This window comes from Eptesicus fuscus, chromosome 19, assembly GCF_027574615.1.
Source record: "Eptesicus fuscus isolate TK198812 chromosome 19, DD_ASM_mEF_20220401, whole genome shotgun sequence".
In the NCBI taxonomy this organism is placed as follows: domain Eukaryota; kingdom Metazoa; phylum Chordata; class Mammalia; order Chiroptera; family Vespertilionidae; genus Eptesicus; species Eptesicus fuscus.
The window spans coordinates 38,410,367-38,554,545 of record NC_072491.1 but is presented as its reverse complement, the minus strand read 5'-3'; the positions used below and the strand labels follow the sequence as shown (position 1 = coordinate 38,554,545).

At 44.7% G+C, this 144,179-nt stretch overlaps 1 protein-coding gene across 1 annotated transcript; it reads left to right on the top strand.

Moving 5' to 3' along the window:
• The first annotated feature begins 34,332 nt into the window (after nucleotides 1-34,332).
• SLCO5A1 (solute carrier organic anion transporter family member 5A1) lies at nucleotides 34,333-137,070 on the top strand. Its single transcript, XM_008150355.3, has 9 exons — nucleotides 34,333-35,412; nucleotides 73,374-73,506; nucleotides 78,569-78,786; nucleotides 98,279-98,443; nucleotides 123,803-124,001; nucleotides 129,145-129,304; nucleotides 131,127-131,368; nucleotides 134,059-134,123; nucleotides 136,551-137,070. The coding sequence occupies exons 1-9, from the start codon at nucleotides 34,503-34,505 to the stop codon at nucleotides 137,006-137,008; spliced, it is 2,550 nt and encodes an 849-aa protein (XP_008148577.1). The 5' UTR covers nucleotides 34,333-34,502; the 3' UTR covers nucleotides 137,009-137,070.
• The last annotated feature ends 7,109 nt before the right edge of the window (nucleotides 137,071-144,179 follow it).

Here is a 144,179-nt window from a genome sequence, read left to right as displayed (position 1 = left end):
TCTTAATGCCAGCCTAACTTAGAGCCCCTTACAGGCAATTATACACCAAGTGGCCAGATTATTATGATCTCTGAACGCATAATAATCTGGCCACTTAGTGTATTTGTATCTCAAATGGGTACCAAAAGTATTCTAGTCTTTTGCTGGAGATCAACCACCTATTTGCCCCGAGCCAGTGCAAAGGGGAAAACTGATCAGGTGCACAATTTATAGTATCTTTGATATCAAATAAATGAGGTACTCAAGAGAAGTACACTGAGTGGTCAGATTATTATGCGTTCAGAGATCATAATAATCTGGCCACTCAGTGTATATACAATGAGAGCTTACGGTCTTTCTTTTGGAAAACTGTAATAAGTATGTAAATCTCAATGTCTGCTTTCTGATGCCCTTGGGCAGGGCAAACCAGCACAGCCTTCTGCTCTGGTCCTACATGGAGATGGTCTTGTCTGCATGTTTGTGTAGCATCCATGACCTGAACACATCTGCTTCCCAGTGAGTATAGGGGAGTCCATGCAGTAGGAATCTTAGTCTTGGAAACTTCCTTTCCCTCTCTTTCTCTCCTTCTTCCTTTAATTCTTTTTCCTTCTTTCGCTCTTTTTTCTTTTTTGTCAATATATTTTCTTTTCTTAAAAATCCAAAACTTAGTTCCGGCAGAGAGCGCAGTGAGAAGTGGAGCGCGGCCTTCTCCCCTGGGCTCCTGCAGGCTCCTCCGGGCCCCTCCGGGCCCCGCCGGCGGGTGAACTGGGGGGCCGGGATGGGCAGCAGGCTCTGTCCTGCGGACCCAGAGCCCTCCCTGTGGGTGCCCACTGCCCAGGTCCAAGCTCGGACGCAGCAGCAAACCTCTCTCTCCACCCCCACCTCCATCTCCGCGACCTGATGGCGGTGCCTCCCCGAGGCGCATCCTGTGGGCCGCAGGGTCTCCAGGCCTAACCCTCTGGGGCCTAAGCCGAACTCCGGAAACAGCCCCAGGATGAGATCAGCCCCCCAGGCTGAGGCCGCATTGCCTTGAACGCGGGGGGATGCGGGGGTGGGGGTGCAGGGAGAAGAATGGCGGCACTCGAGTGCGCAGAGCGAAGCCTTTAGGGCCTCAGGCCAAGGGGCGGGTCTGCGTGGACACAGCTTGCCCACCCGTAGGGCTCACCCACCTGCAGGGCTTGAAGGGGCGCCAAGGGTGACTCCCCCGTCCCAGGTGGAGGAGACCTCACCTCGTCTCGACCACGATGGACAAAGGCCTTAACGGACCAAAGGTTAGCAGAGCCCCATCTGTGGCGGGTGGAGTGGCTAGCGGGCCTTCGGGCAGTTGGTCTTCGTTCTACTATAAACCTTGATTTCGGAAGAAAAACGGCAGAAGAACATGCCACATTTGGCTAATGGAAGTGCCCACCACCCTTGGAGAAGATTTACTGGCCCTTCAGAGGTGCCTGTGTATGTAATATGAAAAAGCTGCTCTCAGCTCTCCCCCGATCCTTTCCAAAGAGAACTTGGCTACATCCAGGCCTCCTGGATGTAAAGAGGTTGCCAACGTATGATAAAGGAGAGTCAGAAAATCACACATTTTGCTAACGCCCATTTAAAAAAATATATCAGAAGAAATGTCTTCTGGAAATGACTTTGAGATGGAATCGTGAGATTCCCTCTAGAAACGGCATGCGGCATCAGGAGCGACAGGCATCCACGTTTGCCCCTGAGGTGAGAGGACCTGGAGAGAAGACTTTGAGGAGGAAGAAAAGAAGGCTCTATGCCAGACTGGTCATGTTTGTAAGACATTTTCATAGTATAACCATTGTTTTATGTGTGCATTTTATTCCTCACTAGCCTATCTAATAAAAGAGTAACATGCAAATTGACCATCACTCCAACACACAACATGGCTTCCCCCATGTGGACACAAGATGGCTGCCACAAAATGGCCAGCACGGAAGGGACCAGGCCTGCAAGGGAGGGCAGTTGGGGGGGACCCAGGCCTGTAGCAGAGGGCAGTTAGGGGTGACCAGGCCTGTAGGAGAGGTCAGTTAGGGGTGACCAGGCCTGTAGGGGAGGGAAGTTAGGGGCAGTCAGGCTGGCAGGGGAGTGGTTAGGGGGTGATCAGGCTGGCAGGCAGAAGCGGTTAGGGGCAATCAGGAAGGCAGGCAAGCGAGCAGTTGGGAGCCATCAGTCCTGGATTGTGAGAGGGATGTCTGACTGCCTGTTTAGGCCTGGTAGGATTGGGCCTAAGCAGGCAGTCAGACATCCCTCGAGGGGTCCCAGATTGGAGAGGGTGCAGGCTGGGCTGAGGGACACCCCCCACCCCCCGTGCACGAATTTCGTGCACCAGGCCTCTAGTTGTATAATAGTTGACAATGCCAAGTACTTTTTTGAAATATCTATCTTTCTATATGTTCTGAAGTGCCTGATAAAAGTAGAGGTAGTAAAAAAAGTCATTTTAGTAAATATCTCGTTAAAATTCATATAAAAATACTCTACTTTTGGGAAATGGCTAAACCACCTCTTTGAAAGTACACATTTGTGCACTGGTTCAAGGAAGAAGGAAGGGCAAAGAGCTGGATGCCAGTGTGTTTCAAAATGAGGCAGATTAACCATTGTCCTTTATGCTCATGCATTTAGTTTTACTTAGCTGTGTGTATAGTGTGTATAATGGACAAATGAGTCCTAATGTACAACATCTAGTCTTTCTAGATGTTAAAGAGGTTGCCAGTGTGTGACAAAAGTAGTTAGTAAACTAATGCATTATCTACGTTTGTGCTAAAATTTCTAGGAAAGATTGTCTTCTGACTATTTGAGCATTATAGCCTACATGGTTGGTGGAGGAGGGGAAGAAGGGGAAGATGGTCTTAGGCTACAATGTTCATATTTCAAAGACACTTTCAGATGATAACTGTTAAATGTGTGCAGTTTATTCAAAACTGCTGTGTAGATAGTGGACAAATCAAGTCCTTTTTTGAAACATCTAGTCCATCTAGATGTTTAGAAGTGCCCAACGTATGTTAAATGTAGAGGTAGTAAAATATCACTTTTGTAAATATCTTTTTACTAAAATTCATAGGAAATACTATCTTCTGGGAATGGAATTGTTAATCCACCTCTGTGAGCAATATACTATAGTCGATATTTGTTCAGTAGTTTGGAGGAGGTGGGAGGGAAAGAATTGCAAAAGGTAATATGCTAGTGTGTTCCTATTTGGACATTTTCAGATAAAACCATTTTTATATGTTATGTGCATTTTGTTTTGCTGTGTATATAATGGACAAATAAGTCCTAAAATTGCAATAGCTAGTCTTTAGATGTTAAAGAGGTTGCCAGTATATGACAAAGTAGTTAGAAAAATTATCATATTTTGTACACTTTGTGTTGAAATTCTTAGGCAAGCTTGTCTTGTGTAAATGACTTTTGGATATGAATTTGTTCAACCACCTCTGAATATTACACACACCTGTACTTGTCCACTGGATTGGTGGTGAAGAGAAGGGAGTGAGGGAATGGTTCAGGCCAACATGGTCATATTTAGTAGATACCTCGGATTATAACCATTGTTAGTATGTGCAATTTCAACAGTGCTGTGCACTTAGTGGGCAAGTAAGTTCTTACATGAAATATCTAGTCTTTCTAGACATTTGGAAGTGTTTGATGTACTTAAAAGTAGAAGTAGTAGGATAATGCTTCTTGTAAACAGCTTTTAAAACCTGATAGAAAATATTGCCTTTAGAAATGGAACTGTTAAACCACCTCTCCGAACAGTGTACTCTATGTACTTGTTCACTACTAGGTTGAGGGAGGTGGGAGGGAAGAAATTGCAAAAAGATGTTTTGCTAGTGTGTGATAGAAAATTTTAGCTTATCCTTTGCCACCCTGTATGTTACATGCATTTCATTTAACTTTACTGTATATATTGTGAATATACTGGACAAATAGGTCCTAATTTCATAATATCTAGTCTCTAGATATTAAAGAGGTTGCCAATGTATGGCAAAAGTAGAGTTAGTAAACTAATATATTTTGTACACTTTGTGTTAAAATTCACCAAAAGGCTGTCTTCTGAAAAGGACTTTGGAAATCAAATTGTGAAGTCTACCTGTAAGTGATACATGTGCCTACTCAACCCATTGAGTTGATGGTCAGGAGGAAATGAATGGTTCCAGACTAGAATGTTCCTATATGGAGGACACTTTCAGATATAACCATTGTTACATGTGTGTAGTTTATTCAACCCTACTGTGTATATAGTGGACAAATCAAGTCCTTTTTTGAAACATCTAGTCCATCTAGATGTTTAGAAGTGCACAAAGTATGTTAAAGGTAGAGATAGTAAAATAACATTTTGTATATAGCATTTTGTTAAAATTCATTTCAAATACTATGTTTTGGAAATGGGATGATCAGACCACATCTCTGAGCAGTACACATTACTATATTTGTGTTGGTTCAGGGAGGAAGGAGAAGAAAGTGCAAAGGGCTTTATACCATTACTAACGGCCTGGTGCATGACATTTGTGCACTGGGGGGGCTGTCCCTCAGCCCAGCCTGCACCCTCTCTCAGTCCGGAACCCCTCGGGGGATGTCCGACTGCCGCTGCTGCGCTCGCCACCCATGAGCCCAGCTTCTGGCTGAGTGGCGCTCCCTCAAGGGGAGTGTACTGACCACCAGGGGGCAGCTCCTGCATTGAGCATCTGCCCCCTGGTGGTCAGTGTGTGTCATAGTGACCAGTCGTTCAGCTGTTTGGTCGATTTGCATATTAGGGTTTTATTATATAGAATGTTTATAGTTAAGCAAGATTAACCATCTTCCCTTGTGCCTGTGCATTGTGTTTTACTTAGCTGTGTATATATTGTATGTGAAGGACAAACTGTTCTAATTTACAACATCTAGGCTTTCTAGATGTTACAGAGGTTGCCAGTGTATGGCAGAAGTAGTTAGTAAACAAATACATGGTGTACAGTTTGTGTTAGATTCCTAAGAAGAACTGTTCTGAAAACATGAGAAGTAAAATTGTTAAAATCCTCTCTCAGCATTACAGATGCTTATTGTACTGTCCACTGTGTTGATAGAGATGAAAAGGGGATGGGTTTTAGGCCAGAAAGTTCCTTCCTATTCAGAAGACACTTTCAGATTATAGCCTCTATGTGCAGTTTAATCAAACAAATCCTTATGTGAGATGGCTAGTCTTTCTAGATGTTTGAAAGTGCACAACATCTGTTAAAAGAGTTAAAGTGACACCTTTTAAGTATTTTTTTCTGTTAATTTGTAGGAATGGTGGTATTTGAGGAATGGAATTGTTAAATTTGATGTCTTGGAGAGTACGCTGATGGTTCACAAGTGAAGGGGGAGGGAAGGACGTACAGAAAAAAGGGTTCTGTGCCCATGAGTCTTTAGAGAAATTAAAATGATCTAACCATTGTTACATATGTGCATATTAGTTAATATTGCTGTGTATTCAAGGATAATGCCCAAAGTATATTAAAAATAGAGGTAGTAAATAATCCCTTTATAAAAGCCCTCTTGTTAGCTTTTAGGAAGGACTGTTGTCTGGGAGTGTCTTTGTTAAGCCACCTCTTGGAGCCAGGCGTTCTGTATTTAGTCACTGACGTGGTGGAGGAGGGAGAAGAGGAAGGGTGAAGGGAAGGGCTCTTTGCTAATATCTCCATACCTAGAAGAAAGTTTTGGGTTATAACTATAGGCCCATATGCATTTTTGTAAAGTTCCTGTGTTTATTGTGGACAAGGTTCTTTATTTTGCAACATTGGAGCCTTTTAGATGTCCTGAGGTGACAATGTCTGATAAAAAGTAGAGCTAGTGAATTAACCAATTTGTAAATATATTTTTGTTATAATTGTTAGAAAGAAGGCATCTTGGACATGGAGTTGTTGAACCATCTGAGAAATGGACATCAGGACTTGTTCATGTGAGGGGTGTGTGTGGATGTGTTCATATTCACATTGCGTGCATCTCTTTAGACTGTGCTATAGGAATATGTTGTTAACTACTTCAGTCAAAACTTGCCACCTTACTAATATTTTAAAGTATAAATCATAGTTCTCTTAGAAGCATTATACTTCGTGTACTCTTGCTTTGGGTCTCATTTTTAATGGAACATTAAGGGAACACAGTATTTTAATTTTATTTTTTTATTTTTTATTTTTTCAATTTTTTTATTAAGGTATTATATGTGTACATATCTTACCATTGCCACCCCCCACCCCACTCCCATATATGCCCTCACCCTCCAGAGTTTTGCATCCATTGGTTATGCTTATATGCATGCATACAAGTCCTTTGATTGATCTCTTATCTCCCCCACCTCTCCCTAACTTTCCCCCTGTAATTTGACAGTCTGTTTGATGCTTTACTGTCTCTGTATCTGTCTTTTTGTTCAAGTATATAATGTTCTTTATTATCCATAAATGAGTGAGATCATGTGGTATTTTTCTTTCATTGACTGGCTTATTTCACTTAACATAATGTTCTCCAATTCCATCCAGGTTGCTGCAAATGATGAGAATTCCTTCTTTTTTATGGCAGCATAGTATTCCATTGTGTAGATGTACCACAGTTTTCTGATCCAGTCATCTGCTGACGGGCACCTAGGCTGTTTCCAAATCTTAGCTATGGTGAATTGTGCTGCTATGAACATAGGGGTGCATATATCCTTTCTGACTGGTGTTTCTAGTTTCTTCGGATATATTCCCAGGAGTGGGATTACTGGGTCAAATGGGAGTTCCATTTTCAGTTTTTTGAGGAAACTCCATACTGTTCTCCACAGTGGCTGCACCATTAAGGGAACGCAGTATTTTAATTGTAACTTTGTGAATATCTTTTATCTAGAGGTCTGTTGCTATTTTTGTCCTTTATGAAATTTTTGTCACCATAAGGCAGGATTACATTTTCTTCCAGAATGAGTTGATGTAGGGTATTCTTGGTTATCAAAATACTCACAGCTTTGGAACTTTGAAATGGTAAATATTCATGATGTGTGAGAAAGCATGATACATAACTGTACCATCTTAATTACATAAAAAATGAAAGCTTAGTTGTATAGATACACAGGACTTAGAAGGACACGTCAGACTGTTTTAAACTGCTTGTGATTATGGGTGGCTTTGTTCTTTGCTTGTGTTTTTCAGTTTCCTATATATGCACATGTTAACTTTAAAAAAATAAATGTTACTTTAAAAGCCTAAAAAAAAAAATCCCAAACTTATTCATTATGGGTATTTTTCTAATATTCAAAAAGTTGCTTTAGGCCCAGAGAGTGAAGCCGTGGACACAGAGTCAGAGGGCAGTGGAGCTATAGGTACTGAGGCTAGTGAGACACAGAGGATTACTCCTAGGCTTTGAGACCTAATGGGATTTACCCTGCTGGGTTTTGAACTTGCTGGAGACCAATTACCCCTTTTTATTTCTTCCATTTTCTTTCTGGAATTGGAATACCCATAACTTATTCTTTGGCTGTCCTACCATTGTTTTTTTTATTTTATTTATTTATTTATTTTTAAATAAATCTTTATTGTTCCGATTATTACAATTGTTTCTCCTTTGTCCCCCCCATATCTCCCCATCACCCGGTTCCCCCCCCCCCCCATTGTCCTTATCCATAGGTGTATGATTTTTGTCCAGTCTCTTCCCATACCCCCCACACAGACACCCCTTTCCCCCTGAGAATTATCAATCCACTCCCATTCTATGCCTCTGATTCTATTATGTTCACCAGTTTATTCTGTTCCTCAGATTTTGAATTCACTTGATTTTTAGAATCACTTGTTGATAGATATGTATTTGTTGTTCATAATTTTTATCTTTACTTTTTTCTTCTTTTTAAAGAATACCTTTCAGCATTTCATATAATACTGGTTTGGTGGTGATGAACTCCTTTAGCTTTTTCTTATCTGTGAAGCTCTTTATCTGACCTTCCATTCTGAATGATAGCTTTGCTGGGTAGAGTAGTCTTGGTTGTAGGTTCTTGCTGTTCATCACTTTGAATATTTCTTGCCACTCCCGTCTGGCCTGCATAGTTTCTGTTGAGAAATCAGCTGACAGTCGTATGGGTGCTTCCTTGTAGGTAACTAACTGTTTTTCTCTTGCTGCTTGTAAGATTCTCTCTTTGTCTTTTGCCCTTGGTGTTTTAATTATGATGTGTCTTGGTGTGGTCCTCTTTGGATTCCTCTTGTTTGGGGTTCTGTGCGCTTCCTGAACTTGTATGTCTATTTCTTTCACCAGGTGGGGGAAGTTTTCTGTCATTATTTCTTCAAATAGGTTTTCAGTATCTTGCTCTCTCTCTTCTGGCACCCCCAAAATTCGGATATTGGTACGCTTAAAGCCATCCCGGAGGTTCCTTATGCTATCCTCACACTTTTGGATTCTTCTTTCTTTCCGCCTCTCTGGTTGGGTGTTTTTTTCTTCCTCATATTCCAGATCTTTGGTTTGACTCTTTGGGTGTGGTGGTCTACTCTGTATATTCTTTATTTCAGACAGTGTATGCATAATTTCTGACTGGTCCTTTTCCATTTTTTTGGTATTCTCATTTAGGTCCTTGAAGGTCTCTTCAAGTTTCTCAGCGGTTTTTAGAAGATTCTTGAGTAACCTTATAAATATCGTTCTGAACACTGTGTCGTCCATTAGTTTGCTTTCATCTATCTCTCCTACTTGTGACATACTTCGATGTCTCCACATTTTGGCTGCCTCCCTGTGTTGATGGAGTGGCTTTGTGTGGTCGGTGACCTATAGGGGCCGGTAGCTCAGCTTCCCCAATCACCCTAGGTGGTCGCTCTTGGTACTCCCCTTTGTGGGCTGAGTGGAAAGTCTTGGTGTAGTTAAAAGCCCTGATTGCTGTTGGTACACTGGGAGGAATTGACCTCTGGTCCAATTGGTTGTGAGGGCCTGCTGTGTCTATAACGGAAGAACTGCTGTGCTGGAGACACAGTAGGGCTTTGGTGCTCACTGAGTCTGCCTCTTGAATGTGTCCCTTATGAGAGTGGTTGAAATCTGGTGTCGTCCACACTGACAGAAAAGTCACTCTCACTCTCCGACCAATGGCTGAGAGTCCCGTAGGCGTCTGGGTCCCCCGCGTGTCCCCAGAAACTGGAGTTCAGAGTGGTTGTGATTGTTGGTATCACTGGCGGGAATTGATCTCCAAGCCAGTTGGCTGTGAGGATCAGCAGTGTCTCCGCTGGGAGACCTTCTGTGCTCAGCTTGGATGGGGCGGAGTCTCAGGGTGGCGCAGACAAGCTTTGGTTTCCCGTCTGCTCCGCCCTAAGAGGGGCGGTTTCTCCGTGCCCGAATTAATGGCTGCGCGCCTCTGAGAGAAGGCAGCTTTCGAGCCTCTCCCGCTGCCTAACAGACCAGTTTCTCCCCAGCTGGGGCTGGATTTCAGTGCAGACCGGAGGTTTTGTTTTTCTCCCGAAGGAGAAATCCAGTGACTGGGAGGGCTGTGCTCAGCTTGAATGGGGCGGAGTCTCAGAATGGCGCAGACAAACTTGGTTTCCGTCCGCGCCGCCCTAAGAGGGCAGGTTTCTCCGTGCCCTAATCAATGGCTGCGCGCCTCTGAGAGAAGGCAGCTTTCGAGCCTCGTCCGCTGCCAAACAGACCAGTTTCTCCCCGACCGCAGCTGGATTTCAGTGCAGTCGGGAGGTTTTGTTTTTCTCCCAAATGAGAAAGCTAGCCACGCAGAGTCTGCTGCCCTCCCTCTCCGCGCGCTGCGAGCAAGCCTGCCGCGTATTCAGCCGCCCGCCCTTTCCGCGCTCACGGATCTCCGCACCTCCACAGCTCCTGAGGCTCAGCGTCCCCCTCTCTTTTTTTCTCTAGTTGTAGGTTTTCCACTCTGTCAGCTTTCCGGTGGTTCTGGACGGTGTGCACTCTGTTTTCCAGTTGTAGTTTCAAAATTGTTGTGGTAGGCAACAGTTAGGTGTTTACCTTATGCCGCCATCTTGGTTTCTTCACCATTGTTTTTTTGAAAACAGATAACTTGTTTTCTCATTTCACAGGTCCACAGATAGAGAATTTTGCCCCAGAATTAAATCCATATCTGATTTAGATAATTTAGATGATAAGATTTGGGACTTTTGAGTTGATGACATTTAGATGAGAGTTTAGACTTATAGTTGAGGCTGCAGTGGATTGAGAATTTTAGGGATATTGGGATGGGGTAAATGTATTTTTCACATGGGATGGATGTGTATTTGGGGCACCTGAGGAAAGATTGCCGTGGGCTGAATTAGCTCCCATTAAGACATGTTCATGTCTCAATTCCTGGAATTATGAATGTTAGCTTCTTTGGAAAAAAGGTCTTTGCATATGTAATTAAATTAGGATCTTTTGTTGTTGTTGTTAATCCTCACCCAAGGATATTTTTCTATCGATCTTTTAGAGAGAGTGAAAGAGAGAGGGAAAGACAGAGAGAAACACTGATATAAGAGAAACACATTGATTGGTTGCCTCTATCGGGCCCGGCCTGGAGAGGAGCCTGCAACCCAGGTACATGCCTTTGACCAGAATCAAACCCGGGACCCTTTGGTCTGCAGGTCGACGCTCTATCCACTAAGCCAAACCAGCTGGGGCTCAAATTATGATCTTTTTAAAAAAATATTTTTTTATTGATTTCAGAGAGGAAAGGTGAGGGAGAGAGAGAAACATCAATGATGAGAGAGAATCATAGATTGTTTGCCTTTTGCACTCCCTCCACTGGGCATCAAGCCAGCAACCATGGATGTGCCCTTGGTCGAACCTGGGACCCTTCAGCCCGCAGGCCAACGCTCTATCCACTGAGCAAAATCAGCTAGGGCTCAAATTAGGATCTTGAAATGAGATCGTCTTTGACTATCCAAGTGGGTCCCAAATTCAATGACAAGTATACTTACAAGAGATACACAGGGGACAGACAGAGAAGAGGCAAGCAATATGACAATGGCAGTAGAGATTGGAGTGATGTGGCCACTAGTCAAGGCCTGCTGGAGACACCAGAAGCTGTAAGAGAAAAGGGATGGATAGTTTCCTAGTCTCTTTGGGGGAGCAGGTCCCTACTAATACCTTGATTTTAGACTTCTGGCCTTGATAACCATGTGAGAATAAATTTCTGTTGTTTTTACCGGGGCTGACCAGCAGACCCTGAGTGATGGATGAATGATTACTCTGACACATTTGCTGTGAAAGAGAGGGCTAAGGGACTGCCTGGCTAAAGGAACCAGATAGCCTCAATTGCCTGCCTCATTGGGCTTTTATTGTAACAGCAGTTTGAGATAAAGTTTATCTTTTAGATACAATCAGTAGGATAAGTAATCTTGGGAGGGCACATGTGTTTGTAGTGTCCTTTAACCAAGAACACCCAAAGATTAAGCATAAGGATTCCAGTAAACACCCGGGGGTCTGTATGTGCACAGACTTGTTTGGAAAGGTCAAGGAATAATTAGGGGCGCTGCCTTCGGCACTCCCCCTAATTCGGAATTCCAATAAACAGGGTGGGCTGCCTTCAGCCCTCTTCCCTCATCTCGGAATGTCCTCCTTACAAACTTTCCAACCAAGTCTCCTGTGCTCCCCAACAGTTTTAAGCCACCCAATTTGTGTTTGTTTGTTAGAGCACCCACAGGAAACTAGTAAAAATTTTGGTTCATTTTGCTAAGTCTAAGTAGCCAGTTACAGATGACCATGTATTGCAAGATTCCACTTATATAAATGTCCAGAAGAGACAAATCTATGGAGAGATAATATAGGTTAGTAGTTGTTGGGAGTTCGGGGTTAGGGGTTAGGAGTTAGGGGTTAGGGGTTAGGGGTTAGGAGTTAGGGGTTAGGAGTTAGGTTATGGTTCAAGTCCCCGTTAGGGGAATGGGAGTGATTGCTAATGGATATTGGGTTTCCTTTGGGGGTGATGGAAATATCCTGAAATTAGATAGTGGTGATGGTTGCACAATTCTGTGAATCCACTAAAAACTATAAATAGGTTAATTTTATGGCTTGTGAATTATATATCAAAAAGCTATTATAAAAATTATAACATGAGGTTTTTAAACTTAATGATTTTATATTGATATCTCTTTTATTTCAAAATTTAAAAAATTAATATATATTTGTTTGATCCTAATCCTATCTAATAATAGACAAATATGCAAATTGACCATACTTCCGACACACCCACAAGCCACGCCCACAAGCCACGTCCACCATCCAATCAGAGCGAGTATGCAAATTAACCCAAACCAAGATGGCTACAGCCACAGAGAGCAAGGTTTCCTAGGTAACAGAGGAAGCCAAGCTTTCCGCCTGCCCTTGCCAGGCCTAAGCCTCCACTCAAGCTACAAAGTTTCAATTATAGAAGGTAAACAAATTCAAACAAATGGCAGAATGGAGCTTGAGAGAGCAGGCCAGGGTTGCCGCCGGCAACAGGGGAAGCAAAGCTTTCCGCACACCCTGGCCGGGCCCACCCGCTTAAGGCAACAAAGTTTCAATTATAACCCCAACACAAATGGCTGCCAGCCTTGGAGGGAGCCCTAGGCTTGGCTCCGCTCCAGGCTACAAAGTTTCAATTGTAGAAGGAAAATAAATTCCAGATACTAGGGCCTCTGCTTGGGTTGCCAGGGGGCGTGACCGGCCTGCAAACCACCACAGGCCCCTCGCTCAGGCCGCCCCACACCCCAAAGGAACCCCCACCTGATCCGGGACACCCTTCAGGGCAAACCAGCTGGCCCCCACCCCTGTACCAGGCATCTATCCTATCTAATAAAAGAGTAATATGCAGATTGATCATCACTGCAACACACAATATAGCTGCCCCCATGTGGTCAAAGATCCTGCCCCCATGTGGACACAAGATGGCCACCACAAGATGGCCAGCAGGAGAGGGCAGTTGGGAGGCACCTGGCCTGCAAGGGAGGGCAGTTGAGAGGGACCAAGCCTGCAAGGGAGGGCAGTTGGAGGTGATCAACCCTGCAGGAGAGGGCAGTTAGGGGTGACCAGGCCAGCAGAGGAGGGAAGTTGGGAGCAAACAGGCTGGCAGCAGAGTGGTTAGGGGCAATCAGGAAGGCAGGCAGGCAAGCAGTTGGGAGCCAGCAGTCCTGGATTGTGAGAGGGATGTCCGACTGCCCGTTTAAGCCCGATCGGGATCGGGCCTAAACGGGCAGTCGGACATCCCTCAAGGGGTCCCATATTGGAGAGGGTACAGGCTGGGCTGAGGGACAACCCCCCTCCGTGTACGAATTTCTTGCACCGGGCCTCTAGTAGATATATAAAAGGCTTAAAAATTACATTATCTATGTTACTACATCATTACAATAGTAAAAACACTAAAGTGAATTTTGAGGATTTTTTGAGTAGTTTTTTTACTCTTTGGATCACATCCCACCAAAAAATGCATAGTGCAAATGTGTGTTTAAAAGTCACTTGAATAAGCCTAACCAATGGACACAGACAACAGGGGGGGTGCGGGCATGAGGGGGGAGGTAGGAGGGGTAATGGGGGAATAAGGACACATATGTAACACCGTAATCAATAAAGAAAAAAAAAGTCACTTGAAATAAATTTTTGCTTTATGTCAGTATGGTACTCATTTGATAGAAAATTAAATTTGTTTCTGTTCCCCCCACTCAATTTTAGGGTTACTTTCCCTTTTTAAAATGTAATCCCTTACTGAATATTTAAAATATTTACATGGGTCAAATATCAAAACTCTATAAGAAGGTATATAGTAGTTCCCATTTATCCACTGGGGATATATTCCAAGACCTCAGGGGATGCCTGAAACTGTAGATAGTGCCAAACCCTATATATACACTATGTTTTCTTCTATACATACATACCTGTGATAAAGTTTAATTTATGAATTAGGCACATTAAGAGATTACCAACAATAGCATAATAAAATGGAACAATTATAGCAATATACCGTAATTTTGATGTGGTTGTGGGAGGCCGTGAGTACAGCTTTTACCTACACCGCCATCTTGACTGGAACCTTGGCTCTCTTTTCAAATATTAGCTGACCTAAATTCAATTTAAATCTTCACTCAAACTCTTCTTGATTTATGTCTATGGTTGCAGGTACTAAAGATAATAGACAGTAGAACAGTGTGTGTTAGGGTTTGCAATTCTTCTCATTTAGCTATACAGTATGTTTGAATGTCAAGGAACTGTCTTACATATGGACCTAAGAATTTGTAAAATCCTTTCACAACTTTGCTTTTCACTGTGTAAAATGCTAATTAGAAGATTACTATATAAGCCAGTAACTATAATCATTATTCTGAAAAATTAGTGAAACTTTTTCTTTTAACCTGCTTATGGTACTCTTAATTAAAATGACGAGTGAATTGTGTGGGACATTTCTATCTCAATGACATTTCATTCATTTGCATCATTAAAAAGCTTTGTTTTGCCCAGCTGGCGTGGCTCAGTGGTTGAGCGTCAACCTATGAACCAGGAAGTCATGGTTCAATTCCCGGTCAGGGCACATGCTCAGTTGTGGGCTTCATCCCCAATAGGGGCATGCAAGAGGCAGCCGATCAGTGATTCTCTCTCATCATTGATGTTTCTGTCTCTCTCTCTCTCTCCCTCTCCCTTCCTCTCTGAAAAAAAAAAAAAAAAATCTATATCTATATCTATATCTGTATCTCTATCTCTATCTATAACTATATCTATATCTATATCTATATCTATATCTATATCTATATCTATATCTATATCTATATCTATATCTATATCTATATCTATATCTATATCTATATCTATATCTATATCTATATATAAAGCTTTGTTTTAAAAATTGTTAGTCCCACTTGCCAGTTTGCTATGGTTTTATTTCTGTGTATGCTGTATAAATCACTGAATGTGATTTTTATAATCTAAATGTAGTGTATTTTTTCCATTGATGATCTTGCCTGAGGCAGCCTCTTCCCTGTTATGTCCAGTATTATAATAGCATTCTATTTTTGTTTCTGCAGATTGGAGTAAGAGGAGGGGAAGAATGGGAAACAAAGCTCCTTTGTTTGGGGCTGCTGAATTGGTACCCTGACTGTATAATTTCTGGAACTAGACAAAGCCAAAGGGCACCGTTAGCCTTTTAAAAGCAGCCGAGAGAGATCATTTTCCTTTGTTGCCCTATCATGACTGTGGGATCGTGACATTTTCTCCTCACACGATTAAAATAAAACGGATCCTTCCAGCTGCCTGGACGGCTCACCTGCCACTGAAAGATGATTCTGAGACTGTGCGTGACTCCCTTGCTCATTGTGCAGGGTACCCAGCCTCACTCTCCATGCTAATGAATGTTAACTGATAATCCCCCAGGGTCCATTTTCGCTCCCAGCTTCAGCCTTTTCCTTCATCAAATCTCCTGTGAGCACTGCTCACAAGAATGGGCATGGTGAATGAAGTTAAGTTTAATCTCTTTCATGTCCCCAGCCTTTACTCGAAACTACCAAATTCAAAGGCTATTTTTCTATGTTTTTATTGATTTCCTTCTCCCCTCCACATTAAAAAAATATGGCGAGTTTCTTTCAAAAGATTCCTCCTCACTGCTCTGGTCTTTTAGGACTTGTTAATCAATTAATTTCCATTTTATTCTTCTGGCTGCTTCTGCTTTATCAATGTCTTCTTGACCAACATCTTCTAAAGGCTGAAAATCCCAGGGGCGCCTGTCTCCTTGCTATTCTGCAGGAGTTTGGACAATGGGATCGGTTGCCATAGCTTCAGGGACTGTCCATGCCAATCAAATCAGCCGAGCCTGCATTTGTCTCCCATTCTGTGCATCTCCCTGATTTAGGTAGAGCTCACCTTTGCCTCACCAGGACCTCCATGCTGTCTCCTGCTTTTCCAGGCCATTCAGATCATCCCTGGTTCTAGTCTATGCACCTGCCCTTTTCCTTCTTAAGTTAACCCTTTGCACTCGCTTGCTTTTTTCTCGATTCCTTTATTCTACTCGGGATTTAATTTTTTAAATACCCCAGATTTTACAAAGCGTGACAGTAGAATAAAAAACTGGAGTTTCTTTTCATACAAACTTATTTATTTGGATTTTTTTATATTTCAAATTATTGATACATTCAAAGAGTAATTTTAATCTCGACATCTGAGTGCAAAAGGTTAAAGTCGTTCCTATTATTGAATCTCATTTCCTTAGGCCCTCACTCTTTTGAGGGTCAAGGCAATTCCTTGTTGTGCTGGCCAGTAGCCTCTCTATGCCAATCCCAGAAGGGTGGCCTACTCTCTCCACCCTCCATGTTATGTGCCCAGTTTCAGCTCTGTCTTCCTGGTTCCTGGCCTCTTTCTCTCATCTTGCTTCTCCCAGAACCAATTTAGCTCCTATTTGCTGACTTAGTTTCAGCCAGTGTCAGGCCTGATTTCAAGTTGGCTCTCTTGAGTCCCCATAATTTCCTTATCAACTAGCTTCATTTGGCTGCTCACCCAGAGGGAGCCGCTCTAGTTCTGGCAAACATTGTATGTTTCCTAGTCACTGCTATACTTGGCCAAGTCCTTCTGACCTGGGAAGTTTTTTATGGTAATTTGAGAAATTAATTCAGAGCCCTCCTCTTCCTCCTCCTCCTGCTTCTCAGCGTCTTCTCTCCCCAGATCTTCTAGGATTCATGCATCATAGATTATATTAACACTAGTGGCCTGGTGCACGGATTCGTGCACATTGAAAGGAAATTAATTAGAAGGTGGCTGGCAGGGCGGGACTGGGTGAGATGGGCTGGACATGCCCTGGAGCCAATTTCCCGTGGTCCCTCCTCAGCTGGCCGCACCTGGGGTGGCACCACAGCTTGAAGGGCGTCTGCGGAGTGAGTGGGGTCCCTCCAGCAGGTGGGGTCCCTTGGCCTGGCCTACAGGGATTGAGCTGAAATCGGCTCTCCAACATCCCCCAAGGGGTCCCAGAGTGCAAGAGGGCACTCTGCAAAGTTGCTGTTGTACAGGGTGTGGAATGCAAACGCAAGTGTGCAGTAAACCAGATTTGGGGCCTACAGTGCCCCAGCAACAATATAACCCACGGCCGAAGGTGGAATCGTGCAGCCCTATGAGGAATCGGGCTCCCTCCTCTCTTTGAGCATCTGCCCCCTGGTGGTCAGTGCGTGTCATACCTACTGGCTGGTCAGACAGTCCGACGGTTGCTTAGCCTTTTATATATATATATATATTTATATATATATATATATATATATATATATAGATATATAGATGGCATGGCAATATCAGCACTGTTCCCCGCTCTGAGTCCACACTTAGAATCATTCTATCTCCAGTGTTCAAGGCAGCCACTAAAGTTGAATGAAGTTGAGTAGAAACAAATGAGGTATCTCTGACTTATATAGTCCATCTTCCAGGTTGCTAGGAGGGTTGTGGTTAGAAAAAGCGTCAGAGATGAGGTGATTGCTGAGCTGTATCTTAAAGGATGCTAATGGGTTCTTTAAGTAGACAGTGGGAGAGGGATAGTCTAGGCAGGACAAAACTTATACAAGTGTTTAAAGAACTAGACGTACTTTAATATGGCGGTGGCACAGGAGGTACACACGAGGGAATATTGAGAGTTGCTGTTGAAGCACAAGGAGGAGACTGCACAGTGGACAATTTTATATTCTCCTGTGAGAGCAAGTGGGGGTCATGATGGGCTGCCATTGATAGTAGAGTATGCCAAGAACGGACTTTTATTTTAGAAAAAAAAATGTATCTAGCATCAGGAAAAAGGATCGGAGGGGAACAGAAGTAGAAGGGAAGGCTTAGGAAGTTATTGTAATGACACAGGGAGAGATTATGAGAACCTAGGAAAAGGCAGCAGTAGTAGGAGAGGAAAATAAGTACCGAGATATGGAGAATACAGAATGGTGCGTCAGTAAGGATGCCTGGGTGAGTGTGGGGATTAGGAAGAGTAAAAAAATTACCCATAACTCACAGGTGACTGGATCAGTGCTTGTTATAGACGGAATGTTTGCGTCTCCTCAGAATTCCTATGTTGAAATCCTAATGCCCAATGTGATGGTATTTGGAGGTGGGGCCTTTGGGAGATGATTAGTCACAAGGGGGGAGCCGTCAGGGGATGTGAGCACTCACAAGAGACCGCAGAGAAATCCCTTGCCCCTTCCACCAGGTGAGGACAGAGCGAATAGAGAGACGTCTGTGAACCAGGAATTGAGTCCTCAACAGACACCGAATTTTTAAAAAAATCCTCACTCGAGGATATGTTCCCATTGGTTTTTAGAGAGAGCAAAAGGGAGAAGGAAAGACAGAGAGAAATATCAGTGTTAGAGAAATACTTTGATTGGTTGCCTCCTGCATGAGCCCTGGGAAGGAGCCTGTATCTGAGGTATGTGCCCTTGACCAGAATCAAACCCAGGACCCTTTGGTCCACAGGCTGACACTCTACCCACTGAGCCAAACTGGCGAGGGCAATAGACACCGAATTTGCTGGTGCCTTGATCTTGGACTTCCCAGCAAGGTCTATGGTATTGTGTGACAGCAGTCTGAACAGACGAAGATAGTGGGGAGGTCTTCATTAACTGTAGACTATGCTTCACTTTGTAGAAGTGTCTTTAAACATTGCCTTCAGAGAAAATTTTATAAACAGCATTTTTAGAAATTGGGCTTTTATTTATTCCATCTAACCAATATAGACATTTTATTTTTAGTGCTTAACTTTGGTAGATGGAGAGTTAAAGGTTTACGATCTCATTGTGGAAACATACATAAGAATCTAAGACAGATGGTGAAATCACACAGTATGAGATTGGTTATCAAAATGCAATGTAGAAAAAAAATGCAATGTATATTAAAATATACACATATTTTTGACTGATAATCATTGTTTATCTCAAAGGATGAGATATTAATGCCAAATGCCTCTCCCTAAGATGTCAGGTGGGGCTGTTAGTATTTTTTTTAAACATTAATGTTGCTATATGCAATAAAGGAACCATTTAAAACCATTTAAAAAATAGCAACTGTTTTAAAAAAAGCTAATGGTGCTCAGCCATAGTAGACTCCCAAGAAATACTAAGTGTTAATAATAACACTAAGGAAATGATAGGCTTGTGTTATTTTACAGAATAAAATCATTTTTTTGCTGGAAGATCCATAGTGATTCCCAACCATGGAAATTCAGGGAATGAGAGATAGTTATGATTTCTCTCTTGGGCATTTAAATAGAAATTAAAGTCCTAGGATGCGTTAGTGACTTTTGTTATCTAAATAACAGGCCTTAAACAAAGCCTCAAGAAAATAAAATTATAGGACAAACTTTACACGAAGCTATGGAAACGGAATGGGCTATTTTGCTTAAAATAGAACACCTATATTTAGGAGCTTTTAGTCTGGCATGACCTTGACATTTAAGTCAACACAGTCATTTTAAGTCCCATTATAACCTCCATCCTCTACCTTCTGTCTCTAAACCATTTGAAGAGCTCAACCGCTCTGCCATAGCAGAATGAAAATCAAATGTAAGCAGCACGTTCCTACCTAGAGATTTTAAAACATTAATCTCTTGGTCTTTCTGGCCAGCAACCCCTTGTGAGTGTGCTGGACTGGGAATCTACAATAATATCATGTGTGACCATTCCTCTGATTAAATAAGGAATGTGCCAGTGTTGTATTTCAATCTGGGCTTATGAGACTCCTGGTCTAAGGTCAAGTCTGCCATTTACCAGCTGGAAAGCTCCAGTCTCACCAGGGACCTCTGTTTCATCATTTGTACCACGAAGAGCTTAGGCTAGAACAGTGGTGTTCCACCCTGGCTGTCAACAGGGTAGAGGCAGCAGGGGCACTTTCAGAAAATACCATGGCCAGCCCTGTTTCCAGAGACGCCCAGTTAATTGGTCTGTGTTGTGGTCCAAGTATTATTTACTTTTGAAAAGCTCCCCGGTTGATTCTAATGTATAGTCAGGGTTGAAACAACTTGCTTAGAAAGATGTGTAAGGCCCTTCACAGTTTGAAAAAAAAACTTTTTATGAAATGATTTAGACCTGCCAAGTGACAAGTTTCCTGGTCAGAGGCCATCTTTAATAAAAAGAATACGAAATCACATACACAAAATTCGATATGAAAGAGGATATTTGCCCTCGCCGGTTTGGCTCAGTGGATAGAGCGTTGGCCTTCGGACCAAAGGATCCGGGTTCGATTCCGCTCAAGGGCACATACCTTGGTTGCAGGCTCCTCTCCAGCCTGGGCCCTGGTCGGGGCTCATGCAGGAGGCAAACAATCGATGTGTTTCTCTCACATCGATGTTTCTCTCTGTCTTTCCATCTCTTGTCTACTCTCCCTAAAAAAGAGAGAGAGAGAGAGAGAGAGAGAGAGAGAGAGAGAGAGAAAGAGGATATTTATTTAGAATAAAAAAGAAATTAGAACAAATTATAAATTTTAAAGAGTAGACAAATACCATAGATGTAAAATAATTCAGAAAAATAAGGTAGTATTTTAAATAACTACCAGACATACATCTTTGATACTTTTTCTACATTTTTTGACTGGGTCCTCTTTGCTTCTTTTTTTAAAAAAAATATTTATTTTTAAATTGAATTTATTGGGTGCCATTAGTTAATAAACTTACATAAGTTTCAGGTGTACAATTCTGTAATACATCATCTGAACATTGTATTGTGTGTTCACCACCCCAAGTCAAGTCTCCTTCAATCACCATTTATTCCCCCTTTACCCTTTACACTCCATTCCCTCTGGCAATCACCATTCTCTTGTCTATGTCCATGATTCTTTCTTTTTTATTGCCCCCTCATTTGACAAAAATTTGGTAGTATTTCCTATAGAGAGAATAAGAAGAAAATATCGTTAGAAACTGATCAATTACTTTTTATTATGGGTAGTTTAGAAAAGTTTGTTTCAGCTTCACAGTTTATTATTGGTAATGTTATGTTTTAGTATTCTTGTCAAATTTGGGAAATTTTCTACTAAGATTTCATCATATGTGAGCTGTAAGATTTGGCGAGATTTTCTGGGTTGGTACATGTAATGTGTAACTTTATGTGTTAACTTGACTGGGCCATGGGTGCCCAGACATTTGGCTCAACATTATTCTGGGTGTGTTGGTGAGGGTGTCTCTGGATAAGGTCAACATTTGTAATAATTTAAGAAAATATATATTTTTATTGATTTGAGAGAGAGATAGAAACATTAATGATGAGAATGATTGGAGAGCAACGTCTGAATTGGTAGACTGAGTAAAGCAGATTGCTCACCTCAATGTGGGAGGGGCTTATCCAATCACTTGGAGACTTGAATAGAACAAAAAGGCTGGGTAAGAGGGCGCTCTTTCTACCTGGCTGCCTGAGCTGGGATGTGGGTCTTTTCTGCCTTTGGACTGAACTGTAAATTGGCTCTCCTTGGTTCTCGAGCCCGCTGGCTTTCAGACTGGAATTATCCATTGGCCCTCCTGAGTCTCCAGCTTTCTGACAGGCTCTTCCCAGCCATGTCATTAACCTTCAATAAGACAACGCTGCTTCATCTTTGGAACTTTTCAGATTCCATGGCAGGGTTCATCTGAACCTACAATGCTCCTACCTATTGTAGATTCTCCGAATATACCAGGGCACAACAACCCTAAAGAACTGACCGGTCTCTATGATGAGCCTGCTCAGTTGCCAGTTATGAGCTGTGACTCATGTCCATCATGGTCCTTGCTGTGATTTGACACTCCTGGTGGAGGGCATGCATTGTCATTTATAGATCAAATCACTTTTGCAAAATGATTCCTAAATCATTTAAAGTAGGATATTTTAAATAATTCTCATTCCTCTTCATTCCCCCCCCCCCCCCCCATATACATCTGATGGGTACCTACAAGAATGCAGATATGCACACTCGGGGCACAACCAGAAGTCACTTGCCTATGCATCCATAAAGAGCATGCCATTGCCCACAAGGAGAACTAAGTCTGAACTCTGAGTAAGCTTTGGATCTTGTCCACACTTTTGGATCGGCAGTGCAAACCTGCCTGAGCTCTAAATACTGTCAAAAATATGCATGGGACGCATAAATTAAAACTTGATTTTACATCATTAGAATCGGAAAAAGAGACCAGTTCCACCCAAGAGGAGATGGCAATGTGACTTTTTAAAGCGTGCTTATTTGAGGAGAGGCCTTTCATCTGAGTATTGAGTCATCGCAGTCTTGCTTGCCATACCCATTAGCGAGAGGCTCCTTTTGAAAGGTAGGTGATTGTAAGAATTCTGGCAGGACGTCAAATGGTAATGAGCTTGGCTCCCCATCAGGTGTTTGGCAGTTTTTCCTGGAGGAAGCTGGAGGGTCCCTCCAGTCACGAATGTCTGTCACTAATAGGATTGTTTAAAAAGCAAACATATGGCCTTGGCAGGGTAGCTCTACACCAAAAGGTTTCAGGTTGGATCCCTGGTCTGTGAGCATAGGGGAGGCAACCCATTGGTCTCTCTGTCTCTCTCTGTCTCTGTCTCTCTCTCTCTCTCTCTCTCTCTCTCTCTCTCTCTCTCTCTCATCAATAAAAACATATCCTCGGGCGAGGATTTTAAAGATAGCATACATATCAAAATGTCTTCACCCGGATGAGTGCTGTCCTTTTCAGGATGTTAAACATCACTTCCAATATTACCACCATTGCAAAAACTGTGGAATCTTTTCGAAAAAGATTCATATCATATGGCACAGTTTTTTGAATACCTTTAATGGTTAAAGCTATCAGAATTTGGGGTTGGATTATATTCTTTGGAGACTAAAATGATTTTCAGAGCCAATAATGCAAATAAAGTGTCTGATAAAATCCAGCCAAGTGTGACTCTAAAATACTGAAATACAGTTTTCTCTTATGGTTGACAAACTAGTTCTGAAGGCAGTTTTGTGGCAGATACAATGGATTGGTTCACCCTTCTCACACGCTTGCCTATAAAGAAGGGTCCGGGAAGCTCTGATCTGTCTTTCCTGGACCCTTTTGTAGCTGGGGGCAAGATGTGGTGGTTTTGCTGAACAGGGACATTGGCAAGGGATGTGGATGGGAACGTGAGCCATAGGAGGCAGTGGCCAGGCAGGGAGGTGCTTTCCCAGCAGGGGACAGGGGTGGGAGCATTCGGCTCTTCTGGAGCAGTTCTGGCTGAGGTACAAGGTTCTGGTCCCTAACCTTAGAGGTGCCAAGTAACCTGAGGTGGCAGCACTGGGTTTCTAGCCAGGAGAGTCCTAGAGGCCTTCTTCCAGATAGTGTTTCTGGCTGTCTGTTACTGGCATCTGCTTCCCCGAACCTCCTGGAGGTTCCATAAGATGGCTAATACTCCCTAATAAGTTCCTTACTGCTTAAGCTAGCAATAGTGGATGAAGTTGACTAATACAAATTCCAAATGAGCAATAGGAGCTTTGTTGGAATAACTATGGAGCCTCCCAAGTCAACAAGCTCATTAAAAAAATAAAATAAAATAAATTGGGTCCTGGACCTAACCGGTTTGGCTCAGTGGATAGAGCGTCGGCCTGCAGACTGAAGGGTCCCAGGTTTGATTCCGGTCAAGGGCATGTACCTTGGTTGCGGGCACATCCCCAGTAGGGGGTGTTGCAGGAGGCAGCTGATCGATGTTTCCCTCTCATCCATGTTTCTAACTCTCTATCCCTCTCCCTTCCTCTCTGTAAAATATCAATAAAATATATTTAAAAAAATAAATTGGGTCCTGGCTAGTTTGGCTCAGTGGATGGAGCATTGGCCTGTGGACTGAAGGGTCCTGGGTTCAATTCCGGTCAAGGGCACATGCCCGGGTTGAGGGCTCAATCTGCAGTGGGGGGCGTGCAAGAGACAGCTGGTCAATGATTCTCTCTCATCATTGGTGTTTCTCTCTCTCCCTCTCAGAAATCAATAAAAATATACTTTAAAAATACTTTTAAAAATAAACTGGGTATTAGTTAAAATTTTCTCAATTTTTTATAGTTACGTTTCATATTTGGAGAACTATATAGGCTCAAGGAACAATTTAAACAAAGAATTTGCCCTGCTTTAGGAGAGTTCATTTGTACTCTATGTAAATGATGCAAAATGCTTGTCCTGGGACTAGGGCATAGGGGTCTCCAAAGATGCTTCGTTAGAGAATACAAACCACCGATAGTAGTTTGCACGCTCTGAAAACTTGCTTGATGTAAGTTGCTTTGTGCGTGTCCATTATGTTTTTCCCATGTAATTCATAAGGACCCCCCAATGGTTTCTATTTTTTCCCTTATTTAGTGTTTGTATTTAATGAATATAAATAATAGCTTTTCAATAAATGCCTCTTGGCTGACTGGCAGGGTCAGGTATGGGCTTCTCTGCAGGACTAGGAGGACAATTTCTGGGCTAGCAACTCTACAGATGCCATTCCCAATGAAAAGAGAATCAAATTTTTATTTGTGGGCTAATTATCCATATCTGAAATGATTACGTTTGAGCTGAAAGACTTTGAAAATCTTGTTAGACTCTATGTTCGAATTCTTTCTACCACATCCTGACTATGGGGGGGCGGGGGAGCATTAGTTTGCTAGGGCTGCTATAACAAAGTTGCTCAAATGAAATGATTTAAAGAACAGCCATTTCCTGTCGCACAGTCTGGAGGCTGGAAGTGAGTGAAGGGGTCAGTAGGCTGGCTTCCTTCTGAGGCTGTGAGTGGAGGCTCTGTGTGGGCCTCTCCTCACTTCCTGGTGGTTCACAGCACGTGGCCGCCTGATTCCATTCTTCACGTGGGGTTTTCTCTATGCATCTGCCTCCAAATTTCATCTTTTTAAAAAAAAATATTTCTTTATTGATTTCAGAGAGGAAGGGAGAAGGAGAGAGAAATAGAAACATCAATGATGAGAATCATTGATCAGCTGCCTCTTGCATGCCTCCTACTGGGGATCGAGCCCACAACCCCGGCATGTGCCCTTGGCTGGAATCGAACCTGGGACCCTTCAGTCCACAGGCTGACGCTCTATCCACTGAGCCAAGCCGGCTAGGGCCAAATTTCATCTTTTTATAAGGACATCAGTCATATTGGATTAGGGCCCAATCTCGTTTTAACTTGATCACCTCTGTAAAGACCCTATTTCCAAATAATTGGTCACATTCTGAGGTACATATCTTTTTTGGGGGGACATGATTCAACCCATACCATTAGTTAGGACTCTTTTGGTTGCAAGTGACAGAAACGAAATTCAAATCGCTCCAGTAGAAGGGGCCATTTTTTTTGCCTCACATCAAAGGGAAGGACAGAGTGCACTAAGCTCGGGGGTAACAGCACAGGGATAGCTCGCTGCTCCTGTCAGCACTGTCTCCCTCTCTCTCTCCATCACTCGTCACGGTGCGGTGCGTGGCTTCATTTTCCACCCCTGCAGGCTGGGATTTCCCCCGGGGCATGGAGGCTGGCTTCAGGCAGGGTCAGACCTGCAACATTCCAGGCTGGTGATGCAGAAGGAAAGATGGTTTTCCTCTCTCATCTTCAATTTAGACAAGCCCAGGGAAGGATTCTGGACCCAGGCCTATGCTTGGAGCGGTCACTGTGGCCAGGAGAATGGGATTATTCCTCCCACGTGGCTGCTCCTCTGGCCACCGGGCCAGGTATGTGCCTGGACGTAGTCGTGGAAGAGGGTTGGGGAAAGACTGTTGGGCAGACGTAACCATCCGCCACACATGGAGCGAGTGCCCCTGCACAATGCTGCACACTTTGCCCCCCTCCAGTCTCTATGACGCTCTCCTGTACTCAAACAGAAACCTGCCACTCATAAGTTCTAAATCTGTTTTTACTGTAAAGCTCTAAGTTTTAAAAACAGAACTCAGGTCTTGCCTTGTTTAAACACGTTGGATGCCTTCAGCCTTTAGTCCATCTATTCCCCTGTTAACACTTCCCACCCATTCAATGTCCCCCACCCCCCCTTTTTAAAAAATTTCTTTATTGATTAAGGTGTCACATATTTGTCCTCATCCCCCCATTCCCATCCCACACCCCTCCCCACACATGCCCCCACCCCCCTGCTGTCCTTAACCGCTGGTTAGGCTCATATGCTTGCACACAAGTCCTTTGGTTGATCTCTCCCCTTTACCCCCACCCTCCCCTACCCTCCCTCTGAGGCCCGCCAGTCTGATCCATGCCTCCTTGTTTCTGGGTCTGTTCTTGTTCATCAGTCTATGTTGTTCATTATTTCCCCTAGATGAATGAGATCATGTGCTACTAGAAATACACTTATAAGAACGGAAAATGAGACAAGCAATAATGGTTATGGTGACAGGCAAATGAATCAGTCTGTAGTGAGTTTCTTTCTGGGCCAACAGTTCTTTTGAGACCCAATTTCAATGTCCAACAGTTCCTTATGTGTACATGTCAGCACTGACATTACAGTTCTGGATGGTGGACAAATGGTGGTAATGCAGGTCCGACTCTCTCTGGTTTGGTCCTGGGCAACCTGCAGTGATGCACAGCTGCTAACTGCTAGTATGGGAAGGCCACGTCAGCGTCTTCCATCTCTGGACTGCTTCTCTTCTGTCTTCATGGCTGGAGTAGTCCTGTCGATTCCTCTCTGTTGCTGGAATCCACATGGTCTCGGAGTCCCACCCCACTTTTTTAATCCTTATCTGAGGATATCTTTCCATTGACTTTTAGACAGAGTGGAAGAGAGAGGGAAAGACAGAAAGAAATATCAATGTGAGAAAAACACATCGACTGGTGGCCTCCCACCGCGCCCTGACCAGGGCCTGAGCAGGGGAAGAGCCTTCAATGGAAGTACGTGCCCTTGACTGGAATTGAACCTGGGACCCTTTGGTCTGCAGGCTTACGCTCTATCCACTGAGCCAAACCACCAGCCCCCGCTTCCCACCCCCCACCCCTGATCTCTTAAAAAAACATTTTTATTGATTTCAGAGAGGAAGGGAGGAGAGATAGAAACATCAATGATGAAAGAAAATCATTGATTGGCTGCCTCCTGCATGCCCCCTACTGGGGATTAAGCCCTCAACCCGGGCATGTGCCCTGACTAGGAATCAAACTGTGACCTCCTGGCTCATAGGTTGACACTTAACCACTGAGCCACCACAGCCAGGCTCAATGCTTCCCTTCAGTCTCCCATGCTGGCTTCCTCTGCTTCTCCCTCCAGCTCCACTCCCCACTTTCTACAGTCTGTTCTTTGCCCTGGTGGCGGACTTGTTCACATTGCTTCAGTGGGCAATTCCCTCGCTCTCTTGGCTTCCAAAGGCTTCACCCAGCAGGAAGTCAGAGGAGTGAGGATCAGACTGTGCTTATTCACCCAGTTTCCTCCCTGCAGGGTCATTGCTGACCTTGTCCCTCTGCTGCAGGCAACAGCTCCCATCGATGGCTTTCTCCATATGATGCTCTCTGCCCACCTTTTAAAAACTGCTCCCTCCCCTGCCCCTTGAGGCCTGGTGTGGGAGGAGTGCAGCTGCCCACTCCAGGGTACAGCACATCCCTCATGGTTTCCCCACACTTGGCCACATCATGGCAAATAGTCCCCTCAAATTACTCAATACAGTTGGCAGTTCTTCTTATGAGAGCTCTGATTACCTCCCCTCCCACCTTCCAATTTCTAAACATGGTGAGTTTCAGATATTGAGAAAAAATATGAATGATGCAATCCGTACTAAAGTGTGAGTGATTGATAGCGTAATCCCTCAGGCATATTTTGTTTGAAAAAGAGTTGTGTGGACAAAATTAAGAGAATTCCAAACTGTGCAGTTGAGGTCCCCCGCCCCCCCGCCCTCCAGGCCCTCTAAAGAAAATACTCACCTCCTAAGGATAGAACTAGCATCAGATAAAAGGTTTTCTTAAACTTTTCAACAAAAGTAGTCTGACTGAAGGGAGTGGCCACATACTCCAGGGAGTCTAGTATGACAGTGGCCCCAAGTAACCTTAAGCACACACCACATTTCTTAAAAGGGTCCTGTTTTATTTAAAAGCACATATATTTGAGTGTTTATTTCTACCCCATAATATGTCTCTGTTAATCATTTTATTTCCAAAATGTAATAAAGGTGACTTTCTAGGAAGATGTCTCATGTTTATCATGTGACTTTACTGCTGGCAGGTGGTCCAGGGCTCCTGGGGACATGGGCCTTCGTTTGAGAAGCCCGGAGTGCTGAGAACCCGGACACATTGATAATGGGACCACTTGTTTGGCAGGGGGTTGTCACTTTCTCCCGGACCTGTGTTTTCTTATATGTTTCAGATCTCAGGGACATCCTAAGATTTGTGATTAGCATTTCTATTTTAGACAGCTTAATATATTTCACTCCTCCCCCACCATTGGGTTTATTTGACTTTTTCTCTTCTTTTAAATTATTTACTTATAGGTTACATTTCTTTGATGCAAATTGCTTTAATTTAATTTTATTTTTTCAGGCATAAGTCACTTAATATTTTTCTTGCATAAAAGTATGTGGTGGCCGCAGCTGGGAGGCTGGGCCCTCTGAACAGAAACTCTGGTGGGGTCTTTACAGGATGGTCAGTGAGTTCCTGAGAGGGAGGCTTGGTGGACACGGTCTCTTTCCAGAGGTCAGGGGTGAGATCGCTGTAGGTCCAATGGCATCAAAGGTGGCCTTGGTGCCGTGGCCAGTGTGGCTCAGTAGGTTGGGTTTTTTGGGTTGTGTGACGTGCGGTGCTAAAGCTGACTCAGTCTGTCAGCCCTCGCAGGGACCTCACACCACAGGGCCGGAGTGACGGTCTTTATGGCACCCCAGGGCCAGGTCTGCACCGCTTCTGAGCGAGAAATACCAAGTGCTGTTCAAGAGCTTACAATTATTATAGTTAACAGTACTGTATTGGATATTTGAAAGTGGATACCTAAAAGTTCTCATCACAAGAAAAAAAATTGTAGCTATGTGTGGTGATGGGTGTTAAGTACACTTACTATGGTGATCATTTCTCAATATCTACATAGATCAAATAATTCTGTTGTATACCTAGAACTCATACAGTGTTATGTGTCAATTAGATGTCAATAAAAATTTAATTTAATTTTAAAAAGGAAAAAAACATGGAAATTGAAACCAGGCATGCCATAAACTACTTTTTTTTTTCTTTTCCGAATCAAGAATAGAGGTGTAGATTAAATATGTCACAGATCTTAATAATCTGGATACGTCTTCAGGGTCTGTGAGTATAGCTGCATTTCAATATTTAAAAAAAGGTTACCTTAAAGATATAGTTTGTTTCCTCTCAAACAACCGATTCCTAATTCAAGCCCAGCAGTGGCAGCTGTGTATCATATTGTAAGCCCAGAAAATATCCTGGACCAAAACTCGGTTCTCCTGGTGTGTCCAGGACACCTCTGAAGTGAACCCATTGAAGGAGGAAGGAAGGGGTGGAGAAAAGGCTCCCTCTGCCTCCGCTGCCCCATTTCCCAGAGCAGCTGGACTTTAAGCCCATAGAATGCCCCAGGTAATTCCTAAGGCTACCCTGTTGTTATAGATCGGGAAAGAAGCAATTTAAGTGTGATTTAGACTGACTAATGACTTGGAAGGAGCATAAGCAAGCCTGGAAATTTGAAATCTTCAGTCATATTCTTCTTCTCCCAATACACCTCACAAGGCAGGTGTCCTGCTCTAGCCAGCCACACTCTCTTACATCGTGTGACATAAACCACAGGGGTAGCAGAACCCCGTGATGTGAGTCCATTTCCTTCTCTGAATCCAAAGAGTCGGGCTGATGGAGACACACCTGGCCTTTCCAAAGTCACATGTAACTAGGAAAGAGAAAGCAAAATAAGTGTCTCTCTCTCTTTTTTAAAAAATTACTTTATTGATTAAGGTATCACATATTTGTCATCAACCCCCCCCCCCATTCCCATCCCAACCCTCCCCCCCCCACTCATGCCCCCATCCCCCTGTTGTCCGTGATCACTGGTTAGGCTCATATGCAAGCACACAAGTCCTTTGGCTGATCTATCTCCCTTGTCCCCACCCTCCCCTACCTTCCCTCTGAGGTCTGACAGTCTGATCAATGCTGTTCTTGTTCTCCAGTCTATGTTGTTCATCTTTTCCCCTAGATGAGTGAGCTCATGTGATACTAGGAATACACTTATAGGAACCGAAAATGAGACAAGCAATAATGGTTATGCTGAGAGGCAGATGAATCAGTCTATAGTGAGTTTCTTTCTGGGCCAACAGTTCTTTTGAGTCCCGATTTCTATGTCCAACAGTTGTTTATGTGTACATAACAGCAATGATATTTCAGTTCTGGATGGTGGACAAATGGTGGTATTGCAGGTCCCACCCTCTCTGGTTTGGTCCTGGGCAACCTGCAGTGACGCATATCTGCTGACTGCTAGTATGTCAAGGCATCGTCAGCGTCTTCCATCTCTGGACTGTTTCTCTTCTGTAAGAAGTGTCTCTTGCTAAATGTTTTCTTCTTATTTCCTATGTGGGTAGCAGCTAACTGGGCCTTTTAAAGTCTATCTACAAATCATGATCTTTCTATTAGTGGCAATAAAAAAATCTTCCGGTTCTTAAAGTTGTTTCTAGCATAACCATGGTAATCCACCATGAATAAACACAGCGTGTCCCAGGGACATGGCTATTTGACTTTCAGCACAGAAGCCCTCTGCTGGGCACCTGCCACAACTGATTGAATTTGCTGTAGAACAACCGTACGTCTGGGCTCGGGCTGAAATGAGAGAATGCACCAAAGAGCTTGGGAGGATGTAATAGGAGACAGATCGATCCTGTTCGAATCCAGAATAAGTGCAGATCAGTATTCAGGTACAGGAAGTGCCATAAATCCTTGCCCACTGGGCAGGGTGGCTGCTGGAGTCACATTGCCGTTTTGTGGAAAAGTAATGTGGGGCTTGATGGCGATCTCCAGAAGAGGGCACAGTGGCAGGGGATGTTCGCTAAGGGTCAGCTGTGGGTATGGTGGTTGTTGGGCCAAAGTGGGATCGTTAACAAACATAAGGTGCGTTGGGAAGTCAAGCTGCTGTACCACGGTAAGGGAGAGAACGTAGAGTCAGGTTTAAGAGCTTGGACTTTTGGACACATGGGTACATAGCGTCTACAGATTAGCTGTGCACCTTTCCCAAGATACTCAATCTCTTTGCACTTCACTCATCACGTCTGTAACCTGGAGACAATGCCCAGTGAAGTGGCTCTTGGTATGGCAGCGACTGCCAGCGTAGTCACCACAATCACCCTGTGTCAGAGTCACCAGGGCCCTCCTGCTTGCTACAGCTCCTGCTCTCTTTCAGCTGTCATCCTATTTGAGTTCTGCATGATCTTCCTCACTCTCCTCCTGCCAGCTCTGGGCTATTGATTCCTAATCCATGTCCCCAGCCCAAACCTCCTGTGTGGCATAGGTCAAGTGATTTATGGGGCCTGGAGACTTGGCTGTCCCAAAGGCATGTCCAAGTCAACCCCTCTGAAGCGCGAGCCATCTTTCTCCCAAAGTGTGGTTCTCCTCCTGCGTGTTCATTGGACCTCAGCCCCCCAGCCACCCAGCGTGGGACTCCAGAGACACCCTCCCCAGGCCGGTTTTCTCCGTCACTAGACGACCTCAGTTTCCAAGTCTGGCCACTCCTACCTTCTCAGTGCACCTTCAGCCAGCTCCCGGCTCTCATCACGCCCTGTAATGAATGCCTCAGCACATTCTGCTCAGAGGTAGCTTCCTAACTTGTCTCAGCGCTCTCAGTGTGGCCTCGATTCACCCACCACCGCCAGAACCTGCTTGCTGATGAGCAAGTCACAGTGCCACTGGCCCTTCCAGGCCGACAGCACACAACCTCTGAAGTCCCTGCTGACTTTTTTTTACGCTGCCTCTCTGCCTGTCCAGTCCTCTGGCCCATCCCTGAAGTTTCCGTGGAAAACTTAGCATCCACGGACACACTTGCTGCCCGGTGCCCCTGTGCTTTCGCCCACGCCTTTCCTGCCTGGAGATGAAGATCTAATAGGCTAATGGATCTTAGGTCCTCCAGGGGCACCTAGGATAGAATTGACCGCGTTGTTTTAGCCTGCTTACAGGGGTAGTCCACAAGACAGTGCTTTCTTAGTGGAGGGACCCTATTCTGTTCATCTTTGGTCCCAAGAACCTGCTGTGGTCCCTGAGACATTGTGAGTGGCCACGGACAGAAATCCTTTCTTTATTCAGCATGGACTCTCTGCCTCAGCAGCTGACTTTTTGGAAGACCTCCCTGGCGGCTTCAGGGTTCCCCGCCAGCCCCCGCCGCGCAGGTGACAGGCAGCTGGGAAGCTCGCCGCCTTCGGGCTGGGCTGGGCCGCCGCCGCGCGCCTGCGCCCTCTGCTGCTCCGCTCTCCGAGCGTCTCCGTGCGCTTGTGTCTGTTCGGGGAGGAAGAGAGGCTTGGGTGACAGGCGAGGCGTGGGGGGAAGAGTTCAGCCTGAGTCACAGCCGTATTCACTGATTTCTGGGCGGCTGGACCGATGCTGCCTCCCCAGGCGGCTCCCAGCTGCTCCCGCATCGGCCCCGTGCGCGCCTCCCGCCGCTCCCCTCTCAGCCAGCCGGACTGACCGACAGACTCGCGAGTGAGTAGCCGCGGCTGGTGCGCCCCCGCAGCGGGGCGAGCTGCCTCCGGCGGTCCTGTCCCCTCGCGGGCTTTGTGTGTTTGTGTGTGTGCGCGTGTGTGTGTGTGCGTGTGTGTGTGTGTGAGCGCGCGGGGGTGTCCCTGGGATTCCACGCCGGCTCGGGAGCTCCCTGTCCACCCGAGTCTGCGCGGAGGTGTGGGTGCCCCCCTCCCCCCAGGCAGGGGCCCGCGTGCCCCCGGTGCGGGAGGGTGTTCGCCGGGATTCCCCGGCTCGGCGCGTGGCCGCCAGTGGGGTTCCCCAGGAAGGCTCCTAGGCCGGGAGGCGGCGGGGAAGTCCGGGCTGTGAGCGGCCGGCAGGCGGGGAATCTGGGAGCGGGTCTGGCGGGCAGAGCCGAGGGAGACGCCGGAGCGACGCCCCTGCAGCCCAGTCTCCCCGCCTCTCTCCCTTCCCCTTCTTCCTTTCTTTTCTCAGCAGCATCACAAAAGCGCGCTGCGGAATGAAACCCAATGCAGCGCAGTCCTGTCTCCTCTCCCACCTGGTGCACACCCGCGCCCCCCCCTCTCCCCGCCTCCCCCCCCGCTCCCCCCGGGCTGGGAATGGAATGGAACACACCTGTTTTCGGCTTACCCCGGGGACACACCTGTTTCCAGCTCTCGCTGAATTCAACCTGGTGCGGATTTGCGCGAGGGGCTCCTGCACATACACACCGTGTGCATGCGTGTCCGCGCGCGCGCACCCCGGGCCCACCCTGGGGGAGGGCGCTGGGGGTGCCTAGCGCACCTCTCCGCCGGCCCCCGCGGGCCAGCACCGCTCCTGGGGCCCGCGTCTCTTTGTTTGGCTGTGGCTCAGCCACCCCTCCACAGAGCAAAGCAATTTTCGGTTTCGCTAGACACTGGGCGCTGGGACTTGGTGTGGGCCGCGGCCTCAAACGCTCCGAGCGGGTGTTTGTCATTGAAGAGTTCTTTGGCGCGGGGGTTATTTTTAGTGTTGGGAGTACAGAGGCCGGCACGTTGACCTTTCTGCGGCTGCTCGGGCTGGGAGTGCGTGTCTCTAACACATGGGGCAGACAAGGATTCGCATCCAGGCGCGCACACGTGCCTGCACACAAGTGTGTACACACATTTCTACACACTCCCCCCCCCCCCATTTTTTTTTTTTTAAATTGGGAATGCATTGTTTGTTACACACACACACACAAACTTTTCTTTGTTCTTTCGGGCATTTTCTATTTTGAGTTAATGGAGTAGGAGTACCAAAAGGTTGCAATTAGTTCGCTGGCCTAAAAGACACTGCCTCTGAGTCAGAGCTGCCAGGTTGATCATTATTAACATATAAAAGCAGATGCAATGTTTATGGCAAAAGGGGCGGGGCGGGGGCAGGGCCTCCATAGACAATGAGGGAGGGTCTCCGCCAACCGCCTGCTGTTTATTGTTCCCGCACTAGAGGCTGCCTCCTGCCGCCGCCTCCAGGGCTCTGCTCCTGGCTCAACCCCCGGTCCCACTTGGGACACCCCGAGTCCCTCCGCGCGGGCCCCCGGGGCGCGAAACGCCAGCCCTAGCCGCCGCCGTCCTTTGCTGACCTCCCTGTCTCTGCTTTACAGGTTGGCATCTTTGCTCCCGGGGGTGTCGCGAGCCGAGGTGGAGAGGACAGCACGCCTCTGGCCCAGCCAGCTGGGCGGGATGCGTCGCAGGCATCAGCGCTGAGCATCCCCACGCTGGGTACCGGGCGGGCGTTCTCGCTCCGGGAGGCGGGCCGAGAGGCGGCGGCGGCGGCGGCGGCGGAGGGGATGCGCCCAGGACGTCCAAAGCTCCTTCTGCGAGCTACCACCCCGAGGTGGACCCGGAGCAGAGCTCAGCGCAGGACCGCGAGGACCCCTGCCCCCTGGGGCGCGCGGCTGCGAAGAAGCTTCGGGGTTGCGTCTGCGTTCAGGATGCCCTGGGCACCTCCCTGCTGGTGAGGATGTCCTGCTGCGCAGCTCTGGATCCCCCAGCCCCTGTCCGTGGAGGGCACGACTGCGTGGGCCCGGCTTCGGGCCCTCCTGCCGGTGGATGAAAAGCGCGGGAGTCCTTGAATGCAATCAGCGATCGAATCTAAATTCTGAGAGCCATGGAGGCAAGCACCGGGCTGCAGCCCCAGGCGGGGGAGCCGCCGGAAGCCCCGGCCCCAGTGGGAGCTGTCCAACAGAAGCGCGAACCAGAGACCTTTAGGTCCAAGAGTTTACCCGTCCTGAACAGCGCCTCCTGCCGGCCAGATCTCAGCCCTGCGGGTGCAGGCGCCAAGCCGGGCTGTACGGATGCTTCGGGCCCCCAGGAGCTGAAACAATGCCTGAGCCGGCTGGCGTCCAGCCCCTCCGCCCCGTCCACCTCGGCAGAGATGGCGGGGCTCGTGGACTGCAACCACAGGGTGGACATGGGCAAAGCCATGTCGGTGTCGTCCACGCTGGCTACCCTTCAGGGGAGAAGGTGCCTCTATGTGGTCCTCACCGATTCGCGCTGCTTCCTGGTTTGCATGTGCTTTCTGACCTTCATCCAGTCGTTGATGGTCTCTGGGTACCTGAGCAGCGTCATCACCACCATCGAAAGGCGCTACAGCCTGAAGAGTTCGGAGTCCGGGCTGCTGGTCAGCTGCTTCGACATCGGGAGCCTGGTGGTGGTGGTGTTTGTCAGCTACTTTGGGGGCCGGGGCCGGCGGCCGCTGTGGCTGGCCGTGGGTGGCCTTCTCATCGCCCTCGGGGCGGTGGTCTTCGCTTTACCTCACTTCATCTCGCCTCCCTACCAGATCCAAGAGCTGAACGCCTCGGCTTCCAACGAAGGCCTGTGTCAGAATGGCAACTCCACCGGGACCTTGGAGCCTCCCGCCTGCCGGGAGGACTCGGGAGGGAAGAATCACTGGCTCTTTGTGGCTTTATTCGTTTGTGCGCAGATCCTCATTGGCATGGGCTCCACACCTATTTATACCCTGGGACCAACCTACTTAGATGACAACGTCAAGAGGGAGAATGCATCCTTGTACCTAGGTAAGACTTTCCTGTCCTCTCAAATAAGCCGGAGTCAAAAATCAAAAGGAAACCCTCTCTTTCCCATTTTCCTGGGGACTTGATGTATATTTACAGACACTGTATTACGTATGTATTGTAAGCATTGCGTTTCAGTTTGGGAAAGAATCAAAAAGTTGAGAGCCCTCTGAACTAGTTTTAAGATTCTCACTTCATACTCTTTTCCCAAGTAATACAAACTTTTGGCTATAAGGTAGTGCGTCTCTCTCTCTCTCTCTCTCTCTCTCTCTCTCTCTCTCTCTCTGGAAAAGCTCTAATTTATCAAGTTTACTTTCTTTTTCTTTTAAAAATTTTTTTAAAAAAATATATTTTATTGATTTTTTTACAGAGAGGAAGAGAGAGGGATAGAGAGCTAGAAACATCTATGAGAGAGAAACATCGATCAGCTGCCTCTTGCACACCCCCTACTGGGGATGTGCCCGCAACCAAGGTACATGCCCTTGACCAGGATCGAACCTGGGACCCTTGAGTCTGTAGGCCGACGCTCTATCCACTGAGCCAAACCGGTTTTGGCTAATTTATCAAGTTTACTTTCTAATAGCTGTCCTTCTAGAAAGCTTCCAGAAGGAATAGAAGTAGCCAGTGTGTGGAGTGAAGTTGCTGCTTGCCTTTCCCATCCCCAGGAGCTTGGGTGAGGAAGTACCCAGACTACGGAAAACATCCTTCGTTGCCTCTGTACCTGCATTTCTTACATTTCGCCTGCATCACTTAAACAAACAAACTTGAACGATACCTTATGACTAGGTTGTCCTTATGTAGAAGCAACTTCCCAAGTTTATCCAAAGCTATTTTCCTTGCTGGTTGAAGACCCCTCAGTTACATGAACTTGGGAGTAGAATCCATTATTATTTTCTGAACAGCAGTGGCTCTTGGATTCGGTGAGCTGACTTGCATGAGTCAGCTCCTGGGGACAGGGGTGCTAGGGTTGAGATCAGGGTTCTCATGTGAGGCCAAGCAGCCACTGTGGCCCGTTGGAAGATGTCGTTCCTAGAAATCTGTGTGATTGGCAGCACCTTCCTGCACAAGCTGCCCCTTCAAAACTGAACTCGTAGGTGGTGGATTTGAAGCCTTGGAAAAGATGAATAGCAGCTGTGCTGGCTATGATATTTGTTTTTCTGTGTTTCTCTACTGTAGTCCAACTAAAAGAAGAGAAATGATTTTACTTTATTTAAAAAAATGGCAAATAAGCAAATACCAGGCACATCCAACAACTTATCAGCTAGGTGCTGATAGGATCCTTGGTGTGGGGATAATAAGATTTCAAAGGACAATGAAAATGATACCCATTTAAGAGGGCTATGCTTTTTCCACAGTAAAACTGCTGTCCCCAGACTCTGTTATAGAGGGTGTCTGAACCATTTAGAGTTACTGGCCCAAATGCACTTTCACAGGAGTTTTCTAATTCATTTTTGGTATTAAATGCAAGAGAAAGAAATTTCTATGTAGGACAGAGAGGAATTAGCTTGCTTGTTGCTTTGCCTGCATGTTTTCTAACATTTATTATGATAAGTTTTCAAGCATACAAAAAGTTGAAATAAGGACTTTCTTTTATATAGCTGCAGGAGTGTTAGCATCCTAAGAAAGTTACTCATCATTCCCTAATATACTCATACTAGAGGCCCGATGCACAAAATTCATGCAAGGGACTCAGCCCTCGCAGCCCTGGCAGCTTGCCTCAGCCCTCGCAGCCCCGGCTTCGTCCGGAAGGTCGTCCGGAAGGTTGTTCAGCTGTCCGGTCTAATTAGCATATTATGCTTTTATTATTATAGACATCCACTCCATATTCAAATGTCCTCAAACCAGGAGCCAATCAAGTTCACTCGTACATTGCACTTTGCTCATTAGCATTTTGTAATCTAGAACAGGAGGTGCCTCAACATTTTTCTTTTTCCAGCCCACAGGCTTTTGAAGGGACAAGGCTAGTTGACTTGTGGAATGTCCCACAATCTAGATTTACCTGAGTATTTCCTCATGGTGTCACTCACCTGGTTCCTTCACTCCATATATTTCTTGTGTGCTGGAAGTTCAGTCTAAAGGTGTGATTAGACTCAGACAAAACAGTTTTGGTCAGACTACTTCATGGCCAGTGCTGTGTTTTATATTATTTGCACCTGGCATTCATTGGTGATGCTGAGTTCAATCACTTGATTGAGTGGGTGGTTGACAGGTCTTTCTGTCGTAAATATACATTTCTCCCTCTGAAATAAGTAATCTTTAGAGTGATGCCTTGACTCTGTGTACCTATCTCCATATTCTCACTGATCTTTGCTTCTATTTACTTTGAAAACTTGGATCTTCCTTCCATCCCACTTCTGGGTACCAGTGACACAAATTTCATCAAAAACACAGCAGAGCCCTACACGATAAACATCTACTAGTGAGAGCCCAGAAATTTAACTTTAACTCTCCACCAAGGAGAAAGACAGCAAGCACGTATTGAGTCCTTGTTCTGTGCTGGGCACTCTGCTACTTAATGGGAAGAGCAAAAATGAGGCATAGTTTCAACATCTGACGAGCTTTCGGTGTAACAAAGAAATATTGACAATTCAAGGTAGGGGTGTGAAGTGACACGTGCAAGGGGAGGGAGGTTACACAAATGGTGTTGGCTTTTCCCCTCCTCTTCCTCTCATTCTTCTCCTCCTCCTTTTCCTTTCCTCCTCCTCATTCTCCTTCTCCTTCTTCACCTTCTGCTCCTCCTCCTCGCCCTCTTTCTCCTTCTTCTTTTAGCTATTGACTACTGATTTTTTTTTTGGAAAAAAGTTTGATGAATGCCTTAGGGAACCCATGAGAATTCTGCTTCACGTTAAACAGATCTCAGTGAATGCTCCGGTGGTTTGAGTATCAGGAATCTTACACAGATTGTTTTATTTAATGTTCCCAATGACCTTATGACACGGAAGTTGATTTCCCTATGTTGTGGATGAGGAAACTGAGGCTGCGAGAGTTTTAGGGGTTGCCCCAGGGCTTCAAACCCAGGCCTGTCTAACTAACCCCAGAGCCCTTCAGCTTCCCTCCACGCTGCATGTCCTTTGGCAAGAGGCTCTGAGAGCCAACTGACAGCAAAGGCCGGGCCGTGTGCAGCAGAGTTCTCAGAATGGCCTGAAGTCATTAAAACAAGATCCTTCTCGAAACCTTTTTAAAAGGAGGCTTTATTGGTTGCTTCTGTCCGATTGAAATAAGAGGGATTACTATATTCTTAGAACATGAGCAGTGTTAACCTAGTATGATATGGATTTTTTTCTTAATAAACAACTGGTTAAATATCTTTGGTACTTTTCACAAAACTATTCTTCTTAGATTACCCTTTTAACTACCTACTCCTTTCTTAACCTTTTTGTCAGTCTTTTCTTTTTTAATATATTTTTATTGATTTCAGAGAGGAAGGGAGAGGGAGAGAGAAATAGAAACATCAATGATGAGAATCATTGATTGGCTGTCTCCTGCATGCCCCCTACTGGGGATTGAGCCCGCAACCCGGGCATGTGCCCTTGACCGGAATAGAACCTAGGACCCTTCAGTCCACAGGCCAAAGCTCTAGCCACTGAGCCAAACCAGCTAGGGCGATTGATTCTATTTTTTAAAAATATATATTTTTATTATTGATGTCAGAGAGGGAAGGAGTGGGAAAGAGAAAGAAGCATCAATGATGAGAGAGAATCATTGATTGTCTGCCTCCTGCATGCCCCCACTGGAGATCAAGCTTGCAACCCGGGCATGTGCCCTGACTGGGAATCGAACCATAACCTCCTGGTCTACAGGTCGGCGCTCAACCACTGAGCCACACCGGCCAGGTCACATGTCCTATCTAAGAAAAGGATAATATGCAAATTAACCGTCACTCCATCACAAAGATGGCAGCGCCCATAGCCATAAGATGGCGGCGCCCAGTCCTCTCAGCCCCGCCAGAGTCTCCCACTCCCATGGGGGCAGCCACTGAGAGCAGGCAGCATGAGCGGGCCTGGCGGAATGCTTGCTTTGTCGCCCCGGCGATGAGGCAAGCATTCCGCGCCCGGCCGCGGATGGGCCTCTGGGCTGCGGAGAGCCTCTGGACAGCGGGCGCAGAGTGGCCAGGCCCCGCAGAGAGCTACTGGTGCACCGATTCGTGTGCAGGGCTACTAGTCTTTTTACAATTGGAAAAAAGGCAAGAAACACTGTGTAGGAAATCACCCCTTAGGATCATTGTACCGGGAAATCCGAATCAGTGTTGCAGCAACATCATATTCTGACTGGTCGAACTTTCTGAGAACCCAAAGTCTTGTCACCAGAGCTTTCTGCATGCCAGCCATTGATGACGACCTTTCCTTAATGTGTGAACATTTATGTAATGTGTGTTTGTGCCTCATGTAACACAACAAAAGCTCTTTTGAAGTTTGAGGGGCTCTGTGGTGTCCCCGGTTTCACCACTGTGCCCGCTGACTCTCAAGGATGTCCCATGGGCCAGCATGGAGCCCCCTGGCCTTTTCTGGCTGAGGTGATTTGGGGGAAGGCAAGTTTTAGATTTTCCCGTCTGTATGGCAAAGAGAGGCGAGGGAGGCAAGGGTATTGTGACCACTAGATGTATCTGCACACTGGTCATGTTTTCTCTTTTGCTTCAATAGTCAGAAAATTCAGGCCGTTTTTTCCCCCCGCCCCCTGATCAGTATTAATAACCTATTGTAAGTGGCTGGGAGCATTAATTTTCCTGATCTTTTTGTGGGGATTTTTAAAGGATCCAATAAAGAGCACCCTTCCCCCTCACTTGAGTTCTGAGTTAAGAAATGAGTCAAAGGAATTAAACTGTGATAGACGTAAGGTTGAGGAGTATAACACATATCTTTGTGCAATGCACTTTCTGCTAATCCCAGCATTAAAGGGACTTAGCCATCCAGCCACAGGAAACGCTGCACCCCCCAGGCTGGCAGCTGGGGGTCTCCCACGTGTGACGGGTGCCCAGGTGAGACGCATTCGGAGAAGGAGCAGGGCCGGATTTTTACTCCCACGCGCATGCTCCCTTCCAGGAGGCAAAAAGGAGGAGGGAGTTGAGCTGAGCATCCCCGTTTATTTTCAAATTCATCAATTACCTGAATCCTCTTCTCCTCTCTGGGCAGGAACAGCATGGGGGGTGGGGCCGGGGAGCCAAGAAACAGGAAGAGTGGGCACACACGTACATTATCCCCTAAGACTTATAACTGTGTTTTTAATATCTGCTTTAATTTTGCTTGTCTTTTTAATAATGTGTTTATCTTTACAAGCCACATAAAATCCTTTTGGGCCATGGCCAGGGTTGCTTAGTGGTAGAGCATCAGCTCACACACTGAAGGGTCGAATGGTTGTGGGTTCGATTCCCGGTCAAGGGCACGTACCTGGGTTGCAGGTTTTGGTGCTTGCAACCAATCCAAAGATGTCTCTGTCTCCCTCCCTCCCTCTCTCTCTCTCTCTCTCTCTCTCTCCTTCCCTCCCTCCTTCTCTTCCTCCTTTCCACTCTTTCTAAAGATCCATGGAAAAAATATCCTTGGGTGAGGATGAACAACAAAAAAATCCTTCTGGGAAGCAGGCTCTGTACAAATCGTGAATAAGCACATAAAATAATCTCCACTGAAAGCACTCATGAGGAAGAATGGTACCCAAGGGATTTGGGGAGATGACCCGGACACGTGGGGAAAAGTGGGGTGGATGCAGGGCAGGGGGCGCAGCTTCATGTTAGGATGTAGTGTTTTACAGATGCCTGGGACAGTTAATGTGTGTCAGGTGGGCAGGGCTTCTGGACCCTTAGCAGCCACAGAATTGACAGCAGCTGCCTGGGGCCCACTTCCGCCTGTAAGACAAACTAGTTGGCCCAAGATGCTGAGAAACAAACTTCACATTCTAACTGGAGATAAGAAGGGTTTGCGCTTCATTGTGGAAACGAAAGTGGGGTGCACATCGGTGTGTTCAGCCCACCTGCAAATAACAACAAACAGCCAGCCTGTTGGTAGCATTTCCGATATGCTTTTGAGTTCTGTTATTTAAGTGGTTCAAAACTGTGCTTCTGAAACTTGAAACGTGTGGGTGAATCCCCAGGGTGTCTTTTCAAAGCCGAGATTCTGCTTCTGTCACTCGGGGGTGGGGTCTGGAATTCTGCGTTTTTATAAAACTCCCAGGTGAGGCCAGTGTTGCTGGTCCGAGGGCCACGTTTGGAGCAGCAAGAGTCTAAAGGCCACAGATCCTTGCCTCTGTGGACAGGTGGGGCGTCTCTCTCTGGGCTGGGGTGGGAGCCACGGTTGGCAAAACCAGCTTCTGATCGAAGTTTTACTTCATCAGGAAGAACCCCACCGTCTCTGACTGCATCTGCAGAAGCAAGATGTCCATTTGGGGTGTTTCGTGACCTGGGGCTACTCTTTTGAATTCCACAGTAGTGTGAGGTCAGTGACAGAGAGTGGCCTCGGACAAAAGATGTTCATTTTGACATTGACCTAAGGAAGCACCACTTTCTTTATTCCGCCCACCACCCTGCGTGCTCAGTGCTGAAGGGTCTCTCTTGGGCGGTGCAACTCTGCAGTCAGAGAGAGGCCTGTGAGCTCACCTTGTAAGGCCTCTTGCTAAAAGAAAAGCAGACAAACCCATGGCCTTGGCTTTGCTTTTTCCCCCCTCCCATCCCACCCCCCTCCCCAAGCATGCCCCAACCCCCTGTTGGACTTAACCGTTGGATAGGCTCATATGCATGCACACAAGTCCTTTGGTTGAACTCTCCCCCCCCCCCCACCCTCCCCTACCCTCCCTCTGAGGCCCGATAGTCCGATCGATGCCTCCTTGTTTCTGGTTCTGTTCTTGTTCCTCAGTCTATGTTGTTCATCATTTCCCCTAAATGAGCGAGATCATGTGTCACTAGAGATATACTTATAAGAACTGAATGTGAGACGAGCAATAATAGTTATGCTGACAGGCAAATGAATCAGTCTGTAGTGAGTTTCTTTCTGGACCAACAGTTCTTTTGAGACCCAATTTCAATGTCCACCAGTTCCTTATGTGTACATGTCAGCACTGACCCCTCAGCTCTGGATGGTGGACAAATGGTGGTAACGGAGGTCCGACTCCCTCTGGTTTGGTCTCGGCCGGACCCAGGGGCACGGCTTCACCCGGGCCCGGGACCCAGCCTCACCCGGATGGATCCAGGGGCACACGGCCTCACCCGGACCCAGGATCCGGCTTCACCCGTACCCAGGGGCGCAAGGCCTCACCCGGACCCAGGGGCACATGGCCTCACCCGGGCCCAGGGACCCAGCCTCATCCGGGTCCAGTGGCGCGTGGTCTCACCCGGACCCAGGATCTAGACCAGTGATGGGCAACCTTTTGAGCTTGGTGTGTCAAACTTCGCCAAAAAACTGAGCATAACTCGGGTAGTGTGTCACTTTGAGGAAAAAACATTATTTCGCAAATGTTTCATCCTCAGGAGCAGCAAATGTTTCATCCTCAGCATGCAGCCGCCTCAGCGGCCGCGTGTCATCAGAAATGGCTACGCGTGTCAGTGCTGACACGCGTGTCATAGGTTCGCCATTACTGTTCTAGAAGTTTCCGCAGTGAAAACTGCGAGTTTGGTGACAGGCGATGTAAAAGCTGAGTGAACTGGAAATGATTTGGAGACTGGGGATCAGAAGTTTTCCTTTTGCAGAAGGTGATCAGACAGAAGAGTAACAGTATAGCCCTGTGGTCGGCAAACTGCAGCTCGTGAGCCACATGTGGCTCTGTGGCCCCTTGAGTGTGGCTCTTCCACAAAATACCACGGCCTGGGCGAGTCTATTTTGAAGAAGTGGCATTAGAAGAAGTTTAAGTTTAAAAAAAATTTGGCTCTCAAAAGAAATTTCAATCGTTGTACTGTTGATATTTGGCTCTGTTGACTAATGAGTTTGCCGACCTCTGGGTTAGCCAATGTGTGTCCTAGAGTTCGTCCCATTCAGCCCATTTGAAAAATGATCATTTGACACACGAGGAAACCCAGACTGCAAAAAGGTAAAGGATTTGCGCTATGGGGCACAGTATGGCAGTCCTTCAATCAATTACAAATAGAATTATCACATGACCCAGCCATCATGCTTCTGGGTATACATCCAAAAGATTTGAAAGCAGGGTCTCCAAGAGATATTTGCACACCATGTTCTGAGCAGCATTATTCACAATAGCCAAGAAGTAGAAGCAATCCACGTGTCCGCTGATGGCCGAATGGATAAAAAAATGTAGTAGATAAAATATAACGGGGTGTTATTCAGCCCTAAGAAGGAAGGAAATTTTAACTCATCCACAATGTGGATGAACCTAAGTGAAAGGAAACAGTCACAAAAGGAAAAATGCTATATACTTGCACTTATATGAGGTACTTAGAGTAGTCAAATTCATAGAAATAGAAACAGAATAGTGGTTGCTGGCGGGAGCGGGGCCATGGGGAGTCCGTGTTTATAGGGTACAGAGTTTCAGTTTGATGAAAAGTTGTGGAGGTCTGTTGCACAACAATGTGACTATTCCTAACACGATCAAACTGCACACTTAAAAATGGATGTGACGGTAAAAAACACATTACAGGATGTGCCCGAGTCATACAGTCAGCTTGGTTTGTGTCTGAACTGATTTATAGATCATAAACCAGTCTACATTAAGAAAAGCATTACCACATAAATGGAAATTTGAAAACGCCAAGGCCTTGATGGCAGTCACTTCTCCCAGCCTCTGCAGCGTTCCGGCCTGTGCTGGTTGGGGTGGGTCTGTCCATCCACTGTGAGACTTTTTGTTTCTTCAAGTGTGAGGGGATTGCAAGGTAGGCCTTCTGGGCATAATTTTAAGAAGGAATAGGGCCGAAACCGGTTTGGCTCAGTGGATAGAGTGTCGGCCTGCGGACTCAAGGGTCCCAGGTTCGATTCCGGTCAAGGGCGTGTACCTTGGTTGTGGGCACATCCCCAGTAGGGAGTGTGCAGGAGGCAGCTGATCGATGTTTCTCTCTCATCGATGTTTCTAACTCTCTATCCCTCTCTCTTCCTCTCTGTAAAAAATCAATAAAATATATTTAAAAAAAAAAGAAGAAGGAATAGGGATTTTGGAAAAGAGAAATGGTGGCAAAGTAAGTTGTAGAGTAGGTGTTTTAGGAAGGAAGCCTTCAGAGACAAATGAAGGTGGAGAAACATGCCTGGCCATTTGGATTATCCAATTGTGTCTTTTTTGGGGAAAGAGACTGGAATGTTCAGAAACGCAGACCGTGTTCTGCTCTGTTGGGGGCTCCTGCAGGGGCAAGTGTGCTCACCCTGCTTTATCCATCTCCTGGGAGAGAAGAGAGAGAGGTTCCACAGCTGCGTGGTTCTCCTCCTCCTAAGCCCGTGGTCGGCAAACTGCGGCTCGCGAGCCACATGCGGCTCTTTGGCCCCTTGAGTGTGGCTCTTCCACAAAATACCACGGCCTGGGCGAGTCTATTTTGAAGAAGTGGCGTTAGAAGAAGTTTAAGTTTAAAACATTTGGCTCTCAAAAGAAATTTCAATTGTTGTACTGTTGATATTTGGCTCTGTTGACTAACGAGTTTGCCGACCACTGGCCTAAGCCATTCACAGGACTCGGGTGTCACGTGTTCTGAATCTCAGTTCCCTATGGAAAACTTCATGGGCTGGTGGTCATTCTAAACAGTGGTTCTCACCTATGGTGACTCCCCCCACCCCCAGGGGACACACTTGGTAATGTCTGAAATCGGTTTTGATTGTCACAACTTGGAGGGCACCTATTGGCATTTAGTGGTGTTCTGCTAGTGTTGCTGTAAACATCTGACAGGGCACAGAACAGGCCCACAACAAGAATTTACCCTACAAAAAAATGGTCCATACTGACGCTATAAACATTTTTCATCTTAAGCATTTAAGCTACTCTGTTATCTTGTGTTTCTTATCTCTTGGAACTGGAAATATAAATCTCAAGGTCAAAGAATCAGAAACCATTGAATATTTGGATGGAGAAGATCCAGGAAAAACATGTCTTTGTAGATAGGAGGGCCTTCTAGCAAACCAAGGGTAGGAAATACAAGTTAATTGTGCATTACTCATCACTACATCATGGCTCAGTAGATTCCATGGTAACTAAATTATATGAAAATATGAAGAGTTTTATGGTTTTTATTGTGACTTCAGTTCCCAAACATTAAAAAGGTTTCTAACCATAGAGATTTCTAGACCATATTATTGGAGTTGGGAATAGGGTGTGTGTGTGTGTGTGTGTGTGTGTGTGTGTGTGTGTGTGTACACGTACATACTAAAGGGAATGGTATATCATTTAACCGTATATCTGAGCTCTGTTTTAGTGGTGATGGCTTTAATAAAAGACAACATTGAGATGAAGAATTCAGTGGGGCTTTGGTGCTCACTGGGTCTGCCACTTGAGTGTGTCACTTGTGGATGTGGAGAGTTATAATCTGGTATGGTCTGAAGCTGTCCACTGGGTGCGCTGGCTCTGGGGCCTCTGGAAGGTGTAAACCAGCCACTGCCTGGGGCCACCTGGCAGGAGCTGCGGAGAGATCTGCAGGTGGCTGCGATTTGTATTGGGTTAGGTTAGGACAGTGATGGCGAACCTCTGACACGCGTGTCAGTGCCATTTCTGATGACACGCGGCCGCTGAGGCGGCCGCATGCCAAGGATGAAACATTTATGTTATTTAAAATATAAATATCGTGAAATAATGTTTTTTTCCTCAAAGTGACACACTACCCGAGTTATGCTCAGTTTTTTGGCAAAGTTTGACATACCAAGCTCAAAAGGTTGCCCATCACTGGGTTAGGAAGTACCCAGGAGAGACCCCGCTGTGAAGTAAGGCAGGCTGGTGCTAGTGCTGGGTCTTGGGCCACTTTTTGATAGGTTTGGGGCATACTGGTGCCAGCTGCTGCTTGTTTGAAAGATTTTAACAAAGTCTGAAGCCTGAGCAGGCCATTCATATGCAAAAGCTGCTGCGAACAGCTTGGGTGGGGCTGCAAACTGGATAGGATGTGGTCTCAGGGAATCACCAGGGTGGAGCAAACAGTGTGGGCTTAGCTCAGTGGTCGGCAAACCGCGGCTCTCGAGCCACATGTGGCTCTTTGGCCCCTTGAGTGTGGCTCGGCGTTAGAGCCATTTCTTCAAAATAGACTCGCCCAGGCCGAAAACCGACTTCTGCGCATGGGCCACGAAGTTTCAATCGCACTGTACGTGCGCGCCCGCACGTGGTATTTTGTGGAAGAGCCACACTCAAGGGGCCAAAGAGCCGCATGTGGCTCGCGAGCCGCGGTTTGCCGACCACTGGCTTAGCTGATGGAAGCTCAAATATGGCTGCCAGTCAGCTCTGCCATGGGTGGAGGTCCCAGCATAGGAACAATGACCCTTGCCTCTCAGTCTGGGAGAAAGCCACCCCGAGTTCCTGCCCCGATGTCAGGCAATCCGTTTCCTCCCTGTATGTATCTGGGTCCCCCAAAGCCGCCCGGTGCTGGAGCTCAGAGGGGCCGAGTCCTAGTAAGTTCATGAGCTGGCCCTTTAAAAGGAACACCTGGGTCTCCGGCAGCCTCTGTGTCACTCAGCCGCAACCCCCGCTGGTGTTTACAGCCCAAGGTTATGGGGACTTTGCTTCCCAGCTCTGGAACCCTGGGCGTTTGGTGTGGGGCTGGGACCCCTTGCTTCTCACAGTGGGGCTCTGCAGCCTAGATATCCCGCACGATTAAAAAAAACGCCACAGGTGAGTGTCAGACCAGCCTGTTCTGGGCCTCTGCCCCTCCTACTAGTCTCCATGTACATTTTTACTTCTCTAGTTGTAGGATTTCCATTCAGCCAGATTTCAGGTGGTCCTGAAAGATGATTGCTCTGAATTTTAGTTGTAATTTTGATGTGGTTGTGGGAGGTGGTGAGTACCGGTGTCTACCTACGCCACCATCTTGGTTCTCTCCCTTTTGCCATTTTTTATTTAAAATGTGTTTTAAAGTTATAGTTGATAAGTTAAACACATCAGATATGTGATTTGCAATTATTTTCTCCCATCCTGTGTGTTGTCTTTCCACTGTTGATTGTTTCCTTCGATGTGCAGACATTTTTAACCTTGGTGTTGTCTTACTGTCGATTTGTAATTTTGTTGCCTTTGCTTTTCAGTTATATCCAAGAAATAATCACCAAATCCAATGTATAGAAGCCTTTTTCCCTATGTTTTCTTTCAGGAGTTTAATAGTTTTAGGTCTTACATTTAGGAGTTTAATCCGATTTGGGTTATTTTTTTGTGTATGTTGTAAGGTAAGGGTCCAACTTCATTCTTTTGCGTGTGGACATGCGGTTTCCCATCACCATTTGTAGAAGAGGCTCTCCTTTGCCATTGTGTATTCTTGGCTTCCTTGTCAATAATTGGCAGCTGCTTTTGTTTTTCATGTTTTAGAGATGAGGAAATCAAGACTAAATAATGGGCTCAAGGTCATCTAAAAAGTGGCAAAACCAGCCCCCAAGGTAATCACCCAAAGCCTGAGCTTGAACTTTCAAAATTATGGGGAGGGAGAAGTTTATAAACCTCCGGTGTGCCTTTGGCTGAGTTCTTAATTTCATTATCTAGAAAGGAGACGAGGAGGCAAGGCTGGTGGCTTTTTAGGTTCCTAGTGCTTCTGAAGTTCTCTAGTTCTTGGCCTTTCCGGCCCTGCTTGGTATGGTCTTGTTCTGGAACTTGGGACTTGGGTCTGGAGAGGAGATGTAGCTACTCTGCCTTTCAGGAGCTTGTCTGTGAGCACGTTCCCCAGCCCCTGGAGGCTTGAGCCATGCTGCCGTGCGCCAGCTGTCTGTGGGGAAGCAGGCCTGCCTGTTGCTTCCTGTTGCTCCTATTTCAGGCAGCTGTGTATTACCTGATGGGAAATGCAGAGGCCGCTTCCCCTCCCGGGAGTTATGATGGCTTGTGGAACTGTCACCCTGCAAAAATGCTCATCCCTGTTTCCTAATATAGCCTAGAAAGGCAGGTGCAGGTTACTCTTGCTTAAAAGTAAAGAGCATATTTTTGTAACTAATATTTTCAGCAGGATGAAATGGCTTAAGTTTGCAAGTATATGAAATTGAATCACTCAGTTCCTGACTTCCTAGCAGGTAGGAATTCTTAGCTGTTATACTTTAGTAATAATAGGTTTTGGTCTTATCAGATGCTTTCCCATTTTTTATTTTTCCGGCCTTGAATTCTTATAAAGGAAATAGAAGTTTTAACTTTTGTTGTTTGTTTGTGTGTGTGTTGTTGTTTTTTTTTTTTTTTTTTGTAAGGAGAGGTGAGAAATTTAAGTGAACAAGACTGTGGGTAGTGAATTCCAGACCTGAGACTTTCTGGCTGTAAATCAACTTCTGATCAATGTATAAAGGTGGACTCCCAGTCCTGATTTGCACAGTGTCTCTATATTATTGGGTGAAAGATATTTGCCAGTTTCTGGTCTAGAAATATGCTTACGTCCCTGGGGTGTAATTTCAGCTGGAAGGGGGACCTTTCCGAATTTCAATTGCATTTTAATGACTTCACTTCAGGTGGAGGACAGCAGTACATTTTAACACAATGCAAAAGTCTTCCTGAGATAAATCTGAAAAATTTTCCTATGGGAAAGACTTACTTAATAAGTAAATAAATAAATAAATAAATAAATAAAATAAATAAAATATATATATATATATATATATATATATATATATATATATATAAAATCTTAGAACAATGATCTGAAATGTGGTTTTGCTAGCTTTTAAGGTGTCTCTAGTTACTAGTATTTCATTCCTGTGAAACTCTCAAGAGAAATGAGCTTTAATTTCTTTAGGAATGGTGGAGGGCAACGGTATTAAATGCAAGAAGGGAAGGGGCTGGGCGGTGCCCCTCCCAGTGGCTGGAATCAGTGTTTCTGGTTGTACAGTGTTGTCCTCCACACACGCGTTCCAGAGCTATTGTCCAGGAGTGGCCTGTGGGACTCTTACATGTATTCTCATGGGATATCTACTTATTCACTTACATGACATCTCATACCACTTTGGGAATGATGAACTTGGGACTTAAACCTTCCAGGTCACCCATCCTATAGAGATGATAAACCAGATGTAAATGGCTCATTTGTTATTTGACACAAACTCAACTATAATCACAGAGATGACTTTGACCAAATCATGTCACTTTTCAGGACCTCAGTTTCCTTTCCTGTAAAATGACCTGGTTTGACCATACCAGAAGACTTCTAATCTATGGTGATGTTTTGAAAGTTTGAATAGGGATTGGAGCAGTGAGAGGAATATGCTATAAACTTTATTTTTTAAAAAATATATTTTTATTGATTTCAGAGAGGAAGGGAAAGGGAGAGAGAGATAGAAACATCAACGATGAGAGAGAATCATTGATTGGCTGCCTCCTGCACGCCCCCTACTGGGGATTGAGCCCACAACCTGGGCACATGCCCTTGACCGGAATTGAACACGGGACCCTTTAGTTCACAGCTTGATGCTCTATCCACTGAGCCAAACCGGCTAGGGCCATATACTGTATTTTTTTAAAAAAAACTAACCCTAGGAAGTGGATCCTGATCCCCAAGGAACTTACAGTCTAGTTTGGTTGTTTAGCACCATCTATTCTGGATGATGAGATGATCTGTGGGCTGTGACCCCTAGCAAGTCACTCCACATCTCAGGGTTTCAGTTTTCCTATTTGTCAATGGATGGAATTGGAGTCTCAAAGCGTCTTCCTGGGATTAAACTGTCTGATTTCTTCTGGACCCACTGTGGCATCGATCCTGAAACTAGCATATTCGAGGCAGTTGAATCTTGTGGCTGCTGGAGCTGGGCTGCCTGGGTTCGAATCCCAGCTCTTCCAGGGCCAGGGTAACCTGGGGCAGTTCTGTGGCTTCTCCCTGCCCAATCCCACCCCTGTTAACACCGGGCTCATTGGGGGCTAGTTGTGAGTGAATGCATGTGAAGCACTTAACACAGGGCCTGGCCTGGCACATGGTTGAATGCTAAGAAAAGTGGGCTGTCGTTCTGTAAAAAAGTTATCCCTGTCCAGGAAGAGAGTGGTGTTTGCTTTCATGGTAGCTGGCAGGGTGCAGCTTCTCTTGTGGCTTTTCCGACAGGTTGCCTGCCTCACAGGCCGTGCTCACTGTCCCCGTGTTGATTGCCCTGAGCCAGGTGGAACGAGGCATGTGGGTTCCATTACATCACCTGAGTTCTTAATTGGGCGGCGTCTCTTCTGGAGGCATCCGCCCCTCTCCCTACCGCCCACCGTAATGCGTGGGCTCCGTGCTTCCTTGGGTCTGGAATGGCTGATACCTTCCTTACAAAGTGGAGAGTGACCCTGGGGAGGAAGAAGACAAAGCTTTCAGGTTATAAATAACTTCCTGATGAGATGCTCTTGCTATGGGCTTCTGATAATTATGATGGGAGCTGTTGGCTATAATCACCTTTAATTGCTAAGGACCATCGCTATGCTCACGGGCTATCTTTATGCTTTTTCTGTCCTATGCTAGACTTAACACTCTCTGCTCAGGTCTCTAACCAGCAAGTTCTGGTAACCTGAGAGCATTTTGTGGTTCCTGGAGTGGACCTGTGACTCTCATGGGTAGTGTGGCTCTCGTAGTTATTATAGAAAGGGAGGTGGGGAGGAGGATGTGAAGGAGCAGGGAGCGAATGCCAGGGAAATACAGAAACAGGCCTTGATCAGATTGTCTCATAGAGGGTATGCAGTCTGTGTGTGTGTATTAGAGCTGGGGGTGAAGGAGAAAAAACAAAGTGCGTGGAAGAAATAGCTGCATCTTCAAGCCTTGCTTCCTACTGCCTGCCACAAATATGCTACACCAGCTGGGCCCTCTGTCTCCACTCTTAAGGCTTTTGGCTACCTATAGTTACACCTGTCAGGGGTCTCAGAAAAAATCCACAGGTTCCACTTCTACTCCAAATTCTCAGCCAGCTTGCTCTGCCCTGGCGCCTCCCATTCATGTTCATTGCCTGGGGCCTCGCTTTCTTCTCCCCACCCAGTGCCTGTGGGTTCCAGTGGCCTTTTCCTCGGATGCTGTTTTGCTCTCTATTAGCTCTTTCTGGCAGCTGGCCAGTTCTGCTGTTATGGACCGTCTGCTCAGCTCTCAGAACGTTCCTGGGGTCTGGGGCACTGGGATTCCCTTGCCCAGGCGTGAATTCCCACTTTAAGCCACACAAAGTGCTTCGCTGTTACAGCTCTCAGACTCCATAGGGTTATCTTGTGTCTGTGGCTGGTGAATTCACTGGGTTAGACACCGCCCAGTGTTAAGGAGGCTCATGACCACAGCTGAGTCAATTACCGCAGCTCTGTCCCATAATGCACTGCTCTCATCTTGTCCTGTCAATTTGCAAATGAGGTTACTGACTGACTGACCCTCCAGAAGGCAGGGGCTAGGAGCAATGCTCACCCATCCCCATTGCAAAGAACAAACACTAAGACAAAATACAAAATCCCTCCCCTCTCTTCCCTCCTCCCTCCCCCCAAACCCTTCCCACTTCAGGTCATATAAGGTATGGCAGTACATGGAAAATGTATAATAATAATTATAATTAACTTGGCATACTAATGATGATATGGTAATTAGAATCATCATCTCATAAGCAGTCCTGCAAAGGCAGGGTGTTTCAATGTTCTGACCCAGCTGGTTTTAAATGGCTGAAGTGATTCCAGGTCTTTTCAGAGTTTCTTTTTAGCATATTTTACCGTGTTTTGATAGATGGCTTGTTTCTTTGTGTGTGTTTTTGTTGTTGTTTCCAATTTGCATGCCAAACAAAGTATTCACATGTTTCATTGGCAATTGTATTTAGGTTAAAAAAGAAGTATTCCTTTTCCTCGTTGATGTTGCTATTCTTTCATACCTAAAAGGTAAATTGTTACTCCAGCTGAGTTATTAGGCTAAAAAGTACATGCTGATTACTGCACATTTTCTTTAATGAGTTGATTTCAGATTATGCTGGCTCAGTTTTGAACCCATAGGCTGCCATGCTTTAAGAAAAAATGATACGCAAAACTAAAAACTTAGAATACTTTTTTTCAGGTGGGAAGGTGAATTTTTTACTAGTCTATGAATTTCTTTAGCTATGATTATTAAAAAAGTACCCTACTTGTAGCTTTTAGGAGCATATCCATCCATTAAAATCTCACACGTGTATCCTCTAATGCCAGATATTTATTCTCCACCAGTCACAGAATCTGGCCAAAAAGTGCCTCTCCTCCTTTCGAGTTTTCTCCTTTTTTTTTATTTGGCAGCATCTGTGATTTTAATTTGAGGGCTATTAATCATTTCATTTCCACATAAGCTCCAGGTGGCGTATGCTTCTGAGATGCACAACTGCCTGCCGTACAAAGCAACATAAAGCTTTGAGACTCAGGCACCATCTCTTCAGTCAGTTGGATATTAATAAACGTTGGTATTTGCTGAAGGGGGGCAGCATGGGAGACTGGAAAGGAGTTGGGCTGCAACCTGAAGCTTGAGCCTTGGTGTTCGATGCGGTCTGGTCTCGCCACTTAATCACCCTGTGCTCTTGAGCCACCCAGCTGTTCTGATTCATCTCATTCACTGGCGAATAATGGCTTGTCCTCTACCTCGGTGATACATGTGGCAATAAGATGAAATGAGAGAGCTGAAGACAATGTCCCTTCACTCATCAGAGGTTCATGGACATACACTCTGTGCTGGATGCTGAGGTATGAGGTATAACTGTCTACTGGGGAAGACAGATAATATACAAGTAAAGGGTAATTACAAATCATGCTAAGTGCTGTAAGTAAAGGAACCCACTTGGAATTGCATTTGGGAGAAGGTATTTAAATAAAAAGATCCTTAGAGGAAGCCATGTGTAAGCAAAGGCTTAAGGGACATTTGAGAACTGTGACATGGAAAATGGAACATCAGTTCAGAATTCTGATATCAAAAACCTTGGAATGGCCTTCTATCCCCCGCCAATTGTGTTTATTTATTTTGTTCTTTAGATTCCCATATAAATGAAATCATATTTGTCTTTCTCTGACATTTCTCTGAGCATAATACCCTCTAGGTTCATGTACGCCAATGCAAATGGTAAGATTTCATTCTTATTTACGGCCAAGTAATATTCCATTGTATATATGTACGGTAGCTTTTTTACCACTTGTCTGTAGATGGGCACTTGGGTTGCTTCTATGTCTTGGCTGGTGTAAATAATGTAAATAATTCTAACCAATGAAAATTGGGTAGAATGGGCTTTTTAAATATGTCTGATCATCATAAAAATGTAGCTTCCTGGAGCCACCTGTGCAGAGGGTTCTGCGTTAGTAGGGCTGTCTATGGTCACGTCCTTGAATCTGTACTTTCTAAAAGCTTCCCAGATGATCCCGGGACACTATTGTCCGGGAGAAATCCTGGTCAGAAACAACAATTTCCAAGGAATGGCCACGGCCTGGTCTTAGGTGTTGCTTCCCATCGATGTGTGTGGTTCCTACCTCATTCTCCACCTTCCTGAAGCTTCTGTGATACCAGGGTCTGGGCTTCCCCATCCCTGTTGTGGAGCTGGTCCCAGTTCCCAGCAGGTGTGTTATATGGGGGGGGGGGGGGGGGGTGGGGGGTGGGAGGAGACTTCTGGATTCTATTTAAGTGGGGGAAGGGAGCTCTGCTTACGGACATTGGAATTCTGGTTAATAATGTTCAGTAGACTGGTGGGTTGTTTTGGAAATCCGAATGCTTTTTGTAACTCTGCCTATTGGAAACATTCCGAATTCTAGGAAAGTAAGCCTGGAGAGTCCTCGCGGCAGAATTCATTGCCCTTTTGCCCTCTGCCTAGTTTTAATAAAGCTTTAATGGATTTTAACACCTATTGAATATAATCAAGTAGTTTTAAATATTGATTTTTTAGAGAGGAAGGAAGAGGGATAGAGAGCTAGAAACATCTGAGAGAGAAACATCGACCAGCTGCTGCACACCCCCCACCGGGGATGTGCCCGCAACCAATGTACATGCCCTTGGGAATCGAACCTGGGACCTTTCAGTCCGCAGACCGACGCTCTATCCACTGAGCCAGTAAATATGGAATTAGTACTAGCTCTGATGGTGGGGTCCTTGAGTCAGAAGGAACTGGGAGCCTGTCTCTCTTTTCTCTCTCCCTCCTGGGGTTTTGGGGAGGCCAGTGGCAGCATGTTTGAGAACGTAGAGTAGCCCGTGAGAGGCTGTTAGGCATTTTGTTTCTGCTCTGTGCTCCAAGCTGTACTGTACAAGGTTAACATTAGCAGTCCGGTAGAGTTTAGTGGCTGGTAGGGTGTGGCCAGTGGCCAGTATTCCTTTGGAGCGCAGCCTGTCCTGAAGAGGAGAAAGGTCGGGGTAGTGATTCTTAGGTGTCCCGGGGGGTGAGCTCCAAGCCACCTCTTATGCCCAGCAATGGCTGCCTTTGGGACCCCCAAAGCTTGAGGACGCCGGTTGCTTTTGGTGAGAAGGAGTGAATACATGGATTTATCCTCATGAAGCACCTGTGCCTGTGAGGGCTCACCCTTGCCTTCACGCGGCTGAACCCGGAAACGACCAGGTTTCTCTGACAGGAGGGCCTTTGGGTAGGGCGAGGAGCTCACAAATAGGACCAACCCTCCTATTCATCCCTCCCCCCCCTCTGCCCCGAGGCTGCCTCACCTCTGTTTCTGCCTCATTCCCACACTCATCCTGAGGCCTAGGAGTGGGCTGGTAGCCTCCCGCCCCGTGTGCTAACACCTGTGGAACAGACAACTCCTTCCCTGGTTCTCTTTAAGCCAGGCGGCAGTTTGTAAAAGACATCCACAAACACAGAGAACGACAGGGACATAAACTCCGGAAATACAAGATGCGGATTGATTTCTAAGGGATAGATTTCAGATCCTAAAAATTGCCTTGCTTCCAGGCCTGGTTTTATCCGACATCCTCTCTTGGGAATTCTAATGTCCACTCCCAGAGGACAGTGAGAAACGCACACACACACCTGGCAGGGATCTCATCCACCCTGGTCTCGGACCTGCTTCACAAGGAGACACTGTCTTATAACCATCCCCCTTTCCTGCAGCAAGATTCCTGCATGTCAGGATTCCTTCCCGGCTGCTTCCTCCTTTCTCCTTCTCCCCGACAGGGAGGTGAGGAGGTGTGGGGGACTCACCTGGCTGGTGGAATCCCTTGAGAGGCATAGGATGGTCTTTTAGCGAGACCCGTGGGTACCGCTGAAACCAAGGGACAAGCCCAAGACGCCAGATGGCAGGTTTGGGAGAGAACAGGTGAGGGAGCGTGCAGAAATGTGCAAGTCCCGGTCTTCTTTCACTGACATTGGAGATGATAAGATGAGATGAGACACATCAGCTGATGACGGTGCAGGCCCTGTCATTGGATGCTGTCCAACTCCCAAGAGGGTGATAGCCTTTTTGGCCTGGGATGGTAGACATGGCTTGTGTAGGAGTCCACCTTGAGCCCAGGGCAGGATTGGGCTGGGCCAGTGGTCGGCACACTCATTAGTCCACAGAGCCAAATATCAACAGTACAATGATTGAAATTTCTTTTGAGAGCCAAATTTTTTAAACGTAAACTTCTTCTAACCCCACTTCTTCAAAATAGACTCGCTCAGGCCGTGGTATTTTGTGGAAGAGTCACACTCAAGGGGCCAAAGAGCCGCGGTTTGCTGACCCCTGGGCTGGGCCAAAGAGGGTGAGAGGGTATGAGGGAAACAGAAGATGGGGAAGTGGGAAAAACACGGCGTGGAGCGTGACGGCGTGTTTGGGCTGGACTGTGGAAGGCCTAGAAGATGCTGTTATTTGTAAATGATATTTATATGGCAGGCTTTTTGATTCAACAATGCTAGCTTGATTTGGCATCGTCTAGTAAAACTTTTGTGAAAAATTGCCCATTGTTCATAGTCAGTTAACAGGAAGTGAAAATAGATGAAAATGAGAGTGTACAAATTATTCTCTGGACTGTTTCTCAATATTAAGACTCATTTGGGTTTTTGGTGTTACCACTGGGAATATAATCAAGGGATTAATTCATGATGAGAAAGTCTTTCTCTGTGTGTTTCTTATTTTGAGGAACCCAATCTTTGTTAGTGAGACCTTTAATTATTCTAGGGTAACTGATTTTTCTAAGCTATAGCATACAGTAAAATGGTCCTCAAATGTGTTGGGGTAGCTATTAAATTAAACAATTCTCAGGGGGAACATTGTGTGTTAATTGGGCTTTATTTCCACGGTAGGGAAAAGCAGTATGCTGCCATATGTAATTCTAAGACTCTAAGGCAATTTGAGACATTAGTCCATTGCCCTGCAAAATGCTCAAAGCACCTTAAGGGAGTTGCTCACAAATAATAGAATTCTAGAATTTCCTGGGCGGAATTTATCTTAAGGATAATCTAGACCAGTGGTTATCCAGCTTTAGTGAGCATCAGAATCTCCTGGGGGGCTTACTCAAATCCAGGGTCCTGGGCCCCACCCCTAGAGACTGAAGGAACAACAGCTGCTGGGAAAATAATTATTTTAAAGAAAACATGCCAGCTGGCAGCCTGCCTCCCCCTCACATGGATATTTCCTAAGGAATTCTGTTGTTCATGGGAGCAGCTAAGTTTAAAGACTTGGCTAAAAAATGAATGAATGAGTATAGGTTCTAGTGTATGTGTTCAAATTGATATGCATTATATAAGCACACAGTGCAAGATGCACTATACTGCTACGTGGTGGTTAAGGTCCCGGGTCAGGCTGAGTTGCCTGGGCTCAGAGACCAACGCTTTGTTACTCTGGGCAGGTTTCTTAAGCTCTCTGGGTTCTAGTTTCTCTATCTGCAGAAAGAAATAAGAATTGTACTTATCTCATAGGGTTGTTATAAAGAATTCGTGCACGGGTGGGGTCCAGCCGGCCCGCCTTGATTGGGGCTGATTGGGGCCAGGCCAGCCAGGGGGGAGGGGCCGAGGGAGGTTGGCTGGCCGGCCCTGCCCCCAATCGGGGTGGGGGTGGGCGATTGGGGCGCAGTGCTCGCCAAAGCAACTGGTTGTTCTGGTCGTTCCAGTCGTTCTGGTGTTCTGGTCGCTTGGCTTTTATATATATAGATAACTTTATTAATGAATGTTAAGATATTAGACTAGCACTTGGAACGTTCTAGGCCAGTGGTCGGTAAACTGTGGCTCGCGAGCCACATTCGGCTCTTTGGCCCCTTGAGTTTTTAGCAAAGGCCAGCTTAGGAGTACCCTAATTAAACTAATAACAGTGTATCTACCTATATAGTTTAAGTTTAAAAAATGTGGCTCTCAAAAGAAATTTCAATTGTTGTACTGTTGATATTTGGCTCTGTTGACTAATGAGTTTGCCGACCACTATTCTAGGCAGTCAATAAAGCTTAGCCATTTTCCCCCTCTCTGCCTCCTCCCTCCCCCTCTTATTATTTTTTAAATTTTTATTGTTTTGTTATTATTTTTGACTTTTAAAAAAAGACTGACAGGATAGACACAATGTTCAAGTAGTCATCTTTGGGTAGTAGGAGTCTGAGTAATTTTTATGTTTTGGGTTCTTTTCTTTAATATCAATTTTGCAGTGAACTTGAGCTGCTTTATAATTAGAAAAATACTACTTAAAGTAGTATATTTACTATGATTATTTTTCAAAAGAATATATGCCAGTATTCACGCCACATCCTATGATTTTTGGTCTGACTGTTCTGCGATCTGTTTCTGTTGAGTTCTCATCTGCTCTGAAACCAACTTTCTGCCTTAAATTTTAAATTTTGTTAATGACCCTTTCCTTCTCTTGGCCACGTGTTGTGGAGACCAGTGAATCTTTTGGTCTCTTAGAGTTTATAAATTCTTTCTCCTAAATGTCTCTCACACCATTGTCCAATGGCCCAGCCTAGTTCAGATCCTTACCACGTCATGCCCGGACTATCGGGTTTTCTTGTCCATTGTCTCCTTTTGATCCTTACATAGTGCTGCCAGACTAATGTCCATTTTGATTGTGTCACTCCTTTGCCCAAACACTTTGAGGGGCTCCTCAGGTGACTGAGGATACAGTCCAATTTTCTAGATTGATACAGAAGATTTCTCAACATTTGCTCTCTCCCTGCTCTCCTAAATATTCCATCTTTACCTGATTTATGGTCATTTCTTACTGTATTTTGGAACGAGTGTCTTCACCTTCCTGTCTCCTTTATGTCCATATTTTACTCATCCTTGAAGAGTTTGCTTAAATACATCCTTGTCCAAGGTTGTTCACATTTTGGCCTTTGTAAATTGCAGTGGCCCTTCTCTGTTCATTGGCAATTCATCACACACTGGCTTCCAATTTTTTTGTACTGAAATGATATTAATCTCTGTGTCTTTTAATATTTCATGTGCTTATCTCCTTTTCCCAACTAAATTGTAGTGTTTCTGAGGGCGCTCACATTTTTTAACTCCCAGGGTCCTGAAGAGGATGGGTGATATAAAAGATATTGATTGATGACTTCATTTATTCTTAATATTTAATAAAAATAGATGCTAGGGAAAAAAAGCCTGCTTAAAAAAGAAATAAGAAAAGAGAATGTCAATTTAGATATTTCCCTTTTTGTCTTTATTTTTGACTTTGCTGCTTAGAATGTTGTTTATCCTGATAGGCTGAGCTTTTTTTAATGGTCAGATCAGTATTTTCAAGCCTTCTGTAATTTACTGATAGGAAAAGGCCATCAATTTGTTGATTATAGCATTATTTATTTATTTTTGTTGTTAATCCTCACTAGAGGATATTTTTTCCATTGATTTTTAGAGGGAGTGTTAAGGGAGAAGGAGAGAGAGAGAGTTTCAGAGACATAGTATTTAGATGGATTGACACTGTTTGGTGTCCCTAAATTCAGTATGAGCGTATTCCATGATCATACTAAACTACTTAACTAAAATCCTTGTCTTATGGTCTGCTTTTTATTTTTTACTCTTATTTAGCATTTATTTGATGCTGAATTTACTCCCGGACCATAGTTTTGTTTCTTTGGTTTCTTCTGGGATATCTTTTCCTTCTGTGCAGCCTCCTCTTCTGGTTCAGGAACAGTCTGCTCTTTTGCAGTAAGATCCTCTCAGTGTGGCAGGCAGAGCTCAGGCTTGGGTCCACCCGCCCAAGAGCCCTGTAAGTTCTGCGCTACGTCTGGGGAGCTTTGTTCACCTGGATGTGCTCAGTGACCAGAGAACCGACACCTAAACCCTTAAGCCCAGCACTACTCTCTGCATTTTTAAGTACATGCAGCAAAAAATGCAACACTCTTTTTGGGCCGCTGACCTTATATCCATCCCACTGTTTGGCCTGGGCACACCTACCAGCTCCACCATTGTAATGACAGATGACAAACATGGCTTCTGTAAAGTGACATCCTTCAGATACTTGTGGCTTTTCGGATATCATACCCTTAATGGCCTGGGCAGTTTCACCACTGTCCTTAAAGTGAACATGAAGATTTGGACCTCTTGATTTGCATTGTTTTGTGGGGTTTTCTGGGTCAAGTGAATAGTGAACCATTTTCAGAGGTCCCCTCAGGCCGCTTTTGGGAAGAGCTGTTAGGGTCAGCTTCTGGGGGAACCCAATGTAAGTCACTTGCTATGGCAAAGACTTACATATTCGTGAGAAGATACTTTCAGATTGCACTGAGACTATGTTTTTGGTTGGCATGCTGCCCTTGTTCTGTAATTAAGATGCACAGCAGGGGAGCATCTTATTCAAATAATAAAATGATCATGCATTATGTTATTATAATATATGGCTCATTGTTTAAATGAGTAATAAAAATGATAATTCCATGTGTAATCAGTTTATACTAAGGTTGTTAGAGTGAACTGTTCACTGGAGGTGTAAGGGGTTGTTATCATCACTCTAGTCTCGTTTATTATAATGTTTGTGACTCTTGGAGTATCCTGTTTATAAACGAATCCCACGAGATATAATGTGGGCTGGCACTTTTCCAGCTGAGCCGGCAGCGTTCGGATGAGAACTGATCCCAATTACTAGGGTAAATGTGGAGTAAACAAGGGAGGAGCCTGGATCCCTTAAGCTGCTGGTAGTGACCATGGCCTAGGACAGGGGTGAGGTTTGCACAGGTCTCCGTCTGCTGCTTCTGGACTCAGCACTTACTATCCAGTTCAATACGAACACTCGGAGTCCTTTCACGGCCTTGTATTATTTTTTTTAAATCAAGTTTTTTTCTCGTGGTGGTCATTAGAATAAGCACACATTGTATAATTATGGGCTAAGCATACAGAAATTCACTGAAGAAGCAAAGCTGCCCCAGAGGGATGATTGTCAACATATAATTTTGGTCAAAGGAGCAGAACTGGTGAATAACCTAAGGGTTGATCCCATGGCTTTCTAAATCTCCTGAAATAATGGAAGTTAGATGATCTTTTTTTTTTATTGTTTAAAGTATCACATATGTCTCCTTTTTCCCTGATTGACCTCCCCCCGCCCCCAAAGTCAGGTGATTTAAAAAAAACACCTGCCTCTTGACTTACTATGCAGAACTTATCATATTAAATCCTATAATCAGAAGGATAGAATAATGTTCAAAAAGTGAAGGCTGGTCAAATACAGGGCTAATAACAATTTGGGCTTAGTTTACCATTTAGGGAGGTGTTTTATTGATTTACTTAATTTTTTATTTTATTTTACTTTTTTATTGAATTGATTGAGGTGACATTGGTTAATAAACTTATATAGGTTTCAGGTGTACAATTCTATAATATGTCATCCGTATATTGTATTGTGTGTTCACCACCCTAAGTTTCCTTCTGTCACCATTTATCCCCTCTTTACCGTGTTCTATTCCCCGCCACCCCGCTCCTGGTGTTTTTTAACTGGTTGAGTGAAACACCCTCTTGAGGATCCATAGCTGGTGCCTGACATCCGTTCTCAGATGCCAGCTCTCAGAATAACAATTGCAAACATTTTCTACTGCTACTACTCTTCTCCTATTAATTTTACATTCTATTAATAACTCTGAAATCCAAAAGTTAGTTGTGCAACCCATTTGATGGCAGAATTAGACCTGATCTGATAGGGAGCTGGTTTTTAAATCACACTTAGTATGAATAGTCATTCATTTTTTTGCAGTAGCAATAGAATGGTTGATTTTGGAGTACCGTTCCACATTCCACTGAGGGAGTTACACAGTATACAGTATCATTCATCCTTTTAATTTTGTGAAAGGTGATACATTCTTTTTTAAAAAATATATATTTTATTGATTTTTCACAGAGAGAAAGGGAGAGGGATAGAGAGCTAGAAACATCGATGAGAGAGAAATATCGACCAGCTGCCTCCTGCACACCCCCCACCGGGGATGTGCCCGCAACCAATGTACATGCCCTTGACCAGAATCGAACCTGGGACCTTTCAGCCCGCAGACCGACGCTCTATCCACTGAGCCAAACCAGTTTCGGCTGGTGATACATTCTTAATTCCAAGACACATTCAGCCTTGAATTTGGGCTCAGGGATTGTGGACCCAAGTTCATGATTTTATCTCATACGGACAACCTGGGTGAATTGCAATGCCCTGTAAGCAAATGCAGATGCTGGTGGCTAGGGCTGTCTATGCAGCGAATGGCTTCTTTCAGGTCAGCGGTGGCTACAACTCAGTCATGATCATCACGGGGCATAAAGAAGTTAGATATTTGAAGCAAATCTGTGTTAGGGCATTCCAGAAAAACAGAACCAATAGCCACTGGTTGATGTTTTGCTCTCACATCTATGTTTCTCTTTCTCTCCCTCTCTCTTCCTCTCTCTCTAAAAATCAATAAAAAATATTGAAAAAATGCCTGTAGGAAGTATCTGCTTTCTCTCCTCCCCTTCCCCCACTTACCATATTTGCTGATTGGTGAAACTTTCTGATAGTAGCTGAAAATGGAAGGATTGGATGGGCTTCAAAAGACCGATAAATCTGTATCATGGACAGTGAACTAAAATATAAAAAAGAGTTGCCTCATAGCAAATGATATTAGTTATTCAGGCCATCCCTGATACAAAATGTAGAACTCTTAAAAGAAGTATAAGAGAATTATACAGAATTCAAAGCCATTTTTTCTGATCAGCATTGAAATTTTTATATTCTAGCTTCTTTGGTATTTTCAGAAAAATATTAGATTCACATTTTGAAATATTAAATATTATATAATAGTTATATTATCTCTAGTCAGCAGGTTGCAGAATTAATGCTTTGTAAGTGATGAGATTACTCTAGAAATGTCCTTGAGAACTTGATAAAGTGTGTGAGTAAATTTGAAAACTTAACATAGTAAATTTATGAAGGCATCTTTAATAACTTTGCTCTGAAAATTATAGTAGCTCCTATGACAATTCAGGATTTTCTTTTCTAAATATATATTTTTATTGATTTCAGAGAGGAAGGGGAGAGAGAGAGAGAGAGAGAGAGAGAGAGAGAGAGAGAGAAACATCAATGATGAGAGGGAATCATTGATTGGCTGCCTCCTGCACTCTCTAGTATCAAGCCTGCAACCCGGGCATGTGCCCTTGACTGGAATCAAATCTGGGATCCTTTAGTTCGTAGGCCGACACTCTATCTACTGAGCCAAACCGGCTAGGGCAATTCAGGATTTTCTTATTAAAGTGGGACTTAGGGTTGAGATCTCTTATGTATTATTTGGCAGTTGCATAAATTAATATCTTTCTACTGGGAGAACACTAATGAGTGTGTGTTTTTTTCATGGTTTGAGTTTGGTATTTGTTATGTAAAGTGAAATTTCATTTGTGGTTTCATTCAAATCACCCAGGAGGCCATGTGGTATCTTATATAATAAAGAGGTAATATGCAAATTGACCATCATGCCCTTGCACAAGATGGCCACCCCCATGTGGTGATAAGATGGCTGCCACAAGATGGCCGGCAGTGGAGGGCAGTTGTGGGCGATCAGGCCAGCAGGGGAGGGCAGTTAGGGGTGACCAGGCCAACAGGGAGGGCAGTTGGGGGTGACCAGGCCTTCATGGGAGGGCAGTTGGGGGTGACCAGGCCTGCAGGGGAGGGCAGTTGGGGGGGACCGGGCCTGCAGGGGAAGGCAGTTGGGGGGGATCAGGCCTGCAAGGGAAGGCATTTGGGGGGGACCGGGCTGGCAGGGGAGTGGTTAGGCATTGATCAGGCTGGCAGGGGAGTGGTTAGGGGGTGATAAGGCTGGCAGGCAGAGTGGTTAGGGGCAATCAGGCAGGCAGGCAGGCGAGTGGTTGGAAGCCAGCAGTCCTGGATTGTGAGAGGGATGTCCCAGATTGAGAGGGTGCAGGCTGGGCTGAGGGACCTCCCCCCTGCCCCCCGGGCCTCTAGTAAAGTATAAATGTTTGCACTCTGGAGTCTGATGGACTTGGTCTTGAATCTACCACTTACTAGGTTTGTGACTTGGGTATATTCCTTAACTTTCAAAGGTCAGAATCCTTCTGTCAAGTGGGAACTCATTACATTTACTGCTCAGTTATTTTGTTGGGAGAATTAAGTATTGTGTTTAAAAAGCACAGAGGAGGCACTTAAAGTATTAGATTTCTTCTTCCATTTCTCTCTCTCCTTAAGTCTTCTCAAATTCTTATTGGAACCACCATTTAGCCCTTATCATAGAAGGTCTTATTTTGGTAATTATCTTTTCTTGTGTGTTTTGTTTCTCAAGAAAGAATTCCTCACAAACTCTTTATAGGAAGGAACATGGCCCTTTTTATCATGAATAATATTTACAATAAAAATATTTTCAATTACAGTTGACATACACTATATTATTAGTTTTAGGTGTACAACATAGTGGATAGATAATATAATTTATGAAGCGATTCCTAAGTAAGTCTAGTGCCCACTTGACCCCAGACATAGTTATTACAATATAATTAACTATATTCCCTATGCTGTACTTTGCATCCCTATGACTATTTTGTACTACCAATCTGTACTTCTTAACCCTTCACCTTTTCACCCAGTCTCCCAACCCTCCTCCCATCTGAGAACCGTCAGTTTGTTGTTTGTATCTTTGAGTTTGTTTTTATTTTGTATGTTCATTAATTTTTTTAAGTTCACACATATATCACTCTTAATATTTAACACCAGCTATTTCATAAGTATAACTTCAACAAGTAACTATTGATTGATGAATCATTAGAGAATAGGGTGTTTTGAGTAATTAAATATTCTGATTATCTGATAACCAGCTATGAGAATTCCCTATTTAAAGAGTTCAGTAAATACATTTAACACTAAAATGATACTGAATATATCATCATCACCCTTTTGTGGCTCTGAAGATATTTTAACCTTTTGCACTCGGATGTCAAGTGTGACTCGACATGGTTAGCATCGGTAGCAAAGGGTTAGCGAGTGCAAAGGGTTAAAGCCTTGTATTAGCTCAGAATCATAACTTTAACTATTGAGATATAATAATAGAAGTAATGATGTTAATTGTTATAGCTGACATTGACTGAGCACTTAGTAAGTGTTAAAGCTTTTATGTGCATTATCTCATTTATTCCCTCAATAGCTCTTGGAAGTAGATAAGTTATGGTTCTCTATTTATAGATGAGGAAGCCTGTCTAGCAGGATTAAGTATCTCGTCTAAGACCATGGAGCCAGTCCCTGACAGTTACAGACATCTGATGCTGAAGCCAGTGCTCTTATGAACCACTCAAACATCGAGGTGAATCATAATTGCCCCTGGGACATTGAGCATTCCTTTTTATTTAACCTTTTGCACTCGGATGTCTAGTGTGACTCGACACGGTTAGCATTAGAATAAAGGAATCGAGAAAAAAGCAAGTGAGTGCAAAGGGTTAAAATAAAATACCTGGTTTTAGATTGATCATTTGCCATATTTCCTCCTCATAAGAGTCTCCTCCAGATCTGCTTTCTTTCCCCCGCTTTACATTGAATTTATTGGAGTGACACTGGTTAACAAAATCACACAGGTTTCAGGTGCACAATTCTACAACACATCATCTGTACATTGTATTGTGTGTTCACCACCCCAAGTCAAGTCTCTGCCCATCACCATTTATCCCCCCCTAATGAGAATTTATTCTTACTCCAAGTAAAAGTGTTAGAAGAAACGCAAAGCAGTTAGGTATATTAACTTAGTAAAATTGCTTGTGTTTATGAATCACCTTTGTTATTGTTATACTAGAGGCCCGGTGCACAAAATTCATGCATGGGGGGGGAGGGGGTGTGTCCCTCAGCCCAGCCTGCACCCTCTCCAATCTGGGCAGTCGGACATCCCTCTCACAATCCAGGACTGCTGGCTCCCAACTGCTCACCTGCCTGCCTGGCTGATTGCCCCTAACTTCTTCTGCCTGCCAGCCTGATCACCCCCTAACTATTCCCCTGCCAGCCTGATCAACACCAAACTGCTCCCTGCTGGCCCGATTGCCGCTAACTGCCCTCCCCTGCTGGCCTGGTAACCCCAAACTGCCCTCCCTTGCCAGCCTGGTCATCCCTAACTGCCCTCCCCTGCAGGCCTGGTCCCCTCGAACTGCCCTCCCCTGCAGGCCTGGTCCCCTCAAACTGCCCTTCCCTGCAGGCCTGGTCCCCCCAAACTGCCCTCCCCTGCCAGCACCGGTTACCCCTAACTGCCCTCCCCTGCCAGCCTGGTTGCCCCTAACTGCTCTCCCCTGCTGGCCTGGTTCCTCCCAACTGCCCTCCCCTGCCGGTACCAGTCACCTCTAACTGTCCTCCTCTGCCAGCCTGGTCCCCTGCAACTGCCCTCCCTTGCAGGCCTGGGTCGTCCCCAACTGTCCTCCCCTGCAGGCCTGGTACCCCACAACTGCCCTCCTCTGCCAGCCTGGTCACCCCTAACTGCCCTCCCTTGCAGGCCTGGTCACCCCCAACTGCCCTCCCCTGCAGGCCTGGTCACCCCCAACTGCCCTCCCTTGCAGGCCTGGTCCCTCCCAACTGCCCTCCCCTGCAGACCTTATCACCCACAACTGCCCTCCCCTGCTGGCCATCTTGTGGCAGCCATCTTGTGTCCACATGGGGGCGGCCATCATGTGTCTTGGAGTGATGGTCAATTTGCATATTACTCTTTTATTAGATATGATAACAGAGTCAGGGATTATCTGTTTTTAATTCAGATGAATTGATTCTCTTCTTTTATCAATGAGGTGGTTACAAAGGAAAACGCCTTAAATTAGGACAATAATAGCACTGCCACATAAGGTTGTTGTGAAGATTAAGTGAGAAAATACATGTAAAGGCATTTAGTACAGTATAATTTATATATATAAAATAAACTAGAGGCCCAGTGCATGAAATTGGTGCACTCGGGGGGGGGGGGGCAGGTCCCTTAGCCCGGCCTGCACCCTCGCAGTCCAGTAGCCCTCAGGGGATGTCTGACTGATGGCTTAGGCCTGCTCCCCACAGGCAGCGGGCCTAAGCCAGCAGTGGGACATCTTTAGCACTGCCACGGAGGTGGGAGAGGCTCCTGCCACTGCAGCTGCACTCGCCAGCTGTGAGCCCGGCTCAGGGTTTCTGGCTGAGTGGTGGTCCCCCTGTGGGAGCACACTGACCACCATGGGGGCAGCTCCTGCATTGAGTGTCTGCCCCCTGGTGGTCAGTGCACGTCATAGCGACTGGTCGTTTTGCTGTTTGGTTGATTTGCATATTAGGCTTTTTTTTTTTTTTTTTTTTTTTTTTTTTACAGAGAGGAAGAGAGAGGGATAGAGAGCTAGAAACATCGATGAGAGAGAAACATCGATCAGCTGCCTCCTGCACACCCCCCACTGGGGATGTGCCCGCAACCAAGGTACATGCCCTTGACCGGAATCGAACCCTGGGACCCTTGAGTCTGCAGGCCGACGCTCTATCCACTGAGCCAAACCGGTCTCGGCGCATATTAGGCTTTTATTATATAGGATGCCCAGTGTTATCCTTTATTTTTTAAAAAGTATTTATTTTTAGAAAGAGAGGAGTAGATAGGGAGGGAGAGAGAAAGAAACATCGATGTGAGAGGGTAACATTGATCAGACTAGGGATCAAGTCTGCAACCCTGGCATGTGTCCCTAATGAGAATCAAACGGGCAACCTTTTGATGCACGGGATGATGCCCAACCACCTGAGCCACACTGGCCAGGCTTCTCGTGTTACCTTTTAGCAATAGTTCTGTCAGTTACTATAGACTTTGACAACTAACACTTTTCTAAATATAAGAATAAGCTGTACACGCCAAAACCGGTTTGGCTCAGTGGATAGAGCGTCGGCCTGCGGACTCAAGGGTCCTGGCTTCGATTCCGGTCAGGGGCATGTACCTTGGTTGTGGGCACATCCCCAGTAGGGGGTGTGCAGGAGGCAGCTGATCGATGTTTCTCTCTCATCGATGTTTCTAACTCTCTATCCCTCTCTCTTCCTCTCTGTAAAAAAAAAAAAAAAAAAAGAATAAGCTTTACAGTGAGTGTAAGCTATCTGATTGTATTAGAACTAACTCCAGTGGACTGATAGAAAGAAGGGGGTAATATTAAACATGTCCTAAAAAGTTTATATCCCTTTACTGTCTGCAAAATTGCATGGAAGGCCATGACGATGCCAACGTCTGTAGGGACACTTGCACAAGACATTCTTCCACTTGTGCCTAAGTGTTGCTCTGGACTTGGCTCTTTCCTATGGAGCTCATGCTTCTTCGAATGCCTGGAAAGCAAACTGGAGTGTCATACCTCCGCTTGTTTACCTGGAAGGTGTTTCCTGGAATGACTTACCTTTCCCAGGAGACAGATTTAATATGCTCTTAACAGCTGGTACACTGCTCTGCGTCTTCACAGTAATTATTGAAGTAAGTGTCATACAACACATTTAGAATGTATTTTTCAGTTAATGTGCATTTCTCTGCCATCGTATGGCAGCCAATTAGTGATGGTGCTGGAGATGAAAAATGAGCTTCTGTTTCATTTAGAATGCTTTTAAGTCTTGTGCTACTAGCAATTCCCAAAATATTTCTAGATTTTCAGCTTTTATGGAACTAATTTCTTTAGCGGTAGAGACCTACATACTTCTAATTAAACTTTTGTTGCTTTTTTTTTTTTTTTTTTTTTAGAGACATGTGTCCATAAACAGAAATGCTTTGGTATCAGACAGAGCCAAGTTCTAATTTTGGCTCTACCCTTACTGGTAATTGGTAATCTCCTATCTTCTCGGGGCTCAGCTTTCTTATCTGTAAATTGGGAAGGATAATATATATATTTTTTTAATCCATAAAGTGTTAGTGTTAAATGGCACAAAAGATGTTAAGTGCCTATTGTAGTTTCTGGAAGATCATCAATAAACAATAGTTGTGATATAATTTTATTTCATAGTGAATTATAGTTTCACTAAAATATTACTTGGGGCTTATACTCTTACTAGAGGCCTGGTGCATGAAATTCTTGCACGGGTAGGGTCCCTGGGCCTGGCCAGCAATCAGGGCCGATTAGTGCCTTCCGGCTGCCAGGGCCTTCCTTCATTCTGTGCTGCCCCCTGGTGGTCAGTGCACATCATAGTGAGCAATTGAACTCCCAGTCTCCTGGTGGAACTCCCAAGGGGACAATTTGCATATTAGGCTTTTATATATATAGATAAGTCAAACCTTTGAGAAATTGCCAATAATGGAAAAATGGACTTAAATTTTTAAAATGAGTATTTCTGCCCTAGCTGGTTTGGCTCAGTGGATAGAGCCATCAGCCTGTGGACTGAAGTGTCCTGGGTTTGATTCCAGTCAAGGGCACATGCCTGGGTTGTGGGCTCGATCCCCAGTGTGGGACATGCGGGAGGCAGCCAATAAGTGATTCTCCCTCATCATTGATGTTTCTGTTTCTTTCTCCCTCTCCCTTTCTCTCTGAAATTAATAAAAACATTTTAAAAAGTAAAAATAAACGTGAGTATTTCCTGAAGGTATAAAAACTCTTCTTAAACATTAACAATACTTGCATTATGCCTCAAAAATATTATTAATATTGTTTCTACTTTCCTTTATACATAATGCAGTGAGAAATGTCATCATGATATATGGTGAGCTTATGCCCAAAAGCTTGTACCAAACGTATAACTCTGGTGATGATTTATTTGGTTAGAGTTGTATCTCATTGTTTGTAGCTTCTATTTTTTTGATAACTAGTGAAGTTATTTTCTCATGGGTTCATTAATGTTTTGATTATTTTTTTGCATTGGGAATCCATACTTAACTTTTACTAAAACCTATTATTGCCCCAAAATGTAATTTTCAAAAATTTGACATATATTTTTTTTTAATGCTTTCATGATAGCCGTCCTTGTGGTTCTTCCTGGGGATCGGATTAAGTTTATAGACAGCAGTCACTCACGGGTGATCAAATTTGATGTCTTAAAGGCACAAAGCTCCCCTCTGCCATGCCCCAGATAGGAATAAGGTGCAACCGGCAGCTTATATATGTACTTGGTTGTTCCCTTTTAGAGTACAAATTACTTTGAAAATATTTCTAGAGGGAGAGAGTGAATTTAAACTAACCATTGCTCACTGTGGTAGTGAGGAAAACATACGTTGAACCCACAGAACCATTTCCCGTCTCATCTGGAGCCTCAGATGCTCTCTGGATGTTTTAGCAAAGTGATAGAGTGCAGGCAGCTGTCCTTTGGCTGTCAGGTCTGTGTCACAATGACTGAATCACTTAAAAGAAAAAAAAAATTGCTGCTCAAAATAACTGAGATCAAAGGTGTCCTCCCTGCCTCTGCTTTGAGTGGAAAGAATGAGCGAGGGAAGATTTCTCTAATGTGATGCTCTCAAGTACTTGGCTAATTTTCAAGGAATTATGCAAGTTGAGTGGGAGCCGCTGTCCCCGCTGCTGTACTTTCACAGCGGCATGTGGACTGCTTTGCGTGTCCTCCTTTCATCGGCGGTGGCCGTGACACCACACATATTCAGGAGAGTGACTCCTCTCACTGTGTCCCGGCCTGGGCTGAATGGTCATTTGAGGACCTTAGGCAAGCATGTGACACGTCGCTCTGCACACCCGTCCTGGGTGCAATCCCAGGTCCTGAGCCTGAGCCTAACTTTGTCATGTCACCCCACCCCTGTCAGCATCAGTTCCCAGCGGCACTCAGTGCCCTGTGGGTCTGAGCCAGGAGGGCCAGGAGGAAGCGGGGAGCGAGCAGGGACAAGTGGGAGGTGGGGCGCAACATGGAAACAGAGTCCGATAAATGACAGACCAAGTTCGAATGAGGGTCCCGCAAACCTGGGCCAGTTCCAAAGAGGCTCTGGGAACCCTGGAAACCCACGGGGGAGGGTGGTGGCCCAGGGACAGCCTGGCAGAGGTAACAGCCAGGCCTGGAGTGGGCTGGGTACGAGTTCAGGCTCTGTGGCTAAAGCACAGAAACCAACTGTGCCAAACCGAGGACTTCATGGGGCAGGGGAATGAGGGTGGCTCCCAGGGACAGGGCAGCCCAGGGGTCTAGGGGGCAGGCGCCCATGGATGGCTCTTTGAGGCACTGTTGCAAGGACGAATCCACTTCGACGGCTTTTGTTACTTCACTCGAGATTGAGGTCCATGTCTCCATCCCTTCTCTACTCAGCAATATTATTAGTGCGTATGGTCAGCACTGCTTAGGCATGGATATGGCATCAGTGAAAAAAAAGGTCCTTGTTCTCATGGAAATGACATTCCAGTGGGAGAGACAGACGATAAGCAAATAAACAAATGTCATGTGGGATGGTGTTGTGTGCCATAGTGCAAACTCTAGCAGGGGAGGGTGACAAAGAGCAAGGGGCTGAAGGGTGGGGTGCCATGTGTATATATACACATGTAACATATAATATACACATATAACAAATGTAGTAACATATAGTATAGTTATATAGCTATACATATATGAATATATCATATATATAACACATATAGTTGTATATAGTAAAGTTCTATAGGTATTCATACATGTATCTATTTATGTCTGTTAATGAGAATGATACTGTTGGGCTTATAATGAAGATGTTTTTCTGATTACACAGCTGAATTTTTAAAAGCTCCACCCGCGCCTCATGACGTAGTTCAGGTGTCACGGGCTCCCCATCAGCGGGTGACTGCGGGTCACGCCAGCATAGCCACACGGGCATCCTGGTGCTGGGAGACCTGCGCCCAGCGCCCCAGGCACAACCGTTTGGCAGAAATGCCCCTTCTCATCTGGGTCTGTAAGACAGTCTCTTTCGTGCCAGAGGCACTATTTTGGGAAGATGATTCATGTCACATTTTGGCCTCATTACAGTTCTAAGTTGTACATGGTGCTGGTTTGCCTGGAGGTGTAAACATACATTTTATCTTCACATGCATACGGGAATGCCTGGGTCTGGAAAAGTCCTTTCTATTCTCGAGCTCCCGTTTTAGGCTGTAAACAGGGAGGCTAACATGATATTTATCGAAACGAGTTGTACTTGATGAAAAGCAGGCTTCCGAAAGAATGCCAGCCTCTGAGGTGTGCCTCCTCCAGGCTGCATTTCCACGCGCAGATGGAGAAGTGCAAGAACCTGACGTCTTAATTGCTACAAGCAGGTGATTCTGTAAAATAAACACACACTGCGCGCTCTCTCCTGCATCGTGTGGAAAGGGAGAGCAGGTGCTAAGGTGCTGTCTGCAGCTCTAAGTAACAGAAGGGACAGGATTAGTCAAAGTTTATTCAGGTGCAGCTGTTCTGATCATGCCAGTTTGCTTTTGGTGAATACAGTCTTGTTGAAAGGATATGGCAAACCACTCATTTCTTCAGCAATTAAAATGCATGATGGCACTGGAAGTGAGAAGCATGTAGCACCTGCGTTTATCATTCCTGAAAAGTGTTGATTGATTCGTCCCCGAGTAACTGGGTTTCGTCAGGACAGAACCTGGGTTTGGAGTGTGGCTAGATTTCTCTATGACTTTCAAGGAATTTCATACCCTACCTCAAAATTTAAAAGTCGGGAAAATATTATTTGTTTAAAAATTTTAAATCACAGCATGAAAACAATATAAAGAATGGACAACGGATTTGTTACTTTTTGCTATAAGCCCATATTGATGGGGAAAATTTTTAAAAATGTATTTTTATTGATCTCAGGAAGGGAGAGAGAGAGAGAAACATCAATGATGAGAGAGAATCACTGATTGGCTGCCTCCTGCACGCCCCACACTGGAGATGGAGCCCGAAATCCAGGCGTGTGCCCTGACCAGGAATTGAACCGTGACCTTCCAGTTCATAGGTGAACACTCAACCACTGAGCCACGCTGGCAAGGCTGATGGTGAAATTTTTTGAATAGAATGACAACCTTTCTGATCTACTGACAGTAAGATTCCAGCCCCTGCCCATTTGGACATGTGCTTTAACAATTATTTTCTAATTCAGCTGTGGGTTGGTGCTTTCCGCTTGGGTTCTAACTCAGGCCAGTTAAGGAGATTTAGTAATCTTTAAGTAAGATTCCTCAGTTAACAGTAAACCAAACTCATTGTGAGATCTTTGATTCTAAAGTGGTGACTTGAAAATATTAGTGATTTGAGGGTGATTAAGAAGGTCTGCCAATCCAACTGAATCCAGCTTCATGGCAAAATCTGGCCTTGAATTCCCTTAACCTGTTAGAATCTTCTAGCTGTGACAAGAGACATCTACTTTCCCCCCTTTGTCGTACTGTTGAGACTACCTATTATATTCTCTTGGTTATTCAATATTCAATGACCACCTCATTAACCACCCATGTCTGTACTTTCAGAAATGTAAACTGTGTGGGTCAGGGGTATGTCCTGAGCACTTATATTAAAAAATAAAACAAAATCAATCAAAAAGTTCTTCAAATGATTTGCATGCTCTAAGAGTACAACAGGCAACAGTTACATAAAGGGCATGATTTGAAACCCAAATGTCAACATAGACACAATCCCTAAAGTTCTCTAAAGAGGGACTCTTTTCACTCTCTTTTTGGAAGTTGTTAGCTGGATTGAACCGCGACTTCTGCATGGTCTGACTGAAATTAGACGACCGGAACGTCAGGGGCATGCCGCTGTATTTCACATTTCCCCTTCTGTCTTCTCAGCCATCATGTATGTCATGGGAGCTCTTGGTCCTGCAGTGGGATACTTATTAGGTGGACTTCTTATTGGTTTTTATGTTGATCCCAGAAATCCTGTTCAACTTGACCAGAATGACCCTCGTTTCATTGGAAACTGGTAAGAACTGTTTACTAAATTTTTCATTTCACTTGTTATTAACGACAGAGTCACAGTATCCTTGTAGTTAACATAAAAACGTCCCCAGGGGGAATATGAAAGATAGCCAAAAGTCACTGAGGAGGAGGCAGTAGACAAAACAATAATCCCTCCAAGTTATCTATGTCCCAATCCCCAGAATTTAGGAATGAGTCACCTTTTCCTGGCAAAGGGGACTTTGTAGTTGTGATTAAGTTAAGGATCTTGAGATGGGGAGAGTATCCTGGGTGATCCTGGTGGACCCAGTATAATCACAAGGGTCTTTATAAGGAAGAGAAGGAGGCAGGGAGGTCAGAGTAAGAAAAGGTGACCTGGTGACGGAGGCAGAGGTTGGCGTCATGTGCTTTGAAGAGGGAGGAAGGGACCACGGGCCACGGAGCGAAGGTGGGCTCTGGAAGCTGGACAGGCAAAGAGGTAGGTGCTTCCTAGACCCTCCTGAAGGAACGCAGCCTTGCCAACCCATTTTAGACGTCTGACCTCCAGGACTGTAAGATAACACATTTGTGTAATTTGTTATAGCAGCAATAAGAGACTGATACAGACGGTTTGGGAATAACAGCTTAATCCCCATTTTTCAGGACGGAGGCTGTTGGTTCCTTAATCGAAAAATGGAGGGAAAGGGTGATATGGCTGTGTTGGGACTTTCCTGTGTCCTTGAATCAAAGCTTTCATGATCTTTTCTGTGCCTTTAACTTCGCCCCTCCCCACTATCTTATGATATTGTCTTTGTGCTTTGTCATCCCTCTCCCCACTGCCCAGAAATCTAGCTCTACATTCCCATCGGCACAGGCAGTGCATCTTTTCACTCGGGAGTAGTTTGTTCCCCAGGAGAGGAGAGTGAGTTACTCGCTCACTTGCAAACCCTTAGCTGTCATGTTTAGGACTTAGAGAATGAGGACTCCACTTACTTATTCAGATAGCCAGGGCTTTGTTCGAGCCCTTCACAGCCCTCCACTTGGACGTGAGTTCTTTTTTCATGATTGTTAAGTACCAGAAAGTATTGTCCTAGATTCATTTGACATGCGTTAGTAATAGGTATACGTTGATGAGAAATGTTCATTTTATACCAAAGAGAATACTGCAGTATCAGACATTAGTGTCAAGTAATTAGTTTCTAAAGGCTTTCTTAGAGAACTGTGTTCTGTGCTTCATTACAAGATAATAACCTCGTAACTCTGAGGTATGTGGGAATAATGCTTCACCCTATTTATTTTCAAAGCAGTTAAAAATATTAATTAGGTTACAGAACACTTCTTATTTTCATAAGTAGTGCTCTCTGAAGATGGAAGTGCTAAAGTCTAGGTGAGCCTGGCTTGGTAGAATTTTGAAATTATACAAAGGGAAGTTCCCTTGCCAGCATGAGGGGAATAACACAGGAGTTTTCGGTGCTTGACTGATAGCGAAAGTTTTGGTCTCAACCACTGTTTTCTTTGCAGTTTTGAAATAAATCAGAATAAGAGCCTCTTTGTTTTGTTCTCAGAAAACTAGATTATTAAACCATATTTATCAACATCCAGTGTATGAGCTGTGTTCTATGTAGATGTTCTTGTGAAGAACAGTAGGGGACATCTGGTGATGAGGCAAAGAGGACGAACGAGAGGGCTGAGAGAAAGAAGGCGGCAGGAGCTTTCAGCTTTCACGTGCTTTATGCCGTCTTTAGAAAGTTTCCTAGTAGACGTCAACCCAACTGTTTGCCAAGTGGAGTGATTAAGAGTGAACCCATAGTTTAAACCCATAGTCCCCTGGGTTTAAACCCCAGTCTGCTACTGAATAGCTGTGTGACCTTGGGGAGGTTACTTAACTTCTCTGTGTCTCAGTTATTGCTATTGTTTTTTAAACCCACAAAACGGGAAATAGTTAAAGTACTACTTCACCCGGTTGTTGTGAGGAATGAATGAGTCTATGTATGTAGAGCTCTAAATAGTTCTTGCTATATGATGTTTTAGTTATTATTCATTCCTTTGTATTTCATCAATGTTCCAGTAGTTTCATTCATTTTAAAGGCCCATTATTCTATAAATGATAAAATTCCTCAATATAGAAATTTAAAAATGAATTTTGTTTATTGAGTAGCCCTGCTTGTAAGACTTCTACCTTGAGCAAAGACATAGTTATTTGATACAATGTTATTTTATCCCATGCCTAGCAGAATGATATATTTTTTCAGTAAATAAATGTTGAAAGAGTGAAGGAATGAATAATGCTAACATTTATTAGGCACTTTCTCTGTGTCAAGCATTATACTAAGAGCTTTACACACTTTTCATTTAAGCCTTACAACAACCATGAGGAAAACTGATGCTCAGAGATTGGAATAACTGCCCCAAAGCTTCAGAGCCAGCGAGAGCTGGGATAAACTGAGTCAGGGTGGAGGTCTTAGTCAATATACTCAACTGACCCTTTTGGTGAACAGTCTGCTCTGAGTAATGGTTCATAAAAAAGACTTAAGAACCCTGGCTTTTCAATTTTGACTCTTATTTATGTTTCTTTTCCCAGCACATGATGCACGCTCTCTTGTCTTAGCCGCCTTTTCTCAGGGTTCTCTTCAGCACCATCATATGTCATGTGCTAACAACGATTTGTTACTGTGGATCATGAAGAATGAAGGCTGCTTTGCTCTGCTTAGAAATGTCCCCAAACATTTATACTGTTTATGCACTATAATTCTTCCCCTTCTTCTATATTTTCTCTCACTCTGGGCTACTATGAGTGTATCTTTAATGTTTGCAGGTAATTTTAAGGCAGTGGCTCTGGCTGGGGGTGTGGGAGCCCGAGTGCAGATCTACATGCAAACAAACAAAACGAGCTACTATGAAGTGATTGCTGACGGAGCAGGCATCTTGTTAGGTTCATTTTGTATGTTGTCTTATTGATTTTGATGACTCCAAAACAGTTTGTTTATTTATTTTTTTGTATAGCAAAGGTGGAAATTTATTTATTTATTTATTATTTTTTTAAAGGTGGAAATTTATTAAAGAACAAGTACAGACTCCCACGTGGGGAATGGGAAAGAATCTCACAGCACAGACTCCCACGCGGGGAGGGGGGAAGAGTCCCCACTCCAGAACAGTTTTTATTGCTCCTCTTTCAGATGAGAAAGTGTGTTCGGAAAAGCAAAATATAAGTTCCCTAGGATCTTAGAGCTAGTGAGTGGTAAAGACAGGATAAAAACCCAGGTCTGTCTGAAGCCACAGCTCAAAGAACTGTCCCTGAGGCTATGCTGCCTGCCCTCTTGTGGAGAGAGCATGAGAGGTCTAGGGAACCGAAGGTTGGGGAGACTGAATGTCAAGTTTGCAGAAAGAGATTCAAGAAAGGTTGATGAGCAGGGCCAGGTGAGTGAAGGCCTCGTGAGCAGCCAAGTACTAAAGGGGCTAGAACAGGGGTCCTCAAACTTTTTAAACAGGGGGCCAGTTCACTGTCCCTCAGACCGTTGGAGGGCCGGACTATAGTTTAAAAAAAAAACTATGAACAAATTCCTATGCACACTGCACATATCTTATTTTGAAGTAAAAAAACAAAACGGCAAAAACACCCGGCGGGCCGCATGTGGCCCGTGGGCCGTAGTTTGAGGACGCTTGGGCTAGAAAATATAGTAGCTATGTTTCCTGCAGACAAATGACTTTATTTAAAAAAACACACACCTATTTCATTCAATGTATTTATTCAAGACATTTTTTCAGTACCCAAATCTGTGTCAGGCACTGGGGTCATGATTATATTCTGAATAACTGAGATTGTGACAAGTCTGTCCTGAGCCATCCTCTCAAAATAAAGCCGCCTTCTGATTGTCCTAAAATCTTTATTTGATGTAACTTTAAATATGTTTGAAAATAGCACACTGGATTATTAATGACCTGTTCTAGGAATGATTCTCTCAGCTAACCTACGACCTTTAGCAACTAACAGCACTGTGATTGAGACACTACTTTTATAAATGAATTTTCACTTTGCAATTGATCTATATGCTCACTGGGTTGCATCCAACACTCATGCTTAGAATGCTGCTTGCATTCTGGCTACAACCGACAGGGTGTTGATACAGAGGATGGAGTCTGAGCGTTCTTGAACTTGGAAGCTTTAAGGACACAGTTTGGACTTGAGGAATCCTAGTTAAAAAGAGCTGCTCTGTTAGGTAGGACCAGGGGCTATTTGCTAAGAAAAGGTCGAAAGGGGACTGAGGGATTACCTCTGGAGTATTATGCAAGGAGGAAGCCCAAGGCCATAAACACAGAACTCTACTGCAGGGCTCGAGATTGACGTCTACTCTGTATTCGCTTCCTAGTTTCTGCAGCAAGGCAACCTCAGATGAGTTCAAAGACAGTCTCGGCTCTACAACATTCAATTCTACATCCCCTAAGTATCTTTCGGACACACATTTCCTCTCTCTGAACTTTTATAGGATTCATGCTCTATTCCACCTGATCTAACACTTAATTATATACATTCCTGCATTTCTTGGAGATATATATTTAGCTCACTTGTAACTAGGTTGTAATTCTTAAAGTAAGGATCAAATGAAATGTCGTTGGTGGCTAAGGATGGAGAGGACCAGCTAAGGGTGCTCAATATATAAGTGCTTGCAGAAAAATATTTGAGTGCCAATCAGCAATACATTTGACACGAGATAGTAATGGTTTTCTTCTAAGAAAAAAGTGTCCACAAAGCATGCTATAGGGTCTGTATTATTATTTTTTTATTACATTTGAGTTACTGGTTTATTATAAAATACACATTGTAGCAGGACTAACACATATGTGCTTAAAAATACTTGAATGAAATTCTGGGTTGCTTATTATAATGTTTATCATGCATATAATTATTGGATGGATTTCTCATTTATCCCACAGAAAGGGAGGATTCCTATATTTTCTTAGTTTGTTCAAACCCCTACTGTTTAACAATTTATGAGGGTTGAAGGTTTTTTTTCTGGAGAATTTTATCACCACAAACTTCTACTTTGCTAATTTGTTCTCACTCACAATGCAAAAGCCATAAATGCTATTCACATTTCCCACTTTTTTAGGTGGAGTGGATTCCTCCTTTGTGCCGTTGCAATGTTTCTTGTGATATTCCCAATGTTTACTTTTCCAAAAAAGCTTCCGCCTCGACACAAGAAGAAGAAAAAGAAAAAATGCTCTGTTCATGCTGTTAGCGATGACGACATTATGAAGGAGAAATCAAACAATCAGGAGCACGTGGACAAAAAAGTTTCTCCTATGGGATTTGGAAAGAATATCAGAGGTAAAGTATGTCTTTTGAATAAATATGTGTCTGGTACTTCCAATCAGTGTGACTCAGACTGCGGTCCCAGGCCAGTGCTGCCCACAGCCGTTACTGGTCTGAGACGAGATCAGTGCTGAAATTGAGAGTAAGCATTGGGAAACTTTTAAAGAAACTTGACAGAGTCATTTTATGCTTGTTGAATCTAATAGAGATAATAAAAAACTGGGCTTATGTTTTGTACATATTTTTAAAAATTTCTTTTCTTTTTTTTTTAAAAAATATTGATTTCAGATTGGAAGGGAGAGGGAGAAAGAGATAGAAACATCAACGATGAGAGAGATTCATTGATCAGCTGCCTCCTGCACGCCCCACACTGGGGGTTGAGCCTGCAACCTGAGCATGTGCCCTGACCAGGAATCGAACCTTGACCTCCTGTTCATAGATCATCATTCAACCACTGAGCCATGCCAGTTGGGCTAAAAATTTATTTTCCTCATTTTTTAATGGATTTTGCAAAAAGTATCAGTACATGATAGACTGGAAATAATAATAATAAAATGATTGTTCTCCACAGATAGTTTGAGAAGCACTGATTTAGATCCAGAGATATATTTCTATGTATCATTTACTATATTTAGGGATGTCTGATTTTTAAAAATACTTATTGCATTATATAATGGATGGTTTGTGTCAGGGGAATGGTGGGTTTGGTATTTTGGCCTGATCCTTCTATAAATATAAAACCTAGCCCTAGACAGGGATCTCATTCAACAGTGGCTCAGCCAAGTGCTTGTAAGTGGACAGAGAGAAGGCAGCTAGGGGCGGGCCTCCCAACCCAGCGTAAAAACATCCAGAAAGTCTCAGTGATGTGTACTGGTCTGTTTTTTCCTTTTTATTTCTCTTAAAAAGTAATGACTCATTAGAGCTAGATTAGGCAATCTCACACCTAACCAATGTAACTGAATCTCAACCAGCCCGTCTTTGTCCAGCAGTCAGTATATCTGTTGAGTGGCAAGAAATCCCTTTAATCCAAGAAACCTAGAGTGCTGCACTCCCATTAGCTTCTGCTATTTCCTGAATTCCCTGAAACGATTTTCATGAAATTATGAAGCACGATCTGCGTCAAGTGCTTACTGTTTTAGGGAGAATGCACCTAGGCACAATATCACCTCACGTTGACCACACGCACAGGAAAGCAAAGAGATACCTGCTGGGCCTAGAAACAGTTGCTCATGTTTTATGGAACTATTCCTGCAGCCTCAGAACAATTACGTTTAGATCGGATTATTTTCAATGACCGAATTTGTTCAAAGCAAGCCAAGTGACGTTTCACTGGACATGCTTCTTTCCTGTTAAGTTTTAGATTGGCCTCCCCACCCCCATCATCTTTTTCTGACAATGTATGTTTGGAACTGCCAAAACGACTTCTACTCTCATAACATAAAGAATTCTCTGGATGCCTGAGTTCTTACCCCATGGACCAGCCCACCGTTTTCCATGTATGTTATTATGGACTATTATGGTTGCTACCAAAAGAGTGATTTAAAAAAAAATTTAGTTGAGGTCAAGGTTGATATTAAAGAACTTACAATACAGGAGTAGACTCAGAATCTTACCTTACGGAGAGTGTAAAGTAGATTCAAGGGGAGAACTAAAGACATAGGTAAGCTAAAACTGTATGTTTGATAGCTTAGGAATAGATGACCTGAAATATATGCTGTATTGTATAGTAGAGAAAAGAGAGAGAAGATTGATACCAAATACCAACAGCAGAAGCTATTGTTGATGGGAACAGCCTTCTTTTGGGGGATGCTGTTGGGGCTCCATCCTCCTTCCAGACCTTCCTGTCTTCCTGGTGGAGGCCATCTGCCAGTACCTACATCATTTGCCTGAAGGTTTTCTTTGTAGGCAGGGAAACTCCTGGGCTCCTGCTTGAGACAGGTTCAAGTGCCAAGGAATGAACACCTGGCCTCCCCCCAGCAAAGCAGTCTTAACCATGGCTGATAATCACCCAGCTCATGGGCCAGACAATTCTTCATCCTTTGTAGGCTGAGCTCACTGCCCCAGCACCATGTCCACATTCCCTGTCCCGAATCTCCCAAATAAACAACTTGGACTTGAATCCTTATCTCAGGACCTGCTTTTAGTGGGGGATATGCACTTAGGCAGGCAGATTCAAAAGTGAGAAAAGTAATCACCAAATTATTTTTCAGAATTGAATCTATACACTGTCTTCTTGTGCTGCTCGGGGTGGCTTCCTGTCATCTTTTCGATGCTCAGTTTCATGGTTCAGGATATTTTCTTTTAAAAGAAAGAGTAAGAGGAGTCTTAAAACTTCTGTTTCTATTCTGATTTTCTTGTCAGTATCTCTGATAAATCCTCAGCTTTCTCACCCTACTCTCTGCCTTAATGCTGATGACTGATGTCACTTCTGCAGCCAAACCTCCTGATTCAGACATAGAGCTGGTTCCTTTCATTACTTCCACTTGTCCTGGATTCCCTAATTGTATCTAGACTGGAACCTCCAGAGGCACCTTTTCCTGTGAAAAAGGAATCCTATTTTAAAGGGCTGATAAAGTGAAAATGTTCTGCTGAAAGTGATTCAAATGATGTTGATAATATTAGAATAATGTTCTGTTAGAATATATAGAGCTAATTCATACTTATCTTGCATGTATTGACTTTCTTTAGAGTATCTAATACCTACACCTATGGGAAATGAAATCAGATGTATAGTCTAATATTTAAACCGATTTTCGTTTTTTTTTTCGTTTTTTTTTTTTTTTTTAATTTCTTTATTGATTAAGGTGTCACATATTTGTCCTCATCCCCCCATTCCCATCCCACCCCTCTCCCCACGCATGTCCCAATCCCCTGTTGAACTTAACCGTTGGATAGGCTTATATGCATGCATACAGGTCTTTTGGTTGAACTCTCCCCCTCCCCCCACCCTCTCCCTACCCTCCCCTATCCTCCCTCTGAGGCCCGATAGTCCGATCGATGCCTCCTTGCTTCTGGTTCTGTTCTTGTTCCTCAGTCTATGTTGTTCATCATTTCCCCTAGATGAGCGAGATCATATGTCACTAGATATATACTAATAAGAACTGAATGTGAGACGAGCAATAATAGTTATGCTGACAGGCAAATGAATCAATCTGTAGCGAGCTTCCCCCTGGACCAACAGTTCTTTTGAGACCCAATTTCAATGTCCAGTAGTTCCTTATGTGTACATGTCAGCACTGACCCCTCAGCTCTGGATGGTGGACAAATGGTGGTAATGGAGGTCCGACTCCCTCTGGTTTGGTCTCGGCCGAACCCAGGGGCACGGCGTCACCCGGACTAAGGGGCACGTGGCCTCACCCATACCCAAGGGGCGCGTGGTCTCACCCGGGCCTGGGACCCAGCCTCACCCGGATGGATCCAGGGGCGCACGGCCTCACCCGGACCCAGGATCTGGCTTCACCCGTACCCAGGGACGCTTGGCCTCTCCCAGACCCAGGGGCACGTGGCCTCACCCGGGCCTAGGTGCACGAGGCCTCATCCGGATCCAGGGACACATGGTCGCACCCGGACCCAGGGACGCTTGGCCTCTCCCAGACCCAGGGCCACTTGGGCTCACCCGGGCCTAGGTGCACGAGGCCTCATCCGGATCCAGGGACACATGGTCTCTCCCGGACCCAGGGACGCTTGGCCTCTCCCAGACCCAGGGCCACTTGGGCTCACCCGGGCCTAGGTGCACGCGGCCTCACCCGGATCCAGGGACACATGGTCTCACCCAGACCCAGGAATGCTTGGCCTCTCCCAGACCCAAGGCCACTTGGGCTCACCCGGGCCTAGGTGCACGAGGCCTCACCCGGATCCAGGGACACATGGTCGCACCCGGACCGAGGGACGCTTGGCCTCTCCCAGACCCAGGGCCACTTGGGCTCACCCGGGCCAAGTTGCACGCGGCCTCACCCGGATCCAGGGACACATGGTCTCACCCGGACCCAGGGACGCTTGGCCTCTCCCAGACCCAGGGCCACTTGGGCTCACCCGTGCCTAGGTGCACGAGGCCTCACCCGGATCCAGGGACACATGGTCGCACCCGAACCCAGGGACGCTTGGCCTCTCCCAGACCCAGGGCCACTTGGGCTCACCCGGGCCTAGGTGCACGAGGCCTCATCCGGATCCAGGGACACATGGTCGCACCCGGACCCAGGGACGCTTGGCCTCTCCCAGACCCAGGGCCACTTGGGCTCACCCGGGCCTAGGTGCACGAGGCCTCACCCGGATCCAGGGACACATGGTTGCACCCGGACCCAGGGACGCTTGGCCTCTCCCAGACCCAGGGCCACTTGGGCTCACCCGGGCCTAGGTGCACGAGGCCTCACCCGGATCCAGGGACACATGGTCGCACCTGGACCCAGGGACGCTTGGCCTCTCCCAGACCCAGGGCCACTTGGGCTCACCCGGGCCTAGGTGCACGAGGCCTCATCCGGATCCAGGGACACATGGTCGCACCCGGACCCAGGGACGCTTGGCCTCTCCCAGACCCAGGGCCACTTGGGCTCACCCGGGCCTAGGTGCACGCGGCCTCACCCGGATCCAGGGACACATGGTCTCACCCGGACCCAGGGACGCTTGGCCTCTCAGACCCCGGGGCACGTGACCTCACCCATGCCTAGGTGCACGAGGTCTCACCCGGATCCAGGGACACACGGTCTCACCCGGACCCAGGGACGCTTGGCCTCTCCCAGACCCAGGGCCACTTGGGCTCACCCGGGCCTAGGTGCACGAGGCCTCATCCGGATCCAGGGACACATGGTCGCACCCGGACCCAGGGACGCTTGGCCTCTCCCAGACCCAGGGCCACTTGGGCTCACCCGGGCCTAGATGCACGCGGCCTCACCCGGATCCAGGGACACATGGTCTCACCCGGACCCAGGGATGCTTGGCCTCTCCCAGACCCAGGGCCACTTGGGCTCACCCGGACCTAGGTGCACGAGGCCCCACCCGGATCCAGGGACACATGGTCTCACCCGGACCGAGGGACGCTTGGCCTCTCCCAGACCCAGGGCCAATTGGGCTCACCCGGGCCTAGGTGCACGAGGCCTCACCCGGATCCTGGGACACATGGTCTCACCCGGACCCAGGGACGCTTGGCCTCTCCCAGACCCAGGGCCACTTGGGCTCACCCGGGCCTAGGTGCACGCGGCCTCACCCGGATCCAGGGACACATGGTCTCACCCGGACCCAGGGACGCTTGGCCTCTCAGACCCCGGGGCACGTGACCTCACCCATGCCTAGGTGCACGAGGTCTCACCCGGATCCAGGGACACACGGTCTCACCCGGACCCAGGTATGCCTGGCCTCCCCCAGACCCAGGGGCACGTGGCCTCACCCAGGCCTAGGCGCACGAGGCCTCACCCGGATCCAGGGACACACGGTCTCACCCGGACCCAGGGACACCTGGCCTCCCCCAGACCCAGGGGCACGTGGCCTCACCCGGGCCTAGGCGCACGAGGCCTCACCCGGATCCAGGGACACACGGTCTCACCCGGACCCAGGGACGCCTGGCCTCCCCCAGACCCAGGGGCACGTGGCCTCACCTGGACCTAGGTGCACGAAGCCACCCGGACCCAGGGGCGCGTTACCTCTCTCAGACCCCTGGTCGCGTGGTCTCACCCGGATCCAGGGGCTCACGGCCTCACCCGTACTCGGGACCCAGCCTTACCCGGATCCAGGGGCCCACGGCCTCACCCGGACCCAGGGTTCAGATTCGCCCGGACCCAGGGGCACATGGCCTCACCCGAACCCGGAATCCAGCTTCACCTGGACCCAGGGGCGCGTGGCCTCACCCAAACCCAGGGGCGTGAGGCCTCACCTAGACCCAGAGGCGTGTGACCACATCTGAGCCCAGAGGCTCGCAGGCTCGCCTGGACTCGGGTCTCAGCGGGGTTTCGTCTTCTTGATCCCAATTCCTGTTGGTCAATTCCCTCTCAGCAATTCCTTCGGTCATTTTCTCAGAGCTCCAGGGCGGCTGCCGCAGAACTCGTTGGGCGGCGGGCTCGGCAAGGCTCCGGTGTGCCCGGTACCCGGCGGTGGTCTGGTCCGGTGTCGCTGCGTCGGCCCTTGGGTCTGCAACGGTGGCCAGTCGCTGAGCGTGCGCACCTGGCCATTTCGGGGCATTGAGATTCTTGAAGGACTCGGAGGTCAGCAAGCACGGAGTCTCCCACCCCATGTCTCCCAGGGGCTCGTCTGTCCGTGCTCGGCAGCGAGTGGAGCCATCCCCTCAGCCGGAGACCGCCGGGGGAACTGCGCCGAGCACGTTCCTGGCCACCATTGTGTCGCCTGAGCCATAGTTCTTAAAGTGTGGACTTTGGGTCACCGGCATCAGCATCATCCTGCGTACCCCTCTCTTTTATTCTAGTTGTAGAGCATCTGCTCAGCCAGCCCCCCGGTCTTTCTGGCTGGTGTCTGCTCTGCTCTCCCGTCGTAGTCTCAATATTGTTGTGGTAGGCAACGATCAGGCTGCCGCCCTATGTCTCCATCTTGGTCCTCCTTTGTACAGTTAAGTCTTGATTGTTGTTGGTGTCACAGGGAGGAATTGTCCTCCAGGCCAATTGGCCGTGAGGACCCTCTTTGTCCATATAGGAAGAGTTGCTGTGCAGGAGACATGTTTGTGGGCCGGGTCTTGATGCAGCAATGCCTTGGCGCTCACTGAGTCTGCCTCTAGAATGCCTCCCTTATGCAAGTGATTGAAATCTGGTGTCATCTCCCACCAACCACTAGATGCCCTCGTTTCTGGGTCTCCAATGCAGTGTGGGTCAGCCACTACCTGAGGCACTCAGCAGGAAAAAGCTTCTGCTCAGCTTGGCTGGGGCGGAGCTACAGGGTGGAGCCTACAACCTTGGCTTCCTGTCAGCCCCGCCCTATGAGGCTCCTGTGTCTGTGTCCCTCTGTATTCCTTGCAAACACCTCTGAGAGAAACGCGCCCTGGAGTTTCGCCCACTGCCAAACAGTCCAGTCCCTCCCCTAATGAATCTGGACTCCCAGATTCTCCCCTGGAACTGGGCTTCAGTGCAGTTGGAACTGGGTCTCAGCGCAGTCTGGCGTCCCTGTCTCCTTCCCAGCAGGGCCACCCAGTGGCGCAGGCAAAAGTTCGTCCTCTGCGCACCTTCCAGTGCGCGCGTCTGGAGCCGCCGCTTCTCTGTGCCTCCGCCACCACAGCCCAAATTCATTCCCCCAGCGTGCGCCTGGCTTCCCAGGGATTCGCCCGGAACTGGGGTTCAGTGCAGTCGGAACTGGGGTTCAGCACGGTCCTGAGCTTATGTCTCCTTCCCGCTAGGGCAGTTCAGTGGCGCAGGCAACAGTCCGTCCTTTGCGCCCCTTCCCGTGCGCGCCTCTGGAGCTCTGCCTTCCCCCGCTCCTCTGTGCCTGCGCCCCACAGCCCAGATTCATTCCCCCAGCCTGCGCCTGGCTTCCCAGGGTTTCGCCCGGAACTGGCGCTCAGTGCAGTCGGAGCCGGCGCTTAGCGCACTCCGGAGCCTTTATCTCCTTCCTGCCAGTGAACGCCTGCCAGGCCGTCAGCCGCCCCTTCCTCTCCGGCTCCATCCTCCCCGCAGGCGCGCGTGCTCGTGTCTCCGCCAGTTTCTCCATACCTCAGGCTTTTACGGCTCCCCCGATTGTCCCCGTGGCCTTCTCCTTCCCCCCATCTGTGGGCATTTCAGTCCGCCAGCTCTCCTGTGGTTCTGGACGATGTCCGTTCTGACCTCTAGTTGTGCCTTTGAAATTGTTGTGCCCGGCTGCAGGTTAGGTGTTTCACCTATGCCGCCATCTTGGTTTCTCTAAACCGATTTTCAAAAGAACAAATAAAAATGTGGGGGAATCATTTCATTGTTGACACAATTCGTGTTACAAAGCCAACATTCATTATTAAGGTCTTAAATTAAAGAATGGTTACTAAGATTTCCTTTGAGTTAAATCTGAGCTTGATTCCCAGATCCTCTTTTCCCTTGTTCTTTCTTTAAAAGATGTATTTTTATTGATTTTTAGAGAAAGAGGAAGGGAGAGATACATTGATGAGAGGGAAACATCTATTGGCTGCCTCCTACTGGGGATCGAGCCCGCAACCCCAGCATGTGCCCTGACCGGGAATCAAACCGTGACCTCTTGGTACATGGGTTGACACCCAACCACTGAGCCACCCAACCACTGGGCTCCCTTTTTCTGTTTTCTGGGGCAGGGCTTCTTAGGATCTTTATTTTAGACAGGGTGGGGCAAAAGCAGGTTTATAGTTGTGAGTATGGGAAACACAATGTTTATTCTTGTATTACTTATTAATTGTATTCTTTTTCATATGAACAACTGTAAACCTAACTTTGCCCCATGCCGTATATAGAATTTGGATACTAATATTAGCTTCTTTAGAGAGGAGGTGGAAAGAAAGCTCAGTTAATACTTTCTTAAAAATAAAACTATTTGGGCCATACTGAATGGCACCCTTATGGAAAGTTCTACCACAGAGAATACTAGAAGAAAATGTACGATACTTTCCACCCCACCTCCACATTGTAATGATAGACATTGGGAAAATCTGACTCGGTGTTTCTTGATTCTCGTTATAAATTATGCAGGAATAAGGCTGTTTTAAAACACCACAAAGGAGAAAAGTAGAATTTTTAGTGTGTCTGCGTCACCTATCCATAAGGAGACTAGCATTGATTGCATCAAACTCTTATCAATAAAAAGAAACACTTAAAATATTTAAGTGGATCAATTTTCCAGAGTTTCAAAATCCAGCATTTTAGTCTTCCAAATTTAACTGTTTATCTTCCTCAATGGAAAACGTTTGGTGGCAGTTAATCACAAGAACAATTTTATTTTTTGTGTCCACTTTTATATTTTTAAGCTTAATTGCTTAGCATTATGAACAAGCATAAAATATAACAGATTTTTCTCTGCCAAACTTTGTCTGTGTGAGAGTGTGATATGTTTGCAATACTAACTTCATAAAGAGTTACTCTGAGGTGATGAATGAATTTAAAGAGACCATTGAAAGTTACAGAAATTTGATCACTAAGGGATTATGTTGTCATTATTTTAAAAAAATATATTTTTTATTGATATCAGAGAGGAAGGGAGAGGGAGATAGAAACATCAATGATGAGAGAGAATCATCGATCAGCTGCCTCCTGTACATCCCCTACTGGGGAATGAGCCTGCAACCCGGACATGTGCCCTGACTGGGAATCAAACCGTGACCTCCTGGTTCATAAGTTGACACTCATCCACTGAGCCACGCCGGCTGGGCTGTCGTCATTATTGAAGCAGCTCTTCCCTCTGTAGAAAGTGCTGTCCTCTGCGCTGTGTCAGATGTGAAGACAGTGAGCCAGGGTTTGCCCTCTGGGAGCTTACAGCGCACCGAGGGAGACAGGACAGGCACAGGTGGGAATATAGAGAGACCACAACGGAGGCTGGACACATGGCGTGAGGTTCAAAGGCAGGCGGGGGAACATGTCTCTGAGGGATCAGGAAAGGTTTCATGAACCTTGGAAGACAGGGAGAAGTCCAGTAGGTGGAGGGGGGCGGTGGGAGAGCAGAGGCAAGCTCAGCCTGTGCAGATGTGTTTGAAAGTGCCGAACACGTGCATTGTGGTTGGTGGGTGGATATGCGAGGCCGAGGCCTGGGAGATGAGGTTCAGGAGGCGAGGTGGGGCCATAAGGTGTGTGGAGAGCTGGAGTTCTGGCCTGTAACTGGAGTCATCCGTAATGGGCGGTGGGGCAGCCCTCCTCTAGGCAGATTATGGAGGAAAGGAGTGGAGTGGAAGGAGAGGGTCCAGGCAGAAAGCTATGGACACAGCCCAAGTGAGATGTGATGATGGTTTTGACGAGTAGAGAAGGAAAGGGCAGACGCCTCTAAACTGGTCTCCCTCTTCTATCCCTGCCTCTTTCCGTTGCCTTCAACTCAACAGCCAGAAGGGTCCTGTTAAAATACCACTCCTCTGCTCAGAGCCTCTGTGGTCTCCCACGTCACTCACAGAGAAGTCCCTCCCCGATGCCACCTACTGGGGCTGTGACCTGACCCCTGGTTACCTGTTGGACCCCATCTCTTTCTTGCAGTCCCATTTGATTATTCAGCTCCAACCACACTGAGGAATATTCCTCAGACGTTCCAGGCATAGTCTCCCCTCAGGCCTTTGCATTTGCTGTTCCTGTGCTGGGAAGGCTCTCCCCTCCGGCCCCTCACACCTTCGGGATGTAACTCAGAGGGTCCCTTTTCAGTGAGGCCTCACTTAGTCATCCTATCTAAAAATTCCCTCCCTCCTCCCCAAAGCTCCTTATCGCCTTTCCTCCTTTATTTTTCTCAACAGTCATCACTATCTAATGTACTGTGTATTTTACTTATTTATATTATTATCTCTGCAGTGAGAAAGGAAGCTTAATGAAGGCAAGGAACCTTTTTGTTCAGCATGTTCCCTGATGAATTTACACCACCTGGTAGACACTCTGCATATTTGAGGAATGCGTTATTGAATGATGAGTGTTAGGTCCACGCCGACAGGAGCCAGGTCAAGAGACGCTGTGAGAGTTTAAGAAACTGTATTCCATTCTCTCACAGTGGGCTGAGACCAGTCTGTCAGTGCCAGCGCCCAGGGAGTGTTTGTGTTCTCTTATATGGGGACTGGGGCAGGGTTGCACCAGCCAGCGGGGGTAGCTGCCTGAACAACAGGACGTCCTCGGGAGATAGCAGGATGCCTGGTGGGTGCACAACTCGGCCAGGCAGAGGGGAGCGCCCGAGTCGGTGGCGGAGTGTATCTTAAATTCTGCAGGTGCAGGCCGCTTGCTTCAAGCTATGAAAAAAAAACACACAACTTATAGCAATATATTTCAGAAAACGTGTCCAAACAGGAGAAGCCAGAGGTAGTGCATCCTAACAATGAGGAGGAAAGGAAGAGATTGTGTCTGTAGGATGTGGCAACTGATACGGGAATGATGGGGAGGGAGGTACCAAGGGTGGTTTCAGGGTTCCAACCTCAGGTCGTGGGGAGAGGAACTAGTAGAGAGGGGCAGAAGGAATCAGTTCTCAATGCGAGTTACCCAAGAACAGCCGGAACTATTGCATGTGGCCCCTAGCTTGGCATTTAAAACTAGCATAGTATGGACTATGCTGGGATCAATCCTTGACTCAGCAGAGAGAGGGATGGCCAAGAGCCTCGTGCCATTAGCCCTCTTGCAAAGTTCCTTTGCCGAATTGCACTTCAGTTTTATGTTTGCAGTGTCTATCGAAAGCCGGTGTTTGAATTTCCCAGTTTGCCATAGGCGCATGGCTCAGGGCCCCTCATAGGAAACCCTCTTGCTTGAGAACAGTGGTTCTTCAGCTTAGCCTGCGGACGCACCATGCGGGCTTCTTCAAACCCAGAGTGTCTGATCCAGGTGGCCTGGGGTGGAGACTGAGAACATGCATGTTTAGCAGGTTCCCAAATGATACCGGCTCTGGTGGTCCAGAGACCACGCTGTAAGAACCACTGCCCTAGAACATGGGCACAGCTTTGTTTCCCATGAAGAAGTCGGAGTGTTTCTGCTAACGAGAAGACCGCCCTTTGCTTTGGAGTCCAATTTGAAGCCCCGGGAGGGTCTGATAGACAAGTTCAATTCTTTTCTCTGGTTTTGATGTTCTGCTCTACTTACACCTTATTTACCTCTAATGCTTTGTTTCATTTCTTTTTTACATTTACTTTTATGTGCATATGTTTTCTGGTGATAAGCTAAACCTTTAGACTTGGACTTACAGCTTAGCAGTGATGGCGAACCTATGACACGCGTGTCAGCACTGACACGCGTAGCCATTTCTGATGACACGCGGCCGCATGCCGAGGATGAAACATTTGCTGCTTCTGAGGATGAAACATTTGCGACTAGTCTTAGAGTTAGTTTTTTCCTCAAAGTGACACGCTACCCGAGTTATGCTCAGTTTTTTGGCGAAGTTTGACACACCAAGCTCAAAAGGTTGCCCATCACTGGCTTAGAGGGAAAAGGTAAATGGGAACAGGCCTGGCAAAGAATTCCTAAAAAAAAAGAAGGCACTTCCTTTATACTCAGTGCAAGTGGACTGTGGGTTTACTCGTCGGATGGCACCTCCCTGGGAAGACATATAGAAATACTCATTAGTGCCGGATTTAAGGGCGCAGGATATTACTGTGGCCAGCAACCACCAATGATGGATTTGGGGCCCCGATGGCTTCCCTTTCTGTTCATTGTCTGCAGCTAAGTATCTCAGGAACTCCCCCTGCAGCAGGAAAGGCCTTGGCCCACGTGTTGTGGATGGGCAGGAGAAATTGGCATGTTTTCATGGGGGAGCCCAGGGCACCATTAGTTTCAAAGAAAATGAGCAAGAATGAAATGGATGAAGAGAGAATGGACAGGACACTTGGGTCCTATTCGGCCATGTTACGTATGAAGAGCCACTTGGTTTTGCCTTTGCAGAAAGACAAGACTGAAAATAGCTCGATGCTCCTGGGCATCGGGAAGTCGTATCTGCCCTATGCCCATGAAACGCACGGGATGGCACAAGACCTACAGGCCATCCGGGGAGTTACTGAGGTGTCCACTGCATGGGGAGGGTGTGTTCCCACCTGCTCACTGATGCCCCAGAAGGCTTAAAAGTATACAAGCAGTAAAAACTCAAAGATCTGAGGTAAAGGAAAAATTAAATACTCATGTTGAGTGCTTATGAAAGAAGGGGATCAAGGGATTTCGTGGAGAGGGGGTAATGGAAGTGGTTTTAGAATTTGAATGTGTATTTATGGAGGAGACTGAATAATGTCAGGGAAAGGTCAGTGTCATTGCCCTGGCTGGTTTGGATCAGTGGGTAGAGCGTTGGCCTGGGGACTGAAGGATCCCTGGTTCAATTCTGGTCAAGGGCACATGCCTGGGTTGCAGGCTTGATCCCCAGTAGGGGGCATACGGGAGACAGCCAATCAGTGATCCTCTCATCATTGATGTTTCTAGCTCTCTCTCCCTCTCCCTTCCTCTCTGGAATAAATATAAAAATATATATATATATGTAAGGTCAGTGTCATTGAAAGAAGAATTTATTATGTACACTAGAGGCCCGATGCACGAAATTTGTGCAAGAGTACAATGTGAGGGAAGTGTCTTAGTCCAGTTAAGCCACTTTTATGTGCTTGTTCAAGTGACACTTCCCTCACATTTTACTTTTATTTAAGAAATCGGCATTATGCTTCCTTCTGGCACCCTGGACCCAGGCTTCCCTTGCAGCTCTGGCTTCGTCTGGAAGGTCATCTGGTCTAATTAGCATATTACGCTTTTATTATTATAGATTATGACTTACAAGAGAAGGGTCATGCCATGCCATGCAGAGCCACAGGGAAGCACCAGGTGTGGTTGGGAAATAAAAGACAGGGGTTGGGGAGAAGCCAGGGCCACCGCCTTTGTTGAGGTGTCCATGGGAGGACAAGGCAGGGCGGAGTGAATAACTCCAGTGGGCTCTGGGCTGCAGGGTGGTCTCTAGTTGTCTGGGACCTGGCCCTGGGTGATTTAGGGCAGAGGAGGTACCGGCTTGGTGTGTGTGAGTTAGACAAGTTGGTGATTGGGACTATGTGTTCCCAGCGGAGCCCTGGCTATTTCTGATAATTGGAAGTTCATCTCTTTCTAGCCAGCAAGATCTTTATGTCAAAACATTGTGAAATACAGAAAAACCCCCCATATAATTATATTATGTGATGAATAACTTAGGTGGTACAACCCCTGTGGACTCCCCCCGGCCTGACGGCTATGATTATTGTATGGTGTTCCCTCCTCTCCATCTCCCCTTCCCTCTTCCCACCCCCGAGGCTGAGGCCTTGGGTCCTGGCCGTGTGCTTTGAAAAGCACCTGTCTTCTGACCATATCCTGCTATTTTATAATTTCTCAACCTTTTATATAACAAGGACCCCCACTCGTGGTGTTTCCATTTTTACTATGGATCTTTTTGTGCCCAGTATGAATTCTATGTCATGTTGGATTTAGTCCAGTTAAGCCACTTTTATGTGCTTGTTCAAGTGACACTTCCCTCACATTTTACTTTTATTTAAGAAATCGGCATTATGTAAGACTGGCTCCCAAAGATCATTCTAATCATTGAGCTAGATGGCTGGCAATGCCTACCCTAAGAAAGCTTCTCTATTTCTTTGTTTCTTTTTTTCTTTCACAAATATCTTTATTGAGCAACTACTATAGAAATGAAGAACTCAGGATACATACATGAAAAGTTACAGTCCTTGTCCTTAAAGGGAGGTTGAAGGGAAAATAGACATAATAAAGTATAAGTGGAGACGTGCACCCTAAGGAAGGTTGAAAGAAGAGGAGGAAGGAGTTCCTAAGTTAGCTGCCTGCATCAGAGACGACTTCTTCTGGAGCAGGGATGGGGAACATTCAGCCCGTGGGCTGCGGAAGGCCCGAGAAATCATCTGGTCTGGCCCTGCCAAGGCATCAGGGGGAGTTAATTAAATGTTTGACCAAATATGGCAGGCTACCTTTTAAGCTGATAATTGTGTATGGCCTGTGAGTGATGTTACAAGTATCCAAGTGGCCCCTGACAGAAAAAAGGTTCCCACCCCTGTCTTGGAGGATGACATGTTGCTGCATCCCTTTAGAATTGCAGTTTTTTGTTGTTGTTTTTTTTTTTTGGGGGGAGGGGGTTGTTCATAGAATATAAAAGTAATGTATGTGCCTGGTGGAAAATTTGAAAGTAGGTAAAAGTATATTTACATTCAATAAGGTTGACTTCCAGCCTCATTCCTGAACATAAATGCTTACATTTATTCACAGTGAAAATGTATGTTTTGAAACTAGATAGAGGTGGTGGTCACACACCATTGTGACTAAGCTAAAAGCCTTGAGGTTTTCGTGTCAGCTTGCCCTTAGGGTAGGATGTCCTAGCTTTCAGTGATCACTGTCAAGATTGCATCTCTCCTTCATCCTGCGTTTTGCTGCATCTTTGATTTTATAATGACACAGTTAAGAGCGACACCAAGAAACTTATCTACTCTATGTCCTGCAGCATAAAAATGAGGTATCTGGCTGCAAATGGGTGGATTTAGCACCCTTTTTGCTGACTTAGGTTTTAGAACTTTGTGTGTGTGTTTTTTAAAAAATATTTTATTGATTTTTTACAGAGAGGAAGAGAGAGGGATAGAGAGTTAGAAACATCGATGAGAGAGAAACATCGATCAGCTGCCTGTTGCACACCCCCTACTGGGGATGTGCCCACAACCAAGGTACACGCCCCTGACCGGAATCAACCTGGGACCCTTGAGTCCGCAGGCCGACGCTCTATCCACTGAGCCAAACCGGTTTCGGCTAGAACTTTGTGTTTTTGAAATAATTTTGGATTTACGTAAAAGCCACAGAAGCAGCACGCAGGACGCCTGTGTACCCTGCACCCCCATTCCCCAATAGCTGACGTTTTGACCCCCCTGAGAAATTGAAGACATGATGCTCTCCTGCCCGCTAATACTTTCATGTGTGTTTCCTCAGTACAAGGACACGCTCCTGGGTGACCACAGGGCAGCCAGCAAAGTCAGGAAATTCACATCCATCCCAGGTTACCACTCAGACCACAGGTCCATTCAGATGTCGCCATTATCCCAACAATGTCCTTTATGTCCAAGATCCAGTCCAAAAGTACCCGTATTTGGTTTTAGTGTCTTTTTCATCTCTGTCATTCTGGATAAGTCCCTCGTCTTTTGTGTGTGTGTTTCTTTTATGACCTTTATCTTTTTAAAAAGCATAAGACAATAACTTTACAGATATTGTTCAATGTGGCTTTAATGACGTCACCCCCTGATTTAATGTCCTTTCGTAGACATACCGCTGAAATGGTGCCGTGCTCAGCACACAGTAACAGAGGCCACACGGTGCGACTTGGCCTTGTAACCAGTTAGGTGAACGTTCATCATTGGATTAGAATGTATCTGCCTGGTTTCTCCACTGTAAAGTGAATAGTAAATCGCAATTATAAAGCAATAAGTGATTTATAGGTACTTGTTGTCAGTCCTCATTATTTGCAGAAGTTGTGTTCTATAGAGTCGCCAGGAGCACTGATGTAGCCAAGACTGAAGCATTGCTCCAGGGGAGATACAGGGCTGGATTCCTGCCACAACATCGTGGCTAACCCACCAATCCGTAACCTTGCTTTGTGTGTGTTTCTGTTCAACGACACCTTACTGAACATACATTGTTGTGTGTTGATTCATTAACATTGAACCCGTGGCCAGCAGCACTGTACCTCCTGCCTGAGAGCAGCTTATCTGACACACACACTTTCTCTGGGAGCCATGTCCCAGCCTCTTGCACTTAGAAACCCTACGCAGCACTTCAGCACTATGCTTGGGGGTGGCAGGACATCTTAAACAAAGAAATGACCCAAAGCACAAAAATGCAAAAAATGTAACCATGTATTGTGAAAAGGACGCTTGTTTACAGTGTGAGCGCTGAAACAAGAGGGCCTTGTGCAACCTCAGCCAGGAATGTGCGTCCTGGACTCCCAAGTCTTGCCATTTGGTGCGTGTCCGCGATTGGCCATGCGCTGCTCGTATTGATTTTGTGGTTTCAGATCCATTCCAGCGAGCAGGTGAATTTGCAAATACCGAATCTGCGAATAATGAGGATTGACTGGATCTCGTTCCTGTTAAACTCGATAACGTACCATTTTTAGCATCAATTGAGCTCAAGATTGTTTCACATTTGGCCACTGGGAATCCTTCATGCTATCTTTCTGAAATGTCCCCATAATTTTTTGAGCACTTCTGTATTTTCTTGTTCAGCAAGATTTTCCAGGCTCATCTTGCATTTTCTCTGCCCCAGCTCTGAAGTTAGACAATTCTCCAAGAAGGTCAATGTCATTTTAGTGGAAAATGACACTGAGAAACCAAGAACTGGGTGCTAGGTGGGCTTATTGCTGCTTGAGTGTCATTATATCTAAACCCTGTTCATACACAGAGTTAGGAAATGTATTCACAGGGTGGGGCAAAAGTAGGTTTATAGTTGTTTATATGGAAAATAATACAATAATTAATACTAATATAAGATAAACTGTGTTTCACATATTCACAACTGTAAACCTACTTTTGCTTCACTCTGAGGGTACACATACACACAATTTATTATCTATCATTGATTGATTATCATCTTATGAATGTATGTATGTATGATCTCATGAATTCATACCAATCCTTCCAGTTCCAATCTTATACCTGTCTCCTTTCTGTATTTGTACCTCCTTTCTCTGGCAGTTAAAAAACCAATTCCCATTATTCTCAATGTCTAGACTTATTCGCTCACTCCCCCTGTGTCCAGCCCCACCAGCCAAAAGACACAACCCTGGGTACCTGCAGGGCATGTAGGCTGAAAGTTAGCCCAGCAAAGGGGAAGGAGGAAGGTGAAAGAATAAAAGAGAATAACTTGAAGTTGTTGAAAGTCTGAACTTTGGATAAATTCTTCTTAAATAATAGCAGGCTTTTTTTTTTTTTTAAATGAAAGAGAAGGGAGAAACATCACATGTATATTTTAGTTACCTTTGAAATTAGAAGGTTACTTTACCATACCAAATGGGCATAAAAGAAAAACCAGTTTGATATAAATAGTATCTTTTAAAATATTCATGTGATTCATGTTATCTTCTTGGATTAAAATAATTTAATTTACATTTTTCCCAGATGTTTCAGATTTAACACATTGGCTTTTTAATATAATAGCAAACTTAATATAACAGCTGAATCTTTAAATGTTGATATGAAATCTTAACTTCCTAATTTTTAAAGTTTGGATATGACATTTTTATTTGCAGTGTTTATAAGAGAACAGTGGGAAATTTTATGAAGTACTTTGATTATATCTTTTTTTCTGATGTGTCTTTCCATGTTAAAAAATTAAGTTTGCATCTTAATTTTCTCTTTAAAATGTTCATTTAAACTTTAACTAAATTAAGCTATAGAACATAAAAATTAATTTACAGTTAAAAATGATAATAGTGAATAGTCTTGCTTTCTGAAGTTTTAAATTCCTGTGAATAGCCTATAAATTATAGCTTTAACAACAGTTGCTGCTTAATTTTTTTGAACTGATTGTATGTCATAGCGTGAAATAACTGTTCTGATCACTGAGATGACTGACTGTAAAATAATGCAGCTGACCTTTTCCTTGAAGGTATGTAAACATTACATGAATGTGAGTTAATTCACATGATAAACATGCCAAAAATACAAAACTATACATATAAAAATTTCGTTATTCTTCTTTACGAATTTTCCATTCACAGAATTTCTTGGTGTTATATATATTGAGATGTATACATTTGATTACATGTAAATATATTTTTGGTTTTTTATTTTTACATAAATATTATATATAAATATATGATCTATGATATATGATGTATGATATATAAAATATAAATATATATGCAAATGTAATTAAATGTAAAATAAACATATATTATAGAAATATATCATATATACATATATGAATATATGACATATATTTATATACACATGTATATTTCTGCAGCAGCTGGCTTTATTCATTAATAAAAATATTGATTGGAGTTCCTTTTATGCCAGTACGTGCAGCTTATTTCAGGTGTAATTACTGCATAGTATTTTATTATATGGCTGGTGCCATAATATAAACACTTCTCATTAATGGACATTAAGGTGTTTTTTCCTAAAATTTTGCTGTTATAAGCAGTGAATGCCGACATGAAAATACTTGCACGTACATCTTGAGGCGTATATTGGGCAAGGCCTGTGAAATAAATGCCCACAGTCGAGGAATGGACTTCTCTCTTCCTTGTGAGGCAGCTGGGAAGGTGGAGAGCCCCCAGCTCTGGGCTGTCCTGCTCCTTTGGAGATTTCTCTTTGGTCCAAAGTCCCTGGATTGTCTGACCTGGTGGCCTTACCCCATGTGCCCTTGTAATTATTTCCTGAGGCTGGAAGATCAGCTGTCCAGTCACGTGCCAGTTCCTCTGCTCTGGGTGCCATCGGGTGCCAGGGAGATGGCACCCAGATGTCATTTTCTCAGGGGAGTTTTAGTTGGGTGAAGTGAAAACTGTAATTTAGGGTTATGTTGCAGGTACTTTACACATTTAGTAGACTTTGGGGTCGTAACAAAGAATGGCATTGTTTTAATAAATTAAAAAATGCAAATAATTTACTTTAAACCATTTTTGAAACAGGAATCATAGGTTGGATACTTCTTATAAGGATATTTGCATATGGGCATGTTTTAAAAAAACTTTATTAAATTTCTTTATCCTTTTTGAAAATTAAGAAGCAAAAACCCAAAATCTGTTTAATAAAGGAGATAATTTCTAATCGGTCATCAGGTTTTTCAAATTTTATTCTTTATTTAATATTCTCAAGTATTGCTGAATGGCTACTTCCAGTTCATTTCAAAAACAATTCAGTTTTGTTTTATTTTCCATCCCTTGTTTATAACATTCATTTGTCATTTTTGTCATTTTGTAGACCTACCAAGAGCAGCTGTCAGGATCTTAAGCAACATGACATTCCTTTTTGTGAGTTTGTCATACACAGCTGAGAGTGCCATTGTAACTGCTTTCATTACCTTCATTCCCAAGTTCATCGAGTCACAGTTTGGTATTCCGGCTTCCAATGCCAGCATCTACACTGGTAAGGCACCGCCGTGAGAGCGCCTTCAAAACACCACAATCCTTGACCACTAAACGGAAATGCAGTGAGTGAAGAGAACTAACCTTCACTCTAACATCAAAGTGTTAAGTTCATTAACAGATACCTTCCCCCCGATTTCGGGAGGAGGAAGGCTTTGAATGTTGTTGTTTTTTTTTAATAATAATAATTCAGATTGTATTGCTGTGTGACTTGACCAACTGTGTTTTGGAAAGGGAGAACTTTGCATTGATTTATGTTTTTATTGTTCTGAGTTAAAAAGGATGAAATAGGCAATGGCATTCACATGCACATCTGCATAAATCTTTTTATGGGTTGGCCTGACTCTTAAAGTGTTAGGTTTTTGAACGCTGATCATTTGAAATATAGGTTCTCCTTTCATAAATGTTAACAGATTTTAATTGAATTACTGGAGATGCTTGAATTTAGAAAGAAAATCTATGAATTTTGTTTTAGAAATTATTTCATGTCTAGGGAAAATGATTTTTTTGAGAGAAAATGACATTTGGAGATCCCCAAGTTGGACACTGGGGTGCTCACTGCTACGAGGTAGTCATTGTTTCTAGGATCTTCGTTAATAAAAAGAGTAAACAAGTCTTGAGGTTACATTGATATTTCTGCTTCACATTTAAGATTATAGGTTACTCTTTGCTCTAATGCTGAGAATCATTCTTCCTAATGACTTTAATATAACTACAAGTGTGTATGTGTATGTGTGTGTGTGTGTTACTAATGATGACATGTGAAATGCAGTTTTAGACTTGTTTGTGGTTCTTTTTGTCCAGAGGCTATCTCTTGTGGATATGCAAAATACCATGACCTCAACTTACTTGAAATAATTCTTCTCTGTTTGGGTTATGCCCACAACCTGATCTGATGTGGAGTTTATTTACTTTTATTTATTTTCATTTTTAGGGATTACTTTATTTTTACGTTTTTAAGCCACATTTGTGTTTTTTAAATTATGTACGACAGTTATATGATTTGAGAGTGAAAACCATCAAGCAAAGGACATTCAGGGAGGCCTTGCTTCCATCCCGCTTTCCTCCAGTTCTCGCTCCTTCTACAGGTCGCGTTTTATTAGTGTATTCCTCTTATTCCTTTCTGAATATGTAAGTAAGTATGTGTATTATGTATGTCATATATTTACATCCTATACATCGATGTTTTATGTCATATTAGTACTTCGCCTGTCTCACCCCAAAGCTGGCACACTGTCCCCTCTGTTCCGCTCTGGCGTAGCATCAGAGCCCTTGCTGGTTTCTTTACAGCCACACGGCACGCTATTGTGTATCATGGTCTCTTCGCTTGCCTATGGGTGGCCATTGGGTTGTGTTGTTTCTTTTGCTATAATGACATATATCTTGATCTATAGAAGTCATTTTATACTAAATAGCCCATTTGTCTTATATACTTATTTCTTTTTAAAAAAATATATTTGATTGATTTTTTACAGAGAGGAAGGGAGAGGGATAGAGAGCTAGAAACATCGATGAGAGAGAAACATCGATCAGCTGCCTCCTGCACACCTCCTACTGGGGATGTGCCCGCAACCAAGGTACATGCCCTTGACCGGAATCGAACCTGGGACCCCTCAGTCCACAGGCTGACACTCTATTCACTGAGCCAAACCGGTTTCGGCTACTTATTTCTCTTTAACAATTTAGTTTAATGGTCCAGCTTTCAGGTTGCCTATCTCCTGGTAAAGAAGCTGATTCCAGACAGCGGAGGGAGACTGAGAGCTCGTGGATATATTTGTCATATAATACTCAGCTCCCCAGCCCCAAGGCCGAGCATTTACCATCAGATTGTTATAAAGATCAAAAGAGAGACTCTTTCTGGAAGCACTTTGAAAAAAAATCTATATGGCTTTTGGGAATTCAAATCAGATTAGAGACTTTCCTTCGGTATGAGCCTGCGCCATGAGGGTAAAAGCAGGTGACTCTCGTTGGCCTTGCGCACCGAGCCTGGCGCATGCAGCCCTCGCCGCAATGCTTCAGTGGAGGTCCTTCTCTATCCAGCGCAGCGTTGATGAAACTGAGGTGTTTAGAGCAGTTTTTACAAACTGGACACCCAAAACTCCGTAATTCGGTTTATAATGTATAGATTGAGCTGGTCCTCGGAAGCTGCTTACATTTTAGAATTTTTATTTCACTAAAGTAAGACATATAGTACAATAGTTAAGAGGATCTGTTTTGGAGGGAGACACATCTTGTTGAAATTCTTGTTCTTCCTTTTCATCTGTCCATCCATCCATCCGTCCATCATGCACAAATATTTTTAAAGCTTCTGCTATGAGCCTGGCACGGTGCCATAATGAGAACACAGAGGGGTCCTATCCTCTGTGGCCCCCAGTAGGCTGCTGGTGTTCCTGAACAAGTTCATGAACTTCTATGAGAGTTACAGGTCATGAGGATTAAGTGATGGGATGCGTGTGTTGTGTTAGCACAGTGTTTGGGAAGTAGAGACTAGTGACTATGGCAGTGCCCACTTTATGAGACACCCAGGAAAAGGAATCGAAGGCGGAAGAGTGAAGCTAGGACTCTTTCATAGGAAAGAATATCTGGGGGAAATGGATTTGAAGAGTAAGAAGAGAGAAAGAGTGTGGCTAACAGGAAGTGGGAAAATGGAAGAGAAGGCAGGAGACAATTATGTGAAGGAAGGGCTGAGGGATTATCTCCTCTGCACTGAAGGAGGCCTGGAGACTTAATGTAAATGATAAAGGTGTCCTTGCTTTAAGAGTAACACGTTATACCTGTGATTTCAGCTGAGTCAGTGTTGCATGAGGGTTAAATCTTTACATCTCTGATTTACTTATTCTTCATTTATTTTTCAACCTCAAATATGTCTATTTTTTACAACTCTTGGCGGGGGTGAGGGGTGCATTTTAAGTGTTAGATAGTTTCATATATTTGAAGTATGGTGCAATGAAATGTCAGGTGACCAGATATCTCAGTTAAAGGGACTGTTTTCGTTTCACTCATCTTTGATGGTGAATAGCACAGTCCTTGTGTCTGGGATTAGTTTTCCATGTGCATACATGTGCACAGGCACAAATGCACAGAAACATAAAGTCAAACATCCTTCTAAGCCTTAGGAATCTAAAGGATTTCCAGGCTCAGAGGACATCCAGCCCAGTTTTCTCCGCATTTCTGCATCTACATTCATCGCCCCTGGATGATCATTGCTGTTCAGAATGGCCCAGAGGCTCTGGAGAGCCTTAGTCATCAAAAATACTATATGGTGTTTACAGAGCAGGATTCATTTATGTATAAAAATGGAGCTGAGAAAGATTAGAGAGCTTTTCAAAAGGACGGGAACCCTGGGGAAAGAATGAAGTGTCAGGAGCAGCGTAGGAGCATTTCTGCTATGGAGGGCATCACTCCTGGGATAAGTCATCATCCAAGGAACACCCATGGAGCTGATGGCTGAAGGAATGTAAGCATTGCTCCTTCTGGCCCTCAGTCTCATCTTTGGAATGAGGGATTGAATTAGAAGACCTTTCACCAAAGATCAACTAACAAGCATCCCATCATCCCCTTCCCCTTGCCAACCCTGAAAATCCTTTGGATTTTGCGAACAACTTCTGTTTCTAGGCATTGAAGTTAGTCATTGTCTCACCATTTTACTTTATATGTATGTAATACCTCTTCCTGGCATTTTAATTTTTATATATATAGATTTTTTTTTCTCCTTTGGTGCATGTGACGGAATGAGGTTGAATTGCTCCACTTTTTGCTTTTTTTGGAGGGACTATTAAGGAGCAAGGTAGCTCGATGATTAAATACTTCATTTGAGAACTCAGAAACTTTGTACTGAGCATGGTCCCATTTTAGCAGGTCCATTCCCTACTTAAGTAAGGTGATCCCTACCTGTTTTGCAGTGAGCCAACATTTTATATGAGAAACATTATATATATTAGAGTCAGAAGGTCTGGGTTCAAGATCTGCCTCTGACATGTAACCTGAGTGAGTTAACTAATTTCTCTGGCCTCAATTTTACCAGCTTTAAAATGGTGTGAAGTTTTTAAAAGTTACAAAGTAGTTATTAAGTGTAAAGAACAACATACATATTAATTATTAATGAGAATGACCCTGCCTTTCCTCCCTATTCATGGAATATTTCATCCTCTATAGTAGGACTAGAGGATCAGGATTATTATTGAAAGAGATGAGGAAGGAGGAAAATAGGGGAGGGGGTATAACATGATCCCAGATTTATAGATAGGTAAATAAAGGACAGACACTACTTGAAGGATCCATGGCCTCATGGGTAGTGGCATACTTGGACTAGAGACACACTGTTGTGACTCCCAGCTCATGCCACCATCTGTCATTTCCTCAGATGTTTTCTCTTAGCCCATCAATATCACATCCAGAGCTAATGAATACCTTGGCCCTTAAGTATGGCCAGGATATGGTTATGACCACACTGGCAGGAAGTGCCTTACTCTTTTCAACTGAATAATGAAACATATGCTTAGACATTATTAGATGTTGAAGTAATGTCCTTTTGCAACCTGAACCATCTCACGATGGGCCACAGAAGATTTGCTTTGCTGCCAGGCTCAAATTCCCATTTTGGCCAGAAGGTAGAACATTTGGATTTGTTACTGTTAGACTGATTGGCTTTCAAGCTAGTAGTTAATTTTTTCAAGTCATTGTATTGGAAATTTTTCCTATATTTCTATTTAAAAAATATATTTTTATTGATTTCAGAGAGGAAGGGAGGGGGAGAAAGAGATAGAAACATCAATGATGCGAGAGAATCATTGATCGGCTGCCTCCTGTACACCCCACACTGAGAATTGAGTCTGCAACCTGGGCATGTGCCCTCATTGGGAATTGAATCTTGACCTCCTGGTTCACAGGTTGATGCTCAACCCCTGAGCCAGGCCAGCCAGGCCTATATCTTTCTTTGCAATTAAGATAAATATAACTTACATTGGTTTTCTGATTAAGTAAATATTTAGAAACATTATAGATGCATACTTCTCTAACTAATGCAAGGAGCAATTTCTATATAATTGTTTTATATAGAGTAGTTCAACATTGTTTTGTAACATCTTCCTTAAATTTGTTAAAAATATTTTCCATATAATATCAAAACCTTTTGGAAATGCAATTGAGCTTGGTGGAATCATTCAGTAATGAAGCAGAGTAGGACCCTGTGAAATGTCAATATGCTTTGATAAGATTTTCCAACAGAACATCTGTATTCATGACATTACAAGTTTCTCTTTGTTCCTGTTTCAGCCTTGCTCTCAGAGTTAGTTATTTACATAATCAATGGGTTGGTAGTTCTAGTTACAAGATGTACAGATTTTATATATGTTTATCAGCAAACTGTCAATTTGTACTTAAAACTTATGTTTATTTGAACAGAGTCATTGACATTAGCTTTGCAGAGCAAAGCATTCTGCACATTAATGGAAGATTTTTAGGGAGAATTTAAAAAATATTTAAGAAAACAACTTTATATGTTGCTTCAAGTATTGCGAAAGCATCAGGTGCATTTTCAGTGCTGACAACAGATGTCTTATTTGTCTTCAGATCAGGTTTCTGAGAATCTTGGGACAAGGTGCCAGTGGAAATTTTGTGTTACTATAAACTATCTGACCCGAGCTGGTTTGGTTCTGTGGATAGAGCATCAGCCCTCGGACTGAAGGATCCAGGGTTTGATTCCGGTCACAGGCACATGCCTGGGTTGCAGGCTTGATCCCCAGTTGGAGTGCATGCGGGAGGCAACCAATTGATGTCTCTCTCATTGATGTTTCTCTTTCTCTCTGTCTCTCCCCCTCCCTTCCACTCCCTAACAAATCAATAGAAAAATATTCTTGGGTGAGGATTCACAACAACAACAGAAGCAACACAAAAAACTGTCTGCCCTGCGGAGAATTTTGCTCTATGCTGTGTGCTCTCGCCTGTCTAGGGATACTGTGTTTATTCCCTGAATTCACCGAGTGGTTACTGAGTGCCTACCATTTAGCAAACTACTTTGAAGTGCATTATGGTGCATAGGAAGATGAATGAAATAATTTTAACAGAGGAAATAAGATAGAACAAATAGTGTGGACTGGATTCATATTACGGAGAGCTCTGAGTCCCTTGTGGAGGACTTTTAAGATCAGCCAGTAATTAATAGAAAATATGGAAACTAATTTTTTAAAAGAGAGACGCTGCAATTCTGTTAGTTTCAGCAGGATTATTATTGTATGCAGTTCTGTTTAATTGAATAGATATTCACATATTGTGATTATTTTTTGGTGCCTTGCTATATGCTGCTGTTTCTATGAAGCATACTGAAATTGCCCTAAACCAGCGATTTTCCACCTTTTTCATCTCACAGCACACATAAACTAATTCTGCAGCACACCAAAAAATATGTTTTTTTGCTGACCAGACCAAAAAGAAGGCATAATTTGTATTCATTCACAGCAGACGTCTAATGTGTTGGCTGTTGTCATTTTTTAATTGGACAATCTAAGGGAAAATAGGTCAGTGCTCCTGAATACATAGTCAGGTATTGCATGTTTTAAACATTCTTGTGGCACACTGGTGTGCCTCTTGCGACACACTGGTTGAAAATCACTGCCCTAAACAATTGAGCACCCATCCTTTTGGGGCGGAGGGCGGGGGGGGGGGGGCAGGTGGGAGGGAATCAAAGAAAGAGATGATGCAGTTCTTCTCAGTCACCTTTTCTTTTGCTTCATAATGCTCTTTTTTTTTTTTAATATATTTTATTGATTTTTTTACAGAGAGCAAGAGAGAGGGATAGAGAGTTAGAAACATCGATGAGAGAGAAACATCAATCAGCTGCCTCCTGCACACCTCCTACTGGGGACGTGCCTGCAACCAAGGTACATGCCCTTGACCGGAATCGAACCTGGGACCTTTCAGTCTGCAGGCCGACGTTCCATCCACTGAGCCAAACGGGCCAGGGCCATAATGCTCTTCATGTGTCTTTAAAAGCACCAACTTCCCAAATTTCATTTGCTTATCTTCTAAGCAGATTGGACCTGTTCACATCTCAAATCTTTTTTTGTGTTTTTTTGAGGGATGTAATAAGTAAATAAAATATTGGCTATCAGAAATACATACACACACGCGTTTTTTTGCACATATATACACCTTTACGGACATACCACATGTTAACACATTTCACTCCTTTTTTATTGAAGATTTGCATTTGTTTTACGAGACAGTGTAACTAACTGAAAAAATTAAGCAGGAGTTAGAGACTAGGTTTCAGCTTTAGAAGGAACAATGGGTTTGGAATTCAGGTAGCGGATTTCTCGCCTCAGACCTGAAAGAACTCTGGCTTGGAAATCAGATTTGCATCCTGGCTCTGCTCTGGTAGCTTGGTGATATCGGCCATGTGTCTTATTTTTCTTAATGCGTAATTTTATGGAAAACGGGGATAAATAGGAACCCGTCTCATGGGATAAGACTAAGTGGAAGTGCTTTAAGACTTAAAGTACTCTACACATTTGTCATGATGATTATATAGTCATTTCCTTTCCCCCAAATCCCTCTCCTTATCTGTATAAGCAGATATAATACCCTTTCACAGAGCTGTTTTATTGCTCAAATAACTGGTATGAATACGCTTTGCAAAAACCTCATGTGAGTTTAGGTTGTCGCTGCTAATTTTGGTTAAAGTTGAAGTCAGCTTGCTCTCACATTTAACCTTTAATCACAGTATTTATTTCTGGGTGTGTATCTCATGCATGATTCAAGATAATAATAGGTAAGATTATTTGAAAGGAATTCTGAGGAGTTTCCTGCTGCTTTAGGTAGAAAATTAGTCTAAAACACTTCCCATTCTGAAAGAAATAGAATTTGGAAGAATTAACTATAAAGCGAGTCTCTATTAATAAAAAATGTTTTTCCTTTTACTTTTAGAATAAAACTGAGCATTCATTCCTAGGGAAAACAAGTGGCTTAAATGGTTGGAAAAAAGTCACACAGAGAAAATAACTACCCTTTGTAATTTAAGTAAGTGCTTATGGGAGTGTTAGCCTCATGTGAATGTAGAAAAAGCATTGGACGTAGATTCAGAACACTTAAGAGTCTATGCCTTGCTTCAGATCAGCCATTGTTAGCCAGTGGCTAGCAAGCCATTGATCCAAGTTAAGTCAAGTCTAGCATCTTTTCAGAGCCTCAGGTGTTTTGTGTGTGTGCATTTTTTCCCTCTCTCTTTTAAAAAATATTTTATTGAGTTCAGAGAGGAAGGGAGAGGGAGGGAGAGATAGAAACATCAATGATGAGAGAGAATCATTGATTGGCTGCCTCCTGCATGCCCCACACCAGGGATCAAGCCCACAACCCGGGCATGTGCCCTGCCTGAGAATTGAACTGTAACCTTCTGGTTCATATGTCGGTGTTCAACCACTGAAACACTCTGGCCGGGCTGTATATATTTTTTTCTTTGTCATCTATAAAATGAGGGAGTTGAAGAGATGATCTCTGTGTTAATTTAGAGTTACATTGTGCATATTTTTGAGAATATTAAGAGACTCAAAGTAACCGAGGTCTAAGCAAAATAGATGATTATTTGTTCTTCACAAAAAGTCTGTAATTAGGCAGCACAGGGCTGTTTCTGCTCCATCATGGACTCTTGTCCTCATGGTCCAATGGAGAGGTCCAGCAGGTTCCATGGACCTTTTGCATTCCAAGCAGCAGGATGATAGAAGGAAGAAAGGCATGGATGGGTGTTCTATTTTTGCTTATATCACATTGGCCAGAACTTACCACACGGCCACATAGAGTTGCATGGGATTCTGGGAAATGTAGTCTGCATTTCACGTGGCCATAAACCAGGTTCTTACTCTAGAATAGGGTTGTTGGGCCAAATTTAGCCTGCTGCTGCTTATTATAAATCAAATATTATTGAAACAGTCATGCCCATTTGTTTACACAACTCCATGACTACATTAGCACTACAACAGCAGTTGCAACAGGCACTGTCTGGCCCACAAAGTGGAAAATATTTACAATCTGGCCATTTATTAAAAAAAAAAAAAAAGAAATCTTGTCCACTCCTGCTCTAGAAGAAAGAAGGGTAGTCATCAGGGGATAAGTAACAATCTCTGCCACAGTACCCTTCCAGATTCTGATTTTAGGATAACAAACAAGCAAATACAAAATCCAAACCATTTCTTATGATGTGGGAATAATTTTGAAAATGTTCATAAACACTAGCACTCGTGTTGCTAAATACTAAACCACAAAGTTCTTTCTTGCTTGAACAGGCTGAAACCTGAACTGCGCCTGTAAGATAGTCTTTTTATTCTGTCTACTTCCCAATCCCAAATGGTTGCTTTTGGTTCCAGCTCAGTTGTCTAAGGCATCAGCTCCTCCCTCAGCATTCGGCATGTGTCTTCCTTTTGGTGGCAGTAAAGATGTGAAAAGGTGTAGGGATACTTTTGATCCTGGGGAAGTCCCCCTAGTGTAATATCAGGGGTGGACCTTGAACTGGTGACCATTGTGCTATGAGAGGAGCCTGTGGCTATTAGTCAAGACATACATCACATTGACTTCGGCTACACTGTGTTTTATTTTCCTTGAATAAATTTAAAATATTCATTGCTTTTTCTTATTCTTTTAGATTTTCAAGATATATTACTGTCTTCTAAAAAGAAGTTTCATTTCAAAACCAGGAATAGATAAGATCTGAACAGTAAGGGAAGGAGCCTATTAGTGTCTTGCTGGGAGATTTAGAGACAGAGCAATTGGTGGAGCTAGTTATCATTACACTAGAGGCCCAGTGCATGGATTTGTGCACTGGTGGGGCAGGCATCAGGCCGAAACCAGCTCTCTGACATCCCCTGAGGGGTCCCAGATTGCGAGAGGGTGGTTCTCAGGTGACACACCCCAGAATCGGGCTCCCTTCTCTCTGGTTCCAGGTGTGTCACCCGAGAACCGCAGCTGTCAAGTCACTGCAGCTCGGCAGCTCCTGCATTGAGCATCTGCCCCCTGGCGATTAGTGTGCATCATAGCTACCGATTGGCTGGTCGAACAGTTGGCGGTCGCTTAAGTTTTTATATATATAGATTAGGAAGGCACACAGGAACCATGGCACATGTTTCTCTTCAAATATTTTCTACCCAATGGGTACCTTCTATAAGGTTGTGTAACTAACGGATGTCTGAAGCCCAAGTTCTCATCGATAGCAAGCTTGGTGTCCTCCAAAGCTATTCAAACCATTAGATTACTAGAGTACATTTTCGTTCATAACACTTGTTTTGTGGATTTTATTATCTGGTGGAATTATGTATGTCTTTTTTTTTTAAATTAAAATTTTATTGGGGTGACATTAGTCAACATGAATATATAGGTTTCATGTGGGGGTTGCTAAGTTACAAAATCTGTATATAGCAGTATGTGCCCACCAACAAGGTCAAATCTTCTCTGGTCACCTCACATTTAGGACAACTTTCTCCCTCCACTCTCCTCTCTCTGGCAACCACCACACTGCTGTTTGTGTTCATAAGTTCCAGTTTTATATTTCTCATCTGAGTGAAATCATATAGTTCTTAGCTTTTTCTGTGTGTATGCATGTCTTTTGAAATAAGACAACATGTTCAGGTAACAAGTGCAGTTTGTGGCGTACTGGTGAAGACGTGCATCCCAACTGTCACCGTCTTCCCCTAAGTTCTTAGTTTTTCTGGCGTAAGCTGTCTCCTTCAGAGAGCAAGGAAGGTTAATTAAGTTTTAATTTTCTTCTACTTATAAAATGTTCTGACCTTTAATACTCTTGGCTCCCAGTAAGCAAGGGTGAGGAGCGTCTGGTCTGAGGGCTTTATAAGGCCCTTGAAATCATTTGGTCTGGCCCTGGCAAGGCATTAGGGGTGAGTTAATTACATGTTTGACCAAATATAACAGGCTAATTTTTAAGTTGATAATTTTGTATGGCCTGCGATTGATGTTATAAATATCCAAATGGCCCTTGGCCCCTTCTTTAATGAGAAGATGAAAACAGTGTGTAATTGGGGTGTCTTTTATTTCCTGTGCATGCTTCACTACCTCTTCTCCAACGTTTTGCTCAAATGGCCACTTGCCATTGAGACCTAACCCGGCATTCCTCATTTAACAATGCCTCCTCTCCCAGTACTACTGATTTTTCCTTGCTGGATTGAAGAATTTTCTCTGGAGTGTTTTTCACCTTCTAACAGGCAATACAATTTTCCTAATCATTGGTTTATTTATTGTCTATTTCTCCCCAGTAGATTGTAAATTCAATGTGGGTATGAATTTTTATCATCTCTCTTCACCATGTAGCTCCAGAGTCTAATACAGGGCCCAAAACATAGTAATTTCTCAATAAATGTTTTCTGCTAAGTTAAATATATGCTTTAAAAATGATATATATTTTTATAACTTTTTTGGAAGTTATACTTAACAGCACACTTGTAAATAACACAAAGTGAACTTTAGCTCAACTATAAAAATTATCTCAAAATGGATCAAAGCCCTTAATGTAAGAGCTAAAATTATAATACTCTTAGAAATAAATGTAGGCATAAATCTTTGTGACCTTGGATTAAACAATACAACCAGTACAAAAAAAAAATGGATTTCATCAAAATTAAAAACTTTAGTACATCAAAGGACACCATCAAAGAAGTGAAAAAACACCCACCACAGAATGGGAGAACATGTTTGCAAAAGATGTTTCTAATAAGAAACTTACATCTATAATATATAAAGAATTCTTACAACCCAATAATAAACAGACAAATACTCCAATTAAGAAATAGGCAGAGGATCTGAATAGACATTTCTCTGAAGAAGATACACAGTGGTCACTTGAAAAGATGCTCAACCTCATTAGTTATCAAGGAAATGCAAATCGAAACCACACTGAGCCACCACTTCCCACCCTCATGGGTGACTATAATCAGACACTGTCTGTGATAATAAGTGCTGGTAAAGACATGGAGAAGTTGGAACCTTCACCCTCTGCTGGTAGGAATGTCAAATGGTGCAGCTGCTTTGGAAAAACAGTTTGGCACTTCCTTAAGCATAGAGTTGCCATATGATCCAGACATTCCATTTCTATCTCGGCATATAGCTAAGAGAAATGAAAACATGTGTCTCCGTAAAAACTTGTACTTGCATGTTCATAGCAGTGTTACTCATAATAGCCCCAAATAGAAACAACCCAAATGTCCATAAACTGATGAATGGATAAATAAAATGTGGTAATCAGTATAATGAATTATTGCTTGGGCATAAATAGAAAGGAAGCTTCAATGCATTTACTACAAAATGGATGAACCTTGAAAACATTGTGTTAAGTGACAAGCCACACAGAGGTATTACATGACTCCATTTGTATGAAATGTCTAGAATAGGCAAGTCTGTAGAGACTAGAAATAGATTAGTGGTTGTCTAGGACTGAGGGAGGGGGTTGAGAGGAAATGGGTGTGATACCTGTGAATACAGGGTTTTTTCCAGGGGTGATGAAAATGTTCTAAAAGTGATTATGGGGATGGTTGCATATCTGTGCATATACTAAAAAATTGCACACTTATTTAAGTAGGTGAATTGTATGATAGGTGACTTACAGCTCAATGAAGCTGTCAATAAAAAAAGAAAAAGAAACATATTCTATTAGTGAGTTGACTATTTTATTAAGTGGCTGCTCTGGTCCTTGCTATAAATTTGGAAGGATTAACCAGGTTTTTAATGAGCAAAATTTCTACCCGGCCCTTGTGGGGCAACGCCATTCTAACCAGTACAGGTTAGGTGTGTAGACGTTTGTACCAAAATTCCTCCCCCTCACCCAATACATAGTTGTAAACATCTGTTTGCTTCTCTCAGGGGGGAGGATAGCTGTGAGGCTTTTTCGGCTCAGCTATTAGTGGATGGGATGATGCTGTCTCGATGGGAGATGGGAAAGCTCTGTGAGCTGCTGGATTTGGACAACAATTGAAAGGGGAGAAGTTGAAAACTGCTGACAGAAAATGGATCTCGCCCGACGGGCCTCCAAAGAGGGTTTTGCACTTGGCACTGGCCACTTCTGTAGGAAACCAAGACCTGTAACTCAATACCCAGGTCTTAGTTTGCAGCTTATTTTGTTCGCTGAAAATGTTAATAAGCTCCCATTATTCTCCTATAAAATTTCCTCTGCAAGAGGGTCCCTTCCCCTCTCCGTTAGCAGCAACTGTTTAAAGCTTTTGCGGCTTCACCTTGTTTCCAGAGCCAGTGCGAACGGAAGCAAACGCTCTGGTTTTTGCATCTCATCATTGCGCGTTGTTGTGCCCTCTGTGGTCCTATCGCCCGGATGCAGAAAACTCTTGTAGGTTTCTAAGCCGCAAAAGAGGGAATATTGATTTGATTTTTGAATTCTGTGCATGACACAGCTCGGCAGTTGCCTCTCGGTAGTATTTCAGCCAGAGCTCTGCAGGAGCCTGACATGAAAAGTGTGGTTGTCTGCTCTGTTGAATGCACCTTTTTATTACCTTTCCTTCGGTGGTGCAGAGACCTTGACTCTTCGAGGCTGGGGTTCTCAGATTTCTCTCCCACACCGCACAGTGCCTCCCTGTGTTGGCAGAGTTGAAGAAAGTGCTATTCTGGGTGAATGAGACCCATTTGCTCAAGGAGGAATTAAATATGAGCTTCAGATTGCGATCTCCAGGCCGAAGTGAGGGTGGCTAAGGTTTGAGAAGTGTGTAATTCCTTTGAAAGCCCTGATTGGTGATCTCTGCAAGGCCTGGCTAGCAGTTTCGCAGCTTTCTCTCTCGTTAGTGCAGGTAGTCCCATTGAGCCACCCTGTGGCTGTCAGGGGGACTTCACAGGGGAGGTGTGGCTGGGGGTCTTCTGGCACTGTGCCTACTCTGAAACTAGAGAGGGGCACAGCTCGAGACGGGCTGTCTGCAGCAGCAGCCCGGTGTGAGGCTGGCTGCCCGGCCAGCTCATCTGCTTCCTGAGAATTCCTCAAGGAACTCCCTGCAAATTCTCCCTCGGGGCCCCATAGGCTTCTCTTGGGGTCCTGGGAGCTGTGATGATGGAATATGCTGCCTGTCCTAATCCGGTCAATGTTCTAGACGTTGCCATTCCTCCTTTGCAATTTGACTTAGTGTTGTGCTGTGCAATAATATGGACTTCAAGAAATAGTCTGTTCTCTGTCTTAAAACCGCCAGTGAATGATTAAAAAGTTATCATAAATGACTTCTGATGCTACACCTCATTCATTGTTTGCGAAGGCACTTCTGAGATATAGGAGAGAGAAAAAGATATGTTGTACTTTTGGAATACTTTGTGGGTCTATGTATTGTTAGTGAAAGTGTATACTTACTATGCTGCCTATTCCCAGACCATTACATTTTTCTAGCTTCAAGGTTTGAATTTTTAAAATAGTCTCTTCTTCTATTTCCCTCTGGCAGGAATTGATATTCATTTCCTACAAGAAAATGTTTTCAAGGGAAAGTGGGAGCTTAACAGGGTAAAATAATTTACCCTGGCGATAGGAAAATGGTGATTTTGTATCATCAGATTAGAAGCATAGTCTTCAGAAAAGTGAAACAAACATGAATTCGTTGCCCTGCTCTGCCACTCATTCAGTTTCCTCATCTGGGATGTGGAGAGAATGCTATGCTCTTCCCACTCTAAGACATCATCCATTGTGAGATGCACCATGATTTTGAATTATGATGAGAGAAAAAATGCTTCTAATTAGATTATGACACAGAGCTGAGACTCTCTTGTTTTTTTTTTAAATTTTTAAAAATCTTTATTGTTCAAATTATTACAGTTGTTCCTCTTTTTTCCCCCCATAGCTCCCCTCCACCCAGTTCCCACTCCACCCTCTGCCCTTACCTCCCCCCCCCCCACTGTCCTCATCCATAGGTGTACGATTTTTGTCCAGTCTCTTCCCACACCCTCCACACCCCTTTCCCCCCCGAGGATTGTCAGTCCACTCCCTTTCTATGCCCCTGATTCTATTATATTCACCAGTTTATTCTGTTCATCAGATTTTTTATTCACTTGATTTTTAGATTCACTTGTTGATAGATATGTATTTGTTGTTCATAATTTTTATCTTTACCTTTTTCTTCTTCTTCCTCTTCTTAAAGAATACCTTTCAGCATTTCATATACTACTGGTTTGGCGGTGATGAACTCCTTTAGCTTTTTCTTATCTGTGAAGCTCTTTATCTGCCCTTCAATTCTGAATGATAACTTTGCTGGGGAGAGTAGTCTTGGTTGTAGTTTCTTGCTATTCATCACTTTGAATATTACTTGCCACTCCCATCTGGCCTGCATAGTTTCTGTTGAGAAATCAGCTGACAGTCTTATGGGTGCTCCCTTGTAGGTAACTACCTGTTTTTCTCTTGCTGCTTTTAATATTCTCTCTTTGTCTTTTGCTCTTGGTATTTTAATTATGATGTGCCTTGGTGTGGTCCTCTTTGGATTCCTTTTGTTCGGGGTTCTCTGTGCTTCCTGGACTTTAAGTCTATTTCTTTCACCAGGTGGGGGAAGTTTTCAGTCATTATTTCTTCAAATAGGTTTTCAATATCTTGCTCTCTCTCTTCTTCTGGCATCCCCCATAATTCTGATGTTGGTATGCTTGAAGTAGTCCCAGAGGCTCCTTACACTGTCTTCATATTTTTGGATTGTTTTTTCTTTTTGCTTTTCCGGTTGGGTGTTTTTTGCTTCTTTGAATTTCAAATCTTTGACTTGATTCTTGCAATCCTCTAGTCTGCTGTTGGATCTCTGTATATTATTCCTTATTTCAGTCAGTGTATGCTTAATTTCTAGTTGGTCCTTTTTCATATACTCGAGGGTCTCACTAAATTTATCAGCGGTTTCTAGAAGATTCTTCGAAAACCTTATAACCGTGGTTTTGAACTCTATATCCAGTAGTTTGCTTTCCTCCATTTCTGTCATTTGTGACCTGTTTCTTTGTCTCTGCATTTTGGCTGCTTCCCTGTGTTGATAGAGTGGCTTTGTGTGCTAGGTGTCCTATAGGGCCCAGTGGCTCAGCCTCCCCAATTACCTGAGGTGGACACTCTTGGTGCACCCCTTTGTGGGCTGTGTGCACAGTCTTGTTGTAGTTTAGCCTTGATTGTTGTTGGTATCACTGAGAGGAATTGACCTCCAGGCCAATTGGCTGTGAGGCTCAGCTGTGCCTACGATGGGAGAACTTCTGTGCTGGAGACACCCTTATGCACCCTTATGAGGCAAGACTTGCTTCAGTGGGGCTTTGGTGCTCACTCAGTCTGCCCCCTGAGTGTGTCCCTTATGGATCTGAGGAGTTGTAATCTGGATGGTCCCACTCTGACCACTGGGTACACTGGCTCTTGGATCTCCAAGGAGGTGCTAATTTTGCTTCTGCCTGAGGCCACCCAGCAGGAGCTACGGAGAGATCTGCAGATTCCTTCTCTTTGTTTGGGGTTTGGAGGTGTCCAGATGAGGCCCAGCTGTGAAGCAAGTTGCTGTGGGGCCTTGGGCCTTCTTTTGGATGTTCTGGGTCTCACTGACTCAGCTGCAGTTTGTTAGGTAATTTTAGATTGCAAAGGTCCAGGCCATTCATATGCAAAAGCCTCTGCACACAACTTGGGTGGGGCAGGGTCTCAGGGGATCAACAGGGAGGAGCAAACAGCTATGGCTGCCCTAAGAGGCCCCCAGGTCTCTGTGTCCCGCGGTAATTGCTGCCAGCACCTCTGAGAGAAGGTTGAGTTCCACCTGAAGCCAGACAGTCCAGTTTCTCCCTGTATGAGTCTGGGTCCCCAGAGTCTCGCCTGGAACTGGAGTTCAGAGCAGTCGGGAGCTTGTGTCTCCCTCCCGATTGAGAAAGACAACTGCATCCTCAGTTGCCAGCCCTTTCTGCATGCGCGCCTCCATACCTCCGTACTTCACTTCTGCACCTCCTCTGAGTCTCAGTGTGCTTTTATCTTTCCTTCTAGTTGTAGAATTTCCACTCAGCCAGCCTTCCTGTGGTTCTGGATGATGTCCGTTTTGTCTTTTAGTTGTAGTTTTGAAGTGGTTGTGCGAGGCAGCAAGTTCAGGTGTTTACCTATGCCGCCATCTTGGTTTCTCCCTGAGACACTGTTAATTGTAGGACACATTCTAATTTCAGAGAAACTCAAAGTCCTTACAAGTTTGATAATTAAATCAGATACTATATGCAGAGTAGTTATCATACCATCTGGCATATACTCAACATCTGTGTGTGGGGGCGGGGTATGTGTAGAGAAAGAGAGATAGAGGGAAAGAGGGAGGAAGGGAGGGAGAGAATATGAGTGAATATTCTCTCCCCTTCCAGTGCCTAGCCACCTTTCCTAAAAGAGGCAGCAGAACTTGAAAGTCATAGTGGCTTACAATGATATTTCTTAGTGATTCATAGTCTGATGTTGGCAAGTCATCTATTTTCAGCTTCACGAAGGAAAACTTTGGATTGGAATACAGAGCGAGGGTCAGTGAATTTAGAGAAAAGATCACGAGGACAGCTAAGATTCTGAGAATCTGTCCATGTGAACTTAATTCACCACAGGACACTCTGCACCATGGTGATTTCACGACAGAGTGGAGGCATCGGGGGACTCCAGACATCACACACTTTGCCACCTTTAGTAGGTTGGCTGTTAAGCTTTTGCTAATAATGCTCAATTCAGAACTTTGATAACAGTGAGAGTTTCCAGGCACCAATCTAGCTATTTAGTGCCTGCCAGTTTTAAATGGATTTTAGCAAATTTTTCACCCCAAATTAGATCTTAGATTTCCTATTTATAAAATGAGATATAGTCCAGTTCAAGGAATATGTGAAGACCAAAATGAATAAGTCGTTTGAAGATTTTATGCAGTAAATTATAAATAACAAAATTAATCATTCAGCCCTATTACCATGTCCTGGCAAGTGCTCAAAAGGTATGAAGAATAAAGATAACGTCCCTACTGTGTATGGAACATTACGGTCTAGCAGGAAAGACAGAGAAGTAAACACGATGCAGACCCCATGACAAGGTTGGCTCTGGGACCCACGAGCACACTGTTGTTTTGTTAATAATAGCAACAGCTGCCAGCACAGTTGAAGTTCCCTGGACTTAAAACAGCCTTTCATTTTTTTTGGTTTTGTTTTTCCCCTTGTTTTCCTCATTTTTCTCCATAATGAGTGAATCACCCAAATTTCCCCACCTCTCCTTCAGTCGAAGATTTTTCTTTGCTCCAAATCATGCAGTAAGCTTGGGTATATTTTATGTGTTCATTGAAGTACGTAATGTCTATTGACAAAAATTGGAGTGAAGAGGAAAAAGCCCTCCATTAGCTTTAATATTTGGCAATTCACTGAATATCATTTTTCGTAAAGACCTTTGGGCTCCATGCAGCCACACTTTGCAAGGGCAAGCAATAGTGTGACTCTGGAGTAAAAAGTTCACTGAGTGTTATAATAATGCATGACATAAGAGAAAGAACGGAAGTAGGACAATTGACAGGTCAATTTGCTTTGATAAATAAGAAGAGAAAATATTCCAACTGGAAAGCAGACTTTTTAGGAATTAATGCAGCAAAGAGTTCTTTAGATTCAGATACGTACACACAGTAGCTAAATAGCTAACAGAGGTTTATGTGTTTAAGACTCATAGTAGCTAAATATCAAACAGAAGTTTGCATATTAAAGAACATAGAGGTCTATGTTAGACCATTAGTTATAGCTTCATTCAATTCTATAGATTAAATAGTGTATAGAAATTTGCCTAATTATAATTACGCTATACACTGAGTGGCCAGATTATTATGATCTCTGAACACATAATAATCTGGCCACTCAGCATATATCCTATATAATAAAAGGCTAATATTCAAATTGTCCCCTCGACCAGGAGTTCAACCAGCAGGCAGGCCGGCCAACCGCCCATGTCCCCTCCCCCTGGCCACATGCACGAATTCATGCACCGGGCCTCTATATATATATATATATACTGAGTGGCCAGATTATTATGCATTCAGAGATCATAATTTGGCCACTCAGTGTAGTTCTTTGTGCAAATGTTAAACTCAATATTAGGCAGAGACTACTGATGTTCATGCTTGTTATGATGATTGCTGACATTTACTGAGTGTGTCCTATGGGTCAGACACTGTTTTGAGTGCTTTATATGTCTTGCCTTGTTTAATCCTAATAGCCCCATGAGGAAGACACTATTCTTACTCATATTTTACAGATGAGAAAATCCAAGGCCGAGGATGTTCAGGAACATGCAGCTTGGAGGTGGCAGAGCTGAGTTTCAAACTCAGGGAATCTGTCTACACCACCCATGCTCTGAGCTGGATTTGTCTCTTAGACAAATCGTGGAGTTGCATTAGCTTCTTTCCTCGACCACCTGTATTTTGGTGGGTCCCAGGCTTAGTCCAGGCGTTCCCATTTTTCTAAGCCTGGTTCCCATCCTCTCTCCCTCATACTCTAGCTGCCTCTGTCATGTGTAGGCCATAGAGGGCATGAGGAGCAGAAAGTCAAGGACTGCAGAACCTGGAAGGGAGGTGGATCAGACGCAGAAGCTCAGAGGAGTGAAGGCAGTAGAGGGTGGGTTGGCTGGCTGGGGCCTGGGAGCAGAGGGAAGGGAAGGAGAGCGCCGGTTAGTGGGGTGAATTTGAGTGAGACAGCTTCTGCCTGGAGAGCCCATCGTACATCATTATTTCCCTCTCGTCACGAGGGGGTGGGGGACTTGGGGTGGGTCTAGATAGATAGTGGGGTGGTAGGTGGGGGAAGTGACTCCCAGCCCCTCCACGATCTCCATAAGCCAGCCCCACACTACCAGAGCTGCTTCCCCCGAGGCAGGGGCCCTGAGAAGGCTCTACTATCTTACCCCACCCCCTTGCTCCCCAGCCCCAGATCTTCCCCAGTCATCCTGTAGGCCCTGAAGTCTAACAGAGAGCATCTGAGTCTCTCACTCAGGCAGGAGATCTGAGCCATGAAGGGATTAGCGTGAGTGAGCCGTCAGAGCCCTTCTGTTTTGACGGTGTGGTGAGACTTAGATGACAGGAGGCATCAGGAGACTTTAATGGGTGTTTAGTCTGTTTGATGTAACCTCATATTTACTGATGACACATGTCCTATTTTTAAGAGCTGAGTACTAATTAGGATGCATGGTCGAATTAATGATACTGCTTGTAGGCTCTGACTCAGCTCTGGGCGTGGAGGTGTGCTTTGTTGTTGTCCTGGGGGTCTGGCACAGTGCCCATCACTCATAAACTGGTCCATTGACATAGGAATGTATCAGTGCACCATTTTCATTCTAAATGTAAAGCTTTGCCCGCTTAGTCATGTTGACAGCACGTGCACCTTTCCTTGATGAGGAGGAGACTTTAGCAACCAGCTCCTCTAAGCCCAGGCAGAACTCTGGTCAGTTTCCCCGGGGGTTTCCCGGACCCGCTGCGTCACGGAGGCTGCTGCGGTGAAGTGGACAGAGCTGGGAACCCGAGACCCCAGTTTTTGTTCAGAGCCCCCCTCCCTTGTGTGCACTATTGGTCAAGTCAACTCTCCGAGCTTTCAGTGTCCTCATCTGTGCAAAGCCGTGACTGATCCTAGAACATCGGGACTGCGGTGAGGATTACAAGATGGACACTGGTTGCCAGGCAGAGCTCAGATGTTCGATGCAGCTAACACCCCGGTGTCTGCTTTTGGTGGCTGGTTGGACGCGCAGAAGCAAGCCTGCCCACGCGCACGCGCACTGGCGCAGCCGCAGGCTTCTGGAGTCGGGTGTCATCGGGATGCGCAATGCTCCCCACGTGCCCAGCCTACAGCGCTTTCCTACTTCATGCTCTCTTCACTCCTGCGACGGTTATCTCAAGGAGTTACTTTTATTTTTAATTGTACAGAAACACACACACACACACACACACACACACACACACACACACACACACTGAAAAACCAAAGCCAATAAGAAACCAAATCGACAGCATGCTATCAATTCTTAAAGGAAAAAGGCATAGGAAAAAAAATCTGGAAGGAAATACGTAAGCAGTGGATTTTTGTTCCTTCATCCTTTTCTGTTTTTCAAATGGTTGGCCGCAACATATATTGCACCATGTCTCCAAAATAATGGGAAAATAATGAAACAGCAAAACTACTGCCCACCCAGAGACTTCTCCCCCACCCTTCCTCCCCCTTGCCCCTCCCCCATCTTATTTGCAGCACAGAGGCAGGGATCTCGCTCCATCCAGGGCTAATCTGATCACCTGTACCTGGAATCCCACATTCTCCTCACTTCTCAAGGATCTTGGGGCATGGTGGAGGGGTTGTGGCGGACCCCACACTCCTACGAACAGGGCGCTCCCAGCATTGGGGAGCGTGTAGCCCACGGGGTCTGCAGCCTGCTCCGCCCTGGAGCCTGAGGCCAGCGCCCCACAGATGCTGCGCGCCGGCCCCAAAGTCCTCAGTTCACAGAGAAATATGAATGAACAGCAACAGAAAGTGGTATTGGAACTGTGGGAGTCAGCAATTTTGCACAGGAAGCCTCGGGAGGTGTTTATTGTAGTCTGCCTGAAATTGGGACTAAACTGAACAAACCAGACGAGTTTGGTGCTTTGGAAAGTGTGAAAGCTGCTGGTGAACTCCGTTTATTCTCCTCTGTCAGGAGAAGTGACTGAAGTTAACGCAGCTCTTGCAGAAAATCCAGGACTTGTCAACAGATGGTGTGATGAGGATGGTTGGCTGATCAAGATGACACGGAGTAACCCTTCAGAGTAGAGGAGCCAATGAGAGAAGAAGCATATGAGAAAAACATAAACTCTACCGAGGAGTGAAAATGGAAGCCCCTGAATAGAGTAGTATGAAACAACTTGATCTGGCATAGTTGTCTTAAATTAGTGCTGGATAGAAGATTTAAAATAGCAACTTTTACTAATACCGGTGGGAAAAGAAACTATATGCCGTTGGAAGAAAATACCCCTTAGCTTTTTAATGATTGCAAATAAACACAATATGCATCGTCCCCACAATACCCTATGATTTTTAGGCAAGACTACTACAGTTCTAAAATTCACAATTCCTGAAGTCATCCATGGCACAATGTAGTTATAAAAATTATGTATTTCAAGGATAACATGTTATCTTAACATATTAAGATATTACATAGCTTAAGCCTTATATAATATTGTAACTTGCTTACATCAGTCTCTGGATTTGGGTCAAAATACTTCATGATCTTTCCCCTGGAACTAACTGTCCGCGGAGAAAAGTGTTGTTAGTTGTTACAGTTAGTCGCTAGATGATGAACAATACTATCTTAATTTAGCAATATACTGAGTTTGCTGGTGCTGTTTTTATACAGTGAAGTAGGGGCCTTGCAGGAAAACAAGAAAGTTTAATAACAAAACATTCAAGTTCTTTATTAAAAAAAAAAAAAGGGTGTGTGTGTGTGTGATCTTGCATTGTTACGAAGTCACCTTTTTGCTCTGCAAGCTCCTTCCCACTCCTCTGTGCTCTGCTTTTGTCAGTACGCTCTGTTAGATGTGCTTTAGCCCTCTCCAGGTCTTAGCATCAGAAAGACTCTGACAGGCCCCACTCTACCTGTGGACCCATAGCTCTCTCTTTCTCTTTCGGCCAGAGTTCTGGGAGGCAGTGCCGACGCCAGCCTCCAGATCCTCATGGCTGACTACTCAACCCCTTGCCGTCTGGCTTCCGCCTTCACGATGCCCCGAACGTTGTTCTTGTCAAGATCTCCAGTGGCGTAGTTGTCTCAGTTCCGTCTCTGTCCTCCCGGACTACTCCCAGGCCTTTGGCACTCTCCATTTTCTCCTTGAAACTCTCTTTCCGTGGTTTCTGTGGCCCAGCTGTGAGGGTAAGGACCGCAGTGTGTATTGTGTACGAGGTACAGTGCCCTGTGGCTACTCAGAGTGCCAGCAGTCTTCATTCTCATGTGAAAAGCAGATCTCCAGGATCAAGTGAAGAAGTCTGGTGAGGAAGCGTATGCTTATGTGTGAGCACAGGGCTACGAAAGGTGGAGTGAGGATTTGAATTCCAGTCTTTCTGAATCCAAAGCCAAAGCTTCCCCGCTTAGGACATTTATCTTTTCCTAGATTTCCTCTCCCCCACCATGGCTGCGCATTTTCAGTGTCCTCTGTGGGCTCATCTGTTCATGGTCCCCGTTAATACTGGTGCTCTCCGGGACTCTGGCTTTGGCCCTTCCGTTTTTGTTTAGTCTTGTGGGGACATCCTGCCTGCGCCATGAATTCCCCCAGGCATCATAAATGCCCCAGCCCAGGTCTCTGTGCTGAGACCCATGTGCCGCGGTGGGAGGCATTTCTAGCCGCGTGTCGCACAGGCTGTGCAGTGCTTTCTCTGTCCCTGTCCTCCTTCACTAGTTTACCGTGCCATCTGGGTCGAGCCTGACTGTGGCTCTCCAGGCACCCTCCTGGCCACTCCTCTGTCTCTAGTTCTGACTCCATCTAAGCTGTCTTCCATCTCAGGGCCAGACATTATCTTTGTAACACACACCTCCCTCCTGCCAGACCCCAGCGCAGAATTCTTCGGGGGGTCTCATTGCCCAGAGATGCAGCCTGACCTCCCGGGAGTTCATGACCTCTCCTGGTCTCGCTCTGCCTTCCCTCTGCTCCCCGTGTCCCACCACTTCCCGGCAGCTTGCATTGATGCTACACTCCCAGCTGGTGTGGACTGCGCTCAATCCTCAATTCTATCTCAGGCCTCTGCACATGTTCATTTGCGTAGGATGGTCTCTCTGCGCTGGTGTATTGGACGGATTCTGTCTCATCTTTCAAATTTCAAAGATTCTATCTCATCAGTCACATGTCGGCTCAAATACTGCCACTTCTGTGGAGCCCTCCCTGATTTCTCCCTGGGGAAACTCGGACGCTTCCTTTCCTGTGTTCTCCCTGCCCTCTACAGAATTCCTTTAACGTGTCCTGAATTTTTTTGTTTGGTCCTCTTTTAGATTGTAAGGTTCTTGGTGCAGGCTCTGTGACCACTTAAAAATATTTTTACTGCGAAATAGAACGCATTGAGAAGTGCATTAAACAAAGTTTAGAGATAATGAATAATTATGAAGTGATCAGGTGTACCTGTTAACCCAGGTCAGGGAATGGAGGATTTTCAGTGTCCCAGGAGCCCCCTGTGTCCTCTCCGGGTCCCGCCCTTCCCCCCACTATCTTGGCTTTTATGATAATTACTTCCTGGGTTTTTTTCATAGTTGTACTACCAGTATATGCATTTCTAAACAGTATCATTTCATTGCACCTGTTCCTGCACTTTATACCAATTTGCAATCACACATACATTCTGTTGTGTTTTTGCTGCTTTCATTCAACATTGTGTTTGTGCCATTCACCCACATGGTTATGTGCAGTTAGGTTTCCGACTTTTACTGCTGTGGGGTGGCATTCCATTGTATGCATTTACTACATGTTGTGTATCTGTTAATGGACATTTGGTTTATTTCCAGTTTTTGGCTATTATGTTTCTTCAGATCTCTGGTACACTTCTCTCGGTCCCCGTGTGTGTCAGTTTGTTCAGGGTATAGATCTAGGAATGGAATTGCTTGTCAGAGGGTGTGCATATCCTCAACTCGACCAGATAAAGGCCAGGCTGTTTTTCAAAGTCGGTGTCACTGTTTGCATCCCACCAGAGAGTGCCCATTGCTCCGTGTCTTTGGCAGCTTGTGGGAGTCAGACTTTGAAATTGTTACCGGCGTGATTGGCAGGGAGCAGTACCTCAGGTGATTTAAACTTGTATTTCCCTCTTACTAATGAGGCTGAGCCCCTGCGTGTGTTTATCAGGAACCCGGATTTCCTCTTTAGTGAAGAAATTTTCTTACTTTTCTAATGGATTGCATGTCTTTATATTATTGCTTTATAAAAGTTTTTTTATATTCTGAAAAGGAATCTTTTGTTGGTTTGCATGTGTTGGAAATAAATTATACTATAAAATCATACACTTTGAAGATTTATTAATTACAGTATTTTTAAAGTAACTTTTCTTTTAAAATAATGACAGTTGATATGCAATATTATATTCTTTTCAGGTGTACAACATAGTGATTAGACCTTTATATAACTTACGAAGTGATCACCCCGAAAATCTAGTACCCATCCACCTGTTATAGTTATTATAATATTATTGACTATATTCTCTATGCTGTATCCCCGTTGACTGTTATTATAACTGCCAATTTTGATTATAGTATTTTTATTCTTTACCTTAGTACTAATAAGTAAATAGAAACAGTGTTTAGAAAACAAATAGATTGTAAGGGTGGGGGGGGGTGGAGTTGGAGAAGGGTCTAGGGGGGGTAAATGGTGATAAAAACATAAAGAGACAAAAGGAAAACAATAGCATTAATTACTTCAAGTTAATCTTGTCCTTCCCTTCTCTCCAGGTGTTATTATTGTGCCTAGCGCTGGGGTGGGCATTGTCCTGGGAGGCTACATTATAAAGAAGTTGAAACTTGGTGCAAGAGAATCTGCAAAACTAGCAATGATCTGCAGTGGAGTGTCTTTACTGTGCTTTTCAACCCTGTTCATCGTGGGATGTGAAAGTATTAACCTAGGAGGCATAAACATCCCTTACACAACAGGGTAAGTATCTTGGAAGAGCCGTTTCATGTCATCATGATTGTGATGGTTATGTTTCCTGCCTCCCTCTGATACAAGACTGAAAAAATTTCATTCTGAGTTGTTCACACCGAGAATAGAAGCTTAGTTTAAAAATTTCTTTCAATTTCTTTAGAGAAGGGCTTTCTGGTGAATTTCGGGGTTCTCAGTTAGGGATGGAGGTGGGTGAATAGAGGAAAATGGAATCTCCAACGAGCCCCATTGTTTTCAACTACACGCTCCCTTTGCCCCATGTCCTCCCTGTCCCATCGGCTGACTTTGAGCTTGGAGCCTTGTGGAGGTTCCATGGGGCAGGCTGGCTCCTCTCCAAGGAGGCATCTGCTTACTTCACACCTGTCCATGCGCTCTTTCCATGAAGTTTGCTGTCACTCTTTCCATTTCTCTTTGCTAGTTGATTCCTTTTCATCTTACTTTTATTGCATCCGCAGAAGGAATGGAAAGCAGACTGACTCAATGTCTTACTTGCTTTTACGCTGCAAGTCGCCTCAAGCCTTTTTAAAGCCCTTGCTTAACACCACATCTCTCCTGCCAATCCTGAATCAACCGAATCCGGACTCCCAGCACGACTGCAAAAATTATATAATTGTGCTGATTGGCTCCATTACAAATGTATGAGTCCCGATCTTAGCAGGCCCTCATCTTTGCTGAGCAGTCCATTTCCTTGGCTCTAGTCAGCTTCCTTTCCTATGCCCCATGATGGTTTTCCATTAAATGTTTTTCCTTCAATTGTTTTTATCTTACCCTAATCTTGTTTTTCGGATGGGACAACCTAGGGTTCTGCATTTTTGAGTAAACAGAAATGCTAAGAATAAACTCCTTGAATTTCTCTCTCCTCTCCCTTCAAGCTTCTTTGTCAAAAATTGTATTCTTTTCAAAGGCAAGTACTGGTGCCATCATTTTTTAACTGCATGACCTCGTAAGAATTTACCTAATATTGTTGAGTGTTGGTTTCCTCATGTATAAAATTGGTGATAATATGAATCATACCTGGTTATAAGCATGATTAAAGTAAAACACATATGGTTGAAAATTAAAATACTGTACCTCAGAGGGTAGAAAATAAAAAAGTCTATTTCTCTTCCCCCCACCCTCCGTTTCTAGTTTGCAGCATTCAAATATTTTCAACAAATGTTTGCAGCTTTGATTTTGAGGATTATATGAAGGAAAGGTTCTGGTATGTCCCAGCACAGTGTCTAGCACTGAGTGTGCACTAGGAAAGCTAGTTTTGTCTCTACTCCCATCCGTTCTAGATGATGCAAAGCCACTCCTATTCTTTGAAGGATGACTGTCTAGCTTCGATCTCTGCTCAGGGATCTTACCCATAATGATGCTGAAACTAGTAAGGACTTGATGTAAACAAACATCTGAATTATCTAAATCCATGAGTTCTGGTACCCTTCTCCTTTAATTGTAATCAACCGAGAAAAACTTGATTAGCAGTGTTCTTTAGGTCTTGGCGTGGTATTAAGTGACACAGTGTGGGTTTGTGAGAGTGTGATTTGAGAGCTGTACACACCCAGCTGTAATGGCCTTATGGCAAAGGTTTTTACTTACATGAAACCACAACCTGTTTCATTGTTGTATATGACTTTAAATAAACATTGGTCCTTGAGTGATTGATTTAATAAGGTTGGGTAGCAAGCTTGGTCTTGCTTCCTGTTTGGTTATCTCCCCATGGCTGTCTTTCTTGAACCTCAGCGATTATGGGGCATGTCATTACACCTGTCATAGTTTCCCATTCTTTAAAAAGGTTCTACTGACTAATTTCAGAGACCTGTGCCCTCTCTCTAGCTCTTTAATGCCAGGAATTTTATAGTAAGACAGCACATGTGACTCTCAAGCTGGCAGCTTGAACCATGCAGTTAGTTATAAGGCATTTATTAGTGAGGCCTGGTTCCTCGCTTGGAATTAATACTCACATTGACTCTGAGTGAACATGAATGAGCCTTTCGTTTGGAAGGCTGACTTGTCAGAAGCGCGTTCACTTATTGGGAAGGTCCCTTGGCACAGGGGTAAGTGCAGCATGCCGCAGCCCTGGTGCCTTTTATGACCCCGCGATCGGTTCTCTTCAGGCTAAGGAGAGGCTGCTTCATGTCACTCAGGGTTAACCACTTGCGCCATAATTATAATGCAGTCCGTTTTCTGGAGAGTGAGTGATGATCAAACAAGGAATTGTAATTATTAAAAGTGATTTTTTTTTTAAATCAGCACAGTGCCACTATGGCCTTTTCCTCTCATGACTTTCTCAGGAATGCCCACTTCTTTTTATTGCTATTTAAATGTGTCTTCCTTTTTTATTTTCTTAAGGCTTTTCATGTTGTATCACTTATTGGTATCAGACACCATGATCCCCTGAGAAAAGCAAGCGCACACAAGGGTGACACAGGACTGTGCCTTCCTGTCGCCAGTGTGTTTTGAGCATCTGTTGATCGTATCTTTAGATTCTTTTCTCCTGAGTGGACCTGCCCATAAAGGAGAGGTGTAAGAGTCTGTGGCTGTCCTAAATGAATACAGTGCACGCTGCTAAGAAGAAATTCCTTGTAACCTCTAAATAGCAATAATAATAACCACACTGTCTGGCTTTGAAGCCTGTCATTTTTAGTGACTAAGTGTGCTGGCATATAAAAGCTGTTTTATTTGGCCATGCTTGCGATTAAGTTATTGAGGAACCAGTGAAGACAATAGTAATGCACACAGAATACTTTTCACGTGATACCAGTTGACATAGGACTACTTGGCTTACTAGGGCATCCCTTGGCCTCTCTGGACCTCTGTTTTATCACCTGTAGCATGTGGTGGTAGGTCTAGAACAGGGTTTCCCAGCCTTTGCACTATTGAGCTTTGAGCCAGTTGATTCTTCATTGTGGGGGAGGGGCTGCTCTATATATTGTGGAATATTTAGTAGCATCCCGGCCTCTACCCACTAGATGCCAATAGCATCCCCTCAGTTGTGACAAACAAAAATGTCCCCCCTGGGTGGGTGGGGGTGGGGCAAATTTCTCCCTGTGGAGAACTACTGCTCTAAAAATTACATTTTAAATATAAATTTTAAAATTGTATGATCCTAAGAGTTTGTGAACATAATTATTAAAGTTGTGTGGTAAAATTTCTTCAGTGAAGGGACATTAATGAAGAACAGGGTTTATTTGACTTTTGCCTTTTTGAAGGCTTTCTTTTTTTTTTCTTTATTGATTAAGGTATTACATATGTGTCCTTATCCCCCATTGCCCCCCCCCCACGCCTCCACTCATGCCCTCACCCCCCTGGTGTCCGTGTCCATTGGTTAGGCTTATATGCATGCATACAAGTCCTTTGGTTGATCTCTCCCCCTTACCCCCACCCTCCCCTACCTTCCCTCTGAGGTTTGATGGTCTGATCGATGCTTCTCTGTCTCTGGATCTGTTTTTGTTCATCAGTTTATGTTGTTCATTATATTCCACAAATGAGTGAGATCATGTGATATTTATGTTTCTCTGACTGGCTTATTTCACTTAGCATAATGCTCGCCAGTTCCATCCATGCTGTTGCAAATGGTAAGAACGCCTTCTTTTTTTTTTTTTTTTACCACAGTGTAGTATTCCATTGTGTAGATGTACCACCGTTCTTTAATCCACTCATCTGCTGATGGGCACTTAGGCTGTTTCCAAATCTTAGCTATGGTGAATTGTGTCGAAGGCTTTCTTGATAAGGCTTACACATTGCTATGAATTTGTTCCATTAAAATTTCAAGGCTCGGTTATCAAAGTATGAAAGAGGCCACAGGAGAAAAGCCTTGGAACAAACAAATCTTCATGCTGAGAGATTCATACATGCGGTTGGGTTGGGCTATGCTACTGGCTGAGTGCTTACTCAGCATCGTCATTAAGGATAATAACTAGAGCACAGAGCAGACATTCCAAAATGTTTGTTGAGTGGATGGCTGATGAGTAGAGGGACAGATGAATGAAGGATCTGCATGTGGCTTTGGAGAGACTATGTCATCGGTGACACCTATAAATGGTGGCCACAAAAGCAAAGGAGAGAGGCCACTGGGTGTGAGCACTACAGACCCTTTCATTCGTCTGGGTCTCCCATGGGACCTGCGGCTTCTGCTCTCCCATAGCCATTTCCTTACACTTCTCTCCACGGCCCTGTACCCTTACTTGCCTTATTCTCCCTTTTGCATTTGTTGCCTGAATTGATTTAAAAAAAAATTTATTGATTTTTTACATAGAGGAAGGGAGAGGGATAAAGAGTGAGAAACATCGATGGGTGAGAAACATCGATTAGCCGCCTCCTGCACACCCCCCACTGGGGATGTGCCCGCAACCAAGGTACATGCCCTTGACCAGAATCGAACCCGGGACCCTTCAGTCCGCAGGCCGATGCTCTATCCACTGAGCCAAACCGGTTTTGGCCTGAATTGATTTTATTAGAGCTTTATGTGTTGTATTATTTATTTGACGCAAACATCATGATCTCCTGAGAAAACAAAACCTACATTTGACTGAGCCTACATCTGGGCATTCCTGAGGAAGGGACTGTTTCATCCTTCTTCTCAGATCATTTGAATCAAACTGGTGATGTGATTCCTCACCTTTGAATAATCACTTCCTTTTGATTTCCTAGAGTCCCATGGCTTTCTTTGATAATTTATTCTAGAACAATGAAAGTTTTTGGCAAAAGGAACCTGTGTTGACAGCAGTGATTGATGGATTCCATGTTTATGCCCTCATAATGATGTTATTGATTTGGCCCCCAAAAGTGATTCCTCCATTTTACAGTTAAAGGAATTGAGGCCCAGATTTGTTGGCATAGAATGAAGCGTCTACAGTTAGAACTGCTGAGCCCAGATGTTGCGAACAGGTGCATAGCACCAAGGTGGAGGGTAGAATTGAGGCAGGATGGATAATTTGATACAAAAGTATTGAATCTGTGGTACCAGAAAATGGAAACGTTTTCCTTTATGTTTTGTTTTAAAGTTATAAAAATAATGATCAACAGTACCGTAGCTTTGATTTAATGGGACTGTTTTCTCTAAAATGGACAAATGACTGAATCTCAAGCACTTTCCTGTCAGTTTTATTTTAGTAAATGTTGTTCACAATCTGCTTCTTTTCTCTCTTAGACCCTCTCTCACCATGCCTCACAGGAACCTGACTGGAAGCTGCAATGTTAACTGTGGTTGTAAGACACATGAGTACGAGCCAGTCTGTGGATCAGATGGAATTACGTACTTTAACCCCTGCCTGGCTGGCTGTGTTAATAGCGGTAATCTTAGCACTGGGGTGAGTCTATTTCACAACTTCCTGTACTGTGGTTAATCCGACATCCTGTGAAAAGGATGTGTTAGAAGTCAGAGGCAAACACATGACTTCAGTCTCCCCTTTTCAAAAAACTTCAAATAACCTACAAAATACCCCTGACACAAACCCAGAGGAAAGAAAATTATGCAATGCATTATTTTTTTCCCCAGGGATGATTGGCACGTCTGGGGATAGCCCTTTGCTTCCACATCAGCTCTCTTCTACTTTGCATTTGGTGCCAACTCAGTGCAACTTGATGAGATTGAATGCTGGGTCTCTCACAGGTCTCTCACAGGGCGTTCCTCTGACAGGGCCCTTGTGATGGATTTGAAGGTCAAGATGACCACACAGGGACTGACAGAAGAGAATAGGAATGTACCTCCCCTGCTGAGAGTCAGTGAAGATGAGCAGTGGCATTTTTCATAGATTATTGGTTCTGACTTTTTTTCCCCCCCCACTCTCAGAGTAAAGATATTTCTGTCAGTTCAAGAATAGGCTATTTTGAGAATTCCCTTCCCTGTGAATTATAAATAGGCTGTAATACTGTGGGGAAAGGTTTTCATTTTCTACTCAGCTCCTTATCGAGCCTGGTTTCATTCTTTGCATAAAAACAGGTTGTAGGAGGCTGGTGATAAGGGCTTATCCCATTGACTGCACGTTTCTGGAATGTCATAGTTGACTTCTGAGTTTTAAACTAGAGCAATAAATGGAGAATTCCTGTTGCTGGCTTCCCATTATATGATTGGTGAGCTTCTGCGTGTCCCCAAGTTGAAAGAGACAAGGAGGTCTGTTCTGGTGGCTAAGTCCTTCCCTGGGAGTGAGCCAGTCTCCTGGTGCACAGCCCTCATTCTTCCAAAGCGGCCAGCAGTCCTCGAGCTCCAACAGCCACAGAGCGTCCCATCTTCACACCTGTTCTGACGGCCTCTCTAAGTGACTGAGAGGCAGTGAAGTCGGCTAAGCTCCATTCAGTAAAAGCAACATAATAGGCAAGAAGCTTAATTGGCTGTTTCATCGAAACACCTTTTAAGTCCCTTGACTTGAACGAAACAGCCAATGCTATCAATGTGCACAATTATTGGAATGGAAGTCCTTATGCATGACCTGTTTTTACATAACAGATACCTACTTCAGGTCCTACTCAGAGTTCGGGGTTATGCTAGGTTGAGTGCTGGGCCTCTCAGATCTGTTCTCTGGTGAGCACAGTGTCCACAATAAAGTTAAAAGCAAACAAGCAAATAAAACAAGCAAGGCTCGGTTCCTGTTTTTGAGGGTGTCTCGTATTGAAGAGCCCAGGAGTTAAAGAGCAATGGAAGCTGCATTTAATTAGGACAAAAAAAATGGGTGCATGAAATATGAATGCCCTAGAGTTGAGTGTAGAAAGCTTCTTAGAAAAGTTGAGGTTTAAACAGTTTTGACCAGTGGATTTTCGTGTTGTTGGATGCACACTTTGCACCCCTATTGTTAGCGATGAGGAAGACATTTCCAAGCAAACATTTTGCATTTTTAAAAACACTGGAGTTGCCCTGGCTGGGTGGCTCAGTTTGGTCCCGGGCACCAAAAGGTTGCAGGTTGGATTCCTGGTGAGGGCACATACCTAGGTTGCTGGTTGGATCCCTGGCCCGGGTGCATATGGGAAGCAGCCAATCAATGTATTGCTCTCACATCCATGTTTCTCTCTCTCTTGCTTCCTCTCTCACTGGAGTTATTGGAGAGCATTTGAACTAAACTTTGTCTTAACATTCCTATGCTGAATTTTGCTTTTGGTTGGCGCACAACTAACTGAACTTGATTATCTGTCCCTTAGATAAGGAATTACACGGAATGCGCCTGTGTCCAAAGCCGGCAAGTGATCACGCCGCCCACCGTGGGACAGCGCAGCCAGCTCCGCGTGGTCATCGTCAAAACCTATCTCAACGAGAATGGCTATGCCGTGTCGGGGAAGTGCAAACGGGCCTGTAACACCCTCTTCCCATTCTTAGTTTTTCTCTTCATAGTCACCTTCATCACCGCGTGTGCCCAGCCATCAGCCATCATAGTGACGCTCAGGTGAGAACAGCACTGGACTTCTCGGCTGGGTTACACGCTCCCAGTGAGTTGCTGGAGTACGTGATCCAGGCCCGGGGTCGGGCGCACAGAGGGGAACAAAATGAGATTGTGCAGGAAAAGCACCCGCCGTTTGCCCGGCAGACTTAGGAGAAGTGAGTTTTGCCATGTCAGGAAGGGAGAGGAAGGTTGTGGCATTGCATTCTCTAGAACCTTCTTTAGGCGGATGGGCTTTATTTCTGTAGTTCAGGGTAACTTCTCGGGGTGCCTTGGGTTTCTGAAGATTCTGCAGTAAAGGTTCTACTTGGGGAGCTGGAAGCCGTCACCGTGTTCACTGCAAGCAGCCTGGCCCCGGAGGAGGCAGGGAGGCATTTCGGCGAAGCTGCTCCCCTGCCTGCAGCAGACAAATTGTCCCCAGCCCTGCAGACAGTCACCAGCTCCAGGACCCCTGGCAGCCTCTGCTGGGCCTGCAGCTCCAACTGCTGACTCCATTCCTGTTACTATCGTATAAAATCCTGGAGTTGAGCAAGGAAAGGGCAGACTGGAAAACGTAATTTTTTCAGTTCACGCTGTTGCTTTCTTTGCCATCGTGTGTAGAAGCTTCTTTGCTTCTACGAGAACATGGAAGTTACCTTCATGGAAGTCCCATTCAGAACGTTGGCCCTAGCACATTCCAGCCAGCGGTTGGTATTTGCAGGAGAGGCCGTGGTAGGCATAGGAAGGAGGGGGCAGCGGGCAGAAACCAGGACACACCCACTGCAGCTTCAGGGGCTGCAGTGCATGAAGGAGTCAGGAAAGGGAGCAGAGTCCTCCTTCTTCTTTCATCTCCTCCCTGGCTCCTCCGTTCCCCACCCCACGATGCGGGGCACCTGCTGGGACCCTGCTGCAGAGACGGCATTCTTGGCAGGGCCCTGGGGCTGCTTGCCTGCGTATTCTGCATGAGATGCTGAGTTAGACGCTGCCCGGCCAATTCCTTCCTTGGCGGGTGGATGACAGCACACAGAAGGCCTGCGGGTGTATTCACTCAGGGCCTCCATCAGCACACACGTGTGGAGTGGCAACTACGCGTGCGGCGTTGGGCAAGTGCTCTGAGAAAGTGAAGAAGTCGGGGGAAGATGAGTGCCCCGGGCCTTGGGGCTGTTACACTCCCTACCTAGGACCCACCTATAAGGGATAGAAAGGCGAAGGTCCTTCGTCATAAATAATACAAATCATTCGTAATCTTATTCTTTGACCTGTAATTCTACAGATGTGAAATAATGTTATTCTTTGACCTTTAATTCTGCAAGAGGTGGTCAGCCAGCCAGACAATGACTGCCCGATTTATAGTGTTCGTGGCAAGTCACCAGTTGGCATCGAACCCAAAACTTCAGAAAGGGAGCCCTTTAATCTTGGATAATTACAAAGTTCACTAGACTCAAATCTTCCTGCCCTGTGGGAATTATTTGGAGCATAAGTTATAGGAAAAGAAGAAAAAAATGAGGTGGTTGGAAAGGATTCATTAATTCTCTAATTTTTGACTTGTTCCCTGTGTGTGTGTTAAATATATACACACATATATATTTAGGTATATTTTTTATTGATTTCAGAGAGGAAGGGAGAGGGAGAGAGAGATAGAAACATCAACGATGAGAGAGAATCATTGATTGGCTGTCTCCTGCACTCCCCTACTGGGGATTGAGCCCAAAAACGGGGCATGCGCCCTGTCCGGGAAATCGAACAGGTGACCTCTTGGTTCATGGGTCAACACTGAGACACACTGGCCGGGCTGTTTTTGACTGTATATTGTAAAACTTTTCTCTCTATACTTTTCCCTGAGAAATTACGGGAGTAATTTTCAGTGTACACACCATGCAGGAAAGTGCAGGCAAAGAGAGAATAAGTGTAGTAATTAGCATAAAATGCTTTCTGTATTTAACAGAACTGATTTGGGAAGCTCAGTTAGAACCACCTCTGTACTTTCAGTCCTGACCCTGTGGCCCGTCCATCAGCACTAATATAGAAATGATTAGAGTCCATTGGACTTTCTTGGGTGTCTTCATTGGGGACACCTTTATTCACTGGTTCAGCCATCAGCAGTCTTGCTTGGCTATCCTATCTAATAAAAAAGTAATATGCAAATTGGCCATCACTCTAACACACAAGATGGCTGCCCCTATGTGGTCAAAGATGGCTTCCCCCATGTGGACACAAGATGGCCGCCACAAGATGGCCAGCAAGGGAGGGCAGTTAGGGGTGACCAGGCCTGCAGGGGAGGGCAGTTAGGGGCAAACAGGCTGGCAGGGGAGCAGTTAGGCATCAATCATGCTGGCAGGAGAGTGGTTAGGGGGTGATCAGGCTGACAGGCGGAAGCAGTTAGGGGCAATCAGGAAGGCAGGCAGGCGAGCAATTGGGAGCCAGCAGTCCTGGATTGTGAGAGAGATGTCCGACTGCCCGTCAACATCTCTAAATGGGCAGTCGGACATCTCTCAAGGGGTCCCAGTTTGGAGAGGGTGCAGGCTAGGCTGAGGGGACCCCCCCCCCCATGCACGAATATCGTGCACCGGGCCTCTAGTGGTTAATCATTCTAGAACATTAAACACTTTGGCGCAGCATCTCTCTGGCCCCTGGCCCTGCACTTAGCAGGTTTGATTTGACAGTCATTTTCTCATGGCCACGCTTTTGAAATGTTTCTTTCTTTCCCTTCCCCTTAGGTCCGTAGAAGATGAGGAGAGACCTTTTGCTCTGGGAATGCAATTCGTTTTATTGCGAACGCTCGGTATGTTCCTTAATTTCCAAGTGTGCCTCTTAGTTCCTCTTTGAAGGTGGCAAATTCTCCCTGGCCTTTAAAATGGCAGGCCAAGTCATCTGTGGCCGTTGTAGTAGCGAGGAATTTACAGGTTAGTGGTAAGGGCACACGTTCCTGAATTTCTGATTTGAACTGAAAGCTGACCAGTTCTGTCATTTGATGGAACAAGACCAAAGCAACTTGAGGTCAGCTCCTTTTTCACGGTGAACATAAACTTGGCCTAAATTCCCCAGAGAATTTTGTACTGTAAGAAATATTGAACCAAGCGGTCACGATGGGCTTAGGATCCTGGTGTTCTTGTCCGTTTGTGGCTTTTTAGCATGAGAGTGATGGAGAGCGGTGCTCTTTTTGTTTGGGAAAATTCCCATTTCTTCATCCCAGTAATTTTATTGGATTGGGCAAAGAGTGTACCTATTAAGTTTTCTGAGGAAAAGGAAGAAAAAAGAAAAGATGCCCAAATGGACATACAGGGACTGCCCTGGGGCGCCTTAGTGCTGTGTTGATGTGGGAAGTCGCCGAGCTCACTTGGGCATGAAGAATATTGCTCTGATTTTTCCAAACACTGCATCACCCTGCGGTGTCTTGGGACAATGCACGGGAAATAGCGCGTGAAGTAGTCCACTCCCCTGATCAATTTCAATGTATTTTTAATTGGCTTCCTCATCACCAGGCATATTTTCTTCCTTAAGTGGGAGTCTGATTTTCCACAGCTGTTATTTCCCCCAGTAATCAGTATCATTGTCCACAGAAACACAAAAATTTTTTTTCTGATTCAAATTTGTTATTTCAGTTTTGAAAGGTGAAACATTTTAAGATGGTATCATCTTGACCCTTTGAAATTTTAATCCTATCTGGAATTTTCTATTTGTCCCATGATGTGGTCGATGGCCCAAGAATGAGCACTTTCCAGTGAACCTTCAAGGCCTCTTTCTGGTTGTATTCAATGAGAGGCTTGTGTTTTGGTATCAATAAGACGTTGAAGGTACCATTTTTTTCAAAGCATGCTGATTAAAGGAAATTCTGCCATACTTTGATATAGTTAAGAAGTATGCCTTCTGCTTCTCTTTGAAAACTAAAAATTTATTTTCAAAGAAGGAAATTTGTTTAGCAAAGGGGTAGTTGAGTAGGAAAAGAAAATAGATCCTCCTTTTTTGCTGGCCTATCTCTGATGCCCTGAAGTTGGGGTGATTGGACCTGGATGTGGAGGTCAAGGTAGGGGTTAACAGATGGACCGTGTAACAGCAGGAGGGAGAACATGTCAGGCATTTATTATTTAATTCAACCTTAACAAGTTCTATTGATTATAAAAAAAAGTACTGCTTGGCCAACAAGCCAATTTCCATTTCCCCACATTCCAAAGCAAAATGAAAATATTAAGTATTTTAAAATGTTACATTTTAATTATAGCAAATATACCCCTTTTTAAATGAACACAATGTATTTAAAAATGTATCACCCACAGCCCCCTGGGCTATTAGCCCACCTGTCCTCTCTCCCTTCCTCCCTCCTCTCTTTCCTCCCCCCGCTTGCTCCTACCCTCCCATTGCTTCCTTCTGTCAGTGCTTATTGAGGATCCACGGGACGCAAAGAATAAAAGGCACGGCCCCCACCATCAGGGAGCTTATGGGTAACAGATGTGCAAACAGTTTAAATAGCGGTGGTAGCTGAAAAATGGAGGCATATACAGTGGGATGTAGTGGCATCTGAGAGGGTCAGGAACTTAAAGGAGGGGTGGGCTTCGGAAGGTGAACAAGTCGGGGATGGGGACACATTCCCACAAGGGGAGGGACGTGTGATGAAGGCAGTCCACTTGGGTAGACTTTCTTTCTTACGGGATTAAAGAATGGCCCCAGAATGACGTTATTACTACTCATCACAGATGTTTCCTGAGCTTCAGAGATGAATTTTATGCCTTCGTTCTTTCTATGCCCCAAGTGCCTTTATAGAGTTGCCATTTAATATGATTTCTCACTTATGGGAGACAGTGTTTACCTCATCCAATACTAGAACCCAAGAACTCCCTGTACTGGATTTTAGTGGATCATAAAGGCTTCCAGTATAGCCTCCTGAGCAGTTAATGACAAAATCGGATTTTTAAGTCTAAAAGGATTCCCAAATTGCATTTTTAGCAATAGACGTTTTTATGACCCTAAAAATCAATAACACGTTCTGACTGCATTGCAAACTGGAAGATATAAAGTATCAACAGTGTAGTAAACATTTTTATAGTAAATATATTACAAGGCGTGACATACATTTAACAAAATCAAGTAACGCGAGAAAACCGCTCCCCTCTCTTGGATTCCGGGCACACAGAGCACTTGGCTAACTTACAGGTCTGTTTTATCAGATGTGCTAAACATGCTTCTTCTCTTTTCTCCCCCTCCGCCCCTCTAGCATACATTCCCACTCCGATTTATTTTGGAGCGGTTATTGACACCACCTGCATGCTCTGGCAGCAGGAGTGCGGAGTGCAAGGCTCTTGCTGGGAGTACAATGTGACATCGTTTCGTTTCGTCTATTTTGGCTTGGCTGCCGGCCTCAAGTTTGTTGGCTTTATTTTTATTTTTCTGGCCTGGTACTCCATCAAATACAAGGAGGACGCGCTGCAGAGGCAGAGGTGGCGAGAGTTCCCCCTGGGCACCGTGAGCGAGCTGGTGGGCCACCCCGACGGTGCGGACAAGTATGCCCGGACTCGGTCCTGCCCGGCCTTCAGCACGCAGGGAGAATTCCACCAAGAGACTCGTCTGCGAAAAGGCATCCAGTGCACAGCACAGACCTACCCGGGGCCCTTCCCAGAAGCAATAAGTTCCTCCCCGGACCCGGGGCTGGAGGAGAGCCCCGTGGCCGTGTAGCCTCCCTCCTGACAGCTTGAAAATGGAAGACTTTAGTTTTTTTTTGTTGGTTGAGTTGAATATTGGCGACTTGAGAAACACCCGTGCCTTCTTTTCTTTCCTTCCCTTTTTAAGCTCTAAAGACACAATCCTCCAACGAACAAGACTCAGTAATACACAGCCACTGTTGATTGAGGGCTGGATACCTCAACCAGACTGAGACCCCTTCCCCGCCTTCGCTCCGAGGAGGAGGAGCTTCCATAGACTTGGTACCATTTCCGCTATGTTAACTTCACGCTTGTGCACCCATAGGGTATAAGGCCAAGGCACATGGTTAGCCAAACCACGCAAGTGTTAAAGGCGGTGCATCTCATTAGCGTCCGCTCCACACAGAAAGGTGAGCTTGACCATGGCCTTGCATTCACAAACCAACGGTTTTTTTTTTAGATCTGAACACCTACTGTGAGTTCTGCTACAAAGCACAAATGAATTTGCCTCAACTATGCAATTTGATCGGGAAAATGTAAGTGCAGCATGCTACTTTTGCTTTCAGAGACTAAAGCAGATACGTTTTTAAAAAGAGGAAGCTCAACTTTAAAGTACTGTTAATAGCATTTTAAACCATAGCAGACTTATAAATCAGGTAGGGTTTTTTTCAAATGCTTCAAAGGAAACATATGCATTGGGTGATAAAAGGAAAAGCTACTTCGTTTCATGAAACACATTCTCTTGTAGTCCGTGTGCCCCCATCATAAGGTAGTTAAGAAGGCTGCAAAATCATCTGATAATCTGAATATAAACTCCAGTATTCCTTCATCAGGGGCTTTAAAACTAGTGTGCTAACCAATATGGCTAGAAACTGTAATTTGAGATGCATAATAAGGAAAGAAACTCATGGCTTTCTCATCCAAAAAAAAAAAAAAATTGCTGCAGAAATTCTTTTACCTCTTAAGGATCCACAAAAGGTTAGTTAGAAATTGTAAACTTGACACTCAAAATAGTTGGAAAAGGAATTTCAGAGACTATGATTGAGTCCCACCCGATCATTTTAGTTATCTGCCTGGAAACAGTAGCAAACCTGTATTCTTCTCTTTCTATGTGCAGAAAATTGCTATGGTTGCTACTGAGATAGAGTCATTAAACCAGGAAAGCTATACTTGCCTGTATGGAAATCACCTTGAATACAGGAGGAGGGAGATCTGGGAGCCGGACCTAGAATATGATCCTAAGTCCTGATTGAAAAATACAAAATAAACTGGTCTATCCTACTGAACCCAGCTTTATCAGGGTTAGAATCATTTTACACCAACCTTTGACTCCTCCCTGCTGTGACCTTCCGGAAGTGATCTCAGAGGGGACTTGTCTGTTCCTTTGGGTTCACTATCCATGATCCTTTCCAGTGCCTCCCAGCACACCACTTGGACTTAGGTGCCACCCAGAATGCTTCCTCCATGGTCCTTCAGGCAGATGCCTCCTGACAGCACTGTGGACTGATGGTAAGTGAACTCATGGGAGCTGGCTGCTCGGTAAAAGAATCCTGACAACTCAGATTGAGGCGGGACTGTGAGGCCCAAATACCAGTATCACTGTTTCTGCCAAGGAGCCTGTGCTAATGTAGGGCTAATCTGGGAAGTGGTTTCCTTGGCTGGTTTACACTCTTCCTCAGAAGGAATGTGATTGACAGAACTGTCCCATGATTCAGACTTCTTGCCCTCCATCGTTGGCTGCCCCATGGGGTGGTGTGAATATGTCTGGGCTCAGGGATGTTTTCCTCTCTGCCCTAATGGCAGCAGTCCAATGGTTCTCTTGGTTGCATGCAGTTTGTGGAGAGGGTTCTCACTATCGGACTGAAGGATGTCTCCCAAGGGGCGGGACCAGTGCCCTGAGTGACAAGGACTTCCCCTTGAGCGAGCGGTCTTGTTTGACTGAGTCTCAGAACCATTGTTGCCTGTAGATACACTGGTGTCCGTCAAACTTGAGTCAACACGGCGCATATTGAAGGTCTTTGGAAAATATTGCTGATTAACCCAGTGTCTGCTCTGGGGCCTCAGAGCTCCCCCTTACCCGCTACGGAAAATCTTTGAGCCTTTGGAAGAGGAGTTAAAGATAGGTTGGGGAAAGAGAGGTAGTGTTTTTTTAATGTCTCTCTGTTTACTCAGAAACTGCATTGAGAAAATATTGCTGGGATTACACTTTGTTGAAGCTAAGAGGCAATGTTTCCCCACTGTTACAGTTTCTCCCTTCTTGGTGGGGCATTTTGAAAAGGAGCCGCTCTCAGAACTCCAGGAGAGGGAATGATGGAGTCATCAAGTACAACTAGAGAGCTGCTCCTCCGTTCCCGACCTTGAACTGTCGTCCAGTTCAGCAATCATTGACTGGGTGCAAGTTCTTTCTCTCGGGCACCATTTGACCCATTGCCATTTGCCACTCTGCGAAGTCCTTTGGGTTTGATTAGGCCGGAATTCAAAGAAATGAGCACGAGGTGTACATCAGTGTTAATATTGTGCTGCCTTAAGTAGCTGATGCTTATAAGTAGCAGGTGTATCATGAATCTGTTGTTGGTGAGTGTCACATAAGTAGTTAAAAATCATGGGGGATTGAAGTCTTGGAATATGTGCCAAGTAAAAGTTGTCCCCAAAATGGTTTGGGCTCTGGTAGCATCACTGAAATATTATGTAGTCAACTGAAGTGATTATTTTATAGACACCATTTAATTGTATATATGAGGTCCTTACATGCTTGTTAATAAATTGGTTGTTACTTTATAGTCCTATTATAAGTTTAATTGCCACCCTCCATGAGCTTAAGCTTTTAATAACTTGCTTTGGAAAAAGGTCATCTTATTCCTTCATAAACTCTATAGATTAATCTATTATTTGGCTTTAATATGCAAATTATTTTGTGACTCTAGCCTATTAATTTAGACGCCCCAGGGGGCGGGTGGGTGGGTGTGGGAGCACATTCTTCGGTTATTTTTATTACTATGAAATCCTGATCCTTTGTAGGTGGCTTTAATTCTTGTGAAACAGTCAAAAGTCATTCAGAACCAAGGTGGGGGAAGAAAGGAGGAGCAGAGAGAACACAAATTAGCATTTGTTGAGTGTTGGTGTATTTGCAGAGATTTAATATACATCATTCGTGTAATCCTCTTAATAACTTTGAAAGAGAGCTATGTTCTGTTATTGTTGTTGTTGTTGTTAAAACAGATCATGGAAACTGAGGCTCTGAGAGGTAGAGTGACCTGTTGAGGACTGTTGAGTGGGCATTTGTGGAAATGCTCCCATGCGCCCAGGAGCCGTGGGAGCGCCCCAGCCCAGGGTGGCAGCCAGTTCTCCCCGGTGATTTTGTGTGTCAGGGTCAGATGCAGGCTTCTCTCGCGGTGGCTCACTATGTAATGCCTATCGGAGTTTTGGTTAACAGGTGAGTTGTGACTAGACGATAGTGAGATAAATCATTATAGTTTTTGACATGTTACTGTTTCTGAAGAGTAGGGAAGTTGTTATTTCTTTGCATAAAATAGAAAAAGATCTGTCGGACACATTAAAATGTAAAGTTTAGATCTGCAAGTAAATTTACATTTATTTAGCTAAGTGTTATACTCAATATTTTTTTGTCCTAACATACCTCAAGTATTTATTTCTAGTGTGTATTTAATATAGAACAAACCAATATTGGTGGCCATGTTGTGTCTCAGTAGAGTTTCTGAAATGAAACATGAGGAAAGGAGGTTCAGGCTGACCGAACGTGAGCTTTGTGGATTTCAGGGGCATGCTTTTCCACCCCCTCTTTCAGGAGGTCAACATTTCCATTGGTTTTTTTGTTTTGTTTTGTTTTCTGGTGAAAATTGGTTTAAGTTTCCTAATAAAAGGTTTAAATGAACATATGCAAAGTGTTACACGTTAAGCGAACGTATACAAAACATGACATGGAATATACCAAACCATCGTCCGGTTGTGACCGCCGGAAGGTGCCGTGGCAAACAGGAGCAGGCTCTGGGAAATGCAGCCCCGGAGAAGCGCCGGGCCTGGCGGAGAACCCTCCGTTCTCACCGCCCACCAAGGAACGCTTCCTCGGTCCGCAGTTCAGCTTGCACTCCCTGGCGGGCTTGGAGCGGAACATTGCTTCTGGGCGCCGGCTCTGTGTCAGCCCCAGGGGCACCAGGGAGAGGCTTCGTAGTCTGAATGGACCTGCAGCGTTTGTGGAAATCCTCGCGTGTGCCCAGGAGGCGTGGGGGAGCCCAAGCCTAGGGCGGTGGCCAGTTCTCCCTGGTGATTTTGTGTGTTTGTAGAACATCCTCAGTGGCGCAGAAACACGAACATAACTACCGATGTATTGGTGCATGCGGAGTCTTCTAAGCAGCAGGTAGACATCACAATACGGTATAATCCCAGAATTGCCTACTCTGCAGGTTTGCCGATTCTCTGTTGTGCAGACCAGTTGGTGGCCTTTACACGTGTTCGCGTTGCCTCTGTCATGCCGGCCAAGGGAGTGCCAGGGCTGACCGTGAAGTCAGGGCCTTGAGCACTTTATATCTTTTCTGTCTCCTCCTCTTTCCCCATCTCCCGGGATGCTGCTAGCCGTGTCCATCCCAGACTTCTTGCTACAATGGAATCCGATCTGTGTATGTTATTTTAAGCACTTCATTTTTACTCAGCCCTAAGAAGGGTCAAATACGAGGAAGACCCTCCCTGGGTGTTCGCTTTTGCAACGTTAAAAAGAACGCCTTGGTGCTAGAAGTACTTGGTGAAGCATGCTCCTCACGAAAACACGCCACTGAATCCACGGTGTTTCATTGATAAGGGACTGCATGCGCTTTGCTTTGGAAACTCTGAACTTCCCGGAAGCAAACACTCATTACTCTCGTCACTTCAGTTAATCCATGAACTTGACATTGCAAAAATGAAGGGTGTGAGGGGGAATCTTCTTTCTATAAAAACTCAGTGCTTTTGATATTTATTTTAGCAAGAATAATCAGATGCTAAAAATAATTTCCGAGAGAGGAGAAAAATATTTCCGATAATCTTTTCTTATTCTCTAAAAACGCACACCCATGTAAGGTGTTTTTAATACTAGGGTTTGGAAGGTGGTGTCTTTTTTTCTGGTATTCTACTATTACATGTGAAAGTTGAAGGAGAAAATATTAAAAACCAAAACCAATGTAATTGAAGGGACATGTTAAACCAAAGGGGTGAACAAAAGAAGTTTAAAGTTTGTATCTAGAAAAGAAAAATGAGAATAATTGGTAAGATTTTATAGTGAGCATTTCTCTTAAAATACATATCTCCACCCCAAACGCGAAATGTCAGATAGAAGCACGAAACAGGCAGGTCAGCCTCTAATTCTTTAGTTAGAGGAGAGGTGATACTGTGTCAAACCAGCTGGCGTCAGGATCCTAACGGAGTGCGTGTTCGGCGTGTGTGTGTTGTGTGTGTAGAGGTGTGTATGCCTGTGATGAAAGGCTGTTTTGAGTTGTTGCATAAAGCAGTTTGATTTTGTGATTTTAAAAATGAATATTTATTTGGTGACCTCTTAGGGTAATTTAAAATTTGTATAATTTCCTTGTGTTTAATGAAATCTATTGTCAATGTGCTAATCAACCTCAGTTTACAACATCTTGAATACTTGATCACTGAAAATTAAAAAAAAAAAAGAATAAAGCGTGTTGGATTGAAAGTAGTTTGTCTCTTATGATTTTTGTTGTTTGAAGAGACGAAGCAGTGAAGCTGGTGTGATCATCTCTCCACACAAGGAAGACCCAGGGGGTTGATTGGATTACATAGCCCCCCACTGCTCTGAAAAATAGTGGTAATGCACTCCTTATTTAACTGATAATTCTGCCTTGAAGTCCAATGTCCTACATGTCAACTCTTAGGACTAAGGTTTAAGAGCCTGCAGGAGCACATTTTTCATTGAGTCACCAGAGAATAATTTGAAGTAGTCCATCCCTTAAATTCAGACTTCGGCCCTGCAGAACTATGTGCCTTGAATCAGGTTTATGCTGGTCAAGATAGGCTGAATTATGCTTAAAAACATGCTAACCGCCAAATCTCAGTGGCTCCATAGCACAAAAGTTTGCTTCTTATTTCCATGACATGGTTCTATGGGTCTGTTCCACGTAGTTCCTCAAGGGCCCAGCCTGACAGAGGTCTTACCATCTTTTTTGTTTGTTTGTTTTTCCTGTTGATTTTTAGAGAGTGGAAGAGAGAGGGAAAGACAGAGAAACATCCATGTGAGAGAGAACTACATGGATTGGTTGCCTCCTGCACGCTTCCTGACCAGGGCCCAGGCCAGGGAGGAGCCTGCAACTGAGGTACATGCCCTTGCCTGGAATTGAACCTGGGACCCTTTGGTCCGCAGGGCGACACTCTGTGCACTGAGCCAAACCAGCTCGGGTGAGGTTCTACTACTTGAAGCTGCACCATCTGGAACCTTCAGGTTGGTCGTCTTTGCTGAACAAGGAAAGGAAGAGCCCAGAGAAAGGCAAAGACCTTTTCTCCTTCTCGGCCCAGAAGTGACCCTCGTCACACTGCGTTGTGGGAACCAGTTGCACATCCCTGCCTAACCTCTGGGATCCTGGATGTGTACGGGAGCAAGTGGTGAGCACCTGGTAGGTATTTGTTTTTTTTCTTTTTGCCACACAGTTGACCGTGACAAATTAAGAAGAATTCCCAAAGGAGTCCAAGTCATTCTTCTAAAAATTGGTAAACAAAAGGGAAGTTCCAAGTCTCAAGCATAAAAATGAATGATTCCTGAAGGGGTGACTGTCCAAACTTTGCCAACAAAGCAGTTAAAACTCCCTTTCCCCCACCTCCACGAATGGAGTTCATCGTTGCTAAAGCGCCCACGAACTCGTCTGAAATTGGAGGAGGAACGTGAGCTCAGACTCCACCCTTGGGGAAAAGCACTGGATTTCCAGGTCTCTTCCGACGGAAGGCAGAGTTTTCCGAGGACATTGGTGTCCGAGACTTTTGGGTGAGAGGCGGAAGGAGGTCAAGGAGCATGGCAGTAGCAGCATGACCCATGGACCGAAGCACAGAGTGGTTACAGAGTGGTTATATGTTATAGTTAGGAGGCCGCCTTGAGCACCGGATAGGTGGAGAGCGGCTAATTGATTTCCCTTTCTTACCTCGTCACCCCCTGCACAGTGAAACTAAAGAGTCACAGTGGCTCAAGATACAGGCTCTTGGGGGCG

What these genes read in the sequence shown, in the direction of transcription:
- SLCO5A1 (XM_008150355.3), top strand. Translation starts at nt 34,503, where the DNA reads ATGGAGGCAAGCACCGGGCTGCAGCCCCAGGCGGGGGAGCCGCCGGAA. An exon ending in GAATGCATCCTTGTACCTAG is followed by an intron (nt 35,413 to 73,373) that starts GTAAGACTTTCC and finishes CTGTCTTCTCAG; the next exon opens with CCATCATGTATGTCATGGGA. An exon ending in CCTCGTTTCATTGGAAACTG is followed by an intron (nt 73,507 to 78,568) that starts GTAAGAACTGTT and finishes CCACTTTTTTAG; the next exon opens with GTGGAGTGGATTCCTCCTTT.